At 51.5% G+C, this 124625-nt stretch overlaps 6 protein-coding genes across 15 annotated transcripts in view; 4 read left to right on the forward strand and 2 right to left on the reverse strand.

Moving 5' to 3' along the window:
* LOC133344111 (nuclear receptor-binding protein-like) overlaps positions 1–12975 on the reverse strand; it is an 18065-nt gene extending 5090 nt beyond the window's left edge. Inside the window, exons 1-13 of the mRNA XM_061554089.1 lie at positions 12734–12975; positions 11463–11585; positions 10084–10185; positions 9628–9717; positions 8400–8440; positions 7648–7742; positions 6593–6676; positions 6070–6128; positions 5149–5247; positions 3734–3866; positions 2719–2821; positions 1533–1583; positions 501–630 (exon numbers count right to left, since the gene is read on the reverse strand). Of these exons, the coding sequence (XP_061410073.1) occupies positions 501–630; positions 1533–1583; positions 2719–2821; positions 3734–3866; positions 5149–5247; positions 6070–6128; positions 6593–6676; positions 7648–7742; positions 8400–8440; positions 9628–9717; positions 10084–10185; positions 11463–11585; positions 12734–12856 (1233 nt within the window). The 5' untranslated portion in view covers positions 12857–12975. The remainder of the gene's footprint in view (positions 1–500; positions 631–1532; positions 1584–2718; positions 2822–3733; positions 3867–5148; positions 5248–6069; positions 6129–6592; positions 6677–7647; positions 7743–8399; positions 8441–9627; positions 9718–10083; positions 10186–11462; positions 11586–12733) is intronic.
* A 1876-nt stretch (positions 12976–14851) lies between these two features.
* On the reverse strand, positions 14852–27547 carry ATP6V1C1 (ATPase H+ transporting V1 subunit C1). Of its 6 annotated transcripts, none has more exons than XM_061554101.1 (13): positions 27403–27547; positions 23919–24055; positions 23730–23797; positions 22820–22905; positions 21700–21794; positions 20933–21024; positions 20703–20801; positions 19885–19953; positions 19324–19416; positions 18640–18733; positions 17891–17988; positions 17189–17315; positions 14852–16643 (listed from the first exon to the last, which is right to left on the reverse strand). In XM_061554101.1, the coding sequence occupies exons 2-13, from the start codon at positions 24048–24050 to the stop codon at positions 16548–16550; spliced, it is 1149 nt and encodes a 382-aa protein (XP_061410085.1). In that variant the 5' UTR covers positions 24051–24055; positions 27403–27547; the 3' UTR covers positions 14852–16547. The 6 variants fall into 6 exon arrangements, with proteins under 6 accessions (XP_061410085.1, XP_061410088.1, XP_061410086.1 ...); XM_061554104.1 differs by having other exon boundaries at positions 23919–24051; positions 27403–27522; XM_061554102.1 differs by having other exon boundaries at positions 27390–27511.
* Positions 27548–32212: 4665 nt separating this feature from the next.
* Positions 32213–53982, forward strand: LOC133344115 (uncharacterized). 2 transcript variants are annotated; one of them, XM_061554094.1, is made up of 17 exons: positions 32214–32515; positions 32802–32956; positions 34249–34347; positions 35920–36096; positions 37945–38019; positions 38677–38748; positions 39767–39886; positions 41595–41645; positions 42959–43078; positions 43945–43995; positions 45187–45240; positions 46719–46862; positions 48189–48272; positions 49023–49098; positions 49340–49392; positions 50973–51029; positions 51176–53982. In XM_061554094.1, exons 2-17 carry the CDS (start codon positions 32849–32851, stop codon positions 51221–51223), a joined length of 1389 nt encoding a protein of 462 aa, XP_061410078.1. In that variant the 5' UTR covers positions 32214–32515; positions 32802–32848; the 3' UTR covers positions 51224–53982. The 2 variants fall into 2 exon arrangements, with proteins under 2 accessions (XP_061410079.1, XP_061410078.1); XM_061554095.1 differs by lacking the exons at positions 39767–39886; positions 41595–41645 and having other exon boundaries at positions 32213–32515.
* A 3329-nt stretch (positions 53983–57311) lies between these two features.
* LOC133344091 (protein FAM83H-like) lies at positions 57312–77576 on the forward strand. 2 transcript variants are annotated; one of them, XM_061554045.1, is made up of 6 exons: positions 57312–57382; positions 64749–64965; positions 66194–66466; positions 69260–69427; positions 70554–70678; positions 71275–77576. In XM_061554045.1, exons 2-6 carry the CDS (start codon positions 64786–64788, stop codon positions 73970–73972), a joined length of 3444 nt encoding a protein of 1147 aa, XP_061410029.1. In that variant the 5' UTR covers positions 57312–57382; positions 64749–64785; the 3' UTR covers positions 73973–77576. The 2 variants fall into 2 exon arrangements, with proteins under 2 accessions (XP_061410029.1, XP_061410028.1); XM_061554044.1 differs by lacking the exon at positions 57312–57382 and having other exon boundaries at positions 63654–64965.
* A 2156-nt stretch (positions 77577–79732) lies between these two features.
* GFRAL (GDNF family receptor alpha like) lies at positions 79733–94103 on the forward strand. 2 transcript variants are annotated; one of them, XM_061554085.1, is made up of 10 exons: positions 79733–79993; positions 82326–82436; positions 82867–83091; positions 83210–83524; positions 84740–84814; positions 85802–86204; positions 88332–88528; positions 89618–89716; positions 89880–89961; positions 93229–94099. In XM_061554085.1, the coding sequence occupies exons 1-10, from the start codon at positions 79873–79875 to the stop codon at positions 93308–93310; spliced, it is 1710 nt and encodes a 569-aa protein (XP_061410069.1). In that variant the 5' UTR covers positions 79733–79872; the 3' UTR covers positions 93311–94099. The 2 variants fall into 2 exon arrangements, with proteins under 2 accessions (XP_061410069.1, XP_061410070.1); XM_061554086.1 differs by lacking the exon at positions 89880–89961 and having other exon boundaries at positions 93229–94103.
* Positions 94104–102516: 8413 nt separating this feature from the next.
* On the forward strand, positions 102517–121634 carry LOC133344135 (sterile alpha motif domain-containing protein 12-like). Of its 2 annotated transcripts, XM_061554131.1 has the most exons (7): positions 102517–102627; positions 102822–102984; positions 103204–103272; positions 107035–107191; positions 115198–115439; positions 116744–116900; positions 117715–121634. In XM_061554131.1, the coding sequence occupies exons 4-7, from the start codon at positions 107185–107187 to the stop codon at positions 117897–117899; spliced, it is 591 nt and encodes a 196-aa protein (XP_061410115.1). In that variant the 5' UTR covers positions 102517–102627; positions 102822–102984; positions 103204–103272; positions 107035–107184; the 3' UTR covers positions 117900–121634. The 2 variants fall into 2 exon arrangements, with proteins under 2 accessions (XP_061410115.1, XP_061410114.1); XM_061554130.1 differs by lacking the exons at positions 102517–102627; positions 102822–102984 and having other exon boundaries at positions 103018–103272.
* The last annotated feature ends 2991 nt before the right edge of the window (positions 121635–124625 follow it).

Below are 124625 nucleotides of genomic sequence, written 5' to 3' on the forward strand. Positions count from 1 at the left end.
CGATAGCTACGCCACCGCCCTCAGAATGCTGCTGCTGCAGGCCGTGTGTGTTGAGTGTGTATTGAGTGTGTGTATTGTGTGTGTGTGTTGAGTGTGTGTGTGTTTTGTGTGTGTTTTGTGTGTGTTGAATGCGTGTTACGTGTGTATGTGTTACGTGTGTGTGTGTTGAGTGTGTGTGTTAAGTGTGTGTGTTGAGTGTGTGTGTTAAGTGTGTGTGTTTGAGTGTGTGTGTGTTGAGTGTGTGTATGTTACGTGTGTGTGTGTGTTGAGTGTGTGAGGAGCACGTGTGTTGAGTGTGTGTGTGTTGAGTGTGTGTTACGTGTGTATGTTACGTGTGTGTGTTACGTGTGTGTGTGTTACGTGTGTGTGTGTTACGTGTTGAGTATGTGTTGTGTGTGTGTGTTACGTGTTGAGTATGTGTTGTGTGTTGAATGTGTTGTGTGTTAATTGTGAGTGTGTGTGTTAGTGTGTGTTGTGTGTTGTATGGTGCAGGCCCCTACCCTGCGCGTCTCCTGCTCAATGGGCTCGGGCGTGGGGCTGCGCTCGGACTCGGGGGCTGCGGGCGACTGGGCGCGTGCCGAGTGGTGCGGCTGCGGCAGCCCGAACGCCGTCAGCGGGTAGATCCCATTCCTGCTCGCGCGCGCACAAAGACAAAGATCCCCCGTGTAGCCTTAATAGACTGTTGGGCAAGTGCTGTTAGCAAGCACCTATGGCCAACACCACGCCCGGCAGCCTTTGTCTCTCCCAGTGGCGATGTTTACACATCGCACCAGGTACTCATTTGAGGCCGAGTCAACCTAGGGGAGGCCCAGGATGGTTTCAGATAATCGTCAGTGGTGTTGGCCGTGAGTGGGAATCGAACTCGGGTCGCCAGGTTCGTAGTGCGGCACGCTAATCGCTACACCACCGCTCGCCACGCACACGGTGTAAACGTGTGCGATGAAGAACCATTTCTCGAAACGTTGCCCATTACATATTTTACCATAAAAGGCTACAGTATTGATATTAACGAATGTGTTGAGTTCTATGTTAATTGTGCTTGTGCATCACTGCCAAACCAGCAGCACCAGATATATAATTGGTGCGATTAAATGTGCTCGTGGGTGCTGCAGATGCAGAAAATGCCAGCCTTGTCTTGCTATTCCCACCAATTAGTTTTGGCAGCGGACTGGAACGCCATGGAACGATATCTCCCCCCACGTCAGGAATTGTGACTCTGTCAGCGCTTTTAAATACAATTTAAAAAAGCTATTTTTATTCATGTCTTTTCCTGCAGTTCGATCCCATTGTACCAACACTGTAATTTTATAATTGGCTTTTAACATAGTTCTTAATTTGATCTATATTGCAAGTGTAGTTATTATTGTATTACATCTGGAATATATTCACTTAGGAGAAGATAGATTTTGGCATTTTGTAATTTTATCCAGACCATCCCTTCGCCTCATTGCCACATTTAATCACGAGTTGACTGTACAGGAGACACGCACTCCAAGCGCTCGCGTCTACACACGAATCGGCGAGACACGTACTTGACGTCTTCGAGAAACTTGTCGAGTTCCAGGGACGAAAGCTGAGAAAACCTGGGAAGGAAAACGAAGGAAGTGAAAGAGGTTCTGCTTGATCACACATCGCGAGCCTCCTCTTTAGGCCTGATAAAACCACATGCAGGCACCACACACACACACACACGGAGAGCGCACACCTTCTTGGGGAACCAAAAATAGTTTATATGCAGTGCTCTTCAAATTCTCAGCCACCTCTGCCGTTATTTGCTGATTTTTTGTTTTTATTGGCCACCCTCCAATCTCAATCTACTCCTCTTCACCCACTCTCCTACCTCTCACCTCACTATTCCCCACCAGGCACTTTGCCTACCTCACACCTCTCATCTCACTCCACTCCCCTCCCTCCACACTCTCTCCTACCTCTCAACTCACTCCACTCCCCTCCCTCCACACACTCTCCTACCTCTCAACTCACACTACTCCCCTCCCTCCACACACTCTCCTACCTCTCAACTCACACTACTCCCCTCCCTCCACACACTCTCCTACCTCTCAACTCACTCCACTCCCCTCCCTCCACACACTCTCCTACCTCTCAACTCACTCTACTCCCCTCCCTCCACACACTCTCCTACCTCTCAACTCACTCTACTCCCCTCCCTCCACACACTCTCCTACCTCTCAACTCACTCCACTCCACTCCCTCCACACACTCTCCTACCTCTCAACTCACTCCACTCCACTCCCCTCCCTCTACACACTCTCCTATCTCTCAACTCACTCTACTCCCCTCCCTCCACACTCTCTCCTACCTCTCAACTCACTCCACTGCCCTCCATGCGCTCTCCACTCCGGCAACTAAAGTTTTCCGCCAATGTCTCCAGAGAACCTTCGCTAAGTTGTAAGTCGTTTATTCTCTTCTGCTGTCCCCAGAATCTGGAACTCCCTTCCCCCAGCCACCCGTGCTGTCTATGACTCCAACACCTTCCTTTTGTTTCTTCTACCTACGATTTAGACTGCCTCTCTCCCGCTCCACGAATGAAACGTGCCCACCGTGTCCGTACGGCGTGCTGAACTGCAGTCGCATTCAGACGCGGCTACATCAATCCACGTCGAGCTGCAATTCGCTTGTCGTGTGCGTCCGACCGAGTTTGCCGTGTACGGCTGTGCGTAGCCTGCGCCGAGTGCTCGTGCTGCGTGGTGCGGGTACCTCCACTGCACGCCCTCCCTCCCCAGGTGGGAGATCTCGGCGATGACTCCGTTGACATCAATCCTCTTGGTCATCTCCTCCACGGCGTTCTCCGCCAGGGTGTCTGCACGCAAACACAACTTTCCCCTGCAATGACGGTCGCCGCCAGATAACTTTTTTCACAATTGTGACACGAAAAGCAAGCAACGTCGCGACAATTGGGGCGGTGATGCCGCCCAGCGGTGGCTCGTTGGCCACTTGTCCGCAGACTTTCACGGTTCAAATCCGACAAGCCGTCCTGGTTATTACTGCCTAGCAGACTCATGCCCGCTGGCAGGCCACGTGCCACGTGACCTTGTGCCGCACAGGGACAGCTGCAACTGGCGGTGCCCCTTTCAAAGAAGTACGAGATGTGATGCAGGTCGTTTGTTGCGTGCAAAGTGCTCGGAGACAGCTCGGCGTGAAGGAAGGCAGCTCGATTTAAAACAATCGTTATTATATATTAACTATGGTTGCCATGACATCGTGTTTCACGAAACGATATACATTTTCAATAGCAATAGTAGCTAGTTGAGTATTGAGTAATAGCAGTAAATGTAGCTTTTGAGTAATGATAGCTAGTGGGTTGAACGGCTTGTCTGTTACTCAGTAGCTACTATTAGGCAACTATTCAAATCGCAATAAAAAAACTGGTTATCAGAAAACATTAAAAAGATACTATTCTCCTCAGGCCCCATGGTATCCAGTACAGCATTCAACTCTTATCATCCACTCCGTCTCTCTCACCTCTCGAGGTGTGTGCTATAAAGGAGGGCTGCTGCTTGAATCAGTCGCCGATTACATACTCTTCCTTGTAAGGCCGCACACACACAGTCAGTGGTCACGAGCAAGAACGAAACTCGGGTGGCCAGGTTGGTAGCGCAGTGCGCTATCCGTTGCGCTACTGTTCCCCGTGGACACCACTAGCACACACACGCACAGCACACACACGACCAACACACACACACAGCACACACACACACATGCGGGTGCTTACGCGCGTGTCCCAGGAAGCGGTGCGCGGCGAGCAGCTTGAGGGACGGCACCTCGAAGAGCGCCGGGTGGAAGAGCAGCTCCCGCGCCGTGGGCCGCCCCGCCGCCTCCGGGCACAGGCACCGCTGGATGAACTCCTGGCCAACGCGCAGGGGGCAATCGCCCACATAAAGATAAAGATCGCCCGTATAGCCTTAACGGGATTTTGGGGAGAGTGCTGTAAGCGAGTAGCACCCACGCAGACCGGCCCGAGTGGTGATGTTTACACATCGCAGCAGGTACTTCATTTGAGACTGAGTCGATCTCGGGGAGGCCCAAGACCGGTTCAGATATTCGTCACCGGTGTTGGCCGTGAGCGGGAATTGAACGCGGGTTACCGGGTTCGTAGCGCAGTACGCGCACACCGCTGCGCCTACCGCTCCCCACAGACGCACCCACACGTGTACGCACGCTCATCACCTGGGTGCGGGAATCTGTTCTAGGCCGCCTGATCAAGCGGGACCTGGCTGAAATGAATCTCTGGCGATGGCCGAGGACGAGAGATTGGGAGTTATGGGTAGTGCAAATGTTTTACACTGGTTTGGTGTGGGGAATCATTCACTCATGGCAGGGAGGTGGGAGGGGTCAGGTGCGAGGTGACGCTGCACATTTTTCGATGTTGGGAGTTGGGGGGAAAAAAGTAAAAACATCTTCTGCAGGGAGATGCTGTAGCCGAGGGGGTAGGGAACCAGACGGCTTCGCAACACGCGTGAAGGACATGGGGTTTGATTACCGGGGTCAATTTACAATGAGCTTTTGTTTAAGCTGATTAAAAATAATGTTCATATACATAATTAACGGGTGTGTTGCTATTTGGGACTCATTAACGTATAAAAAAAACGGCCAAACTGATAATTAATGTGCTATGCAGAAGAAACATTGCCCAAAACTTGACCTATTTATTGTTTTCTTTTATGGCCACTGCATTATCCATAAACGTGTTGAGTTTTTTTCGTTGTTAATCAAAGGGAAGGGTGGCCCAAACCCTGAAGACACAAACCAGAGCTAAAAGGCAATATTTGAAAACATGCAAACTCATTTTGCACCGAGAGCCGCCCGTTGGCTTTCGGACTGCCAATTAAATATTACAAAAGGATGGACTGCGTGTTGGGAAGCGTTATATAATCCCACCACGTGCACGCGTTATTTTCTTGAACCTGTTAATGCTCAAACGAAGTCAAACGGCTCCTCCGCCCCTGTCCGCCAACCCTATTTGCCACCCCCCATTGAGTTTTGGTAGAGAGATAAACGCTCTGTGCTTCCAACCCTCCCCGCAGGTCTGTCAGACTGAAGGGCAACGGGCCCTCTCGCACTGCCCTATCCTTGTGGCGGCCACGCACGGCTGACGAGCGTGGCCGTGAGCGAGGTGCGCGATGGTACCCTCTGCAGGGGGTCCTCCAGGGAGCCGATGGCGGCCTGCACGGCCTCCTGCGAGACCACCGTGGAATCACCGTTGGGCTGGATCTCCAGCACGGCCATCTGGAGCGCACGCACGCGAGCGTTAGACGCACGCACGCGAGCGTTAGACGCACGCACTCGGAGGGAAACGCATGCACACGCAGACACGCGCGCACAGTTCTATCAAACTCACGGGGTGTCGTGAAAATGACGCAGGAAGAACCCTTGAAACATATATATTTTTAAAAATTCAACCGTGTGCAAAGCAATGTCGCCCTATCGTTAGCTGCGTATTCACGCCGCGCTGAAAAGTCACACGCAAGTGCTGCCCCAGTTGAGGCCCGCACTGTACAGTAACCTCTCATCGGTACACTACTGCTCCCACCACATCTCGCGACCAAGCTGAACATTTTTACTTTTTGAAGGTATTTTTAAACAAATCATAATATTCTGTGCTGTGATAAAAGACACGTTAATAAGAAACTCAAAAATAGAATTATCCCGGGATTGAGGAAATGCTGTAAAATACGAGCGTAGACGCACAGGTCCATTACATGTGTGTGTGTGTGAGCGGAAGTGGAGTGGTTGACTCACTGCTCTAAAAACCCAGCGGCCCGCATTCAATTCCCTCTCACGACCAAAGACAGTGGCGAATATTGAACCGACCCCGGGCCTCGCCTAGGTCGACTCAGCCTTAAATATGAATACCTGGTGCGGGTGTGTAAACATCACCACTGGGGAGACTAAGGCGGCCGGCAATGGTGTTAGCCACCAAACCCTTCGTGTGCCGTTGCTGGCCTTCATAGGTGCTCGCTAACAGCACTTGCGCCATCAGTCTGTTAAAGGCTACAAGGGGGGGGGGGGATCTTGCGTTTGTCATTGTCTGAAGCGAGTAGAACTCACCTCCAAAGCGCACATGCCAAATGAGTAGATATCCACTGCTATAGTCATGCCGGCCAGGTCTGCAACAACAACAATGGCAAGCAACAGCGAGAAGTGAGATATCAGAATACAGTAAAACCTTGGATTGCGAGCATAATTCGTTCCGGAAACGTGTTTGTAATCCAAAGCACTCGTGTATCAGTTGTGATCACGTGACGCTCGGCAGACAAAGGGTATACACGTACTACTCGTATTGCAAGACTTCGCTCGTTTATCAAATTAAGATTTATTTTAAAAATGTGCTCGTCTTGCAAAACACTCGCAGACCAAGTTACTCACAATCCAAGGTTTTACTGTATTTATTGATACTCGAGGAATCCGATGAGCTACTAAGCTTTTCACAGATGTCCAGTGGATAGCGAGGGTGCACAGGGCGATTAGTGGATGCGGGGCACTGAAGAAATGCACATGGGGGGTGAGGGGGGGGCCTGGGGAGATGCGGAGCGAAGGGTCTGAAGTGTTGAGGCCAGCAGCGAGTAGATACCTGCGTACTCTGGCGCCAGGAAGTGCAGATCCTTCTGCTCGGCGCGGAATGTCTTCACGTGGTCGTTTATGGCGCCGGGGGCGACTGCGGGGCACAAAAACCGCACAGCGCCCGCGTTGAGACGTCTAAGCCTAACCGCCGCACTCCACGCTTGCGTGTGTCCTCCACGTGCACACACAAGCACCTCCGATTAGCACGGATGGCTACGTTTGGCGCGAAAGAAATTCAACATATATACATATACGCTGCCGCTTCGTCATGCCACTGCTGGGTGAGAGCCTCTCCAACAACCATGTGGGTCGGTGAAGGCGGCGAACCCACACGTGGGAGCGTATGAGTACAGCACAACAATGAATTTTGTGCACTGCCCTCTTCTGGTGGCAGGATGTTATCGCCCACACCTGGTACGCAGGAAGCTGTAGGTTCGATCCTGACCCTGACACCTGTATATTTGGAGTTCGGATGATCTCCTTGTGGTCACAAAGCCTTTCTCCGGGTCCTCCGGTTTTGCCGCCACATTTAGAAACATGCGTTAAGATTATTTGGCTTCTATAAATTCTCACATATGATGATATAAGCCACTTCAATGAGCTATCGTGTGTGACCAGGTCGCCTCTGAAAAAGTGCAAATAGCTCGGCAAGCTTCACCTGGTGAATACAGTAGATCCACAAAACTAGAGTTTAACAGTTTCTACTGAGCACCACGCAGCTCACAGCCTTGCAGTTACACCAACATTCGGGTGCCATACTGTATGTATATAAAACTTCTTTTGCACCGTACGTATCCAACCGTGCTAATCGGAGGTGCGGAAAGGAAAGGAACGATACGCGCTTGTTAAGTTAAAAGTCGATTCTTATAGTCGTGGTACTTTCAATTTTTTGCTGACACAACCAAATACCAAAGTGTGTTTCTAATTGCCAGTTCGGCTTCTGTCTTCTCTTCATTTGGTAGCATTCTCAGACGAGGCTCGGATTATAAAAACACGGAACAGGAATCACTTAGAGAGAGAGCAGCAACCCACACACACCACCACCACCACTCCAGCCCGCCTCACCGGAGCCAATCTTGATCAGCCCGTTGTGCTGCATGAAGATGGTTTCGCACGTGAGGTTCGCGTGGATGATGGGCGGCACAAACGAGTGCAAGTACCTGGATGGGCCAGTGCGTACAGTCACACACCACTCGGACACCCAAGCTTAAATCAACCTCTGGAGCAAATACATATTTTTTTGTCCTTAATTTTTTATTCGTCCTTTCCGCGTGGTTTCTTCCCGATTGCGCATGCTATCGGGTGTCCACGTCATCGAAAGCAGAATCACTTGGGATTTCTCAAGAGCCCACGAGATCCTTCGTCTTAGAGAATGGCCCATGGAAGTGGCTATCACAGAGTTACCTCCGATATCCCTTCAAGTGAGCTCTACGCCATACAGTAGGGGGGCTGCACATTCCCAACCGCCTGGTAACCGAGAGTAGTTTGTTGCAAACAATTAAGTTGATATATTTTTTTCTATTCTCGAAACTGGAATTTGGCCAAAGTGTTGAACCTGATTTAACGTGATCTTTTTTTGTTCTCTGCCGTCATTGGTGACTGCGCTGAGCCCAGCAACTCACGAGACTCGAGTACCCGGTTTAATCGTGGGCAGTTGCTCGAATTAAAACAACCCGTGACCTCGGCAGCGTCGCCTGAACACTTTTGACCTCTGGGCCACTCTCGACCACCACTCTGTGGCGGGTTTAGGAGCGCAAGTGAAACATTTTGTGGTAAACGTGAATGAAAGCGGCAAAAATTTGTAAACGTGTCGCTACCCGAGAGCGGAGAGGATCTGCGTGCACCAGCGCTTCCAGGCCTGAACACACACGGGGGGGAGGGAGGTGGGGGAGGTGGCGTGCACACAAAGGGGGCAAGGGCACGCAAGCAAGTGGCCCGGTTAGAGCGACACAGCCCGGCAGCCTCGCTGCAAAAGCACTCGCCGTGCTCTCCCACTCCGCTTGCGTCTGACAGCGTTCAACTCTCACATAAACGAAAGACAAACACCCTCCGTGTCGCCTTTAACAGATTGTTCGGGCAAGTGCTGTTTGCGAGCACCTACGAAGGCCGGCACGACGCACGAGGAGGAGGTCTGGCTAGCACCACGCCCGGCCGCCTCTATCACCTGTGTAGCAATATTTAGACACCGCATCAGGTACTAATTTAAGGCTGAGTCGACCTAAGCGAGGCCCAGGACCGGTTCAGATAAAACCACCCATCTCACACACACATATATACCGCTTACTTCTCCAACTGTATGCACACACTTCACTCCCAAACACCGATCACCACTACACACTCCACTCACCTCTTAAAGATGCTACCCACCCTTCACCATTTATCTCACACACTTTTCACACTGCGTATCTCTCACACTGCTCACTTATAACACACACACACAATACTCACCCAGACATCGTTCACGCAACTGCACAACGCTCACCCCGCACTGCTAACTTCTCTCACCACCCGCTTCCCACACACTACTAACCTCACAACAGCCACCCCTCTCACACACACACACCCCTCTCACACCCCTCTCACACACACACCTCTCACACACACACACACCCCTCTCACACCCCTCTCACACACACACCTCTCACACACACACACCCCTCTCACACCCCTCTCACACACACTCCTCTCACACACACACACCCCTCTCACACCCCTCTCACACACACCCCTCTCACACACACACACACCCCTCTCACACCCCTCTCACACACACACCCTCTCACACACACCTCTCTCACACACACACCCCTCTCTCACACACACACCCCTCTCACACACACACACACCCCTCTCACACCCCTCTCACACACACCCCTCTCTCTCACACACCTCTCACACACACCCCTCTCTCACACACACCCCTCTCGCACACATACACCCCTCTCACACACACACCCCTCTCTCACACACACCTCACACACCCCTCACACACACCCCTCACACACCCACACACAAACCTCTCTCTCACACACACACACAGCCCACCTTCTCGTTCATGGTCTTGTGGTTCTTCTTGGTCTTCTTGAGGAACTGCTTGAGGCTGCCCGAGGACATATACTCAGTGATGAAGATCACCTGTCAGGGAGAACACCGTCACGTCAGGGAGTGTGCTGCGAGGAGCCTCGTGACCGCTCACCTCCGTGTGCCGTGCATCCTGCCAAGCGTCGACAACCACCAGACCTGGGGCCAATTACACGTGGAAATGTGTCGTCCATAAACACTCTCAATCATCCACGCGGCTAAATCGGCTCAAGCCTCCCGTAAGTCGAGCGACTTCCATCTTCACGAAGTGATCCAGGAAGTCAGAATGAAGACGTGTTGCTTGCATTAGAACTGTGCTCATGTGAGGGCTGCTTAACATCCAGCTTCCGCTGTACAGTTGATCCCGGGTCTGTGCACAACACTTGCTCACAATGGTGCAGAGTCGTGGGCTATACGCACCCGGGCTTTGCTCTCCCTGATGTCGGCCCAGTAGTTGTGGAACTTGACGATGTTGGCGTGCTCCAGATGGATGAGGTTATTAAACACCGTCTTGATCTTCTCCTGTGGAGGAGATGGAGTAAGGGTTAGGGGTGTGTTTGTGTGCGTTTGGGTCGGAGGGGTAATCAGTACTTTCATGGTTTAGCGCATTCCGCTACGAACCCAGCGACCCGAGTGCTTGCTCGCAACCAATATCGATGACGAACATCTTAACAGGTCCCTGGCCTCCTTCCCCAGGTCGACTCAGCCATGCCGGCCTTCATAAGTGCTATTCACTAATAGCCTCTTGCCCCCAACAGTCTGTCAAAGCTACGTGGGGCTCCTTTGCCATTGCTGTGCAAACTCGCATCACGTCCGTGTTCGTGGACTTCCTCAACACCCACCAGCAGAGCCGTCCCTAGGGTACGGCGAATCGGGGGCGACCGCCCCGGGCCCCGCACTTTGGGGGGCGCCCGCGTTTCGACGTCACGGAAATCAGATGGAATACTCCCGGTTGAGTTTGAAGGCACGGGGGGTGGGGGAGGGCCCATACGGCGCAAGTTGCCCCGGGCTCCGCACCCACCCCCACCTATGGACGGCCCTTCCAACCTGGGCCCGTGGCTTCACAGCTTTGCCACAGAAATCAGCTGCCAGAGGGCAGGCAGGGGTAGCAGGGACCGACAGCGTGGGCGACACAAACAGTCCAGGCTTACTTTATCACCGATTTATTTGTTTCAGGTCGCTGGTTTCAGTTTTTTTTCATTTCATTTCAGTTTAATTTATTAGGTATAGCCCTGTGAGCCATTCGGCTCTTGAATCAGATGCAACTGCAACAAACAAAAGACAAAAAACATGAAAAAAAACATCTTAAAGTGACTATGTGCAAACAGAAAATCCAGGAAAAAAACAGCAAAATATTCCAGCTGGTAAACTGGAGTAGAAGGCACGTGCTGCCTATGAGCCCCACAGCCTGAGCGCGAAATGTACTGAATGTGGTGTGCCGGGTGAAATAAATATATTCCGTGTCGCCGGCCCAGGCAGACAGATAAACGCTGACTATTTGAGTCCGGCTGACAGCCACGATTCTTATCCAGGGCCGCGACAGAAAAAGAGTGGCAAGAGTGGCGATTTAAACTCCCGAAGAATCCCGCCGCAGTAGGGAATGGAGACCTGCATGTCTGCCCTGTGTCTAAGTGAGTGATGTTTGAGTGAGTGGCTTGTGACTAGAGTGAGTTGTGACTGGGTGGGTGACTTGTGACTGGGTAAGTGGGCGTGTGTGGGTGAGTGAGATTCCAGTGCCCTGTGTCTGCTGGGTGAGTCATCACCCCCCTCACCACCCCCCTCACCACCCCCTCACTCACCTCCTGCGCCTTGTAGTTGCGTCTCTCGGAGAACTGCACCTCGTTCCAGACGACCTCAACTCCCTCCTCCGTGTCCATGCCCAGGTAGGCGCTGTCGATACCGGGCACATTGCGCTGGCTCACCTGGTGAGAGAGATGAGTGAGAGAGGTGAGAAAGAGAGGTGAGTGAGGTGAGTGAGTGAGGTGAGTGAGTGAGGTGAGTGAGAGAGGTGAATGAGAGAGGTGAATGAGAGAGATGAGTGAGAGGTGAGGTGAGTGAGGAAGGGAGGTGAGTGAGGAAGGGAGGTGAGTGAGGAAGGGAGGTGAGTGAGGTGAGTGAGAGAGGTGAGTGAGAGAGGTGAGTGAGGTGAGGAAGGGAGGTGAGTGAGGGAGGTGAGTGATTGAGGTGAGGAAGGGAGGTGAGTGAGGTGAGTGAGGTGAGTGAGGGAAGTGAGTGAGAGAGGGGAGTGAGAGTGGTGAGTGAGGTGAGTGAGAGAGGTGAGTGAGAGGGGTGAGAGAGGTGAGTGAGGTGAGTGTGGGAGGTGAGTGAGTGGGGTGAGTGAGTGAGGTGAGTGGAGTGAGTGAGGTGAGGGAGGGAGGTGAGTGAGGTGAATGAGGTGAGTGAGAGAGGTGAGTGAGAGAGGTGAGTGAGAGAGGTGAGAGGGGTGAGAGGGGTGAGGTGAGTGAGGTGAGTGAGTGAGGTGAGTGAGGTGAGGGAGGGAGGTGAGTGAGGTGAATGAGGTGAGTGAGTGAGGTGAGTGAGGTGAGAGAGGTGAGTGAGAGGGGTGAGTGAGTGAGGTGAGTAGAGAGGTGAGTGAGAGAGGTGAGTGAGTGAGTGAGGTGAGTGAGAGAGGTGAGAGGGGTGAGAGGGTGAGTGAGGTGAGTGAGAGGGGTGAGAGGGGTGAGAGGGGTGAGAGAGGTGAGTGAGGTGAGTGATAGAGGTGAGTGGGGGGGGAGTAAGAGAGGTGAGTGAGAGAGGTGAGTGAGGTGAGAGAGAGAGGTGAGTGTGGGAGGTGAGTGAGAGGGGTGAGTGAGAGAGGTGAGAGAGGTGAGTGAGAGAGGTGAGTGAGAGAGGTGAGAGGGGTGAGTAAGAGAGGTGAGTGAGAGAGGTGAGTGAGTGAGGTGAGAGGGGTGAGTGAGAGGGGTGAGTGAGTGAGGTGAGTGAGTGGGGTGAGTGAGTGGGGGGGTGGTGAGAGACAGCGGCGAGCGGCGTCACTGATCAAGCGACCCCCGTCTCTCGAGCGGCCCCCCCCCGCCTGTCCCGGGTCCCGAGCCCACCCCAAACCGCCCACCTCCTCGCGCCGCTTCTGCCAACGGCCGCACGGACTCTCCTCGAGGATCTCGCTGTCGTCCTCGCTCTCCTCGTCCTCCTCCTCCGCCGCCGCCTTCTCCTGCTTCTCCGTGTCCGCCGACATCGTCGCCTTCCTGCGCCTGGACCGACCGCCCGTGCGTCGTGGGGGCGGGCTGGTGCCGGCGTGACGTCAGCGCGCACGGGCGCGTGCCGGCGTGACGTCAGCGCGCACGGGCGCGTGCCGGCGTGACGTCAGCGCGCACGGGCGGGCTGCCGCACGTCAAGGCGCTTGGGGTGGGGACGTCATCGCCAAGGCGGGTGCGGCGACGCGATGACGTCGGCGCGCAGCCGGGAGTATTGGACGCCGTCCACGCAACGGCGTGACGTCACCGCGCACGGGCGTTGCGGCGACGCGATGACGTCAGCGCGCAGGGCGGATTCGGGCACGGAAGTTGACGTCATCACGTAGGGCGGGTGTGACTACGCGATGACGTCGGCGCGCACGGCCGAGCGTAGCCGGAATTATTGGACGCTGCTCGCGACACCACGCAACGGCGTGACGTCACCGCGCAGGACGTTTGTGGAGACGCGATGACGTCGGCGCGCAGGGCGGATTCTTACGTCGAGGGGCACGGATGTAGACGTCATCGCGTAGGGCGGTGCGGCAACGTCAGGCGCACAATGCCACGACGTCACCGCCCAGAGGGTGTTAGCGACGCAGTGACGTCACGACGCAGGGCGTGACAGCAGCGCGCTCACGTCATGCGCGTGTTGTGACGTACCGCGGCAGCCGCAGAGAATCGTGCTTTATAAAAAATTAACCCGTAAAAACAAAGTTTTTCACTATAAATCCTTTATATGCGTGGCATCGGTTTTATTTTATTATTCATTTCTGTTTTTCTTGAGTAAGAGTTTCATTTTTATCACATTGGTATTTTAAATTAAATATATATAAAAAAATCCTAAAAAGTGGAAAATTTAGGAAAACATTTTTCACGAAAATAAATTGTCACGCACAACGAGTCTGTGTGCAAAATGTCAGCTCGATTGGATCACGGGAAGAGGGTTAAAAAACGACCGAAAGATTTGCATGGTCGTAAGCGCGCAAGAAAGCAAGCAAGTGAACTTAATAGAAAGGATTTAAAAACTAATTTTACGTAATGCACGGACGCGAAGAGACGATGCATTTATGCCGGACGAAAATGGAACGTACAGTGTTATGATCATGTTTAATGACGTCCTGTGCAACGCGCGTGACGTCACGACGTGCGAGATGTACGTAGTGACGTAGGCGCGCTGCACTGACGTGGACACGTTACCATGTAGTCACTTTGCACGTGGTGTTAACGTGGGGGTGAGAGAGCTCAAGTTCATTTATTAGGTATAGCCCTGTGAGCCATTCGGCTCTTGAATCGGGTGCAACCGCAACAAACAAAAAACATGAACACATCACAGTTATACGAACATGATTTAAGTGCAGAATCGAATAACACGAGTGACTGCGATGGCAGTGGAGCAGGATAAAATCTTGCCAGTTTGCCTAACGCTGATCCTTACAAGTGTAGTGACATAGAATCGGTAGCAGCATAGCGCTGGCTGCTGACAGGGAAGGGGATCTGCAGCTACAGCAGCCCCGACTGACAGCAAGTCACGTGATAGACCAGAGAGGGATGTAGTGGAAAGGTTACGGAAGGGGCACATCGAGAACCTGCTAGTAGATTCCAGAAGGGGGGCGTGGCCGGGGTGGAGCCAGACCACGCTGACGGTAATAGAGGGGCCCCGGGAGGGGAGCTCGGGGCTGTCGTGTGGAGTGGGATCCCGTCGTGCTGCTGCTGGAGTCTTCACTGTCGTCTCCATCTTCACCGTCTCGGCGTCGTCAGTCAGGCAGTCTACCAGCTGTCCTGACTGGGACACGTAGTTACCAAGTGTGAACTGTTAAGGCCGTTAATAAACAGAGTGCCTCCTACTCAGTCAGTCACTACACAAGTAAATCGGCTTGATGTTTCAGGTGATGCTATATTGACTGAATTACAGTTGGAGCTCACACTGTTCCACCGAGTTGCCTGAAAAACGCTTAAGTCGACGTGCGGACGCTGTTGAAATAACATGAGCAGTCGCGTTTATTTGTTTATTATTTATTTTGACCACAATACAATCGTTTCATTCAAGGTTAAAATTACACAATTGTTTCCACATAAATTCTTGTGAAATAATCCCGGCACAAGACACTTGGGAGTCACTTAAATTCGCAGAGTCACTTATTGAAATGCAATCATTGGGACATGAAAAGTGAGATTATCGAATTTCCCAACAGCACCGCTGATGAAGAAACCAACACGGACAAACTTTTCTAACGCTACCGATTTAAGCGATAGGCTGCCCATTAAAAAAAAAAAAACTTTTACTGCACGCAGATTTTCAAGATATACCATTTCATTTAAATATTCCATTTATATATATACCTAATGTTTGTTTTCAAACTTGGTACGTGGGTCAAATTTGCTGCCTGCCGCTTACGTCATCGGTAGGGTAGGGCAAGCGAGTGACATGGTCGGTCGGGGAAATGAGCTGTAGGGGGGAAAAAACGCACAGATGAATTCTCCGATATTAAACATCAACACTAGTCACGAAGACGACCCTGACATGGAACGCACGAGACAATAACTAAGCCAATTTATTACAACACACCTACAGCAGCAGCAGCAGCACAGCAATACAGTGTTAATCATTACAGACAGTGAGCCCACTGTGACGGAATGTTGGGCTTTGGGTACAGGGGTTGTGCTGCTGATTCGGGGATGGGGGGCAGGAGTAGGAGTGTTCTAAAGGAGGCATGCTACTTGGTAGGGTTTGCCGCGATATCATTTTTCACAACAAGGCTTTTTCACATTACGGTTCATGATATGACGATTATCGTAATGTCAGTTTTCCCGAAACTTTGTAATTGTATGTCCGCAATGCAATTGTACTGTTGTCGTGCTTTGCTGTACTTGGCAGTACAAAGAAGAGATTACGTAAAAGTTTGTCAACTGCAGTTTGCTCAACTGTAAGCCTACCCGAAGTCAGTCATATAATCATTGCAACTTTACAATCTGTAATGCTGTAAACGCACATGCTGTCAGTCACACAAGAATTAAGTGATTAGAAACAATGCGTCATGTAATTGCCTGGCCGTCAATTTACTCCGAGAAAAAAACTTTACAAAGCACCAATTTAATAGACAACAGTTATTCGTTTTGAACTTGAATCATCACGTCAATTACTTAATAAATAAATGTTTACAAAATTAAACTATGAAGAATCAGCAATAGTCACGATACGACAATATGCAAAGCAGACTATACAATTATTACGGACCTTGTAGCGTCTTACGGAACACCGTAGTGTCACATAACGGCAACCCTACCGTCAAGCGATGGCGACATGCTTTCTGAATCCGCCTGAAATGGACATGGAGGGAGGGGGGGGACGTCTCTGCTCCTATAGGGAGGGAATGTGCAGTGAGGAGCAGTCTCAGCAATACACGTGTGGCTGCAGGAGCCACGGGGGAGGGAGGACAGAGGTCACAATCGGGTACCCGATACCCGTACCCTACCCGATACCCGGCTACCCGTATCCGGCCGGGTACGGGTACCCGTTTGCGACCCTGGTGCGGCCGGGTACGGGTACGGGTAGCCGTTTGCGACACTGGTGCGGCCGGGTACGGGTACGGAATCAAAATCTGTTTGCGAACCCTGGCGGAGGAGTGGGAGGGGGAAGAGGCTTGAGACGCGGGGCGGGGCTCACTGCAGTGACGAGGGAGTAGGCGGAGGGATTCACTTGTAGTCGAGCAGGTTGAGGTCCAGCTTGTAGTACACGTATGGGTAGTACTCCTGCTGACTCAGGTTCAGCCCAGGGATGTCCATACTCGCCTGTGGAGTGAACAATAGGGTTGAGGGCATTACATTCAGTCGTGAACAATTCTCAAGCCACCACTGAGGAGCTTTAATGGTCAGACTACGGTCAATACATTTGCATGTATAAATAATGCATTTGCAAACAAGACAATTTTGCTAGGTGGTTAGATGGTTAAACATAAGAATGTTTCGCGCTGCGCTACGAACCCGGCGACCCGAGTTCGATTCCCGCTCACGGCCACCAAACAGCAGTGACGATTATCCAAACTGGTGCTGGGCCTCTCCTAGGGCGATTCAACCTCAAATGGGTACCTGGTGCGGTGTGTCAACATCGCCAAAAGGGAGACAAAGGTGGCCGGGTGTGGAACTAGCCACATCACCCCGTCGTGTGCCATGCCAGCCTTCATAGGTGCTCACTAATAGCACTTGCCCCAACAGTCTGTTAAGGCTACGGGGGGGGGGGGCATCTTTGTCTTTGTCCACCAAAGGTATTCGAAAGTCCTATTCTGCCCTCGGTAAGGAAAGGGTTCCCCCCAACCCTGATGTGACCCCGTGGTTACATCGATGATGGCGGCGGCGCTGCTGTCGAGGTGCTTGTAAAGTCCGTTGAGCACTTCCCGCAGCTTGCGAACCATCTTCTTGTTGGGATGCAGCAGCATGGCCTGGAAGTTCACTGGGAGTCCATACCTGCACACGGCAACAAGGCATTCATGGGCACCTGATGAGAATGCTTTACATATTGACCGCTGGCTAAGTCGCATACAATAACAAGTACGTCCTGCTTGAACCTGTGCTCCAAATAAGGGTTAGGATCTAGTAATTTAACCAATGATTTTGACGAGTAAAACATTAATTTTAGAAGGTAATATGAATCATTACCCAGAAGTGATGTGCATTTTTTACATGGTTTACATTGACTACATCCTTATGTTTTCACTGCAATGTTACTTTGAACTACTGCACAAAAATCGCGTATTAATAACATTGCATGATTTTTCATCTGCCAGAAACATCATCATTGGACCGCTCACCGCAGATCCTGCATGGTGTATCACGGCACCGACCAACAACAACGTGTGCTCCAGAAGCCATCCATGTTCCATCGGATTAATCTGTCGCCAAACTGCGACACGGTCAATGACTCGGCAGGGACTGCAGCCGCTGCTGCGATGGCTCGTGTACGCGCGTAACGCGACGCGCGTCTTGCTGAGTGCATTGGCTAGGAGATGGGGGGTGGGCCGCCGGGGGGAGGGGGGGCGTACCGGAGCACAGACTCCACGAACACCCGCAGCGCCTTCACGTGCGTCCACGCGATGAACGCCTCCGAGAAGTTCACCTTGAGCCACCTCACCAAGGGACCCTGCATTGCACGTGAACACACGCGTGAACGCACATGCGTGAACACACCCATTCAACAATAACTGAATTAATTACGTGAACGACTCCCATCGTTTTTTAATTTAATGGGTGTGGGAAGGGAGTGTGGGGCTGTCATGCATAGGAGTGGTCCTGGTATTGTGCCACCAAACCCTTTGTGTGCCGTGTCTGCTTTAAAAAGGTGCTCGTTAACAGCACTTGCCTCAACAGTCTGTTAAAGGCTATATGGGGGATCTTTGCGATTCTATGTACATATATACAACTCCTTTCGCTAATCGGAGGTGCGATTATCACGGTTGGTGGTATCGTAGTTAGTGCACTGTGCTATAAACCCAGCGAGCCAAGTTTGCTTCCCAGCCACGGCCAGCACAAGTGGCACACCTCGAAACTGGTACTGATTCTGGGCCTCCTCTAGGTCGACTCAACCTTCAATGAGTAGTTGGTGTCGTGTGTACACATCTGCACTGGGGAGACTAAACATACCAGATGTGTTGTTGGCCACACCAACCCCCCCCCCCCCTATGCACTTCGCCAGCCTGCACAGGTGCTCACTAATAGCACTTGCCCCAACAGTCTGTTAAGGCTACAGGGGGAGGATCTTTGTTTTATTATCTGTGGGTGCACACGAGCATACAAACTGCTTTTTCTTGTCGGAGGCGAGGCGCGTGATCTCCTCCTTGTCGGCTGCCAGCTCCACCTCGTTGTACTGGAACTCCCGCACGGTGAACCTGGGTCCCCGTGTCCCAGCGCGAGCCGACAGGGAAAGACGGGGCGGGCGTCAAAAGAGTCTCAAAAAACCACGACACGTACTGACATATGCAAGACCCAACATTAATATTACTCCCATCAGAACTACGGGTAGTCTCATGACACAAGACTGACTTAAGAAAAGTGTTAAGAATAAATAGAAATGTGCAAATGTTTCAATCCGGTAACACTCTCCAGGATGTAAATGTCCTTGGAAATGTTAATCAGCGATAACGTTACCTTGTGAGCCAAACAAATGAAATGACATCACATGGTGCATGGCGTAATGACCTTGGCTGAAAAGGCTTATCCATGGTATTGTTATTTTGGCCAGCCTTTTCATCAATTCGGTCAGTTTTTTAATCGGGTAATTCCCCAACAGCAACAAAGCTATGTACACGAATTAATTTATACTGCATCCTCCTTACAATAGTTTACCATGAACCCATATTACAGATAGTACAGAAGGACAGACTGACGGACAGGGCTATTCTTTTAATGCTTTCAATCGTAGTTCAGAGACTTTAGAAAGATTGTTTAAAGAGGCAGAAAAAATCCACAATGTTCTCACTTGCTTTCACGCGCCTTGTGCTTGAAGTCATCGACAGCTTTCTGGAATAGGGTAACCGTGAACATACCACCCTCCTGGTCTTCCACGATCAACCTAGGCAGCAGTAGCAACACACGGTACTCACATTACACTCACTACACTCACCAGACAGCAGCCCACTACACTCACTGGAGGACCTTCATTAAAAGCAAACTTGGGATTGAACACTGCTCTAAAGGACGAAGATTCGTGCCTAAATGCTTCTGCAACTTAGACCACCGTTCATTTCAACCACTTCAGGGCCCTGCTATTGTAGAGCCAAGGTCACCCACAGTGGCAGCTGTCCCTATGCGGCACAAGCTGTATGCAGCACTGGCCTGTAAATGTGCATTAGTCTACTAGTGGGTTTTTTTCACAAGCAAGTAATTTCGTCATTTTGTAAAATTTGGACCAAAACTCTGGCACACATGGCCTAATCTTTTTCCACCAATTCACAGGAACTGTCATATTCACTGTCTTTTCGAACTTCTTTAGCTGACCTCGGAGGTGAGCGCACTGCTGCAACGACGAAGGGAGACTCACTTGGTGGAGCGTGGCACCACCATGTCCGTCAGCGTCTCGTACACTTTGTTCCACTCGGTGTACGCCGCCCTGCGGGTAAAGGGTTCGGAATAAAATAGACTTTACGCAAAGGAGGTCCGGTGTTAAAGGGCACAATTGTATTAAGTGATTTGAGATCATTAATAGGCTCAACCAAAACAGAATACCCCCCAAAAAATCCTCTATTATGGAGGCTCAACCCTGGCAAACGGACACAATGACGAGATGGAAAATGGGTTGTCCGCTCATATAGACTGTTGATTCTTTTCATCATCATCAGCCATGATCAAATAACTGCTGGATAAAGGCCGCCCCGAGCCGTCGCCATCTCTCACAGCCCTGCGATGTACTCATCCACCAAACAGCTGCACATGTGCCGATGTCTTCGCTCGTTATCTTCGCGGTGGATGTCCCCTTTGTGCACGTTTCCTCTCTCGGCTGCCACTCCCGTCGTTAGCCTCGACCAGCAGCCACCGTCCATTCTAGCAACGTGTCCTGTCCAAGCCTGCGTACGTTTATTACCAGTTATAACGACGTCTCTAACTGATGTTTTATGATGAATGTGTTCCTCTTTCTGTCCTCTCAATGTAACTCCAAGCACAGCTGTAAGGTGTGCAAAGAAGCATCCGCAATGCATGCCCGCTTGAAAAAGACTCATTATACTCGGCAGATAAAGGTGCACAGAGGCCCAACTCCGCCTTTAAGAGAAAGCCTTGCCCTACAGAAGACCTCGTAAACATTGGCCTTGTTGCAAGCCCACAACGAAATATATTTTGTTCATGTACGGTGCCGTGACGCACTTGGGCACGATGACGAGCAGGGTGACGAGGTACTCCGAGTCCAGGACAAAGTCCTCCTTACGGACGATGTCAGCCAGGCTACGCGTCATCAGGCTGCCACTGCACCCAGAAGACAAAGACACACAGAGAGCGAGGCTGAAAACACACGGACCACCCGCTTCCCACGAGAATCACGGGAACAGATGGAGATGGGGAGCGGCGAGGAGGCGACACGGTGTGTGGGGCCTCACGTGTTCTTCCTCTCAAGACTCTGCAGGCTGCCCTTGAGGTTGTTGTACACGGACGCGCGAGACTTGAGGTCATTGTCAATCTGAGAGACGCCCTGAGAGACGCACGCAACGCAAACGCGCATATGGGCAGCGCGTAGCACCACAAAGCACAGCGCACAAAGAATCACACACATTTGTGGCGTACATACAGCGCTTAATTTTACAGCTGGGCCTGTCCGGGTTTGGCAACCTATAAAACATATCAACACCCAACACACCACATCCAACTAGCACAGCTGGCTACTTATGGTATGGTGCAAAAGAAGTTCAACATACATACACCATACATATAGTTCACTACGCTACGCTTCCCACCGTACCTCTCTAGGCCTACTGCAGTTTGCCAGTGAGCCTAAACATATCTGATGAAAAATTAAGCCCCGTGTGTATATAGTTATCAAATGCCCTGTTATTCAGGATACAGAAAATGTACATGGTGATGTAGAATAAAAACAGTGTATCAGCAATGCAGCTGGGCTTTTGGAGTACACTGCTTAGAGCGGAGGTATTAAAAAACCTTTTCCTGAATGAGAGCAGAATACAACTCAAATACACTTTAGTGGGGCCGCACATTTAACACACACAAGCTCCGTAACATTATTAACTAATAACGTGAAACACACAAATGCAATCCCTGTGCCTGCTTTCCTCATGCATATGCGCGATGCCGATTTCCTGTGAAATATTTCTGCAGCAGCGAGGCATTATGCGGGCACTGCATGCGTTACCTTGGCTATTATGTCGGATATGTTCTTGAGAGATTGCTTGATGGGGTACTTGGCCATGTCCCACTGGAAGCGTGTCACGTAGGTGAAGAGGTCAACTGTGGGGGAATCACGCATTTCACACACACATGTGAAGCGGGCACCGAGTGAAGTTCAGTAGATAATGCACCTCTTAAATAATGATAACAGACTATTTATAACACGGACAATTTTTCGAACGGAAGAAAAAGTTCAAGCGCGACTCGGAGGCACGGTGCTCAGTTCAGACGATAGCTCTTGACAGTACCCAATCGTTTCACCGCCACGCAGGAGTTTCTGATCCATCTATATACCCTCGCCTTCAAACCAGTAAGAAATATTACTAATCACAAAAAAGAACACATGCAGGTTGAAGACATCATCTTGACCGTTTCTAAAAGTGGGCTGGGACACATCGCCAGAAAGGATGACGGCCGATCGTCGACAATACCGACGGAGTAGCGCCACAAGTGCACACAAGAAGACGTCAACAGTGGAGTGGAGCAATGACATCAACTTGTGTGCTAATTCTATGTGGATTGTTACATTGCAGGAAAGTAAGAGGTGGGGATGGCTTGGGGAAGGTTTCATACAGCAGTGGATTCACTGGCGGAGCCAGTGGGGGGGGTGGGGTGGCACGTGGCCCCCCAATGATCCGATCGAAATCCCTAATTTCGATCGGATCATTAGTCTGAGTCCATAATTGGCAATAAGTAACGGCAAAGCAGTTATAAGTGACTCACAGAATTGTGCGCAGTTGCGTATACAGTACACAACTTCCCTGAAGGCAAACACCTTCAGCGAGCACGATGTCGATCACACACGGTTCGAATTCGACCCTCGATCGATGGCTGTGCCATCGCCGTACACGCGTCGAATAAAAAGCAAGGGACAAGTCCTTACTTACTAATAACTATCATTTTTCATTGCTGGAGGGGTTGCCCCCCCTACCTGAAAATCCTGGCTCCGCTATTGAGTGGATTGATCTTGGCTGATGCCGATTCTTAACCCCTAGCTCACATCTATCCCCTATCCCACACTGTTGCTGTTATCTCAACAGCAGCAGTGCTCAGGTGCTATCCGCCAGTAAACTTCCAATCCTCACCTCCGTTGGCGAGGAGGTTTTCCTGCACTTTGTCACGGGAGTCTTCCAGCACCTCGGCCATGTACTGAGCAACCTTCTTCACCACGCTGCACAGGGCCACACACACACACAACACCATCCCTGTCAGACTATCAACCTTGGGCTGCATATGCCTTGAAAGGGCCCAATCACGTCAATCTCAGAAGGAGAGATGGCCTGATTAGTATTAAATTTGAGACTGCCTGGAAATAGCAGGTGTTGTAGGCTTGGGTTGCAAAGTGAAAAGCATATGCAAGTACAGTGAATGGATTCATAATCTATCTGTGTAGAACTTAGCGTGTCATCATTTCTGATGCATGCGTTTTTTCTCTAGGCACTCTGGTATCCTTTCACGTGAAGTCACTCATTAATGGAATTAGCCAAACATCACAATGTATGCGTACTGTATTATGAAACAATATATAGTAGCGACTTATTGATGCTTTTCTGGGTAAAGGGCATTTATTATCGAGATTATTACGTGCAATACATTGGTGGGAGGTGGCAGTTGGTGCTGAGGCGACTAATGTGAATGTTCATACAGCACAGCACAGGCACTGGATGTCACTGTATTATGTAATGAGTGATGAGTGGAGAGTGTGTGTATGCATGGGCGGGCATCTGTCCACTTTGGACACGTGCAGCGGTGGTATAGTGACTAGCACACCGCAATGATTGGCGGCCATGGCTAACATCACTCGGTCGACTGAGCATTATCGGAGTACCTGGTGCAATATAAACATCAGAAAGAGGGAGATAAAGGTGGTTGACTACCAGGCTACACTACCTCGTTCGTGCACTGTTCCGGCGAGCAGCACTTGCCCCAAAAGTATGTCAAACGCTTTATGGGGGGGGGGGACCTTAGTCTTTGCCTGTTCACCGACAAACTCACGTTTCCACAAAGGTGTCCAGCTTGGCGAGTTCATCGGAGAGGCCCACCAGAACGTCCAGGGTGCCCACCTGCATCACAATGCACGCACTACCGGTCACCGATTCACCAACACCACCTTTGTGGACCGACCACACCATTCACAACTGTCCCACCGCAGCCGTCACCGCTACCCCGGTGGACACCACCCACCTTGAGGTCTGGGATCTGGAACTTAAAGTTGGCCGAGAGGCTGTTGTTGCGCGTGGTCTCGGAATTCAGCTTCTCCCATGTCTGCTGGCACGTCTTGTCGCCCGGGGCCGAAATCAGCCAGAACTCCGACATTCTGCCTGCGAGAGACACGCAGTGGGGGCGGGGGGGGGGGCATCAGGTCATTAGTCGATTAAGTGGACTATATTGAGAAATGTGTGAGTGGTTCCTTTGAAAATTACGGGCTGCCTCACACGTCCTGCTGCCTTCTGAAGGTGGGAAACCCCCTACAGGCTACTACCCAGCGTGCATTGATGTCACCAAGTCATGCCCATCACCACCCGTCCAGAGGCACATGTCAGAACAGAGATAATATATATTATCTTAACCCCTTTTTGTATTTTTGTATTGGTCAGTAATCGATTGCGAAAGTAACACAAATACAGTACGACTCACACAAAGCTTCCCTGAGACTCTCCCATAGAGACTGTCTCTCCCATCACTTTCAGTGCATCTCTTTTCTAGCGATCAGACTGTCACCCAGATCTCAAGAGACTCTCTCTCCCAGCAATCAAGACTGTCACCCAGATCTCTCAGATACTCTCTCTCCCGGTAATCAAAACTGTCACCCAGATCTCAAGAGACTCTCTCTCCCAGCAATCAAGACTGTCACCCAGATCTCTCAGATACTCTCTCTCCCGGCAATCAAAACTCTGTCACCCAGATCTCAAGAGACTCCCAGCAATCAAGAGTGTCACCCAGCTCTCTCAGATACTCTCTCTCCCAGCAATCAAGACTCTGTCACCCAGATCTCAAGATACTCTCTCTCCCAGCAATCAAGACTGTCACCCAGATCTCAAGATACTCTCTCCCAGCAATCAAGACTGTCACCCAGATCTCAAGAGAATTCCTCTCCCAGCAATCAAAACTCTGTCACCCAGATCTCAAGAGAATCTCTCTCCCAGCAATCAAGACTCTATCACCTAGCTCTCTCAGATACTCTCTCTCCCAGCAATCAAGACTCTGTTACCCAGATCTCAAGATACTCTCTCTCCCAGCAATCAAGACTGTCACCCAGATCTCAAGAGACTCTCTCTCCCAGCAATCAAAACTCTGTTACCCAGATCTCAAGATACTCTCTCTCCCAGCAATCAAGACTCTGTCACCCAGATCTCAAGAGACTCTCTCTCCCAGCAATCAAAACTCTGTTACCCAGATCTCAAGATACTCTCTCTCCCAGCACTCAAGACTGTCACCCAGATCTCTCAGATACTCTCTCTCTCCCAGCAATCAAGACTGTCACCCAGATCTCAAGAGACTCTCTCTCCCAGCAATCAAAACTCTGTCACCCAGATCTCAAGATACTCTCTCTCCCAGCACTCAAGACTGTCACCCAGATCTCTCAGAGACTCACTTTCCCAGCAATCAAGACTGTCACCCAGATCTCAAGAGAATCTCTCTCCCAGCAATCAAGACTCTGTCACCCAGCTCTCTCAGAGACTCTCTTTCCCAGCAATCAAGACTCTGTCACCCAGATCTCTCAGATACTCTCTCTCCCAGCAATCAGACTGTCACCCAGATCTCAAGAGACTCTCTCTCCCAGCAATCAAAACTCTGTCACCCAGATCTCAAGATACTCTCTCTCCCAGCACTCAAGACTGTCACCCAGATCTCTCAGAGACTCACTTTCCCAGCAATCAAGACTGTCACCCAGATCTCAAGAGAATCTCTCTCCCAGCAATCAAGACTCTGTCACCCAGCTCTCTCAGAGACTCTCTTTCCCAGCAATCAAGACTCTGTCACCCAGATCTCTCAGATACTCTCTCTCCCAGCAATCAGACTGTCACCCAGATCTCAAGATACTCTCTCTCCCAGCACTCAAGACTGTCACCCAGATCTCTCAGATACTCTCCCAGTAATCAAGACTGTCACCCAACTCTCTCAGATATTCTTTCTCTCTCCCAGCACTCGTGAGAGCCTCCCTTATCGCTGCTCGCTCTCAGGGTGCCGAATCTCTCATTTGTCACAGAGGACTGGGCTCTCAGAGAGACCCTCACCGCAGCTCTCACGCTCGTTTGAGTCTCTCTCCGCGACAGCGACTTTCACAGAGCGCGGAGAGCTGTCGCTGCTGCTGCTGCTGCTGCCGGGTGGGGGCGACCGAGACGGGCAGAGGATGCAGGCAACACCGACGCTGCGGCCTGCAACCGTTCCAACTCGGCTCACGACCATTCCCTCACCTCAAAACCCCGTCAATTTCCTCACCCTCACACATTCCTCACCATCACCTCCCTCACCACCATATTCCTCCCCTCCACCTCCCTCACCTGCAATTTCCCCCACCTCCCTACTCATCACCTCCCTCACCCTCATCTCTCTCGTACCCTGACCACTCACACCCTCACCTCCTCCGCCCTCACCCCTGGCTACCCTCACCTCACTCACCCTCATTTTCCTCATTCCAAAACTCCCTCTCAGTCGTCACTCTCACCTTTAGTTCCCTCAGCTTCCTTGAGCCTCACCACCATCGCCTTCTTCACCAACACCCTCACCTCTCGCACCCCTCACCTTCCCGTCTCCCTCACCTGCACCCATCACCGTTACCTCTCTCACTCACCTCGCTCAACCTCACCTCCTCACCCCCCTCTCGCCTTCGCTTCCCCTCACCTCCACCCTCCTCACCTGCCTTCTGCACACCTGACTCACCTCACCAACCCTCTCTCTCTCCTCTCATCTCCCTCACCACCTCCACCAACCTCACCCACCCCTTTCACCTCATTTATCATCTCCCTCACCCTCCTCTCATCTCCCTCACCACCTCCACCAACCTCACCCACCCCTCTCACCTCACCTCATTTATCATCTCCCTCACCCTTCTATCATCTCCCTCACCACCTCCACCAACCTCACCCACCCCTCTCACCTCATTTATCATCCCCCTCACTCTCCTCTCATCTCCCTCACCACCTCCACCAACCTCACCCACCCCTCTCACCTCACCTCATTTATCATCTCCCTCACCCTTCTATCATCTCCCTCACCACCTCCACCAACCTCACCCACCCCTCTCACCTCATTTATCATCTCCCTCACCCTCCTCTCATCTCCCTCACCACCTCCACCAACCTCACCCACCCCTCTCACCTCATTTATCATCTCCCTCACTCTCCTCTCATCTCCCTCACCACCTCCACCAACCTCACCCACCCCTCTCACCTCACCTCATTTATCATCTCCCTCACCCTTCTATCATCTCCCTCACCACCTCCACCAACCTCACCCACCCCTCTCACCTCATTTATCATCTCCCTCACCATCCTCACTCTCCTCTCATCTCCCTCACCACCTCCACCAACCTCACCCACCCCTCTCACCTCACCTCATTTATCACCTCCCTCACGCCCCTCCACCCGACCCTTCTCGCCCTCACACCATCTCACCCTCACCTCACTAACCTCACCCTCACCTCACCCTCACCAGTGGCGCTCACCTGGCGGTGAGGTGGGGGGGGCGCTAACAGGAGCCCGGCTCTGGCTGTGGGGGGGCCTCTTGTGTTGACGACGTCTCGTGACTGCCAGGGCCTCTGCGTGATTGCGTCACCACCGCCACCACGTAACCTCCTCACCCGCGTACGTGGCTGCGTCACGACGGGGTGACGTCATCACGCACGACGGGGCGACGTCATCACGCTCGATGGATCGTCATCGCGTCCAGTGGCGTTGCGTTTTCAGCTGCACTCCCGCGCGCTCTCGTGGACAGCGGTGGGGTGGTCCGGATGTCTCGCGACACCGCCCCCCTCCCCCCCATGAATTAAATGGGGATCACAAGACATCTGGACCACCCTGTACACAATCTGGCAGACAAGCATTGGCGGCTTAAGTTTTCAAGTTTCATTTATTAGGTATAGCCCTGTGAGACATTCGGCTCTTGAATCGGGTGCAACCGCAACAAACAAAAAAACTAAAACAGCATGATACTGCTGATGAGACATTGAATATCGAAACCGGTCCTTGTCCATAACATCTGGCAGTTCAGCATTGGCTCGAGGAAGCCTGGCACTGCTGATGAGACATTGAATATCGAAACCGGTCCTTGCCCATAACATCTGGCAGTTCAGCATTGGCTCAGGCAAGTCTAACACTGCTGATGAGACATTGAATGTAAACCGGTTCTTGCCTATAAATATCTTGCAGTTCAGAATTGGTCCAAGTGCATACATCCTGACTGCCGATCAGACATCGCGTTTCGAAACCAGTCGAGAGGTTCCTTGTTTTGAACCAATGCTGCTGTAATTGTGTGCTCCCAGGAGGCCGCGTGGCGGATGGGCTGCTAATTATTGTTTGTGTTACGTGCAGGAACAGGTATGGTGGGTATCATTGTCTGCGTATTGGTTTCGTGACTTGTCTTCGCCCACAGCGCTAAAAGCTCAGTCCGTGTTGTGGCCACTAGAGGGAGCCACTCGGCTCACAGTTCGCGAATAACTTGGCATCGTCCACGCGCCAGGGTTCACGACATTCCTCAACATAAGCCCTGCTCCCTCCCACGCGCGAATCCTCGGCATTCCGACTGAATTAGACTCCTTCATGTGCTTGATTTATCATCTCTGAAGCATATTCCGCCCGTGCGGGGCTTCGTCTGTCACGGAACACGTGCGGACCAGGCAAGGACGTGCGGTCAGGGGAGGCAGGGGAGACAAAGCCTCATCTGTCATACTCTAATGAAAATAGCTGTTACGAAAAGTAAACAAAAAGAATAATCAAATCAAATAAATATTAAGCTTTTTCCACTGATCTGTGTTATAAATGTCCTTTCTGTGCGATTCCAATCATTGTTATAGTTAACATCGCCAAATTTGCGGAGCTCCGCTGCAAATACAGGAAGAGACGAGAGGTGAAGCAGCGACGAGCTCAGCCTCCCCTCTGATTGCGCAACCCCTCAGTAACTGGATGGAGCGCGGGCAATAAGCGCGTGCCTGTTACTATCTCAGTATGTCACCAATGTAATGTTTGTAGACCCCTTCATTTCATGTCCTCGCCTTCCATACGCCAGGTAACTTATTTCACGTATGTGTATAAAGATATATAGGCTCGCTGGTCTCGTCATGAAACTGCAATGAAAAAGCACCAGGGGAGGCAGCTATCACATCTGCCTCACTGAGGGGGACGTGTCTAACACGCCCCCCTCAGTGAGGCCACGCCTCCTCAGTGTGTGAATCTGGCTCTGACACTAGCTAGTGCCTCCCCAGCCATTGACCTCACCGCACGCCACTGGTACCAGGTACAGACGGGAGTAGCCAACAAGACCTTGCACACAGTTGATGTAAAGTTCCAAGTTACTTTTGTTTAACCGGCTGAGACCTCAAGTGGACCACAGGATGAGTCTCGTTTGGAAGAGTGAGTTACACGCGTCACCGAAACTGACGTAGGAAATACGAAAAAAAAGTATAGCCGCTTAAGCAAACACAAATCTGTACAAAAACAACGGCGTCACGTGAGACATAATCGAAAACGTTGTACAAACACAAATAAATGCCAAATATTAAGTTAATTTATACTGGATATGGTGTGCCGGGTGCAAAACTATTTTCAGTGGCAGACCAGGACTGACCCGGCAGATATTAAGCCTTTCGCAGTGCAGCATTAGCGATCATAAATATAATTAACGATTTGGAAGCTGGCGCCTGACGACAGATATAGTATTGCAGTTGCGATCATGGGTCGCGAGCAGCGCGCGCAGTGGTTAACACATTGCACTGTGAGCACAAGCACATGGGTAAGATTCCTTGGCCATATCTAACCAGCACTACTGACCAGTCTGATGAAGCATTGGTCAAACAAATGTCGTGACCGAAATATGTTTGAAGCCTTCATCCAGCAGGGTGCCGCGGTGGCTGGGAGATGCTAACCACCTCGCCTGGCATACAGGAGGCCGTGGGATCGATCCCGACCCTGCTGCATATTTGGAGTTTGCGTGTTCTTCCCGTGGTGGTGTGGATATTTATCCGGGTTCTTTGGGATTTCTATCCACATTTAGAATCATGCGTTTGAGAGTATCTGGTTGATTTAAATGTCGTTTGGCTATCGTTTGTGGGCAGGTCGCTTCTGAAAAAGCGCTCTATAGCTCAGTGAGCCTTACCTGGTAAAATAAAAAAAAGTTTAGTTTAGCACTAGATTTATAACGAGATATGCATTATTACACTGCAGTACATACGTATTGCTACTTGTACACAGGCCCTTCTTGTTAGTCCACTGCTGGATGAGGACCTCTGCCACCCCAATCGGATCGTCAGGGTTATTTAACCATAGTTCACCACGCTGGTCAGTGTACGTGCTATGAAGCATGGACATTGCCCGAAACGTCGCCTATGATTACTCCTTGGTTCTTTCGGTAAAGTCACGTAGAAATAACCAAAGAGTAATTCCTGCAGTCACGAAAGCTTCAAATCAAGTTTGTCGCCTATGACGAATGTGCTGGTTGTAGTTTTGTAAATTGTGTCTGTGCACCACTGACAACGCAGCAGCAGCATCAGTAAATACGGTCAGTGTATAGGTTGATGAAGACCGGGGAGCAATGGTACAACAGTGGATTGTTGCTGCACTGACCACTGCTGAGCACCACTTAGCACACAGTCCATTCATCGTCTACAGCCATCTGGCGTGTAAGATGGTTTCTCATTCAGATACTATGCAGACTCAAAGCCTGCGTAGCTTCTGAGATTGGGAGCATTCCGTGTGATTTTGGCACAGGCAGTTACTACAGTCTATCTGTGTTTTTATTGCAATTTGCCACCAATATTCCACCTTACGTGAGTCAGCAGTACTGCACTGTAATGCTTCAAAAGGTTTTTACCAGATGCCACCACCATCATCATCAGCCAAGAACAATCCACTGCTGGATCAAGGCCTCCCCAAAAAAAAACATCTGCACATCTCACGCGATCCTGCGATACCGCAATCGACCCAGCCAGCAGCAACCTGCACAGAAGTCGATTCCCGTCGCTCCACGTGCAAAGTGAAAAGGCGCTTCTCGGACGCGTTCCCCCTTCCCATTGGCTTCCACTTGGCGTCGTTAGTCTCGACCTGGGTCAAAAATAAAGCGCTTAAGTGCGACCACTAATCACCTGTTCACGAAGGGCTGTGAGACGACGGCGTGATGAGATGCTGCATTGAAACACGTGACGGATGCCCCCCAAATCTCCAACCCACCGCCCCATGCCAAGCTGCCACGTGCTCTGTCTGACATGACCTCGAGAGTCGAGAGTTCCGTCGGCAGCCTTGCTCCGTTGCTATTAAACCTCAGCCACACGCGTCGGCGACGTCAACAGTTGGTTTTGTTATTTCAGCACTGCATTTTGTCACGCTTTTTTCCCCTTCCAATTCTGCTTGAAAGCGGTAATGCATTTGCCCTTTCCCCCACCTGCCAGTACCGAGAAGCGAAGCGGAATGCGCAACAACTCTCTTAAAGATGACCCAGTGCGAGCGAAACGTGAGTAGCACGTTGTTTGGCTACGAGGCACTTCGCCTACAGAGTATCGGCCACATGGACGAAAGCGTTACCGGCGCCCTCCCCTGCAGAGCATCCCTCCCAGAGAGCCCCCTGGTCTCAGCTTCTCGGCGCAGGCGGGACGCGATGTACGCACCTCCTTTCGATGGCACGTTAAAGATTACAACCCAAGTGCGTATGCGCGTGGATTTTTTTTGTTCCCTCCCTTCGGTTTATTTTTTATTTTTAAAACCTCCAGCGGATGCTTTCCGAGACGCCACTCGTCCACTAGACTAGAGGACGCCAAAACATTAAAAAAAATCTGGCGCCGCTGGCTCAACCTCGCCAACAACATTGGGGCTGAGACCGGACCTCAGATGCCTCCCGTTTCCACCTTTTCCTGGCCAGACTCGGTCCGATCACGGGGAAGCCGTTCGCTCCCAAGGGTCTCGTCGACGTCCAACGGAGATGGTGGTGGGGAAGAGGGGGGCAAACGCGGCGGCGAATCTGGAGCCGGGGAGAGGACGGAGAGGCACCGCGTGGAACTTGGCGCGGGCTGCCAGTTGAGAGATGCCAGTGGCACGCGGTGCTGGAGGAGGAGGAGGGCGTGCGAGGCTCTCCTCCTCCTCCTCCCCTCTCGTATTTATAGCTGCTATAGATAGCCGGGAATGTGGGCCCACGGGCAAGCGAGCGGACGCACCCCGCCACCGGACCGTCTCTCCACCTCCCCCACCGCGCACCGCGGCGGCAGGGGCCAGAGCGGCCAAAGCGGCCAAAGGGCCCCCCCCACCACCCCACGGCCCCTCCACCCACCACCCCAGGTCCCCCCCCCCCCACCACGACCAGGCGTGTCCATCCCACGGCGAAAGTTCCACGCGCGGCCACCGCCGTCACCGCCCGTGCCCTTGTGGAGCCGTGGGAGATTTTGAAGAGACACGCGAGGTGATGTTGGTGACGACGGTGGTGGTGATGATGATGGTGGTGATGGTTGTGGAGTCGTGATGTGCTGCTGCTGCTGGTGCTACAGCTGCTACGGCATTCCTGCCATGCCCGGGCTAGTGGCGTGAGAGACGGAGAGGGGAGGAGACCTTTCGGGAACGCAGTCGTCGCCATCGTCTCAGGTTTGCTCCGTGTTTCACGCTTGCCTGTGTATCACAACCTTTATCGATCCACTGCTGGATGAAGGTCTCGCCCCCCATACTTCACCATGCTGGTCAATACGGGTTCGTGACAGGAGGGGTGGATTTTGAGTGGAGGGAGGGGGGTGGGGTCCGGTTCAGGTGGCTGGGTTCGCAGGGCGCAGTGTGCCGCTAACCGCTGGCTTAATCCGCTAATCGCTTCACAGAAATTGCGCGCGAGTGGCTCTTCTCGGTGTCTTGTTGGAACTCGCCCCCCCCCTCTCCCCAGGACAAGACCGGTGTGGCGTAGGTGGGCCGGGAGGGGGGGCAGCAACCATGGAGGGGTCAGGCACGGAGGGGGTCTCACGAGACCCCCGAGGCGCTGATGGCGAGGTGGGATCGGCCACCCGGGTAATGCCCGGGAGCCGGCAGGCGCGCTTTACGGTGAGAGCCCCACGCCACCACCCGCCGATCCTCCCACCCGCGGCGTGCGATATAAAATGTTCACGATATGAAACGATAGCAATTCATGAGCACCACGTGACGATTATCGCGATATCGGTTCGCGATAACATTGTTTTGTTCGTATTTCTATCGTTGTTTTTTTTTACGCTTTTATTGTACATCGCGGACGAATGGGGATGTACTTAAAACGTTCGTCAGCTGCAGTTCACTCATCATTGGAACTTTACAATCTCTGACGCTCGTAACGGGCGTGTAATCTGGTGATGCTGCTGCTGCGTTGGCAGCGGTGCACAAGCAGCGTTAACGAAAATAAACGTGACACATTCGTCGATAATAACACCTGTGGCCTTAAAAGGTAAAAAAAAAACTAAAATAATTATAATGCGCATATCAACGACAGTACCTCATTTAAAGCAACAACTACTACAATGGTTGTGTCATTATAAATGCCGTGCCATCAATGATCTTTCAAACACATTCCACGAAGCATTAATGCACTAAATAAATGGGTATTTATTGAGAACATATTATGTGTTTATCATTTCAAAAACATGTTTTAATAGGGGATTAAATATTTTCTAAATAAGCCACGATAATCGTGATAAGATGGTACGTCGCAGACCAGACGATGTGCTTATCTAAATTATTAAAAAATAAAACGTTGTCATTTTACCAGGTAAGGGCCACTGAGCTATGTAGCTCTGTTTCAGAAACGACGTGGCCACAAATGACTCAACGAAGTGGCTTATCATGTGGAAATGTAAAGCAATCAAATACTCTAACGCGTTTTATTGATTCTAAATGTGGAGAGAAAACCCGGAGGTCCCGGAGAAAAATCCACGCAACCACGGGGAGAGAGAGACACGCAAACTCCAAATATACAGCAGCAGGCGTCAGGGTCTGGATCGAACTCACGGACCTCCTGTATACCAGGCGAGGTAGTTAACATCTCCTAGCCACCGTGATGATGATGAGAGAGAGACAAGCAAACTCCCAATATTCAGCAGCAGGCGTCAGGGTTTGGATCGAACCCACGAACTCCTGCATACCAGGCGAGGTAGTTAACATCTCCTAGCCACCGTGATGATGATGATGAGAAAGAGACAAGCAAACTCCCAATATACAGGCAGCAGGCGTCAGGCTCTGGATCGAACCCACGACCTACTGTACACCGGGCGAGGTGGTTAACATCTTGCCACCACGGCGTCCCCCCCCCCGCCCCATCGCGGGATGATGTTGACGAGGTGGGGGCCGCGTTGTTGTGTCCACAGGTGAGGTCGGCCAGAACTGCGCCTGTCATCGGCTCCATCCAGGAACGTGGGGAGGAGGACTACCATCCTCACTCGGACGGCTGGGCCCCAGGCGAGCAGGTGATGTGGCAAACCGGCCAGACACGAACATCGCCCAACCGAGCGGATTGGGAAAGAGGCAACGAACTGGGTGCCAAGTAATAATCGTGATGCTGGTAAACCAGAGGACCAGGCAATCGGGTAACGGATAAACTAGCAATTAGTGGATCGGACAACCAGGTGATCGGCAAACGGGCATTAAGTAAACTAGCGACCAGGGAACGGATAACTATGTGATTGGTAAACAGGCAATCAGACAACATATAAATTATAGGGTAACTGAACCAAGGTAATGGGTAACTAGCTCACAAATTAACTTAAAACTAGGGAGCATACTGCCGGGTAATGGGAAACTCTCAATGACCAGCGTGGTGAAGTATGGTTGTGTACATTTCCCCTCACGGTAGTGCAGATGTCATAGCGAGAAGTGGGAGGACTGGGAGCATGAAAGCAGCAAAGGTGAAGTTGATGATTCACAAACGGTGGCCCTTATGGGGGAAAAAAATATCCACATAACATGGTCGAGACAGAATCGTAATAAATAGTGCTGGGTTTTTTTAAATGCGATTCCATATTGCAAATACTTCTCATAGCACAGGAAGAGAAGTTTCAGATGTCAAGAATGAAAGATGAATAGCTAACGCTGCCCTTCACAATACGATTATTTCATAATCTCCGCAGCTGCACCAGCAAAAATCTAGAGCTTTCTCCCACTGCACACGCAGCAGCAGCAGCAGTAGCAGCAGCATTAAAACACCATCATCCACCTTCAAGCAGCAAGCTCAAGGCTCTCACCCTCGCCTGTTCAGGTTCCCAGCTGTCCAGGCTCTCACCTATTACGGCACTTACCTGTCCAGGCTCTCACGCGTTGAGGCCCTCACCTGTTCAGGCTCTCACCTGTTCAGACTGGTGTACGAGAGACTTTGAGCTCTAGTCTCACGCCTCTAAGTTCTCGATCGAACATTGCCTCCGATTTCCGACACGTATTTAATGCGCGTTATAAATTGTGATTTTTTTTAATTATCATGAAAAAAGACAAGCTTACTGGACCAGGCGAAATAATGGTGCACGTAACTAAGAAGTATGATCACATTGTTCCGTGTTGCTTTACCCAGGAATGTCTCACTTCGTCCCATGACGTTGTTTTTTAAGGACTATCCTTGCCAAGTATTTTTGTAGTAGGGGGGAGGCGAACGTTGCTTTATGTAATCCCAGTTGGGTAATTTGCTGGTGGGTGCCAAAACAGCCAACGACCGTATGTTGGAGAGTGAGACCTTCCCATTGGACAAAAAAACAACAAACAACTTGCCACCTGATAATAGTTTTTTTACCCTTTTATCTGGCAACAAAACTGACGGCTTTTTTTTGTTTCCAGATAAAAGGGTAAAACACCAATGATCATAATTTGCTACTGGCAAAGGAGGTTCCAATGCTGTAAACTTGCCATCTATTTTGCCAAAAATGTGTACACACAGAAAACAAAGCCCAGCACCGGGCCGCTCGTAGAACGATCGTGCGCTCCGATGAGTGCCGTGCGAGCGCGTTGACTTGATGCTGCAGATAACCGCAGCGCCGTGTCCTTTGTGAGTGAAGTCCGACAGCAGGGTCCGCCAGGCTGCACTCAGCGGCACGGGGGAGCCCTCCGCCGAGACCACGGACGAGAGAGACTGGGGGCACAGGGGGACGGCGGGGGGTCCGGGGGCAGCCGCGGAGAACTCCGAGGTTCACTCGCCGCTCCGTCGCCGCGGAGAGGACGACGTGGATCCAGAGGTGCGTCGGTCTCCACACCCAACCCAGCAGTGGCTACACGCAGTGCAATGGTCGCGCATAGCGTGGTTGGCATGGCCTCTGGCGAAAGGAATGAAATGGGGCCTCCTGTAAAATTTCCACGTCGTCTTCATAGCCCAGCCCCTGTGCCCCGCTGGTCCGTCGGGTCCACGTGCAGTTGCACCACCCGCACACTTTGACAGCTGCATCCACGGCATGATTTCAGCTGGATCTTGAGCAAAATATTTCAAAAGGCAGCGCACCACATCAAGTGTACAATCTGTGGCCGTGGCCATTGATCACCACCCCGGCCGACCTGGAAAATATTCGGTGAGAATTCAAGCCCCGGGGTTTTCCACCGCTACGCGACACCCAGGCGCGCGTCGCCATGCACGGCACCAACACTGCTCGTGAATTTGCAACTGGCTTTCGCCACTGACCACCGACGGGTTAATAGTAGGGGGACGCAGCATATGATAAGTCTGCGTGCACGCGCATGCAGGCGTACCGGGGCAGTCGACTGTCACGTGATTTAAGCAAGGCAAGCTGCCAGCGGCGGCGCGCCCCCCTGCCCACGTGCCGCCATAAACTGCAGCGAGCAAGCGTCCCGGATTTGGATTGTGTCCTTGTTCAAAATGTGCTGGCCGCGCGCTTGACTCATGTGATACGGGCAAAGGGCAGGGCTACCTGAGTAGTGGGTGGGGCTACCCCAATAGTGGGCGGAGGCTATAGAGTAGTGGGCGGGGCATCACGCACAGTGGGTGGAGTTACATGAATAGTGGGCGGTAGCTACCTGGGTAGTGGGCGGGGCTACCTGAGGCTACTCACTGTGTGTGTGTGGGGCTAGTTACTGTATGTATGTTGAAATTCTTTCACACCGTACGTAGTCAACCGTGCTAATCAGAGGTGTTGGGAAGGACTACGAACTAAACACAAAAGCAGTTCTAAAGAAATTAGTTTTCAATCTAGATTTAAAGTGCATAGTTCCAGTGGCTTCCTCATATCGGAAGGCAGAGCATTCCAGACGGCCACAGAAGAACATGTGAAAGCGCGCGATGCGGTGACCGTCTGGTAGACTAACTATTGAGTGGGTGTGCCGATGTAGAAGTGGGTGAGCTTCCCAGAAATGCCATTGCTTTCAATGTGTAGTTCATTCACGGGACTAACAAAAATCATTTGAAGCGGTTTTACATTTGTGCAGTTAACATTCTGATGCGTGGCTTGCGCCTCCAAACATACACGCCAGCAACCAGGGCAGACAGCTGTCGCGTGATACAAGCAACGGCATGCACGGCAGCTGCCCCACGTGCCGTGCTGTAAACACGCGGAGTATTCAGGCCGCCGAGTCTCTGGGCGGCTCAACCGGCCATATGCTGCACATTGAGCTGGAAACCCTGCAGCCCACTTTCACATAGCCACACCCACTCAATGACTAGCCCCCTGCACACACAGTGAGGGCCTCCTGGTCACTTTAACAAGTAGGCCCTCCTTACTAGATTGAGTACACTGGACTTAATCTAGTTGGAAGCGGCGCGGATTATTTCACGCCGGGATAATCGATGATCGCCTCTATTTGGTGATGCTGCTGCTGCGCTGGCAGTGGTGCACTAACAAGGACAACAAACCTCAACACACTTGGGCAAATGCACCGCGGCCTTAACAGCTACCACTGGGCAACGATTCACGCGGCAATTTCAGAACCGGTCATCTCGTTTTCTTACGCGTGTTGTGCGTGCGTTCAACTTCTTCCACGCCGTACGTAGCCAACCCGTGCGTGCCGGGGAATGTCGCCTGACTTTTAACCTTGAAGTGATGATGATGATGATGTTGTTAATCGTTGTCTTGTTGCAGCACCCCGCAATCGACAAGCCATCGTATAGAAGATTTGCCGCCATCCCTGTGAACTCCCTGCTGCTCGACCAGAAGGCACCAACCACACTCACCATCAACATCATCATCATTAACATCAACATCATCATCAACATCATCATCAACAGCAGCATCATCATCATCAACATCATCATCAACAGCAGCAACAGCACTCATAGCAACATCATCAACATCATCAACAGCAGCAGCAGTAACAGCACTCATAGCAGAAACATCATCATCAATAGCAGTAGCAGTCATAGCAGAAACATCATCATCAACAGCAGCAATCGCAGTAATAGCATTATCATTATCAACAGCAAAGACAAAGATCTCCCGTATAGCCTTTAACAGACTGTTGGGGCAAGTGCTGTTAGTGCGCACCTATGAAGGCCGGCACGACACACGAGGGGGTGGGCGGCCAGCACCATTCCCGGCTGCCTTTGTCCCCCTATTTGCAACGTTTACACACCGCATCAGGCATTCATTTGAGGCTGAGTCGACCTAGGGGAGGCCCAGGACCGGTTCAGATAATCGTCACCGGGCACACTTGCGCACGCACCACACATGTGAATTTAAACTCAACTTTAAATTCACCTGTCGCTTACTGCACCTCCAGCGACGTGTTTAGCAATCATCCAGCGCTGTGGTGAGTGCATTGTGTGTCAGCATCTCTCTCTCTCTCGCTGTTTGTCCCACGGGGTGGGAGTCCAGGTGGTCGAGCGAGGAGCGTCTATGCGAGACTGGAACAGCCTGCCAGACGTGGCGTGTGAAGCCAGTGACCAGGTGACTACAGCAACGGCAGTGGCGGTGACGTCACCACAGCGCTTGTGCCAGGCTAGGTGCACTTTGAGGCCACGTGAAGGGTCACGGACTCGCTGGAAGGAGGTCACGGGGTGGCTGAGCGGTAGGGCGAGCGGCTCGCAATCGGAAAGGTTGCAATTTAAAGAAATCCTGGTTGGGTGTTGATGCAGCCCATCATTCCTCCGCTGTGGCTTATGGATGGACTCAACCCCACCCTAGGAATGTGGAATTTCCAACAAATGTATCAGGGCAGCAAACGGGAGACGAGCATGCCTTCGGTGATTACCTGAGCAGTAATTGGATACTCGAGGGGAAAATGTATGTATGCATGTACGTTGAACTTCTTTCGCACCGTACGTAGCCAACCGTGCAAATCGGTAAAAGCACAAAAATGCTCAAATGCTCAGTCTATTCTGTCAATGCAAGGGCGTCTTACCCTGAATGAGTGCACACTTGCGCACCAGGCGTGCTTGTGAAGACTCCAGAACAGTTACCGCACTACCAGCGTTAGACCTGAATACCGCGTCGATCACAGTTCTGTGAGGACTGCGGACTGTGCAGAGGCAACACGGGGGGGGGGGGGGGGGTGGCGGTGCCGTGTCATGTGACGGGCTTCGCGGACGGCCCCGTGGGCTTTTTAAAAAATCCTTTATATTAAGTTCGCTTGCTTGCTTAGGACCATGCAAATCTTTCGGTCGTTTTTTAACCCACTTCCCGTGATCCAATCGAACTGACATTTTCCACACAGACTCGTTGTGCGTGACAATGCATTTTCGTGAAAAAAATTTTCCAAAATTTTACACTGTTTAGGGAATTTTTAAAAAATATTTAATTACCAATTGTTTAATGCTGCCAGACAATCATCTGACCCATAGGTGGCAGCCATCTCAAGCCAGAGGACGAGAGGACTCTAGCCGCCCCGATGCCACGCATATAAAGGATTTATAGTGAAAAACTTTGTTTTTACGGGTTTACTTGTTTTTCCTCGTTTCCCGTCCAGGCTTCGTCGTGGGACGCGTGGCCCGGCCCGTCCGAAAGCTGGCCGAGTCGGAGTGCAGCCCAAAGACGAGCGCAGAGCGTCTCGCCTCAAGCGTGGAGCGGTGGCAGGGAGACCAAATACGTAGGTGGCCACGCATCGTCCCCGAGGGGCCTTGCCGTAGCCCCGAACCGCTGGCTTCCATTAGGACCCAGGTCTCGTCTCTTGGCACAGCTGTGAAAATTTTAATCGGGGCCACAACCACCTGTGGCCGTCCATATCAACGACACTGTCTCCATCACCGGTATCGCCTGTTTTACCTTCAACCGCTCGCTTTGCGATTGCTTGTGGGAAGCGTGTGTTTTAGAATGACGCGTGGATTAATGTCGCCACTGGTTGCCGCAATATGGCGATACCCGTTGCTGGAGATGTGCTTGAAACGTGGAAATGCGTCGGTTGTCCATAGCGGCACTTTTTCTGAACAACAAACACGCGCGTGCACTGCCGGGACTATTCAGAACGGTTCCCGTTCCGACACGGTACGGCGATGTTTCCACAGCGGGACGTGGGCTGTAGCAGGACCAATACGGGACACACTGGGACTTGGACATTTCAACGACTGTTGCGACCATAATAGAGGCTCTTTTGGGTTAGATCGCGTAAATCTATAAATGTGTCGTTAAACCCGCCACCACCCGACACAGCCAACTAGTAAGGGTTGTCACGTAAACAGAACGTGCCAATTCGTCACTGGTACAGCAACACCGGTGTGTTGGAGAGCCAAGCCACAACATTTACAATCTGAGTACGACGTTTCGCCAGTAATTACAACTGGCATTATCAGGCGGCAGCCAGATTCAGCGACACATTTATATATTTACGCGATCTAACCCAAACAAACCTCTATTATGGATGATATTGGTCGCTTTGCGACATTGCGATACGTTGAACGGTGTCAGGTTCATGACACTCGCGTCATCCGTTTTGCAAATTGTAGTTATTCATTATTGTTGCTCTGTTGACAAAAAAATATAGATAATTTCCAGATGAATGATTGTGGATTAAGAGCTATGATTATTAAGGTTTTAAAAAAAACATACCAATGATGCATGTCTGTTTGCACGCTTCACAGCTGAACGTGAGCCTATCTAAGTCTAGAGACATTTATTTATGTATTGCGTAACTGAAATCATGTTTCATTATAAGCATGATTTATTGGAAACGTCCAACGATGAGACGAATTGTGGCAGGCTTAAGTTGATGGAAATGCTGTTGATTAACGTTTAAGTGATCTTTGTTCGTACTGGACTTACGGCAGAACACAAGACACACCGTGCAAGTTACGGGGAACTCATCTTTCGCACGCAAGGGAGATGGGAAACTGATATCGCTCTAAACCTAACATCATGAAACTTTTTAATGCACCGCATCATGAAAAATGACATCACGGTAACCCTCGTGTCACCCTAAGGCGCCACACCGTAGCCGCTAATCCCTGGCTTCCATTTGGGCTGAGCTGGTCACTTGCGTGGCTCTGTGTGAGCCAGCGGCTTAGCTTGGTTAGCATGGGTCCTGATGCTAGCAATGAAAGGGGGCTCCTCTCTCAATAATCTTCCCCTCCTCTTTGTAGCACGATGCCTGTACTCTGTGCCCCGTGGACCCCGATGCAGCCGCACCGCATCGTACGCCCGAAAGCTATGCCGCCGGCACGAGCTAATCTCACGGACCGGCTGGCAAATGTAACTTGCGCTCAGCTACGCGCGGGCTGACGCTGGGTTGGGTGATGAAGGTCTTCTCTGTGAGTTGTGCAAGGCAGACGTTGATGTGTGCTGACCTGTCCGTCACGATCCAGGCGACCATCAGCCTTTCCCGGCCGCCAAGCTGGGACCAAGACAAGAACCCCGTAAGGACAATGCCGCTTTGCTCCTGCCACAAACCAGAATCAGAATGTGTATTTACTTCTGGAGGAATCCGATGAGAATATTTAAAGCTTTTTTTCACAGATGTCCGGTAGAGTTGAGTAAGAACGTTAGAACAACAAACAGTACAACAACAACAAACAGTACAACAACAACAAACAGTACAACAACAACAAACAGTGCAACAACAACAAACAGTACAACAACAACAAACAGTGCAACAACAACAAACAGTGCAACAACAACAAACAGTACAACAACAAACAGTGCAACAACAACAAACAGTGCAACAACAACAAACAGTACAACAACAGCAAACACAACAACAACACGATAGCTGTGCAAAATACAAGAAAGGTAAACAAATCACCCAAAACGTACAAAATAAAACTAAACCATCCCCATCCTACCAGGTAAAACCTCCTGAGGTATGAACTTATTTTTCAGAAGTGACCTGGCCACAAATGATACCTCAACAAAGTGGCCTATCATTTTGACATTTATAGCAGCTATATAATCTAAAAAACCTAAACCCTTGTCCCTCCAATGCTCACCATGCTTCCTGCCATCACCAGGTGTGCTGGGTTATGCCAATGCACATCCACCGGCCACGTGACTCGCCTGTAGAGCAAGCGGCCGGCAATCGGAAGGTTGCGAGTTCTGGCCTTGGTTGTGGGGGTTGACTCGGCCCACAATCCCTCCGGGGTCAATAAAATGAGTACCCATTTGTGGGGAATAAGTCGAGAGTAGTTGTCCTATGGAAAGACTCTTCCCCTGTCATAGTTATGTGAAATTTCCACCGCTTACTCAGGGTCGTAAATGGGAGATGAGATTGCACTGTAGTGGCGCCAGGCGTGCTTGTGAAGACTCCAGAACAGTTATCGCACTAGATTTGAAGCTTTCGTGACTGTAAGGATTCATATTCTTAGGTTTTTTCGGTAAAGTCACGTAGGTAAAAAATTTAAATTATCAAAAGTAAAATTAAAATCACGACTTGATGCAGCAATCGTGCTGTGACGGTTCCACCTGAAGACGGAAGCTTGTGTTGCCTCCGAAACGTCGTGATTTTTATTTTATTTTACTTTTATTAATTTTAATTTAAAAATTTTACCTACGTGACTTTACCGAAAAAACCTAAGAAGATAGTTGTCGCACTACCAGCGTTAGACCTGAATACCGCGTCGCTCACAGTCCCGTGAGGACTGCGGACTGTGCAGAGGCAACACGGGGGGGGGGGGTGCCGTGTCGTGTGACGGCCTCGCGGACGGCCCCGTGGGCTTCCTTGTTTCCCGTCCAGGCTTCGTCGTGGGACGCGTGGCCCGGCCCGTCCGAGAGCTGCCTGAGTCGGAGTGTAGCCCAGAGACGAGCGCAGAACGTCTCGCCTCAAGCGTGGAGCGGCGGCAGGGAGACCAAATACGTAGGTGGCCACGCGTCGTCCCCGAAGGGCCTTGACGTAGCCCCGAACCGCTGGCTCCCATTAGGACCCAGGTCTCGTCTCTTGCCACAGCTGTGAAAATTTAAATCGTGGCCACAACACCTGTGGCCGTCCATATCAACGACACTGTCTCCATCACCGGTATCACCTGTTTTACCTCCAACCGCTCGCTTTGCGATTGCTTGTGGGAAGCGTGTTTTGGAATGACGCGTGGATTAATGTCAAATCGACGTTTTTTTACCCGTTTGTATATGCGGTGTAGTGTGGTTGGCACGGGCCCTGGTATGAGAAAGAGCATGGGGTTCCCTGTATACTTCATTCCACACACTAAAGTGCTTGCAAAAAATAAACCACAATGCATTGCTGATCTCGTCAAGGAAAATAAACCATCACGCCAACTCCGGTCATCCTCGCAGCGGCTTGGCTAACCATCGAACAAAGACGGTCACCGCATCACACGCTTTCAGATGCGCTTCTACGGCCGTCTGGAACGTTCTTCCTTCCGATATTAGGAAGCCACTGGAGCTACGCACTTTTAAATCATCTAAATTGAAAACGCATTTCCTTAGAACTACGAAATACATTGAGTTTGTTGTCCTTTCCCTGCACCTCCGATTAGCAAGGTTGGCTACGTACGGTGCGAAAGAAGTTCAACACACATACATATTCCCCCTTCTTTGCAGTTGCACTGCGTGCACACTCGCGATGATCTCACGGACGGGCTGGCAAATGTAACTTGTGCTCTTGGTTTCCGTACCGGCTACAGTCGGGCGACAGGAGGTGGTTTCTGTGAGTTATGAAAGGCAGGCAGACGTCACCGTGTTACCGACTTGTCTGTCGCAATGCAGGCAACCATCAGCTTCAATCGCTCGCCAAGCTGGGACCAGGAGAAGTCGCCCGTAAGGACCGCTCCGCTCCGCTCCGGTCACGTACCCTTGCACCTCGGCTCGCTACCTTTAACAATAAATACATATTGTCTGTTCTCCTATAATGCGGTAGTTGCGTTCCTGCAGAACACCGCGTTAGGGAAAAACCGCGTGATAATAAATAATGTATAATAGAGGGTAAAGCACAGTCCGCGATAACACGTGAGATGCGTACGCAGGCTGAACAAAGACTGAGGCACGCGGGTAGCATCTAGAAGCATCCAGCAGCATCCCACCTTGTGTGATGATGCTACGCCGATGCAGCCGTACGACCGCTTATTCCTGCTCACGCGACGTAGTTCCATTCACTCGATCGTGTTATATCCAATTCGCATCCGCGTTATAAAAATGCGTTCCCTAATACATTAATAGCGTTATATCCAATTAGCGTTATGAAAAAGCACGTGTTATAGGAGAACACACGGTCAACGGAAATGAATGGAAAATGAAAGACGAGTCACAGTCGTGCGATTGTGGCCATGCACACCCAAATGATGGAACCGTAGAGGAAACCGCTCTAAGTCTGCGCTCTGTCAATGGAGGAGGCGGAGGAACAGCAAAATTACACAAAACTCTCTCTCTGTCTCTCTCTCTGCTGAAGACCTCTCGTCGTCGTCACCGGCAGCCTCGACATTGGCATCGAGCTCCTGAACCACATTGCTGCCGTACGTGCATAAGAAAAGCATAGAATCATAATGATAATACTACTACTACACCTACGACCAAATCACCTGCAATGAGCCTGGCTAGGTCTTGGATAGGTGGCAACCGTGATCAAAAAGGTTGCCGTAGGAATTGGGTAGCAGAGAGCAGTGCAGTACAATTAATTGTTGTACTCTACCTTCTATGACCCCATGTCTACGCTCATCGCGCTCACCAAACCACGCTGACCGGCGTGGTGAAGTATGGTCAACTAACCCCGTGACCCGCAATGCCTTTGGGAGGCCGACATGCAGCAATGTATCGATAAAAAATCTAAAAACGACCGTCTCATCGGTCACTCTTGCAAATGAGACTCTTGTCCCGGTCTCCTGAGTTCTCACCGGGCTCCACAAAATCGACGTGAACCGCACACTCGCTGAGCGTGGGCGACGCGGACGTTTCTCCGCTCGCGTTGTGGGGAGAGCGACGTCGCCGCGCTAACCCTGCCTCTCGCGATTCCAGGCAACCATCGTCTACACCCGCCCGTCAATCTGGGAGCAGCAGCACACGGAGCCTGTAAGCACCGCCGCCGCCACTGCCGCCATTGCCACAAACCCGTTGAGGATGAACACTGAACAATCATGTCGTGACGCTGCGTCGCCGCCGCCTGCGCTGCCGCCGCATGGCATTCGTTCGCTCTTGAAGAGGGAGGGAGAGACGGATTTAAGAGTCGCGAGGAACCGCAGAGATGTGGGAAGGCAGCAGCTAGGCGGTCAGCCGGCGCTACCGACGATTGCCAAAGTTCTGCTGTTTTTTATACGTAAAGGTGTTTTTAGTCAGTTGTATGTACGTTGAACTTCTTTCGCGCCGTACTTAGCCAACTGCGCTAATCGGATGTGCGGGGGAAGGACAAGCTAAACATAAATAGCGGTTCTAGAGAAATGAGTTTTCAACATAGATTTTAAAGTGCTTCCTATTATCGGAAGGAAGAGCGTTCCAGACGGCCGCAGATGCGCATCTGAAAATGCGCGCTAAAGCGAGTGTCAACATGCGGCAGAAAACCGGAGCGCCCGGTGAAAACGCACACGTGAGAGGGGGAAACGCTCTATCCCATACAGGTGGAGCAGATGAAAATCCACATTTGCTGTACCGCCCTGTCCTAGCAAGGCAGAGTATGGCAACTCCCCGACGTCCACGGGGGGAGGGAGTTTCACGGCATTTGTGCGATCCACCAACGCTCGCATAGAGATGATGAAGAAGGACCATTGCACGAAATGTCGCTCGTTATATTTTGTTTTCTTCTAAGGCCACAGTGGCATTGGTGAATGCGTTTAGTTGTTTCACGATAGCGAGGTAGTCAATCAATAGGCAGATAAATAAGAAATAATAAGAAATAAGGAAGATCTTGAGGCTTGATTTTAACAGGAGCAGGGAGTTGACAGCACAGATGGCTGAGGGATGGGAGTTTCAGACTCTGGGAGCAATAGAGGAGAATGAGCGACCTTAACCACGTTGGTGAGATGTTAACTCCCTCACCTGGTATACAGGAGGTCGTGGGTTCAATCCTGACCATAATTCCTGTATATCTTGAGTTTGTGTGTCTCTTTCTCCGTGGTGGTGTGGATTTTCCCCTGGGTTCTCCGGGTTTTCCCTCCACGTGGAGAAGCAACAATGCATTTCGACTATTTGGCTTCTGTGGCTGCTCGAAATGTCTACACGATAAGCCACTTTATTGAGCTATTATTGTGACCAGCTCGTATCTGAAATAGAGCTACATAGCTCAGTGGGCCATACCTGGGTGGTGGGGGGCAGAGCTTTGTGACGTCATATTTGAGGGGGGGGTCTGACTTTTGTGACGCCGTGTGACGAGGGGCAAAACTCGTCCAAAATCGCATGACGTAATTTATGGACGGCCCCTAAAAGAAAAAAAATATAAAGTTTAGTTTAGTAACCAACTGGGCTTGCGTCCTGTCGACACGGTGCCACGGGGGTTACACCGTTGGCGATTCTTTCTCAAGTTTGCTTTGTTGACTTGGGTCGTATCTGTGGTCCAGATAACGAAACCAGGCCGGATCGTGTCCCTGGCACGAGAGAAGAAGGAGGGGGGAGGGGTAGCGGGCCCCCCCTCGCAGCCCCGGGCTCACCGCCCTCCTCACCAATCACCCTCGGACCTCCCGGCCGCCGCGCACAGCGCCAAGGTGAGTGTTGCACACACACACACGCACACACGCACGCACACACATGCGCACGCACACATGCACGCACGCACACACGAACACACACATGCACGCACACACACACGAACACACGTACGCACACATGCACACATGCACACACACACACGCGCGCACATCCGCGCACACACATAAGAACACACGCACGCACACACACACGCACGTACACACATACGCACGCACGCACACACATGTGCACATGCGCACGTACACACACACGCAAACACATGCGCACATGCGCACATGCACACACGCACGCTCGCATCCACACTAGGGCTGAACGATTTGGGGAAAATATCTAATTGCGATTTTTCTGACATATATTGCGATTTGATTTGCGATTACATATTTTTTAGGTCAAGCTTCAGTTGAATGTTCACGATACCATCAATATATGAACGGCTCTATAAAGATTCTAATGCAAAGGATGAGAACTTCAAATATATGAATTGCTTCCAACGTATTTATTAAAATGTTTTAATTGAAATAGAACAATCAAACATAGAACAATTAAATTTCGATTTAAAGCTTTCGTGACTGCAGGGATTCATCTTCTTGGTTCTTTCGGTAAAGTCACGTAGAAGGGAAATAATAAAATAATAAAAATAAAATATTATAAAATAATTCTCACGACGTTTCGGCCACAATGCAAGCAGCCGTCCTCAGGTGAAGAACAGGTCTGTCGGGAAGACAGCTTCTGAATGAGCTCATTCAGACGCTGTCTTTTCGACAGACCTGTTAGCAAGCACCTATGAAGACTGGAATGCCACACGAGGGGGTGGGTCGCCAGCACCACGTTTGTCTCCCCAGTGGCGAGGTTTTTACACATCGCGCCAGGTACTCAACTGAGGCTGAGTCGACCCAGGGCAGGCCCAGGACCGGTTCAGATCATCGTCACCAGTTTTGGCCGTGAGCCGTAATCTAACTTAGGTCGTCGGGTTCGTAGTGGACCCTGTCAACCGCTACGCCACCGCTCCACACACACGCGTGGAGCACATGCGCACACACAACAACAACAACAACCGCCACTCGTCACTAAGTAGCTGTGACGTCATCACGGCACTTGTGCCAGGCTATGTGCACGTTGAGGCCACGTGAAGTGTCGAACGCCGGCTGGGAAGAGGTCACAGGGCAGACCCTGCAGGTGCCACATACGCACACACACGGCACGCAGCACACAAACCCACGATCTAAACCAATTTCAGGTGTGCAGCCCTTTATCAATCGACTACAGGAGGGTGGAGGGTGGAGGCGACACCGTCACCAATCCCCCGTCCCTCTCTCGTCCAGGTGATGGCGGCGGGCGTCTCCATGACGACGATCCACGAGAACGAGGAGCTGCCCTCGACCCTGCCGCGCGTCTCGTCCCGCCGCGTGAGCCACGCAGCAACGATGATTCATGTAAACTTGTAACGCGCCGCCGCACGCCAATTGCTCGCTCTCGATGACAGAGAGAAAGAGAGAGAGAGGATGGCTCGGAGGTGCGACGATTAGCGCAGCTGGCTGGGCACGGTGCGAGAGAAGCTCGGCGTGCCTGGACACGGACAGATGGGAAGGCAGCGGCAGCCAGAGCACGAGCCGGCGCCAACAATTGCCCAAGCTCTGCGGTCCTCTATTAAGGTGTCATCGCGCCGATTAATGAGCGTTTGATACACGTGGGAAGGAAAGCGAAGCACCCAGAGGAAACCCGCGCGTGCAAGGAGGCAACACCCGATGCCGTACAGAGAGGACACGATATTAGTCGCGTTTTGCCGTACCGCGTGTGAGCCAGCGTATGGCTCCTGGGTTGCCGCGATTAGGCGGTACTACGGCTACACGATCATCGTATTACCCGCTACACACACTCTGACAGCTGACGGCACTGTGCTTATGGTGAATATAGTGGCTTCCCACCTACAATATTAAACAATCTATCCCTGAATCAGTCGGTGACAAATTGTATCGACTCACTGGGGGAACGGTGGGTGAATCGCTGCACGATCTGCGCGTGAACGCGCTACGCGGCGGAGCGATCCCTGAGCCATCGGCACTCAGTGGATGTCTGAGCTGCTGTGTCTGTCTCTGCGTGTGTGCACGTGCGTGCGTGCACGTGCGTCCGTGTGCGTGTGTGTGCGTGCGGTGCAGACGCAGGGAGGCTGGGCGGCCACACCGTCTTGGAACACCGTCCCGAGGCATCACTACAGCCACATGCAAGGAGCCGGTATGTGCACTACAGTGCAGCCGGTACGTGCATTGCAGCAGGGCAGTGCAAGCATGCAATGTTGACCATGTGGTGGGATCCGTTGGGCTAACGACAGCCCAACGTTCTGCATTTACCGAGCGCTCTACACAGAAAGTTTGAGCGCGCCGTGGTGTGGGATACAGGAGAGAACTCTCATTTGAACGGTGCCCAGACGCCTCTCTCTGTTTCTCTTTCTTTTTTTTTTATGTTTGACTGGCAGCTGGAAATCAAAGCGACCCCGAGAAGCCTTTTCCTCCCTTTCCAAGAATATCCGTGAGTGTCGTCGCACAGTGCCCCCACAACAACATTCCACACCATCCACGGATTCTTGGGGTATAAACTCCCGTGGCAAACTTGCCAACCCTACCGATTAAAGTGGGCAACGCTTGTGCCTTGAAGCAAGACGTTCCTGGCTTCGATTCCTGACTCGGGGGCCTTTCTGTTTGGAGTTTGTATCTTCTCCCCCTGTTCTGCAGAGTGTGTGAGTGTGTTTGAGTGCGTGGGTGAGCGAGTGTGAGTGGGTGTGAGTGTGTGAAGTTTGTATGTTCTGCGTGGGTTTCCTCTGGGTTCCACCAATACAATTTTTGCACACAGCGTTGGTGTGCGGTGCTTTTTCTGCAATATTTTGCTGTCTTTTCTTGGATTTTCTGTTTGCACATAGTCACATGTTCACTTTAAGATGTTTTTTGTTCATGTTTTTGTTTTTTGTTTGTTGCGGTTGCACCCGATTCAAGAGCCGAATGGCTCACAGGGCTATACCTAATACTTGAACTTGAATGTAACTCATATTGGTTGAGCATCCCAATGCTGTAAAATGACGCGGAATATTACTCAATTTACACAGCAGCACCGCCTCCTACTGCAAGCACCCGGCAGGCTGCCGATGGTCAAACCGTCAACCGGAGCGCCTCTCAGAATTCCTCATTCCACTGCGAGCGCGGGTGGGAGTTGAGAGGGCCGGAGGTGGGGGCTGACGGCTGTCTGAGGCCGATGGAGAGGGGGAAGCGAGGGGGGAGGGGCTGGATTGGCTGCTGAACGGCACGGTGGAGAGTTCCTCTGTCCTAGCTTGCGAACAGTGAGCTTCTTTCGTTTTCCATCGTTCCAAAAATTCCTCGACCCACCTGTGTGTACCTCGGCACCTCCAATTAGCACGGTGGTGCTACGTACGGCGCGAAAGAAGTTCAACCCGCGTACATACGGCACACCAGTTACGAAGCACTGCTCTGCCGCATACAGACTTTCGAAGCGTCAACTTTATTTTTGTTGCTTTTGCTTCCTTCCAAAAATATTGTGGAGCGGTGCGATTGGTAGGGGTTGGCGAGTGAACCGTGGCAAGGCCTGAGAGAGAGGGGAGGGAGAGAGAAGGGAGGTCGGCCAATTGTTCTCCAACAGTATGGCCAGACACCGGGCTGCCGAGACAGGCGTCGGAGTGGATGGACTGGTGGAACGCCGTTAGGAGGGATCTTGAGAGGTCCCGTGTTCAACGCGCAGCATCTGCTTGGTCCGGCGGAAGGTAGCGAGCGTCGGTGAGATTTGTGGTGGCGTCAAAGGATTTGGCAAAAGGTGGCAACCTTGTTGACTGGTGTGGTGAGGCCAGCACAGGAAGCGTCCCTGCCCTGGTTCTGCCAGGCCGGCGGGGTACTCGCACGCACCGGGAGGTGGGAGAATGAGACTTGGAGTCCGGCTGGGACCTGCTGCCTGCGTTGTCTGCTGCTGCTGTTCCTGCTGCTGCTGCCTGCGTTGTTTGCTGCTGCTGTTCCTGTTGCTGCTGCCTGTGTTGTCTGCTGCTGTTGTTCCTGCTGCTGCCTGCGTTGTTTCCTGCTGCTGCTAACACAAAGCTCGTTCCGCCGCAGGCCGACAGGAAGCCGCTCTACCGCGAGTTCGCAGCCATCCCATCCCGACATTCCCAGGTGCACAGGCCTGCTTGCAGCACACCTGCCTGCACCACACCTGCCTGCACCATACCTGCCTGCACCACACTTGCCTGAACCACACCTGCCTGCAGCACACGTGGATGTGGTGGCGGCTCACTGGGGGTGGTGGTTGTTGCTTGCAGGAGGGTGACCACGACGAGAGGCCCTCGAGCGGGGTGAGCTTCGTGTGAGAAGAGAGAAGGGAGCGTCGGGAGCGCTGGTAGCGCCGGGAGCGCTGCGTGCGTCTCGCGTAGCTGCAGACGGCGGTGCACGGCGGCAGCGTCGTCGAGACGGCGCGGACGGGGAAACTGCGACTGCTCCAACGAATGAATGGGAAAAATGCAGCGGAACATGGAACTCGGGGAAGATCGGCGATTGACGAGCGGTGATTTGGCGTCAGCTGCGTCTCCAGGCAGTCCCAATTTAGTCATCTACAGGAACTGCCCCGTCGACGTGCAACGTCGGGCCAACGTTGGTTGACATTGGCCCGACGTTCCGTGTTTATGGGGTACCGTGCCATTAGATTGCGCGTTTCAGAATTGGTTTGCGATTGCACGTGTTTTTTTTTACCATTTATTTATTTTATAATTGTTATCTTACATAAAGCAATCTAAATATACATTACGCGCTGTGGATGGACTAAACGGGCAAAACCGGGGTACCCCACCGCTGAATTATCCCGGTGTTTGGAGGACACTGCAGTGTCCACCCTTCAGTGTGCACGGCTTGCTTGCACAACTGCCGTGAGCATTACGCGGTGGTGGCATCACTTCATTATGACGGTCGAGTGGGTCATCGACTGCCAATTTTGCAAAAAGTGAAATGTGTAAGCTTCCACTTACAAAGACCGGATGAGGCTTACGTGTGAAATACTCGCTCCGTGATCGAGACCAGAGGCCCTCTGCTGAAGTATGAAATATTAGAAATCATCTTTCAGGGGGGACAGGTCTCAGATATTTTGTCCATTCACAGCCCTTTGAGTTTCAGTTGATGAAATATTAATGGAGACTGCTCGCTTTAGTGTTTGTGTTGTGGCGTAGGGTTAGGGGTCACGGTTTTGTGATGAGAAACTGCCTTGGGTTCAAGGCCCAGACCCATGAGGCCTAGGCAAAGGCCGAGGTCAAAGCCGCAGGCCAAGCCGAGGCCGCGGCCGGGAGGTCTTCAGGTAAAGGCCGCCGTCAAGGCCAGATCCTCTCGGCGGAGTTCAGTGGGGCGGTGACACGGCTGAGTGGTAGAGCGTTTGCTGCTGAGGTTAGAACCCCCCAGCCGCCCTGGTTATTACTGCGGATGTATTGTTAACCAAGGCTGGTTAGAGGCGGGGTATACAGTTAGAGCTTAGAGTTTAACGTTATGGGTTAGGCTTAGGCGGTCGGGCTTATGGTTATGGTTAAGGGTTTAGGAGCTAGGGTTTTGGGTTAGGGGTTTGGATGAGGTGAGAGTTGGGGACAGTAGTACCTACGACTACATTTCTTGCCCCGCATCTGCGGAGATAGTATCGGCTGCACGGTATACAATACGCTACGCACATACACGGTGTGCCATGAATGATTGTGGAGTCAGGGTATCAAACAGCCGGGACACAGGCCCCATGTGAGCCCTGGTTTACCAGTAACAATTTTTTTTATGGTTTAAGTGGCAAAACATCTAAATGCAGCCGCCCTTCTGAAAATGATTCTTCAAACAGCGAGGCATTCTTGGATAAATAAATGTAATTATTGCAATGATTGAGAAGACAACACGGCCTAGGAGTTGCGGTTGATGTTATGGTATGAAAAGCACTCCCCAAATTCTCAAAAAAATATTCTCGAAGGACCCAAGAATGCGAGCTGCGACGAGATAACATCTCGCTGAGATGACGAGAGGTTATCTGCCTCGCATGGTATGCAGGAGGTCTTGTTTTGGATCCCAACCCTGAAGATGCCTGTTGTATATTGGAGTTTGTGTGTTCTATTTCAGCGAGTGGATTTTTTTTTCTCCGAGTCCTCTGGTTTTCCCCATCCACATGAAGAAACGTATTTATATTATTTGGCTGCTACTATAAATTACCACGTGCGATGATGATGACGACGATGACGATAAGACACTTAGATGAGCTATCGTGTGTTACCAGGTCAGCTCTGATTAAATAGCTAATATCTCAGTGGGCTTTAAATGGTGAAACCAACATAGTAGCAGTAGGGTCGGCGAAGCTCCGAGGTTGAGGCTTGAGTGCTGCAGCGCGATCGGCATGGATCCTTGTGCAAGGAATGTAAGTGGGGTCCCCCCCTGTTCAAATTCCTCTCTGATTCACAGCCTTGGCGCTTGGATCCGCCAAGCCCATGTGAGGTCAGATGCAGTTGCACCGCCCGTATACACTCAGTAAAAAAAATATTATTATCATCATATCCAATTGTTATACTCCATAGTGATGCCACTGATCAGCCGCGAAGTCTGCGCAGAGCGCAAAAAGCCGAGTTGAGTGCAAGCGTGGACGCGAATGTCCACTGCACGTCCACGTCGTGACGGCGTGGCTAAAGCGCGACGATCGCCCCGGACGATCGCCTGGTCGTTGGGTCGACGATGGAATCAAGGGCGCAACGCTTTCGCCATAGTAGCCGCGCTACTTTGCGCCGTGGCATCTCAGCGCGCGATGAGCAACTCGCGTCGCATCTCATCTCGCACGTGTGGAAGTGGCAGGTCTTGCTGTGCAGCACGAGGCCTGCAAGCGGGCATTAGTCTGCCAGCAGGGGGCGATTATTGCTGCTTGTGTGTAATCTCATTTGAGTAATTTGGACTCGCAGTGCACACGTGACGCTATTTCGTGGCATTTTTGTTGTTGTTATAGGAGTCCTGCATGGCGTGAAAACACCGGGTGTTACTGGGAAACGTATAACAGGTCGGCCTTTTGAGTTTCTGTATAGAAGCGGAATGTTTATTTGTAATACTTTGCAGTGTGTATCATTCAATAAAATGTTGATTGAAACGTGAGCTGCTGCTTCTGTTGGGTAATTTAGATTCGTGGGTAGCAGTAGCAGCTCTTTACACACCACCACGGGAAGGGGAGTAGGAGTCAAGGTTGCCGGCATGCGTGGAAAAAAATTAATGGAAAATGGAAGACAAAGAATGGGAAATAAGTGGAAGAGGATACAATAGGAATGGAGAAACGGGGAGCAAAGAGTCAAGCGAGACGAAGAGACGGGGGAAGGGGCTGCACGGGGGAACGGCGTCTGTTTTCAGAGGGGGCGGTGACTTACGTGTGGCCACGCCTGCTCCGAATTGCTCCCCTCAACCCAACCGCCCCCTGTGAAAACAGACGCTTGAGCTGTATTTAGATACAGAGGTGTACACACACAGGAATAGACTCGTTTTATGAACCACCTATCAGAAAAAAAATTCACAAAGCGCTGAACAATTTACGCAGCAGTCACACGGAGGGGTGGTCTGGGCCGTATAGGGGCAGTTGACAATTCGATCGGCTAAATAGAAGGCAGCATCTGAATATTTATACTGGAGGAAGCTGATGAGCTATGAAGTTATTTTTAAACAGATGTCAAGTAGGGGCGGGTAAGAACGTCCCAATAACATAACACAAATACACGATAGTAGTGCAAAGTGCAAGAAAGGTAAACAAGTCACCCAAACACAGATAAAGAAAGACGTAACCACCCCCATCCTACCGGGCAATGCCCACTGAGGTATTAACATTCTTTTTCAGACGGTGGTAGAGGCCATGTGGCCGATGGGATGTGTCAACAAACAAACAAAAATCTAAATTTTTTGCTTATGTCGAGAAGCATAGGGGGTGAATTGTCTGTTTTTTTATGTTATGCACACATTGATATGTTTGGCAAGGACAGATCGGCACGTTAGATTAGCACTGTACAGGAGTGGAATGTGGAATTTCTGGCATTGATTGAGGGGATGGGACGCCATCCAGCGAGGGCGAAATTGTCACTGTTTTACGTCGACGCTGATATCTTTGTCCTTTTGAGGCCCACTGTGTTATTGACAAACGTGAGTTTGATTTTGAACAATAAGAATAGGTTTTATTCTTTATAGCAATAAAAAAGTGTTAAGCACCAAATGGATACCTATTGCAAGGCATCAAATGTGCATTGACCATATATATATATATACATGTGGAAAAACATGCCAACATACGATAATACATGCAACGTCTTTGAAACTGATTGGCCTACGCCAGAGACAGCCTTCCTTATCGTCTTGTCTCACCAGTGTCAGAGCAGATAACGCCAAAAGGCGAACAGTAGAACAGAGACAATGCAATTGTCAGGGCATTTATAGCTCGGATTGAGCAGTGATATCTCTGGGACGTTTTTTAGCCGGTGTGTAACAGGGTGAGTTTTCTCGTTCATGTGTATTGTGCACCACTGCCAACGCAGCAGTGGTGCCCCTTTGCCGACTTGAATGGGACTTTCAAATCTCTTTTGGTGGGAACGGTTGCCACCTCCAAGGTACAATAAAAACCCCGGGGGGCATGTCATGAGATGATGAAGACCTCACAATATAGCAGCGGGGATGAATACACATCAATGCGTTGTCGTGAGGACGGTCTGTATTGGAATTATTACGCTGCTGGCAACAAAGCCGGGACATTTCATTTTATCAGGAAAAACGTGCGGAATTTACATGGACTGTTGCCACCTTAACAAGCAGATTATCCTGATGAAAAATAAACCAAACAGGACAGGGTGGCACCCACTATTTGGTTGGTTCCAAACGTTAACACGTGGCCCGTGTGGATTGTTGTTAGGGTCCTCCACATTTAAGAAAACATGCCGTTTGATTATTTGGTCTGATATCAATGTCCATGCGATCGGTCACTACGTTGGGTTTATCATGTGTGGCCAGGTCGCTCCTGGAAAGAAATAAAAGCTCTAGAGCTCAGTGGGACTTACCTGGTAAAACAACAAAAAAAGTTTGTTTCTTTTTTAAACACACACCTTCATGTACTGTACAAAACACTCCCCCTCTCTAGTAACCCAATTAGCGCGGCTGGGTGAAGATGCCCCAGTGAGGGATAAATAGGCCCCGCGGGCTTTATAGCATCCACGCCACCCCCCACACCTGGTTTAGGTTGCAGCAGACCAGGCATGTCACAGGGTTGTTGGTATGTACCTGATTATAAGACGCACGGTGTGTGTGTGGGCTTGGTACGTCTTATGGGGAGCGGTAGTGAACGCGCTGCGCTACGAACCCGGCGACTCCAGTTTGATTGCCCATTCACGGCCAACACCGGTTCTGGGCCTCCTCTAGGTCAACTCAGCCTCAAACGAGTACTTGGCGCGTTGTGTAAACATCGCCACGATGGAGTCAAATGCGACCAGGCGTGGTGCTGGCCACCCACCCCCTCGTGTGCCGTGCCGGCCTTTATAGGCGCTGAACAGCAACTTGCCCCAACAGTCTGTCGAGGCTATACGGGGGACCTTTGTATTTGAGGTGCGTCTTACATTCCGGTGCGTGTTGACAACGTTTAATCTGTAGAATACGATGACACACGCACACACAAGTCGCCGACGCTGTCATAAGTGTTAGCAGGCTGGCTTAGTAACCGCAGCAAGAGATTTTGTGAGCCAGACGTGTCACGGTTTGTAAAGTCTACCCAGTCTCTCTGTGTGTGTGTCGCAAGCAGGATATCAGAGGCCAAGCAAGTGTGGGCTGGTTCACAGGTGAATGAATGGTGGTGGGCAGGTGGTTGACGTGGTGTTGAAGCGGCGTTGGTCAAGTGCGTCTTGAGTTTCCACCCCAGGTGAGTGTTGCACAGGTCGGTTTAACTGTGCAGACCGGAATATCTCAACCAAACCGGTGTATCTATGCAGTCTGTGTCTCTGCAGTCTGTGTGTCTCTGCAGTCTGTGTGTGTCTACAGGCTGCGTGTCTCTACATGCTGTGTGTCTCTACATGCTGTGTGTCTCTACAGGCTGTGTGTATCTGCAGGCTGTGTGTGTCTGCAAGCCGGTGTGTCTCTACAGTGGGCCAGTTTGAGTCACGGGCTGGTACGGTATGTGAATGTTTGTTGTCGGATGTGGGGAATGCGAGGGAGGAGTCCGCACAGAGAGAGAGAGGGGGGGATAGAGTGGGAGGTAGTGAGAGATAGAGTGGCAGGGAGAGGGGGGGAGGTAGAGGGGGGAGAGAGAGGGGGAGGAGGTAGAGGGGGGAGGGAGAGAGAGATAGAGGGGGAGGGGGGCGAGAGAGAGAGGGGGAGGAGGTAGAGGGTAGAGGGAGGTAGAGAGAGGGGGAGGGGGGAGTGGAGGGGGAGGTAGAGAGGGAGGGGAGTCGGGAGTCGAGGAGGGGAGACGCACAGGGGGCTGCCATCTTATCGCCAGCAGCGCAGAGCTCACGGGCGGACAGGTGAGCGATCCACACCTCACTCGTTCACGGGTGCCCCCCACTACCAGCGATACGCTTCCCCCCCCTCTTCAACAACAAGGGTACCCCCACCACCTCTAAGCAACACAGGGACCCCCCCCCCCCCCGACTCGCTTCTCCCCTCTCTCCCGGAATGAGGGGGCGACCCTGGCCCAGGTGCCGGGAGTCTCAGGTGTGGCTCTCGCCTCCCTCCACGCGCCACCCCTCGTATCTGCTCCTCTTACTCTCATTCAGCACCCCCCCCCCCGTGCCCCCCCCTGCCCCCCCCCCGCGTGCCCCCCCGTGCCCCCCCCCGCGTGCCCCCCCCCGCGTGCCCCCCCCGTGTCCCCCCGCGTGCCCCCCCCCATGCCCCCCCCGTGCCCCCCCCGTGCCCCCCCCGCATGCCCCCCGTGCCCCCCCGCATGCCCCCCCGTGCCCCCCCCCCGTGCCCCCCCCGTGCCCCCCCCGTGCCCCCCCGTGCCCCCCCCGTACCCCTCCACCACCACCTGGATTTACCAAAAACTCGCGACTATTGAGTGGATCCCCACCCTCCACCTCCAACCACCACTCCGAGATAAGCGAGCGCCGCTTCATCATCAGCCATGGTCAATCCACTGCTGGATGAAGGCCTCCCCCCCCCCTCTCTCTCTCCAGAGCCGTCTTCCATCTGTCTCGCCAAACAGACCCCAACACACAGCACACACAGCACACACACAGCACACACACACAGCACACGCACACACACAGCACACACACAGCACACGCACACAGCACACGCACACGCACGCACACGCACACGCACGCACACACACACACAGCACACACACGCACAGCACACACACGCACAGCACACACACAGCGCACACACACACACAGCACACACACACACAGCACACACACACACACAGCACACACACACAGCACACACACACAGCACACACACAACACACACAGCACACACACACAGCACACACACACAGCACACACACAGCACACACACAGCACACACACAGCACACACACACACAGCACACACACAGCACGCACACACACAGCACACACAGCACATACACACAGCAGCCACATACACAGCACACACACGCACAGCACACACAGCACGCACACACACAGCACACACACACACAGCGCACACACACAGCGCACACACGCAGCACACACAGCACACACACACAGCACACACACAGCACACACACAACACACACAGCACACACACACAGCACACACACACAGCACACACACAGCACACACACACCGCACAGCACACACAGCACACACAGCACACACACAACACACACAGCACACACACACAGCACACACACACAGCACACACACAGCACACACACACAGCACACACACAGCACACACACACAGCACAGCACACACACAGCACACACAGCACACACACAGCACACACAGCACAGCACACAGCACAGCACACACACACAGCACACACACACAGCACAGCACACACAGCACACACACACAGCACACACACAGCACAGCACACACACAGCACACACACAGCACAGCACACACAGCACACACAGCACACACACACAGCACAGCACACACACAGCACACACACAGCACAGCACACACAGCACACACACACAGCACACACACGCACAGCACAGCACACACACGCACAGCACACACAGCACACACACACAGCACACACACACAGCACACACACACAGAACACACACACAGCACACACACGCGAGTGCTGTGTGTGTTGGGGGTCGTTACTGTCGCTCGCTGCCTCGGATCACGTTCCATCTCCGCCGCTGCTTTTTCAGTCCTTCGTCTCGACCACTCGCGGTGTAGATGTTGATGATGTCGATGGTGATGTGTAGATGTTGACGATGATGATGTGTAGATGTTGATGATGTAGATGTGGATGATGATGATGAAGATGTGTGTGTAGCTGTGGATGATGTCGTTAAACCAAGTGGAGTATAGCGAAACGTCGTACTCGAATTGTAAATGTCGTAGTGGGTTTACTCTCCAACCCACCCTGTGTGTGCTGTACCAGTACACTATACACTACACTATACACTACACATTACACTACACACTACACTACACACTACACTATATACTACACTATACACTACACTGTACACTACACTATACACTACACTACACTATACACTACGCTACACTATACACTATGCACTACACTATACACTACACACTACACTGTACACTACACACTACACTGTACTATACACTACACACTACACTGTACACTATACTATACACTACAACATACACTACACTATACACTCAACTATACACTCAACTATACACTCCGCTCCACACTACACTACACATTAAACTACACACTACACTATACAAACTATACACTACACTATACACTACACTGTAATTGTAAATGTCGTAGTGAGTTTACTCTCCAACACACACCCTGTGTGCGCTGTACTCGTCACGAATCGGCACGTTTTTATTCACGTGACAACCCTCACTCGTTGTCTGTGCCGGGTGGTGGCGGGTTTAGCGACACATTTATATTTACGCGATCCAACCCAAACCAACCCTTATGGATGTGTCTTCACAACCTAAGCGCGTCCTCTTCTTGTTCGCGATTGCTGCACTGGACTATTGATGTCGTCTCGCTCTCACCACACGCCACTCTTGTTTCTATGGCGCTGTATGCTTGCCAGTGTAACCAGCACGGGTGCTGTGCAACATCTGTGTGTCACGAAGAAGGGTCTTTTCCCGTCGTCTGCGTGGTGGTTTTTTTGGGGGTTAATAATTTCGCTCATGCACCACTGTCAACTTGGCAACAGAAGCAGACGGTTGCCGACTGGGTCTGTGCCCTGGTTTGCAGCAAACTGACGGCCCTCCTATGGTGTGGGTAACATCGCACACCGATTACTACAACGACAACGACTACTACTGTGTGTGGCCCTTTAAAGAGGAAGTATAATCGGCGACGTTTCGGCCAAATTCTCCCCCAACCTTCACAGCACATAAGTAGAGAGAGAGGGCCAGGGGAGAGGAAGTGGATAGATAATGAGAGGTGGAGACTGCACTTGTTCTACGAAGACGGGACATGATGAGAATGCCTTGAATCAACACAGCGTCTCGATTGTACTCCTTTTATTTTTTGTGTTAAATTGGCATACTTTTAGGTTTTTTCTGAATCCTTGCAGTCACGAAAGCTTCAAATCTAGAATTAAATTGGCATCTTCCAACATTGCTCGGCGTGTCGAAGAATCGCAATCACGAAATTGATTGATACCGGAGGAATCCGATGAGCTGTAAAGCTCTTTGTCCACAGATGTCCAGTAGGAGTAGCCCAATAAAACCCTCCCGTATAGAGTTCGCTGACAGTGGGAGGCCCTGCAAATTGCCAAAGCAGGCAATTTGCAGGGCTGCTGGACCTTCAACTGTTTTGTTGTTTGTTAAATAGCGCTTCTGCCAATAAATACCCCAGGAACCACACCAATGCTGCTGCTGCTACTACTACACCTTAGGTGAATTCTTCGCAAGTCCTGGCAGGTGTTGCTAACTTACTTCTCAGACTCCCTGGGGGCACATTCACCCCAGCCGCACACACACACAGCTCTCACAATGTTCCCTGCGTGCGTGCGTTCTGATTTGAATTTTGGCAGGACATTCATGCGGTTGTTTCCGTCGCTTTATCGACCCCCCCCCCGTGAGTGTGATGAGCCCAGGGGTCGTGAGACATTCCCGCCTTGGGCGTGAGAACGAGAGAAAGAGGGAGCAGTGTTTTTACTCTGCAACAATCTGGGGGACCTTTGAACACCATCAGCCTGTCATAGCGATAGCGTCAGTCCCCCCCACCACCTCCACCGTCTGTGTGTGTGTGGGCGAGGGTTTGGTGAATGACACAAACCGATAACTGCTTTTTAATGGTCCACTACCGGGTAGCCAAGAGGTAATTGTCTGCAGTGTTCATTTGTTGATGATGTTGATGTTGTTGGATGGAGGTGGGGAGTTCTCGCACGCCTCCGTGCTGGACGTCTGTGAAAAATAACTTTGGGGCCGTCCATAAATGACGTCACGCACATGGGGGGGGGGGGGGTGTCAGACATTTGTGACGATGTGTGACAAGGGGGGGGGTTGAGAAATGTGAAGTCATATCAAAATGCGCAACTATAAATAAATATAGACAACACGTTCTACTTAATTAAAGCAGTCACGAAAGCTTTCAATCAAAATTTAGATAGACTTTTTAATAAATGTTTTCTCAGAGTGCAGCGGCTCATTAAATACGCACTACAATGACAATAGTTTAAAGCGATTTTGGGGGGGGCAGAGCTTTGTGACGTCATATTTGTGACGCCGTGTGACGATGGGGGGGAGTGGGGTCAAAAATCGTCCAAAATCGCGTGACGTCATTTATGGACGGCCCCTTTACGGATAATCGGATTCCTCCAGGGGTAAATAAACGTTCTGAAACTGAACCCCGTTTTTATTTGACCCAAGTAAGGCCCCACTGAGCTATGTAGAGGCTCTTTTTTCACACCATGCCACAAATGACAGCTCAACGAAGTGGCTCATCGTGTGGAAATGTCTCGCAGCCAAATGGATCTGAGCGTGTGATGTTGATTCTACACGTGGAGGGAAAAAACACGGGAGGAAACCTGAGACAAATCCATGCAACCACAAGGAGAACGAGAGAGAGAGACACCGCAAACTCCAAATGTGCAGCAGTCGTCAGGGTCGGGATCGAACCCACGATCTCCTGTAGACCAGGCGAGGTAGTTAACAGAGACACGGTGGTGGTGGTGGTGGTGGGGGATTTAACAAACGACGTTCCTCCTTTGATTCAGCTGCCACGCCGGGAGATTGAGTCGAACCTGCGGCCACCCCGCTTCGGATGACGAGTCCAGCGTGTGCGCTGGCTAACCTTTACGCCGCTGCAGCTAAAAACGCTAGGAATGTGATCTTTGTGTGTGTTTTTTATTTTAATCTGCGTGCTCAAAACCCGGTAACTGCTCATTTACCGGTTTTTTTTGTTGCAATGCGGTCACAAGCGATGACACAGCAACAACAAAAACACCAAGAGCCGGTTTTAACAACCCGAGTGTGCAGTCGACAAAGGGCCGTCTTGTTAGCCCTGCTGCATGATGAAGGCATCTCGATTTAAAGCTTTCGTGACTGCAGGGATTCATCTTCTTGGTTCTTTCGGTAAAGTCACGTAGAAGGGAAGTAATAAAATAGACAGACCTGGTCTTCACCTGAGGACGGCTGCTTGCGTTGTGGCCGAAACGTCGTGAGAATTATTTTATTATGTTTTATTTTTATTATTTTATTACTTCCCTTCTACGTGACTTTACCGAAAGAACCAAGAAGATGAAGGCATCCTCAAGACTTTTACGTCATGGGGTTGTGGCGGGGGGAGGAGGGGGGCGGGGCAGGGGGGCCATACTTCACCACTCTGGTCAGTGCTGCTAGGGGTGGGTTGACGCGTCGCAGGCTCCTGCTGTTAGCCCGTCACGGGGTTGGAACACTTTGGCGTTGCCACGCTAAATAGAACCCCACCCATCACCTCGAGTAGGGGCGGGGGGGGGGGGTCCCTTGTCATTCACAGAGACGATAAGAACCCGCTCTGTCGGTCGTGCTCGTGGTGGTGGTTGCTGCTGGTGCTTGTGGTGGTGGTTGGTGCTGGTGGTGGTTTCGGGTGGTTGCTGGTGGTGGTGGTTGCTAGTGGTGGTGGTTGGTGCTGGTGGTGCTGGTGGTCGTTGCTGCTGGTGCTTGTGGTGGTGGTTGCTGCTGGTGCTTGTGGTGGTGGTTGGTGCTGGTGGTGGTTGCTGCTGGTGGTGGTTGCTGCTGGTGCTTGTGGTGGTGGTTGCTGCTGGTGCTTGTGGTGGTGGTTGGTGGTGGTGCTGGTGCTAGTGCTGGTGGTGCTGGTGGTGGTTGGTGGTGGTGGTTGGTGGTGGTGGTTGTTGGATGTTGGTGGTTGGTGTCGTCTCCCACCCTCGCATTGGTTGCCTTCTCCCCCCTACCGGGCCTGTCAACCTCTCTGGCCGCTCCCCCTGTCCCTATAGCAGCCTCTACTGTACTGCAATATAATGCTGAACAAATAACACTGTGGTGCAAAAAACATTATTTGTTTGTCCCTGGGTAGTAAGTGTTATTTCCTAATTGCTTGTGCCTCAAAAGTACAGAAAATGGCTATTATTCCCCACAAACTTTGCTTTTGTAACCAGGACTTTATGTGAACGAAAGACACAAATGCACACGCTTTCTCATTGAAAATAGGTACATTTCAAAATATCACTGTCCTGGTCACAAAAGCAAAGTTTGTGGGGAATAATAGCCATTTTCTGTACTTTTGAGGCATAAGCAATTGGAAAATAACACTTACTACCCAGGAACAAAAATCGTGTTACATAGCATAATAATCGCGAATTTCCCATCTCTTTTACACGGAATTAATGACCAAGACTCAATGATATAGATTTTAATGCTTACACTGCAATAGCATTACAACGGTTATTAATGTGCAGTTTAATCTGAGTTATTAATGTGCAGTTCAATCTGAGTTATTAATGTGCAGTTTAATCTGAGTCACCATCACCAGGGAGCACAGGTCTCCTTGGCTCCTCCACATGGACCCCCCTTGGCTACTCCACATGGACCCCCCTTGGCTACTCCACATGGACCCCCCTTGGCTACCTGCACCCTTGAACTTTGCGGGGAGTTGGTGGCGATGCAGACAGCCCGAAATGCATCATTTGTGCAGGAGTGGTGTTGGTGGATCACACAAAGGTCGTGAAAACTCCCCTTCCCGTGCGCGTCCAGGAGGTGCCGTACCCTGGCTCGCTAGGACAAGGCAGTACAAGGCAGTGGACTAATCTCCATCCGTTTCCATCTGTACGGGGACAGAGTGTTGTCATTGGGGTGCCACGATGGCAAGATGTTAACCACCTCGCCCGGTATATGGGAGGTCGTGTGTTCGATCCCGACCCTTATGTCTGCTGTATATTTGGAGTTTGGGTGTGTCTCTCTCCCTGTGGTCGTGTGTATCTTTCCCCGGGGCCTCCGGTTTTCCCCTCCACATTCAGAATCAACATCACGCGTTTAGAGTCTTTTGCTGCTATCAATTTTCACGTTGATAACGTTGAGCTATCGTTTGTGATAGCCCGGTCGCTTTTGAAAAAGAGATGTAGCAGCTCAATTGGCCTTTATTATGTTTTATTGTTATTATTTTATTATTTCCCTTCTACGTGACTTTACCGAAAGAACCAAGAAGATGGCCTTACCTGGTAAAATAAAAATGTGTTTGTTATAATTACAACTAATGTTACTTCCACCCCGTCTCGTCGGATGTCCGCACGCGTCACCCACAGCAGCGCCACGCTTGACGGTGTGGGGGGGGGGGGTGCCATGGCACGACCGTCCCAGCAGTCGTCGGTGTTCGACGATCGAAGGGACCGCGACCGCCTGCCGCCGCACTACAAGGAGTCGTACCGCCTGGCCATCGACGTGCTGGTGGAGCGGGGACGCGACGCCTTCCGCGACTTCCTGCAGCGCGAAGGCACCGTGCCCTTCCTGTCCGAGCAAGAGGTGGGTCGAGAGCTCCCGGATGGACATCGGTGTTTGCGAAGGTCGGGTCGGGTCAGTTAGGGTGCCGCAGAGGTCGCAAACGGGTTTTGATTCCTTACCCGTTCCCGTACCCGGCCGCACCAGGGTCGCAAACGGGTATCCGTACCCTACCCGATACCCGGCTACCCGTACCCGGCCGGGTATCGGGTAGGGTATGGGTACCCGATTGCGACCTCTGGGATGAAGCCATGTTGCAGGCGCGGGTGGGTTGATTCTAGGAACTTGAATTGTGAGATGAGACAAGACGTTGGGAAATGAGTGACAAACGGTGACTCACCAGTGACTCACGGCCTACCCGTACCCGGCCCTGGTAAAAAAAAAACATAAATAGTTTAGTAATCGTTTAGTTGAAGTTATCTGACCAAAAATATCAATAAATCATCATATTAGCCGCAAAATCCTGCGAGTTAAATTTACATTTGAGTCGGCATCGGGGCCACAACCGAAAAACACCGCGGAGAATGTGTCTATTCCCAGAAAGTGTCTGAGAGCGGATCGCGGTCATAATAACAGTGATGATGATGGTGATGACTTAGAGGCAAAGTGAGAACAGCCTGTGTGGGGGGAGAGCTTTTGACAGTTTAATTTCAAAATGAAAAGCAACAACATTGCGCCTGGAGTGGTCCGCCGCGGTCAATCGGGAGTGTATCGCCCTGCTAAGACGCGGCTTGAAACGTGGACACCAGCAAAGGAAATGAAGAGGGTGGGGGGGGGGGTGAAAGTTCACGGACAAACGTAAAGCGATGCGAGTCCTGGGAATTGCACTGCAGCCGGAGTGGAGGAATGCACGGATTAGAGAGCGTGCGAAGTTAGAGACGTCATAGTGGCCGTGAACAGGGGACGGTAACTACACTATGGGGACCTCATTTGCCAGTAAAAATATGATAATTGGTTCTTTACCCTTCTATCTGGCAACAAAACTGACACCTTTTTGCAAGGAGTCATGTTTGCATAGACCGCAATACCTGCAGTCATAATACAAACAAAAGAACATAACTCTGATAATGTGCACTGTCCTTGAAGTTGATTGGTCCACACCCGAGACAGCTTTCCTTCGAGCCTAGTCTCATATGGGTTGGACCAGATGACGCCAAAAGGCGCCTTTTGGCGTCATCTGGTCCAACCCATATGAGACTAGGCTCAATAAAACGGAACGTAAAATTCCGATTTACCGCCGCTCGCCCTGCAGGTGGATCACATTGAGAGCACGTTCCAGTCGCCCGCTGTCACGACCCGGGGAGACGATGGCGACGAGGTGGGCCAGGACTTTGGGAGCTCGTCGTCGGGCACGTACTGGCCCGTGTACTCGGACACGTCGGCACCGGACCTCGAGCTGGGCTGGCCGGCTCCCGGACGCTTCCTCGGGCAGACGAACGTCACGCTGCACTTCCACCCGCCGCTGGGGAACGGGGTGCCGACCATCAAGGAGGTCATACGCAGGCACATCAGAGGGGCCTCTAAGGTATGATGACGCCACGCGACCACCAGCGACGTCACTACATTCATGCTGTAGCCATAACGTGACAAATGAGTCGTGTAGTTTTCTAGCCTTAGGGACCCTCCCCATGACGGCTGTCCCAGTGCAGCACGAGGTGAATGTTGCAGCGAGCGGCAGGGGGGCGACGTTGCTCTTGGCTTTCCAGTTTCCGAGTAATCTTAAAAATGTGGGCCGTGATGTCGCTACCCACTCGCGCCCTCCCCTTGCCAATGACGTCACGGGATTTCTGGAAGGGCGGCCGTGAAGCGGGCGGCAGGTGGTCGGTGGGTCGACGCTCGCGCGGTAAAACCACGACGCGGTTGCACCGTGCGCAAATAATAACGCGCACCCAGTGTGGGGCGGTTATTTGGTCAGGGTGGATATGTGACCTCCACCCCCTTTAACGAGCCACATTCACCGCGACCTGTAGGGGGGTTTTCGCCTTCGGTAGGGCAGGATGTAGATAGAGGGTGGGGGCCCGGGTAGGGAGTTGCCGACAATTTCAAAGGGGTCCAAACAATTGAGTCGGTTAATCAACATAAAGAGGGATCGTCGGTCTTTAAACATCTGGCACTTTTTTTGGCAGGGCATTCTTCCCAGTCGACAGCCCCCCCGCCCCCCACTTCCCCCCCACTTTTCCTCCCCCCCCCCTCCCCACTGCAGGGCCTTACTAAACCGAGTCTTGCGCCGTGACTTCCCCTCTCTTGTAGTGATGCGTGTGTAGTGTTTACAAGGCCACCATGTAATGATCTGGCCAAAAATAAATGTGTGCCGTTAATTCCCTCCGCCACCCGACGCGGCATGTACAAGTCGGGCGGTGGAGGGTCTTGCCCGCGCACATTTGGCCAGATCGTTACGTCGCCTAAACCCAACAAACGAAAAATAGAAATCGTGAATCGTAATATTGGCCGCTCGTAAATGAGAGCTACGTGTCGTGCAGTGCATTGACCTTTGCGCATTCCTCCGCACGAGAGTGCGAGATCGCCCGGCGCGTGACTTTTGGACGTGCCGCACCTTGGTCGTTCATGTCCGTTCGGCGTGGAGCTGGGTGGAGTTTCAGTTCCGTGCGTCCGAGGTCTCGCGTGGGCTGCAGCAGTCGGCACCCACGATTGGAATATTGAACAATAGCGAGGCGTGGAGTGATAAACACGACCGCAGTTTTAAGAGTGCACCATGATCGCGTCACCTGCGATCACGGCGCCACTCATCTGTTGAGCGGAGACGCAGGCGTGGCTGTGGAGTTGCATCCGTCACCATCGTCATCGTGAGCCTTGGTGCAATCCGCCGCTGGATGAATGAAATGTCTCCCCAAGTCGCCGCCATTCCTTCACGGTCCCGCCGTGCAGCAATCCGCACGGTTTTGTTGCGCACGAGCCGATCTTGTCGCTCCATCTCCCGCGGTGGGCGTGCTCGCTCTGGCGCTCTGCCTCCTACGAGTGGCCATCCCATCGTTTCGATTTAAAGCTTTCGTGACTGCAGGGATTCATCTTCTTGGTTGTTTCGGTAAAGTCATGTAGAAGGGAAATAATAAAATAGAAATAATAAAAATAATAAAGTACAATTCTCACGACGTTTCGGCCACAACCTTGGTAGCCCTGTTCTTCACCTGAGGACGGCTGCTTGCGTTGTGGCCGAAACGTATTTTACTATGTTTTATTTTTATTATTATTTTATTATTTCCCTTCTACGTGACTTTACCGAAAGAACCAAGAAGATGCATCCCATCGTTGTTCTCACCCGGAGGCTGCCGCCGACCCATCGTCCCTTCGAGCGGCGTGTCCACTTTTATTAACAGTCCAAACTTGCGTCCCTGAACCTGGATATACGCTCTCCGTAGTCCGTGCGTGTTCCCCCTTCTCTCTCTGGGTGCGCTCGTAAGCGTGCGTCTCTCGACCTTTGCTCCGTCGTCTTCTTCGGTGACCCCCCCGTTTCTCGTCCACGTGACGGTGGGAAACGCGCGCAGATAAAAAAAAAATAAACAATAAAAATTAACAATAAAAATAAACTATAAAAATAAAGCCGGTCGGCGTCGTAGTCACGGCAGATGATTTTCGTACCATCGTGGTCATCATTCCCGTGCCTTCGATTAACACGGTTGGCTACGTACGGTGCGAAAGAAGTTCATGATACGTACATCGCTGACTTGTAACAGTACGTTGACGAATTTCCTTCACAATTCTGTAAAACGCCTGATGAAGCCGGTTGATGTAATCACCAGCGAAACGTCACCGTACTCAAGTTCTAAATGTCGTGGGTTTACTCCAACAGACACCGGGTGTGCCGAAGTCTAATTGACACGTTTTGTTTACGTGACAAACCTCGCTAATTGGCCGTGTCGGGTGGGTGAATGAAACTGAATGTTTTCTAAAAAATAATTATTTAATTGTCATCGATTCATGAACGAGGGTGTGCTGGTATATAAACAATTCATAATGAGTGCACTTACTCCTCAACTCTATTTATGTTACGGATTATTGACGAATTTCACTCGCGCCCCACCCCCCCACACCCCCACCCCAACACCCCCACCCCCTCACCCACCCACACCCTCACCCCCCCACCCCCCCCACACCCCCACCCCCCACACCCCCAGCCCCACACCCCCACCCCCACACCCCCACACCCCCACCCCCTCACCCCCACACTCCCACCCCCTCACCCCCCCACCCACCCCCCCACCCACACCCCCCCACCACACACCCCCACCCACACCCCCCCACCCACACCCCCACCCACACCCCCCCACCCCACACCCCCACCCCACCGCACCGGCTGCAGGTGGTCGCCGTGGTGATGGACGTCTTCACGGACGTGGACATCTTCCAGGAGCTGCTGGAGGCGGCCAACGTGCGCCGGGTGCCGGTCTACGTGCTGCACGACCGCCTCAACTTCCCCCTGTTCCACGACATGTGCCTCCACCACGGCCTGCGCGCCGGCGAGCTCGAGGTAACCACGGCCGGGCGCCGCCTTCCCACCCCCCTCCCTCCCTTCTCACCCCCCTCCCCCCCCCTCCAGATTCAGAATATTTATTGAAACTGGAGGAGGAATCCGATGAGTGCAGGAAAGACAAATAAATTTGCACCAATGACATTCAAATAAAACTAAACCCTCTCACCGTCCTTCTCGCAGACGAATGCCCGTTTGCGGGCCACGTGATGCCGATCCGCCTTGTGCTGTGCAGGGACGGCTGCCGCTCGTTTCCTTCCACAGCCAAACAAACAAACACAAGAAAGAAGCCACGCGGGGAAATGGGTACTGGGCCAACAATATCCCCACGCTTTAAAATGCCCAACGTGCCAAGTTGCTCGATTTGGGATTGCGCACAGCGGCGGCAACATCGCCCCCCCCCCTCCCCCATTCTGCGAAATCTTTGGCAGGACCCCCCCTGAAAGGGAGCCCCCCTGAGGCTCGGCGAGACTGTCCTCAGGTGAATGCGGCGTGACGATAACTCTACAAAAACAAACCACCGCACGTGGAAAGGACCGTGTCCGACACCCCCCCGTTCTTTCACCGTGCGTTTCCCCTGCTAAGGAGTCGCAATCCTGACCATCGTTAAATCTCTCTAAAGAGTCGGCTGTGTATCGAAGCAGCAGCTGAGCTAAACTAAACTTTGTATTTTACTAGGTAAGGCCCACTGACCTACATAGCTCTTTTTCAGAAGCGACCTGGCTATAGCAAATGATAGCTCAACAAAAAGTAGCTTGTCATGTGGACATTTCTAGCAGGATTCTAAATGTGGAGGGGAAACCCGGAGGACCGGGAGAAAAATCCAGACGACCACGGGTAGAGAGAGACACGCGAACTCCAAATATACAGTAGCAGGCGTCAGGGGTCAGGATCGAAACCACGACCTCCTGTATACCAGGCGAGGGAGTTAACATCTCCTAGCCACCGTGATGATGATGAGAGAGAGACACGCGAACTCCAAATATACAGCAGCAGGCGTCAGGGGTCGGGATCGAACCCACGACCTCCTGTATACCAGGCGATGGAGTTAACATCTCCTAGCCACCGCGGCGCTCCTCTTGACGATATTGACGGGGTGTGTGCGCTGCTGCGTGTCGTCGCCCAGAACGTACGAGTGCGGACCCTGCCGGGATCGCTCTACTTCTGCAAGTCTGGCGCCAAGTTTCACGGCCAGGTGTTCGAGAAGTTCATGCTCTTCGACTGCGTCACGGCCCTGTGCGGTTCCTACAGGTGACGCGACGAGCGGTTGCGGGCGACGTCCGTGGCACCGCCGCAGACGCTACCATCGCACTCCCACAGGGAGCGCCGTAACGCTGCTTTATTGTATAATTTTTTTGCTCAAATTCGTAGCAATAATATTTTTAGGTAGCCAAGGCACATCGCAACAATGCAATAATATAAATAATATCAACATTGTTACGAATTCTATAATTAATGAATATTGCTAATATTAATCGTGTTTCACATGCCGTTTGATACGATTAATATTAGCAATATTAATTAATTATAGAATTCGTAATAATATTGATATTATTTATATTATTGCATTGTTGCGATGTGCCTTGGGTACCTAGAAAAAATGTGTTTCGCATGCCATTTGATACATTTTTTCTAGGTACCCAAGGCACATCGCAACAATGCTTTATCTTGTGACGTGACTCTTGGCGATATTTATTTTTGCTTACATCACAAACGCTTTTGCGACATGACCCTTGATGCACAGTCGGAATAACATTTGGGGGGAAATTACAATTTATGAAAGGCTGAACGTTAAACTAAAGTGCGCTGTGTGCATGTCCCCTGTCCGCTGTGGTGCGTGCGAGCAGCTTGACGTGGTCGCACGAGAAGATCCACCGCAGCCTTGTGCACGAGTTCACCGGCGAAATGGTCGAGACGTTCGACGAGGAGTTCCGGGTTCTGTACGCGCAGTCGTCCTGCCCCTACGGCGACTCCTCCGCGCTCGCCATCCCCAGCCAGGTGCCCCCGCCGACCAGGGGCCTCCAGGGCCTCCAGGGCCTCCGCGGGGCGCCTCACCTGGGCCTCGCGCTGCAAATCGAAAAGCACGACTCGTCCGTCGACTCGTGGGTGTCGTCCACGTCGTCCCGGCGCGCCCTGGACCAGCAGACCCTGAACTTCACCCACCACGACTTCATGCGACGCCCGATCGACAGCACGTACGCCAGGATGGAGGCCCAGCATCTCCGGCGGGAGGATCGCTACACGTTCACGGCGAAGCAGGAGGTGCTGAGCGAGAAGGAGTACCGGGGCGTGGCCAACGTGTCGCAGCGGTTCGTCGCCAACGCCCAGGTGTTCGCGGGCGAGAAGGAGGTGTGGAAGCGGTACAGCTACGCGGGCGAGGCCACGGAGTCGCACTCGTTCCTGCAGCGGATTCAGGACCCGTACTCGTTCGCCTCGGGCCGCGGCGCCCTGGAGCCGCGTCCGAGGAACATCGGCGGCGTCCTCCCCGGGCAGGAGTTCCGCCGTCTCCAGGGCGGCGCCGGGGCCTACGGAGACCGCTTCGGCGAGGGGCGAGGGGACGACGTGTTCGGGGATGACGGGGCTGCGTTCCCAGACTCCGCCGGGAACGCGAAGCGGATAACGGCGGCGGCGGAGGAGGAGGCGCGCGACATTTCCCAGCAGCAGCAGCTGGCGCCGTACAATCAGCGAAAGAAGAGCGAGTTCCCGGCGCAGCACCTCATGAACTCGCGGCGGGAGGCGTGGCAGGGACAGCCGGGCAAGGCGGACGGCGGCCGCAGCGGCGCGCAGCAGACGTTCGCCTGCCAGACGTCGCCGACGCAAACCCAAAGCTTCCAGGAGGAGGGGCCGTTCGCTAAGGCGGGCGCGGCGAGCAGGGCGAGGGAGGGCGACGCGGGCGGCGCTGAGAAGTCCGCCAAGCAGGGCCTCCGACGTTGGCGGATCAATTCGTTCCTGAGCTCCTGCGAGAATCCCGCGGAGGCCGAGGCGGGCAGGGCGGAGGACGACCCCAGGCTCGACGGCGAGGCGCGGGTCGGGGAGGGCGAGGCGCGGAGCGGGGAGGGCCGCGGGTCGCCAGCCGCGGACGCGGCGGTCGCCGGCTTTGCGGACGGCCTGACGAGGCACGAATCGCTGCGCTCCAAGATCAGTCCCATGTTGCAGAGGAACTCCAGGTTGCGCTCGTCGCTCATCTTCAACTCCGCTCGGCAGGACGCGGGAGCGTCGGAGCAAATCGCGAAGCGGGGCCCGGGCAATTCCGGCGGGGCGGCGACGGCGGCAGCCGACGAGGTGGCGGCCGAGGCGCCGGCTGGCGGTTCTTCCAACGCGGCCGAGTTGAAGGAGAAGGACGAGCAGACGGCGGTCGCTCTGCCCGCTTCGGACCTCCAATCGAAGTACGCGCCCAGGGAGCCGTTCGTGAGGTCGAGGTTCCTTTTCAGCAGCCTCACGAACCGCAAGGCGGCGACCGCCACCGCGGAGGAGGAGGTCCGGGCGGCCTCGGACAAGGTGGGCCCCGTCGCCAGGCCGGACTCGCACATCAAGGAGCTCTTTCCAAAGCCGCAGCCCTTGGCCGAGAGTCGCACGGCACCCGCGGGGAGCGCCGTTTCCAAGATAAACCCCTCTCCGGGAAGCGAACAGACGAAGTTAACCCAGATCCAGCAACGTAATGAAACGATTCCGGCTCGGTCAAAGTCGTCGTCGTCGTCGGCCGACACGGGGGCCCAGGTGACGAGGAGGGTGACGGACAGCGCTGCGCAAGACGTGAAGCCGGACCCGGCGAGCGACGGGGCGAGCCGAGCGTCCGCGGAGAGAGCGTCACGGCTCCAGGAGCTTCTCGACAAAACCAACAACAAGAAGGAGAATTCCCCCGAGAAGGCGTCTCCTGTAAACGCGACCGTGGAGAGAGCTTCCCCTCGAGAGCCGTGCAGGCCGAGCGCTCCGCCCGCTGCCAGCCCCACCTCGGCAAAGGTGCCTCCGGCGCAGGACGCGGCGTCCGGCGTCTCCCGAGCGCCGGCAACGATCGGCACGTCGGAGCTGAGCCCTTCCCCGGCCTGGCGCAGCAGCAGCACCTCCACACCCGTCCTGTACGGCAGCAATCTGAAAGACGACACCAAGGTCATGTTGGAGCAAATCTCGCTGAGCAGCCACAAGTACAAGGACGACAATCACAAGGCCGCGCGGGGGGACGATTCGGCGAGGTTACCGCGGGATGCCGCGGGTGGCGGAGGATCGAGCGTTGCCAGCCCGAAGGAAGCCGCTCCGAGCCAGGCCTCGCCCACGACCACCGCTCCCGCAGCCGACGAGGACAGGTCGGACGAGCTCATCCGGAACCTGGAGAGCAAGCGCAAAGAGAATCGTGCCTACAGCCGCTTCGAGGTGTTCTACAAGACGGAAGGAACGGAGGCCAAGCCAAAGGGCGTCTCCCCCGTCGTCTCCCCCGTCCATGTCCCCGATCAGTCGCGATACGTGCCCGATAGGAACCGGGCGATGGAGCAGCCCTTGAGCAACAGCCTCTTGCAGAAAATCAAGGTTACGTTTAAAGGAAAAAATTAATAACCCTCCCCGGCCTTGCCATACAGAATTGTCGTCGTTGCTTGAAACTACAGTTGTGAAATTATAGTTGTCGCTCTCCGTCGGCATGAGCCGACATGAAGAAGAATGGGGAGGGGGGGGGTGGGGGAGCGGCTTCGTCGCAAAAGAGAGAGGCGCTTCACAAACGGCAGGTGGCGATGAAGCACAGCTCGCACGATGGCTTCGCCACGTGGCGATTTTTATTGCGCCCAAAAGCACAGCCGCTGACTGCGCCGCCAAGGAGTCGAACGCCTCCCACGTACAGCGAGCAAGGGTCGCAGTTTGGCCGGGGGGCAGTCCTGGTAGTGAGCGGGGGCCACCTGAATCGTGGGTGGGGGTCGCCTGAATCGTGGGTGGGGGTTGCGAAGGAAGTCGGTGGGGCCAATCGCCGTGGCCAGAGCTCGCGCAGTTGTGGGTTGTGGCTTTGTAGAAGTCGGCAGGGCTCACCACCATGTATCCCGGTTAAGCCTCCCAGAAAAGTGTGTTCCTTCCCAGATTTAAAGCCGATAGATGGGTTACTTGAGTAATAATAATAAATAAAAACATTTCGGTGCTGTTGTACAGTACAATATATACATATCCGTGTGTTGGGGTTACATGTATACTCACAAGTATTGTTTATTCTATGCGTGTGTGTGTGTATATATTGAGCTTGCACTTGGGATTTTATCATACTGAGAAGTCCGTGAAAACCATGGGCAGAAGGGTGGGGCAGTGGGTAACACCTGAACCTCGCAGCAAGATGTACCTGAGTTCGAGTCTCCACTCCGGGGGGGAATCTTTCAGCGTGGAGTTTGTGGTTCACCTCGTGTTCTGCACGGATTCCCTCTCGGTTGTCCACTTTCTATCCAAAAACATACAATGTAACCGGCAGAGGTGGGACAAAGTCATTGTTATGCAAGTCCAAGTCGAGTCTGAAGTCATCAAATTCATGACTCGAGTCCAAGTCACATGACTCGAGTCCACACCTCTGATAACCGGTATTGGCTAAAACACGTCGCGGTGCAGAAAAGTTACCCGCGGGCTACTCGGTTGGGATTACACGCAGCAGCAACGTTGCCTCCTCCTGCGAAAAAACCTGGCAGGACTCTCCTGAAAGAGACTTGGGACTCATTGAAGCATTCCTGGCTGAGAATACACGTAATAATCATGAAAATATTACATGTCCAAATGAGCCATAGGGCGCCACGGTGGCGAGATGTTGACTACCTCGCCTGGTATTGAGGAGGTGCGTGGGTTCGATCCCAAACCTGACGCCTGTATATTTGGAGTTTTCATGTTTCTCCCCGTGGTTGCGTGGATTTTTCTCCGGGTCCTCCGTTTGTTTCCTCCACATGTATGAACGCACTTGCAGAGCAGTGGTTCTTCACCTTGACTGCAGCCTTGCACCCCAGGTTAAGAACCACTGCTTTAGAGTCTTTGGCTGCAGTAAATTGAAAAAGAGCTCTATAGCTCAATGGCCTTCCATGGTAAAATAAAAAAATATAAAAAACTTCAAACATGGCCATGTGCCACGGCTGCTGCTGCCACTGCCTGAGCACGAGTTTCGAGTTTTTAACCAGGTGAGGATTCATCGAGGGGCAAGGATGAGTTTTTTTGCGACGGTGACCTGGGTACAGGTACGTGCACTGTTGGCCTTGCGTGCTTGACGTGGCAGCAGGGCCTGGAGTTAGTGGTGACTGGGCTGTGTGTGCGCATGTGCACACGGATCTTGTCATTCTAGTTTAGAGGTTGGGTTTTTTCTATATTGTGTTGTGTGTGTGTATATATTAGCGTTTTATATAACCCATTGTTAAGAGCCTGTGTGGCATTGCCATTGTGCCTCTTGTCAACAAGTGGAACCTCAATTCCTCGTGGTCACGGGCAGCCAGCGGCGTAGCTATCGAGTGGGGGGCGCCTCAGTGGCAAGATGTTAACTGCCTCGCCTGGTCTACAGGAGGTCGTGGGTTCGATCACGACCCTTACGCCTGCTGTTGATTTCGAGTTGGCATGTGCTCCCTGTGGTCGTGTGGCTTTTAGAATCAACATCACGCGTTGATTATTTGGCTGTTGTCAATTTCCACGAGATAAGCCATTTTAGTTGACCTGTCATTTAGTGGCCAGATCGCTTCTGAAAAATAGCTACCATAGCTCCGAGCCTTAGCTGGTAAAGTAAAAAAGAGTTTCGTTTGTCTAGTGCACAGGGGGGCCCACGTGGGCCGAAGGGGCCCAGGTGCCAGGCTTCTGAAGTTGGGGGGGTGGATTGGACGGAGGTGGCCCATTCCGTTCGTCGCTCCGAGTGGCCGTGCCTACCAACGCTACGAGACTGTTCGCCGCCGAGTTTGCCTTTGTGTCGTCGTGGCAATAAACACTGCGTTTTGTTTTGAATGACCACAAGTGCTGTTTTGCGCGCACATAATGGGGGATGCGCTCCGTGTGGCGCTCGCGGCAAAGCTTGCGACGTTGACGCAACGTTGGCGTTGGAGCAGTCGGGCCAGCGTTGGGTCCCAGCAGCGTTCCACGTCGTCCGTGTGAATTCACTCTGCACTTCCCCCAATGCAGAATCTGTCCGGTCGCATAAAGCACCGCCGCCGCCAAGGGCTTTCCCTCTTGCTTTGTCACGTAAAGCGTCGCAGGCCAAGGTCGAGAAGTCGTCTCGGCCAATGCTGGTGATGTCCACCACACCTTGCTGCCACTGCTTTCTTTTTTTGCTTTTCCAGTCCAATTTTTTGGATCTGCCCCCTGGTTGCCAACGCCCGCCTCTGTCGCCTGCCTCGACCCAGCAGCCCTCGCGCGTCCCACCCGTCGCCATCTCCACATCACGATTGCGTCTGCGACACTTGGCCCCACCGCGTTCAGTGTCAGAACTTTCAACCTCATTACCCTCAGTTTAGCCGTGACATTCCGAGGCGTCGTCTCGGCCACGCGCCGTGTATTCGAAGGATCGAGGGTGCTGTTTCCCAGCTGCTCTGCGTGAAAGCCAACTTCGGCCCCAAAGTAGTCACCCGTGTCCGTCTCAACACCGAAGCTTGGATTGATTTTTTTAATATTAAAAACGACAAACATCGCGGTAATGTTACCGTGTAACAAGGATCCTTGACAAGCAAAAGCCTCTGCAAAGGTACCACAACAGCGACGAATTCAAACGGCATCATGAGCGACGGTTATGGTAAAATATAAAGCAGATAGCTAGACCGGTTCGTTCAGATTGTTCGAGAGGCTGGTGCACGCGAGACAAATAACGAAATGGTGGGGAAAGTCGGAACGGTGGTGCAGGAGAGGGGACTGAGGATTAAATATCACGATTTGACCTATGAACATCTTAGTTTATTGACCTTTCCTCCGATTAGCACGGTTGGTTACGTACGGTGCGAAAGAAGTGCATGCATTACTTTGTCACGGCACGTGGGCCACATGCTGCCCCCTACAGTTTGAACCAGACGTAGCTCTGTGGTATCCGCTTCCGCGTGTTGCCGAGAGATCCGCATGGAGTCTCCGTCTCGCGGCGCACCGCACTGAGAGCACGGTCGGTGTGGAGATGAGAAGAAGATTGACACTAAATAAATATCCCCTTGCTCGTGGCCAAACCGCTTCCAGTTCCACGACCCCTTCTTGAAGACGAATCCGGTCTGCGTTTCCTGTGTTAGGGACGGAGCATCGTGATGATAAGTCATGGGACCCCTTTTTGCCACTATCAAAGTATGAAAAATTAAAATAGGCGTTACCCTTTCTGGCAATAAAACAGAGTGTTAATGTCGAACTGATTCCTTGCAAAAGGCATCTAGTGTTCGAACATCTTAACACTTGTTTTATTTCCAGTAAGGGTACACTCTATTCTTGTTGTTCATATTATTATGATTATGATGATGATTTCGGCACGCTGTGTACAAAGCAGCGCCGCTGTGATGAGTGGACCGGTACCATCTCACTGGGCAGCCACCGTCACCGCCACCACCACCACCATCACCACCACCATCACCATCATCACCATCATCACCATCACCACCATCACCACCATCACCAATACCATCACCACCATTACCACCACCATCACCACCGCCGCCCGGCTTAACGACGTTGCCCTCCCACGACTGCACCCCTCGGGCCCACAGCCGAGGCGTTTCCCAAACCCAGCATGGCCCTCACCCCCTAAACTTAGTTGGGGGGCGCCACGGTGGCTGAGATGTTAACTACCTCGCCTGGTATACAGGAGGTCGTGGGTTCGATCCCGACCCTCACGCCTGTATATTTGAAGTTTGCGTGCCTCTTTCCCCGTGGTCGGGTGGATTTTTCTCCGGGTCCTCTGGTTTTCCCCTCCACATTAAGAACCATCGCGCGTTTAGAGTGTTTTGGTTACTGCTTTGAGTCTCCACGTGATGATAATCCCCATTTTGTTGAGCCATCGTTTGTGATAGCCCAGGGTCGCTTCTGAAAAAATTAACCCGTAAAAACAAAGTTTTTCACTATAAATCCTTTATATGCGTGGCATCGGTTTTATTTTATTATTCATTTCTGTTTTTCTTGAGTAAGAGTTTCATTTTTATCACATTGGTATTTTAAATTAAATATGATTTTTTTTTCCTAAAAAGTGGAAAATAAATTGTCACGCACAACGAGTCTGTGTGCAAAATGTCAGCTCGATTGGATCACGGGAAGTGGGTTAAAAAACGACCGAAAGATTTGCACGGTCGTAAGCGCGCAAGCAAGTGAACTTAATATAAAGGATTTTAAAAGAGCCACGCAGCTCAGCGGGCCTTACCTGGTAAAATACCAAACATTTCATGGGACCTCCTTTGCCATTACCAATATATGGGAATAGGTTTTCACTTTTTTTTCTGACAACAAACAGGTTGTTAAGATGTTAAAACACCAAACTGAGACCTATTACAAGGAATCGTGTGTGCATTAACCACAATACTTGTGGTCAGAATGCAAACAAAAAACGTACTCTGATAGTTTATGCATTGTCTTTTAAACTGATTGGTCCACACCAGAGACAGCTTTCTTGCATTCTGACCACAAGCATTGTGGTTAATGCACACACGATTCCTTGTAAAAAGCTTTCAGTTTTGTTTCCAGAAAAAAGGGGAAACCCCCTATTATTATATTTTGGTACAGGCAAAGGAGGTCTAATGATGTAGAGTGGTACTTATCAATCCCCTCGGAGGGGGTGAAGGGCCGAGTTGACCCCCCCCCCTCCTCGCCCTCCTTCCTGGACCTGCCGATTGCGCTCGGAGCGATCGAGGTGGACAAGACGGCGCAGCGCGCGCGGGTGACTCTGTTGCTGTCGAGTGTGCAGGCGGTGCAACTGCACGGAGGGCCCGGGGGCTGGAGGGAGGCACGAAGTTTTCCAGGCTACGAAGGGAAGTCATTGGGAAGGGGGGGGGGAGATTGTACGGTGGAGGTACTGAGGTGGCGGGGGGGGGGGTATTTAATGAATTGGAGCAGGACCCCGTGCCAGCCACGGCACTAAGAGTCTGTCGGCTCGAATTCAGCTCTCGCTAACAGCGGGGGCCAGGAGCCTCGCAAAGAACGAAAATAAAGACACCACCCCCGCCAATCCTCCCTTGTTCCCCCCCAACGACTCGGCCCAGATGTTGACTCGGTGTGTTTGCCGTGCGGGGAAGATCGCTCTGCCGCGCGGCAATTAATGAGCCTCGCTCGAGTCGTGTCGCCCCCGCCTCTCCACCACCTCCACCACCGCCACCACCACCTCCACCACCACCGCCGCCGCCGCCGCCACCACCACCACCTCCACCGCCGCTGCCGCCGCCACCGCGATAAGGCGGTGCGCAAAAACGGGAGCCGGGAGAGGCTTCCGCGCCGGGCGGGGATAAAACCGCGACCCCCTGGGGAGCCCCGCGCGCGCAACGGGTCCCGTGCAGCGCCACCCACAGAGGACAATGTCCCTCCCGGCTGCCCTGACCCTGCCGGCTGCCCTGGCCCTGCCGGCTGCCCTGACCTTGCCGGCTGCCCTGGCGCTACCGGGTCGCCTGGCGCTCCTGTTCGCTGCCCTGCTCGTTGGTGAGCAGCACCCCCGCACCACCACCAACACCGCCGCCACAGCCACCCAAGCCGATCAGCGCGCAGAGAGGTATCAGCCGGTCGCCCGCAGTAAACGTGGGCAACGCAGGTAAAAATAAATAATGAAAATAAATAATAAACTAATAGAAATAATAATAGAAATAAAATAAAAAATCACGACGTTTCGGGCGCAACACAAGCGTCCATCATCAGGTGGGACAACCACAGCAAGAAACAATTGCTGAAGTGGGCAAAAGAGCTGCTGTAGCAAGGGGCTATATCGGTGGGTATTACCTTGTTATCGACTTTACCGAAAAAACCTAAGAGTATGAATCTTTGCAGTCACGAAAGCTTCAAATCTAGAATTAATACCCTCTACGGGGAGGAATTCCACCTATCTGTTAGAGTTTTTAACAGACAACGAGACAAGAAGTCACAGCTTCTCGGGACGCTGGCCTTCCTCAAGAGATGCCGCGATAACAAGGTAATACCCATCGCTTTCACACTCGCATCTGCTGACCTATATAGCCCCTTGTTACAGCAGCTCTTTTGCCCACTTCAGCATTTGTTTCTTGCTGTGGTTGTCCCACCTGTTGCGCCCGAAACGTCGTGATTTTTTCCCTATTATTATTTCAATTATTTTATTATTTATTATTTATTTTTACCTACGTGACTTTACCGAAAAAACCTAAGAGTATGTGGCCAACGCTGGCGCATGTGGTGAGCCGAGGTGGTCGGCAACCTGCAGCTCCTGGAGCTACAGCGCGGATCTTCGAGGGCTGCTTGCAGAGGCCGCAACGGCCGTCTCGTCTTCATACTTACCGCGGTTCTTGAAATGTTGAGTTTTGTTGTTGTTTGTTTACCGAATTCAAATAAAAATGGCTCTTCTCGTTATCGGTAAATGCCACCGCTGAGCAGATAAGCCTCTTTTCGACCGAGGCTATGGCGTCAAATGCCACGTGCGCGGTGCCTCGACTCGCTGTGGCATCTTCGTATGTGTGTGTATGTGTGTGTGTTGAACCAGGGTTCATCGCAGGTGTGATTATAATTTGGGTACGTGCCACTGAATATAAGAATAGGTGTTGCCCTTTCTGGCAATACGACCGTTTGTGTTAAGATGTTAAAAAACCAAACAGAATAATGTTTCGAGGGACCCTGTCTACATGAACCACGCACGGAACTTGTGGTGAACACGCGACCGCAAGTCCCGTGCGTGGTTGATGCAGACAGGGTTCGTTGAAAAAGGTTTCTGTTTGGTGTTTTAACATCTTAACACAACTGTTTTATTGGCAGAAAGGGTAAAATCTATCGTCGTATTTTGATACTGGCGAGAAAGTTCCCATAGTGTAACTGAATGTTTTCTCAAAAGTATTTTTTAAAAATCGTAATCGATTCATTTGTGAACTGCAACGAGGGCGTGGTTGTATAAAACCCAATTAATGAGACGTGCACCTCCTCCTAAAACTCTGCCAGCACTGGCGACGCATGCGTGCTTACGTGCATGTGTACCTTGAACTTCTTTTGCACCGTACGTAGCCAACACCACACTCCTCCTCACCTGCACCGCTCGTCGAGACCACATCGCCCGGGATGCTTGCACACTGCTGGTACCACTGGCTCCACGTCCCAGATCGTTTTCAAGATCTCACTCTCCTCCATCATCTGGATCTGCCATGGACTCACCCCTGCCTACTGATTTAATCTCCAACTACAAAGACCCCCCCTGATAGCCTTAAACATACTTTTAGGACAAGTGCTGTTATCGAGCACCTATGAAGGCCGGCACGGTACATGTGTACGTTGAACTTCTTTCGCACCGTACATAGCCAACCGCGCTAATCGGAGGTACACAATGGAGTGGGTGGCCAGCACCACGCCCGACCGCCTTTGTCTCCCCAGTGCCGATGTTTACACTACTGCACCAGGCACTACTCATTTGAGGCTGAGTTGACCTAGGGAGGTGAGGTGGTCCGGGACCGCTCACAATTATAATCGTCACGTGTGCTCGGCACGAGCGGGATTTGAACTCGGGCCGCCGGGTGCGCGGCTCGCTAACCGCTGCCCCACCACTCCCCACACTCACTCTCCCACTTGTCCTGGGTTAACTGTGATCGCAAAACTGAAAAACTGAAATGTCACGATGTTAGTTTGCTGTCCTTCCCCCGCACCTCCGATAAAGCACGGCTGGCTACGTACGGTGCGAAAGAAGTTCTCCATACGAAGCGAGAGTGTTCTGGACGGGTTTCACCGTTCACTGGCTCGTCAGCAGCCGTGATTGGCCGATTGTAACTGGCCGTCGGAGTCACCGCGTGGCGTCTCGCTGCTCTGACAGGAGAGACTTTATCCGGCAACTCGGACTGCCTCTCCCAGCGGCTCGAGTGCGACTCCGACCCCAGCTGTGGTAGCGTGATCGCCATGCTGGAGTACAACTGTGACCCCACAGGTAAGTGGTGGGTCAGAGGGGTGAGTGGGTGGTGGAGGCTGTGTGCCGTGCTAACAGCACTTGCCCCAACAGTCTGTTTAGGCTATACGGGGGGATATTTGTAAATCATAATTAATAGCCTTATAGACACATAGGGTACCATTTAACACGTAGGCTTTCGCGACCAATATCCATAATAGAGGTTTTTTGGATTATATCGCGTAAATATTTAACTGTCTGAAGGATGATTGAATATTATCGACGATTCAGCATGAGGTTGTGCAGCTATTATTATGGGACGTGTCCCATAACTCGATAAACACCACCGCTGAGTCGATAACCCTTTTTCGGTTGAGGCTATGGCCTCAAATCCCACGTGCGCGTTCCACGTTATAAAGGTGCACATTCCGCAATACCTCCCCACCCCTTCCACTGTGACCTCCGCCCGTAGCGAGCGACCGCGACCCCGCGGCCGACCCGGTCGCGTCGGCCCACCGCTGCCGGGAACCCCACGACTGCCGCGCCACTCGCGCCTTCGCTCAGCTGCGCTGGCCCCGCCTGACCTCCTGCTCCTGCGGCGGAGGGGAGGAGGGGGACGGAGACCGGCACGGGGACCCCCGCGCGTGTCTCAGGCTCCGGGGCCTCTTCACGGAGGCGTGCGGGCCCGGACAGAGCGGTACGCTTTGGGCCCGGAGCGCCAACAGGCGTCGCCGGAATCGCGTTTGCAAGTTTGCTCGAGGCAGGGTGCGAGCCTCGGGTTGATGACCCCTCCCTGTGGTTTCACCTGTGTCCAGGGCCGGGCGGGGACCCGGGCCGCCCCCCTCGCCGCTGCGCGCCACCCTGGTGGCGCTGCCGGGACGAGGGCCCCTCCTGCCGCGCGGAGCTGGCGAAGGTGACGCGCGCCTGCGGCTCCCGCGCCGAGCGGCCGTGCCCGCGGTGCCAGGAGGCCGCGGCGGCACGGAGGGACGAGCGGTGCCGGCGGGCGTGGGAGGCGGCACGCAACGCCTCCTGCCTCCACCCGGCGCCCGGCGGCGGTGGCGGCGGCGGTGGTGGCGGTGCAGCCGAGGTGGCGTCCGCTCTCGCCGCCGCGCCCCTCGGCAAAGCCAAAGGTGCGAGATTCAGGGCAGGGGCGGTGGGATCTTGGGACTTACCTATTTAGGAGGAGCGGTTCCCGACATTATATCAGTTGAACGCGTAGTTGGCGTTCGCGACCAATAATATCCGTATTACAGGTTTTTTGGGTTAGATCGCGTAAATATATAAATGTGTCGTTAAACCCGCAAACACCCGACACACACGAATATGATTGTCGCCTGATGCGGCTAGTTGTGAATACTGGCGAAACGTCGTACTCATATTGTAAATGTTGTGGCTTGGCTCTCCAACACACTGGTGTGCTGTACTAGTGACGAATTGGCCACGTTCTGTTTACGTGACAACCCTTACTAGTTGGCTGTGTCGGGTGGTGGCGGGTTTAACGACACATTTATATATTTACGCGATCTAACCCCCTAAAAAAACCCCTCTATTATGTTAAATATCAATTAAACACCAATTGTCAGGGTCTCGTGGTCCCCCCCACCACCCACTCCCCACCCCCCGGCCTTGGATCTGCAGCTGATGCAGGGCGGGTTCGGGATGCACGGGGATTGGACCCGGCCATGGGGCAGGGGTTGTCGCCACCCTTTGGAATTTGGTTTGCGTCCAATTTAAATGGGCAACTCGTGCGAATGACGTCACGGCGTGCGCAATGTCCACTTGCGCGTGAAGCAGACGTCGCGTAGTTTAGTGGAGCGGAGTGTTTTCACGGTTTAACGAAGCACCGCAGCATTAACCAGGGCGGCCCGATAGTTTCCAGACGCGACGAGCGGCAAACGCGCGGCCGCTGGGCCAACTTCACCGGCCATTTCTCATCATACACCAGTGGCGGGTGGGGGGGGGAGAGGGGGGAGGCTTTAACTACCTCACCTGGTATGCAGGAGGTCATTGGTTTGATCCCGACCCTGACGCCTGCTGTATATTTGGAGTTTGCATTTCTCTCTCCCCGTGATCGCGTGGATTTTTCATCTGTTTTATTCCTCCACATTTCGAATCATACGTTTAGAATAATTTGGCTGCTGTACATTTCCACACGATAAGCCACTTCGTTGAGTTATCATTTGTGGCCCGGCTGCTTCTGTAAAATAGCCATATAGCCCAGTGTGCATTACCTGGTTCAATCAAAAAAGATATACACACTTTAGCTTAGTAGTTTAGTTTATAGTTGCGGCCACGTCTGACCGTTGCGTTGCGTGCTCCGCGCTCTGCTGCTGCTGCGCTCGCAGACACGGCGGGGAAGGCTTCCGCTGCGGACGCCTCGAGCGGCGCGGCCTGGAAGTCGAGCCGCCTCTACCAGCTCCGTCAGTACCAGCGCCTCGCGCATGCCACACACCGCCCCGAGCTCCCAGCGCGCTCTTCCAGAGATGGACGGCGATACCTCGAGGACAACTTTCACCGAACGAAAACACAAAGGGGAATCGGCGAGGCGAATGCCAAAAGCTTAATTTTAGCTTGGCAAATGCATTCCTCTCGTGCTTAAGGGTCACCGAAATGTTTTCGGAGGCCCGGAGCGATATGACGGACGAGGTGCTCTCAGTTTGCCCTCCACCCTCCTTTCCAAAGGCCACCCCCCCCCCCCCCCACTTCTGATCTGAGGCCTGGGGGAAAACTTGCGTTACAGCGCACTAATTGGAGGTGATCCCGCACCTCCGTTGAGCACGGTTGGCTATGTACGGTGCAAAAGAAGTTCAACGTGCATACACGCAGTGAAAGTATTCACGAACAGGTGCGTGCGAAGTTTTTGGGATTTTGCTTTCGACTGGGACACCTGTAACAAATGCAAATGTACACTGAAGCGGCGATGTGTTTTTCAAATTGTCATCACGATGGCGAACACCCTGATATATCGTCGTGAACATCTCTCCCTGGTTCATAATAATATGCTGCACAGTGGCAGTGGAGGTCGCAAAATGCACGTGCCACCCCCCCCCCCCCCCCCACTGGTCGTGAACTTTATACAACTTCTGCAAGTCGTTCTCATCACGAGGTACCATCGTATTTTGATATTAAAAGACATTCAACATCCCGTAAGTGTCATTAAACCCGCCACCACCCGATTAATAAGGTTTGTCACGTAAACAAAACGTGCCAAATTAATTACTCGTTCAGCACACCAGTGTATCGGAGAGTAAACCCACGACTCAATCTACAATTCGAGTATCGTGGCGTTTCGCCCGTAATCACAACAACAACAACCAGCATCAGCATCATCAGGCGAGTTGCAGAGAAATCCTCTTCCTGTTTCGGTCTTCACGCCCACGGGTTGACTCCTGCGCTGCCTCCCGCAGAGCGCGGCCTGTCGGCCTCGTGCTCCCAGACGGTGCCGCTCTGCCTGGGGGACGCGCCCTGCAACCGGCGCGTGGTGGCGTTGGCGCGCTCCTGCGCCGCCCCCTGCGAGCCCGAGCGCTGCTTGGCCGCCACGCGGGACTTCTACCACGACATGCCGTACCGCGTCGCCGAGCGCCTGCTGCTGTGCACCTGCGCCGCCTCCTCCTCCTCCTCCTCCTCTCCATCCTCTTCATCTTCCGCCGCGGCGGCTACGGAGGAGGACGAGGGGGAGGATGCCGAGTGCCGGGACGTGCGTGCCGCTTTCCACCAGCAAGCCTGCAGCTCGGCGTCGCCCGGGCTGCCCGCCACCCCGCCGGGCTGCCTGGACGTGCTGGCCGCTTGCCAGGCCGACCCTCTGTGCAGGTAGGAGGTCACCGTGGTGGGAGGTCACCGTGGTAGGAGGTCCTTGTGGTAGGCGGTTGTCCGCGGTAGGAGGTCACCGTAGTGGGAGGTCGCCGTGGTAGTTGAGAGTTTATTTTGTATATGTGTGTATGTTGAGCTTCTTTCGCACCGTATGTAGCCGACCGTGCTAATCGTAGGTGCGGGTTACTCACGGGACCAGGATAGTCACATTTGAAAGTGACCCCGTGTCCTTTCCCACTGGCTACAGCTCCTCCAGGCAGACGAAGCTGATTTGAGAAAGTTAATGAGCGAGTGGGTGAATGAGTGGGTGGGTGAATGAGTGGGTGAGTGAGACGGTGGGTGAGAAGGTGGGCGAGTGGTGGGTAAATGATTGAGTGAGATGATGAGTGAGCGAGCTTTTGGACGAGCTAAATATAGCGTTTATTTTGTTTAACCGGATGGGAACTCAAGAGACCGTAATGACCTGGGTTCACAAACACCGACGTCACGTGACACATCGAAAAACCATTGCACGAAATGAAAGTCGACGCGAAACAATTCCTCGTGGCGGTAAGCCCGCTCGCGCAGATCAATCCTTAGTCTTGATCATCGTGCAATGACAATAGAGCGCTACGTAACGCTCAGCCGCCCTCATTCGTCGCGCGAAACGTGCGACCTCTTGCGACGGCAAGAGGTCGCACCTCCGATTAGCACGGTTGGCTACGCACGGTGAGAAAGCAGTTCAAAATACATGTGTATGTCCTGCTACACCATTACCCACTGCTGCGCACTCACACTCCGACCCTCCATCTTTACAACCACCACCACTACCCACAAAATCACCGTCACGTGTCTGGGGATGGGGGTATGGGCGAGGCCTAAGCGTAAAGAGGCGGAGCCTGAGGAAGAAGGGGAGGGCTCTAAAAGGGAAAGGCGCAGAGCCAACAGAGGTGGGGGGGGTCTACAAGAAGGAGCGAGTCCTGTAGACGTTGAACTTCGCTGTTGATTTAAGGTAATCGACGCACAGAATCAAACACATTCTGCAGGCAACAGCAGAGCTTTAGTGCCGCAGATGCGTTCAGAGGCCGACTAATAAACTCAACTATTAAACAGGTTTATTTTATTTTACCAGGTAAGGGCCACTGAGCTATATAGCTCTTTTTCAGAAGCGACCTGGCTAGAACTGATAGCTCAATGAAGTGGCTTATCGCGTGCAAATGTATATCAGCCAAATACTCTAAACGCGTGATGTTGATTCTAAATGTGGAGGGGAAAACCGGAGGACCAGGAGAAAAATCCACGCGACCACGGGGAGAGAGAGAGACACCGCAATTACAAATATGCAGCAGCAGGCGTCACGGCCGGGATCGAACCCGCGACCTCCTGCATACCAGGCGAGGCAGTCAACATCTCGCCACCGCGACAAGCTGTGATATATAACGCCGGGGCGCACGCGTGCGCGTGTGTGTGTGCGTGTGTGCGTGTGTGTGTGTGTGTGCGTGCGCGTGTGCGTGCGCGTGTGCGTGTGTGTGTGCGTGTGTGTGTGTGTGTGTGCGTGCGTGTGTGTGTGTGTGTGCGTGTGTGTGCGTGTGTGTGTGTGTGTGGTGGTGTGTGTGTGCGTGTGTGTGTGCGTGTGTGTGTGCGTGTGTGTGTGCGTGTGTGTGTGTGTGTGTGCGTGTGTGTGTGTGCGTGTGTGGTGTGCGTGTGTGTGTGCGTGTGTGTGTGCGTGTGGTGTGTGTGTGCGTGTGTGTGTGCGTGTGTGTGTGTGTGTGTGCGTGTGTGCGTGCGTGTGTGTGTGTGCGTGTGTGTGTGTGTGCGTGTGTGTGTGCGTGTGTGTGTGTGTGTGTGCGTGTGTGCGTGCGTGTGTGTGTGTGTGTGTGCGTGTGTGCGTGTGTGTGTGTGTGTGTGTGCGTGTGTGTGTGTGTGCGTGTGTGTGTGTGCGTGTGTGTGTGTGTGCGTGTGTGTGTGCGTGTGTGTGTGTGTGTGTGCGTGTGTGCGTGCGTGTGTGTGTGTGTGTGTGTGCGTGTGTGTGTGCGTGTGTGTGTGTGCGTGTGTGTGTGTGTGCGTGTGTGTGTGCGTGTGTGTGTGTGTGTGTGCGTGTGTGCGTGCGTGTGTGTGTGTGCGTGTGTGTGTGTGTGTGTCTTGCAGCCAGCGCTACGCGAACTACGTGGGCAAGTGCGCTGGCGCGAGCCCCTACTGCACGCGTGACGAGGCGTGCCGGCGGGCGTACGTGGCCACGCGAGGCACCGTGCTGCAGAGGGCCTGCGCGTGCGGAGGGGGGGCGGCCGGCGACCGGGAGGCCTGCCTGCTCTTCTACAACGCGCTGCACAACGCGTCGCACCTCGGCAAGGCCCGCGCGTGTTGTGTTTTCTCTGCGCCTGGGTTTGGGGGCCGCTCCGCTCCGCTCCCCCCCTCACTCCCTCCGCGATTTTGGGCCGTCTCCAGGTCGGGTGTTGAGTTGGCAGAAAATAGCTGGAGGCAAAAAACACTTCGACCCCAGGTCTGATAAAAATCTAAAATAGCACCGACATACCTAGGCCCAGGTCTTGTTCTTGTGTGTTGCCTTCTTCTGATATTATAAAGCCACTGGAGCTGTGCACTTTTAAATCGAGATTGGAAACTAATTTCTTAAAAACTGCTTGTATAATGCTAGTTTGTTATCTTTCCCCCGCACTTCCGATTCGCACAGTTGGCTATGTACGGTCGTGAAAGAAGTTCAACCTACGTGCACACATTGAAAGAAGTTGATCAGCAATGTGGATATGCACATGGCGAGGCTGTCGAGTGAGCAGCTTCAGGAGTGGCCTCAAATCTGAAACACTGGCGGCGAGCGATCGATGAGAGCAGTAACGTTGCTACGAGGTCCACGGTTCGAGGTCTAGACTCGCGTGGAGATTCACAGAATCACACAGAGCCCCAACAGACTCGCGCAGAGACCCATCGATCAATGATGGGAGTGGGCAGCGGCATTACTTTGCGGTCCGTGATCTGTGATTGGTGAGCGGCAGTCGCACCTCCTACATCGGTGTAGTATGAGCAGGTGGCCGCATAAGCCGTGCGATGTTCTGATGCGGTGCACCACAGACCGTTGATTGACACCGGGAGGTTCTTCGGCGGGATCAGACCATGCAGCGTCCGCTAGGAACATCGGCGTTGTCTCTGGTTGCGCTCAGCTGAGCCTCAGGGTCGAGTGAATGGTGCCTTGGGAGTTTTACGCTGGGTTGCTCGTGCGTTCGAAAAAGCACGGGGGAGGGACTGGCGCAATATGCCATGTGGGTGCACGTGGGCCAAATGCGACGGGGCAATGTTGTCGCCTTGCCACTGTGAACGAGTATGGGGGGGGGGGGGGGTTGCAGAACCAGCGGCCGACGCCCCCCCGCTCGTGTGAATCTTGCAGCAGTGGGCTAATTGCGCGTTCGTGTTGGCCTCCGCAGTTGCTTGCGACAAGTTTCGCCTCGACGGCCTGGAACCGGTGGGGAACGCGGTCTCGGCAGGCTCCCTGGACAAGCTGATTACAGCATCGTCCAGTCTGGGTGAGTTGCTGCTCGCCCCGTCGGCGCTTTCACCACGTTTGCATTTCTACAATTCCTGCGGGGGGGTGGGGGGGGTGTGGGGCGGTGGGGGGGGGGGGGGCCCTTGGGTCACGTGGTCCCAATGTGAAAGAGCCGCGCACGTGCCACCCCTTGCACCCTGCAGGGCCCCTGCTGTGGGCGCTGGCCTACTCTGGGGGGCTTCTGCTGGGTTCGGCGGTCGCCTGCCTCCTGCTGCTCAGGTGGCGGTAAGCGCTCGCATCACCCCCTCGCCCCCCCCTACCCTCCCCCCCCCAGTCCGCCACCACTTCCAGTCGGAGCGCGGTGCCATGCCCCTTGCAGAACGCGTCGCGGGTCAACGAGAAACTTTGACCCCCCCCCCCCTTGCCCCCGGTCGCACCTCCGACTAATTAGCGCCGAAAGGAGTTCAAGGTACGTAAGTACGCAAAACTTTTTTTTTTTAAAGATGACGGTCGTACGTTGAACCTCTTTCGGCGCCAACCGTGCTAGTCGGGGGTGCGGGGAGAAGGACAACAAACGAAACGCAAAAATGCGGTTCTAAAGAAATTAGTTTTCAATTAAAAGAGAAAAGAGTTGTCAATGATGCGGCCCTGCAGCCTCGTGGTGGCTACGCACGGCACGCCTCGACTGACTCGCCTTCGGTCCAGCCCTGTGGAGGCAGCAGCAGCAAGCAGCAGCAAGCAGTAGCAGCAAGCAGCAGCAGCAAGCAGTAGCAAGCAACAAGCAGCAGCAGCAAGCAGCAGCAAGCAACAAGCAGCAGCAGCAAGCAGCAGCAGCAGCAAGCAGCAGCAAGCAACAAGCAGCAGCAGCAAGCAGCAGCAGCAAGCAGCAGCAGCAAGCAACAAGCAGTAGCAGCAAGCAGCAGCAAGCAACAAGCAGCAGCAGCAACAGCAAGCAGCAAGCAGCAGCAAGCAACAAGCAGCAAGCAGTAGCAGCAAGCAGCAGCAGCAAGCAGCAACAAGCAGCAGCAAGCAGCAGCAGCAAGCAGCAGCAAGAAGCAGCAAGCAGCAGCAGCAAGCAGCAAGCAGCAGCAGCAAGCAGCAGCAAGCAGCAAGCAGCAGCAGCAGCAAGCAGCAGCAAGTAGCAAGCAGCAACAAGCAGCAACAAGCAGCAGCAAGCAGTAGCAAGCAGCAAGCAGCAGCAAGCAGCAAGCAGCATCAGCAAGCAGTAGCAAGCAGCAGCAAGCAGCAGCAGCAAGCAGCAGCAAGCAGCGAGGGTTGGTGGATCATGGTACAGATGCCTGCGAAACTCCCTTCCCGTGAGGGGGGGGGGGGCATCGAGGAGGTGCGGCACAGCCAGGGGACTCATCCCCATCTGGAGGGGATAGAGCGTTGCCCCCTCGCTCAAGGTGTGGGGTTTCTCCAGGGTGCTCCGGTTTTATCCTCCCCACGTGATGAATATACGCGACTCGTCGCTGCAGACATCTTACAGGTAAATAACTCAGTGGAGCAGCAGCGGCGGTGGTAGGACCCCTCCTCAAAAAGAGTTCTACGACTCCTGAATATAAAGTAAAGAATTATCTCATCGTCTTGCAAGGTTAAAGCTGTTTCGTGGCTCTATCGAGAGACCCGCTCCTGAAGGCCACGCCAAGATTGTCGTCTGAGCACAACCGCGTACCACGACACACAAGTGGTGCGGCGCACAGAACCCGTGAGGGCATCACCACGCGTGGTCCCTGAGCAGCGCGCACGTTGCGTCCCACAGAGCGGCCGCCGCTGTTGCTGCTGCATTAGGGGGAAGTGGTGGCTCGAAGATGTTAACTACCTCGCCTGGTATACAGGAGGTCGTGGGTTCGATCCCGGAACCTGACGCCTGCTGCTGCTGTATATTTGGAGTTTGCGGTGTCTCTCTCTCTCTCTCCCCGTGGTCGCGTGGATTTTCCTTCGGCTCCACCTTTTTTTTTCCCTCCACGTTGAGAATCAACTTTATGCCTTCAAAGAGTATTTGGCTGCAATGAATTCCCACGCGATGATGATGGTGAGTCCCTTCGTCGTGGAGCTACCATTTGTGATGACCAGGTCGCTGCTGAGAAAGAGCGACTTAGACAGCTCAGTGGGCCTTCTCAACCGGGTGAAATAGAACATCGTCTAGAGGGGTTTTGTCGTTGTCGTCGTCGTTGTAAGTGGTGGCAGCAGGAGGATGAAGAGGAGGAGTAGCCGAACAACGAAGATAGAGGTCGGGGATGGCCGACCCTGGCCATCCAGGCCGACCCGGGCCATCTCCGACCCTGGCGTTGACGAGCGGGCCAAAGTCGCGCCCTGTGGCCAAGGGGCCCGCGTGTTTGCCCCGCGGTGCGCCACCCACCTCCACTTTGTTACCATGGTCGATCCCCCAACCTTAACCCCCCCACCTCCACCACCACCACCTCGCCAGCCACCACCTGCCCATTAAGTCCCCGAATTGTTTCCGTTTTAAGCGGTCGTTAATTTCGCCCCGGATCGCTGCTTCTTCAACGCAGCTGAGCGCGCCGTGATCGCGAGTGATTGAGAGAAAGCGCAGTTGCTCAGCCGTGGGACCTCGTTCTGTTTCTATGTACAGTACAACAACCAGCCCCCCCCCCCTCCCTCTGGAGTGGTCGGAGACCCTCAGTGCTCGCCACAGGGGCAACGTGTGTTCTCGTGCGGGTTTAAGGTCCGTAACCCACCCCCCGAGTTTACGGACGCCAGCTGCCAAAGAACAAACCCCGTCGCTGCACGATATCCCCAGCCCCTGATGCGTCAGTCGCAATTTGCCCCTTCTCTGTGCCTTGCTGCGAGCATCTCAATAAAGGCTGTGGCCTTAAAGAGGTGCAGGATGTATGTACGCGTGTTGAACTTCTTTCGCGCCGTACGCAGCCAACCGCGCTAATTGCAGTTGGGGGCGGGGGGGGGGGGCAACAAACTAAACCCAAAAAGCAGTTCTAAAGAGGAGAGTTTTCAATCTAGATTTAAAGTGCACCGCTCCAGTGGCTTCCTAATCATAGCCAGAGGGCCCATCCTCACTCTTACCACGCTGCCGCTCTGCCATGTGCTATGAAGAAGGTGCATCACCCTAAACGTCGCCTGTTGCAGTTAAAATGTTCAGGCCACATGCACACACACGGTGGTGTTATCGATTATATTTGAGTCTATGTTTTGATTGATAAAAATCGCCTTTCGCCAAGGCGTCTGCCAATGCTTGCCGACTAGGGTACAAAATGGGTAAATAAGAGAATTATGGGCTGGGTGAAGTTGGGCCGTTGGTAATCGGGTTTGGGAAAAGGAATGAGATGTGGGCAGCAGAGGAAGGAGGCGATGGTGGCAAGGGGTTGAAGGAGGAATGAGTGGAGCGCGAGAGTGGATGAGGCTGATAGAAGGGGGTTGCGTAAGAGGTGGACGGTACGGTATGAAGTGAGCGCACGGAATGATCGGGTCAATGGGTTGCTCGGCTGAGCTGAGATGAGGGTAGATTGAGGGTAGATTGAGATGAACGCGTTGAGTTGTTTTGCTTGTGCCGATCTTTGTTTTGCTTTACAGGAACAGCGTGAAGCTGAAAAGACGCTCACCGCACTCAGAGAAGAGACCCAAGACCACGTCTGTCGACGCTTTAGGCAAATGACAGTCACGGTTTATGCGTCGTAATTATTGTCCGTGCAATCACTGTAATGCCGTGCGTGTGGTCGTGAAATTATTCCTAAATAATAAAATACTCCGTCTTATCTTCGTCGGGTATGTGACGTTATTTTTTTTGTCGCATAGCGCGGTCGCGACTACACTTAATGACAGTTTCATTTTATACAGCGTCGTTCATGCCAACAGCATCCCACAACGCTGTACATGAATTCTACATAAGGACCGAATCCCATATATGCGAAAAAGCCCAACACACACACCGAGAAAATGAAAAGCCTACGACTACCAAGCAGAATCAACACATTGATAAACGAATTAAGAAATGACACCAAAACACAAAGTGCAAATAACAAGAGAGTTATTACAACCAACAACTTACACGGCTTCACTTCGCTCTGCTCGGTCGTAGTAGATGCTTGCCAAAATAAGAGCGCACAAATTGAAACTGCCTGCCGAGTAGCGCACACAGCAAGGCCGGAGCCATGGAGTCAACATTATTGGGGGGGACCAAATCTTCCAGGGTGTCTGGGGGTCCCAACCCAGAAAAATATCTATATTTGAAAACTCATTTCCTGTCTAAAATAAAATAAAATTCACTAACACATTGGATGGATTTTTTTTTACAATAATGTCTAATAGTGTATTGTATTACATTGTTCTGTTTTAACTTTTTTTTTTTACCATTTCTTGTGTCATTGTATGTAATGGCAGAGATTAGGGATTAATAAAGTACAACTATAATCATATAAACAGAAATCTATGCATTGATTTATATGAAGACAAGTCCAGATATTGTGGCCAAGGTTTAGCAAATTGTTCTTTATATTTACATAGCAAGGCAAACATTTTTAATAGCAATATATTGGGGGAGGGGGGACATTTTGAGCATATTTAAATATTGATGGGGGTTGTGTCCCCCTCAATATTCGTTATAATTACGGCCTTGGCACACAGCATTGCCCACGTCCGAGCGCATAGCCGCCAACGAGTGAATTCAAACCGCATTCAATATTAGGAAGCCAATGGAGATTGATTGAAAACTCATTTTTTAAAACTACTTTTTACGTGTTAGTTTGTTGTCCCCCCCCCGTACCTCCAGATGAGCACAGCTGTCTACGTACGGTGCGAAAGAAGTCCAACGTACATACATAAGTATGGGCCTCTCTGCGTTTCTGTGGGTCTCTATGGTTCGATACGAGTATCTGGTTCTCTGTGGGTCTCTTCCGATACCACCGCCACCTCCCCACTTTTCAATTTGTAACATTAAAGAATGTAAAATGTCCAGGGTTTACATTTTAAAGAGATAAACACACGGGGAGGGGCTAATCGACGGCGAGAGAACAGAAAAGGCAGTGTTGCGTTAAACGTGTTAAATATTGTCTCGCAGAGGGTTGTAATTGACGCAGTAAACGGTGCTGGGGTTATGATTTGTATGCACAGTTGTGAACGTGACGTTCATAATGGAATATATAAATGCACAGAGTTTATCACTCTGCCTTGGTTAGAGTCAATTACCGACAGCGCATTATTGCTTCCACATGGTACATGTTCATGATCCATGTTCTCACTCAAGCATATTTTTTTAAAGTCTAATCTTTGAAATCGCTGATGATAGCAAATAAAATAGAATCACGAATATTGTTCGAAATTTGGTGAATTACAAAAAAAATGTTCCAAGACCAAAACACTGAAATGTAAGAGTCCAACAGTTATGCGTAATAAATAACAAAACACCATACCGTGGCAATTTATAAACTTATTCTGCTATTACATGTATGTGTGGTGGTCTTTTTTAAAAGAAGGATGTAAAACATTTCACGGACAGACAAGATGAGTAACAAACGTGTTACGGATACCAGCAGGGTACACAACAAGACAATTAATAAGAATAATTAGAGACAAGGTAGGGTTAGATTTATTGGAAAAAAATATTCAACAAGATACTAAATATAAAAGTTGCTTTAGCTGGGAACGTGAGGTGGTACCACAAGGAGCTGGGAAAGACAGCACAACAAGTTCCACGAGCAATTTCAACAATTGGATGCAACTTGGAGAATACGAAGCACAGTTAGTTTGTAAGTATGTTGAACTTCTTTCACACCGCGTGTAGCCAACCGTGATAAGTTTTTTTTTTAAGTTTAATGAACCATCTTGCCAGGATTGGGCAAAACTGAGTGCATGTTTCACCGAGGCAACCAGAGGGCACAGACTACGTGTTTCTAACATAACGTAGCATGCACCAGCTGCATGCGGCTCTTTAAGGACTGCTTCGTGACGTTAAATGTTAAGGACCCGCTGTCTCGTTTTCACCACAATGCATTGCGGCTCTAGAAATATTGAGTGTTTTTTTTTTAAATACTGAATTCTAACAAAAAAATCTCTCTTCTTGTTATTTTGGCTGCCAACCTCTGGGCCTCGCCCCCACCCAGCATTGTGCGATCACGCCAGCAGGTCGCCTGAGCTGGCACGGGTAGCCTGAGATGACACGGGTAGCATGAGCTGGCACGGGTAGCGTGAGCTGGCACGGGTAGCGTGAGCTGGCTCGGGTAGCATGAGCTGGCTGGGTAGCCTGAGCTGGCACGGGTAGCGTGAGCTGGCTCGGGTAGCATGAGCTGGCACGGGTAGCTTGAGCTGGCACGGGTAACGTGAACTGGCTCGGGTAGCATGAGCTGGCACGGGTAGCGTGAGCTGGCACGGGTAGCCTGGGCTGGCACGGGTAGCGTGAGCTGGAACGGGTAGCATGAGCTGGCACGGGTAGCATGAGCTGGCACGGGTAGCATGAGCTGGCATGGGTAGCCTGAGCCTGCACGGGTAGCATGAGCCTGCACGGGTAGCATGAGCTGGCACGGGTAGGATGAGCTGGCACAGGTAGCTGGCTCAACAGTGCGCCCTGGCGGTCACGTTTGGTGTCTACACCCAGCGGTGTCAGAATCAGAATCTTTCTACTGGTAGGAACCTCCTGGTTACACCAGCCCACACGGGATTATTGTGTCCGTCCGTCCGTCGTGAATCCAAAAATGGGAGGGGTGGGGCTGGGTGGAGAGGGGAGGGTGGGGAGGGGCTGGGTGGGGAGGGTGGGGAGGGGCTGGGTGGGGAGGGTGGGGAGGGGCTGGGTGGGGAGGGTGGGGCTGAGTGGGGGGTGGAAGGGGTAGGGGGTGGGAGGGGTGGTGCTGGGTGGGGAGGGGCTGGTCACCCCGTGGTGCCCTTATAAAACTCAACGTTTAACCTACTCACGCCGGCTTGTGCCCGCCCTCACAGTCAGGCATATTTGCGGAATACACCACGCCGCCGTTGACCCTGGCCATTGACCGAGCAACCCAACGTTCCTACCATCTCCCTCTGCAGGGATGTGTTTTGTACTGGAGGAATCCGATTGGCTATAAAGCTCTTTGACGCAGATATCCAGTCGAGGCGGGTCAGAACGTTACAACAACAAACCACACAACACCACTGTGGGAGTGTAAAGTAGAGGGAAGGTAAACATCACTTTAAAAAAAGACACCAATACGTGTAAAACTAAGCTATGTTTTGTACATTACCGGGTAAATCCCACTGAGCTATTAACTTATTCTTCAGAAGCGACCTGCCCATAAATGATAGCTCAACAAAGTGGCTTATTATGTGCGTATTTATAGCAGCAAAATAATCTAAATAATAATAATGTCACGTTGGGTGGGTAACGTGCAGTTTTTTATCCACAAATCTCTGCCCCCCCCCAAAAAAATGAAACATGCTTCAAATCGCTTTAAATTATTGTCCTTGTAGTGCGTATTTAATGTGGCGCTGCACTCTGATGTTGTAGGAGTGTTGTTATAACAATTAGTGTTGTTATAACAATTCGATATTTATTTAAAGTTGCGCATTTTGATGTGACGTCACATTTCTGAACGCCCCCCCCCTCGTCACACATCGTCACAAATGTCTGACCCCCCCTCCCGAGGTGCGTGACGTCATTTATGGGCGGCCCCATACTGTCGGCGAATGTGCCGAGTTGCGTTCGACTATGCTTGTGCACCACTGCCAATGCAGTAGCAGCAGCAGCAGAGCAAAATGAATGTGTCTCGCTGTCATCATGTCTTCTCACCCTTGTCGAGGACCAGAAGCTGTGAATTGTGTTTAGGGTGGTTACATTCGGAGTTTTGGCATGGGAACCCTCCCCGGTAAAAAAAAAACCGGTAAGAGGCGGTTCGCCGCACGGACAGAAATGCCGAGAGGCAATACACATTTATTATGGTTTATCATTTTCAACTGAGAATCGAAGGGAGTTGTCGCAGTGGTGTTAAGGATAACCGCCACACTGGGCCTGCAATCCAGAGGCGCACCGGCTCGATTCCATCTCCCGGCGCGGAAGTTTAAATAATTGAGCAAGTTTATGAAGTCCCCCACCGCGGTATGAGAAGCAGAATCTTTCTTTTAGGCTGCAGGGTGGTGAAGTAAAGTGTGGGTATCGCCACCTGTTCCGACTAAAGTTCCACTGGAAGCGATTATCGGTTCTTGGCTTTGCAAAATCGGTAACTGATTCTGAGAACGTTTACTGGTTTGCCATTTAACCGGTTGCCTTAAAAATAATAATGAAATAACCCTATGTGCCCTGTATTTTGGATCACCAAATATATACACATACATTACATACAGTGTATATATATGCCAATTCAAACCAACAACCGCTTTAGTGAAACTTTCTCTAAAGCGGAGTTATCATTATTGGAAGTCGGCGTGGGGTTTAAGTCACCGCCTGAATGTGTTGAGTCGGCAGGTGACCGTGCGCTCTGGTCTATCAGTGCGAGCATCCCAACAACGCAAGGCACTCGTGGAAGAAGAAAAAAAAAGCCTCGACACTCAGCGAAGCATTCGCGGGTGACCAAATCGTTGACTTAACACTTTTCCTTCGGCGTGCAGCGAGCCGCTAGCAACTGGAAGGTCACAAGCGAACAAACACTGGTTGACTATTTTTTAAAAATATTTCACCACGTAAGGCCCACTGAGCTGTACAGGTATGTTTCAGAAGTGACCTGGCCTTTACAAATGAAAGCTCAACGAAGTTGGCTTGCCATTGTGTGGACATTTATATCAGCCAAATATTCTTAATGTGGTTACCCCCCCCCCCGACTCATTGGCTCCTCCCTGCCCAGCACCCGATATAAAACACACGTGTCTTGAATATCTTTCTTCACACGCTACAGTAATTTTACTGGAGCAGTTACATCTGATGACGGAGGCTTGTGTTGCTTCCGAAACGTCGTGATTTCATTGATTTATTTTCATTTATTATTATTTTGTTTTATTATAATTTTTTTACCTACGTGACTTTAACGAAAAAACCTAAGAGTATGAATCCTTGCAGTCACGAAAGCTTCAAATCTAGAACTGTAAATGTGGAATGAAGAAACCGGAGGACACGGAGAGAAATGCAGGCAACTACGGGGAGAGAGACACGCAGACTCCAAATATACAGCAGCAGGCGTCAGGGTTGGGATCGAACTCACGTCCTCCTGCATACACCAGGCGAGGGAGTTAACATCTCGCCCAGAGCCGGCCCTAGACCTTTGGGGGCCCTAAGCAAAATTTAGTTGGAGGCCCCTTTGATGTATGATTTTTTTCACCCACTCGCTAGCAGTGACTCTAGGGGGCCCTCTGCTGGCCACGGGGCCCTTTGCAATTGCAAGGGTCGCTTAGTGGCTGGGCCGGCGCTGATCTCGCCTTTCAGACCCAAGAACCCTCCGTAGGTCGATCGAACTATTGTAACTTTGTAGGGAGATCGACATAGCGGGTTTCCTCTATCGACATACTCGACCCTGTCATAGGAATGTGGAGTTTTCCACACCCGGCTGTGTCGGCTTAAAACCTGACATGGGCTTATTTGAGCGTGAATTATTTTTGACTCGAATTGTTTTGACTTAAAGCTTTCAGCAGATGTCAGTGTAAAGATTGCTTGTGTTGCGATCGAAACGTCGTGATAATTGTATTATTTTTCTATTTACGTGGCTTTACCGAAAGACCCAAAAAATATCGATTTTTTTCCCACGTGAACACGCAAGTGATTCTCGCTCACGGTCAACACCAGTGACAATTATCTGAACCGGTACTGGGCCTCCACTAGGATGACTCAGCCTCAAATGAATACTTGGTGTGATGTGTATACATCGCCACAAGAGATACAAAGGTGGTCGGGCGTGGTGCTGACCACCCACTCGCTCGTGTACCGTGCCGGCCTTCATAGGTGCTCGTTTACAGTACTTGCCCCAACAGTCTGTTAAGGCTATACGGGGGATCTTTGTATTTGTGTATATATATTGCACGTACACGTGGCTGTGACGAGTCTACGCAAGCATTCCTGGATGAGTGTCACGATCGGAATGGTAACAATGCGAGACTTGCTTGCAATCTCACCGCACGCGTTCGTCAACTTATCCGTCTATCTCGTGGCCCCTGTGGTTCGTTGGGGGCGTCACTCGGATGATGGCACTTGACATGATCTCTCCCACCGTCTCTCTCTCTCTCTCTCCACATCTTCAGGAAACTGGGGGTGCCCTTCTACAACAGCAGCTTCGTATATGGGGTGGTGCCTTACCAGGCTAACAAGCGCCATGACCTCGCCAACTTCGCCTGCGCTCAGGCGAAGTTGGCGGTGTACAGAACGAGGAAAAAATTAACCCGTAACCCGCACTATAAATCCTTTATATGCGTGTTCAATGGGCCACAACCCAGCCCACATTGGTCTTTGAAACGGGCGGCTAGAGTCCTCTCGTCCTCTGGCTTGAGATGGCTGCCACCTATGGGTCAGATGATTGCCTGCCACCATTAAGCAATTTGTAATTAAATATTTAAAAAATGTACCTAAAAAGTGTAAAATTTTAGAAAAAAAATTTCACGAAAAGAAATTGTCACGCACAACGAGTCTGTGTACAAAATGTCAGCTCGATTGGATCACGGGAAGTGGGTTAAAAAACGACCGAAAGATTTGCACGGTCATAAGCGCCCAAGCAAGCAATTGAACTTAATATAAAGGATTTAAAAAGATGCTGCAAGGTGACACTGACGGCTGTTCTGTGGTGCTTCCAGTGTTCATGGGCCTGCTTAAGGCGCGGCTCCGGCTTTAGCACGCATACCACACACATGTCGGTGATGTGCACGTCTTCTTCGAACGCTGGGGAGCCGGAAAAGCCCTCTGTACCAGCGTGGACGGCAACCTCGTGTTCACCTTTTGAAGCGCTCGCTCGTCACCGTGCGTGATGAGTGGTTGAGAGACAGGGTGATTGGGTGAGTGTGTTGTTGTGACCTGCAGTGTGGTGTTTGAACACAGAGTGGTGGGATCAATGCGCAAACGTTCTGGGGTGCAGTAACCACGGCGGTGGCAACAGAAGAGTGATACAGAGACGACTGACGCCAGGTGCAGCGAGTTGCTGGAGTGAATTAGCGAATGAATGGAGTGAATTAGGGAGTGAATGGAGTGAATTAGCGAGTGACTGGACATTCGTCACCCTGACCGCTGCTTCGTTGTGATTTCACAAAGCTGTCTGTGTTGTTTCTGTCATTGCCAGGGGCCCCGTGACTCACACGCCCTGTGCAGTACACACATGCTCGTATCAAACATGTACACCAATATCATTGGCAGGGGAACCCCCCCTGTATCGGGAGTAATAATAATCCAGTCGGCATTTTTGATACGAGTGTTTTGGGTAATTTTTTTTTTGCTTTATATTTTTTTTTTAGCGAAGTTCATAATTTCGCGTGGGTTTAGATTCGTTATTTTAATTCTTTTCTGGTGTCAACTTGAATTCAAAACACCCTCAGGTATTGAAGTGCACATGTGAGGGACGCCGGGTGTCCGCCCCAATCGCCTAATGTTAAAAATAAATAAATAAACATCGTCTCGTTCGCAAATCTGTCTGTCCACGTCAACATGTGTACATGCGTGTCTTACACATACAATCAGCCACACGGTCTTCTGTGAGTGCATCATTCACTCAGCATTGATTGGAGACAATCAACCACTCGGGACTGGTTTCCACATTCAATGTCTTTATCAAGTTCAAGTTCATTTACTAGGTATAGCCCTGTGAGCCATTCGGCTCTTGAATCGGGTGCAACCGCAACAAACAAAAAACAAAAACATGAACAAAAAACATCTTATAGTGACTATGTGCAAACAAAAAATCCAAGAAAAGACAGCAAAATATTGCAGAAAAAAATCACCGTACACCAACACTGTGTGCAAAAATCCCAGTGGGATGCAAGTAAAACAACAACCACAAGACAACTTAGATTAAGGCCATCAGTCTAATCTTTGTACTACAACAAACAAACATGGCCAAACCAAAAAACTTTTCGAAAATCACCAAAATAAAACCATAAAAGCAATGAAACAGTGATCATAGGAACTGTGACCGAATTTTCACAATAAACGACGTGAACAACATGTACTACCAAACTCTGCAGCCATAGCTGGCTGCATGAGTCACTCCACAACAGCAGGAGCATCAGTCGGAGTATCAACATTTTTCAATGCACCTTTAAGATCAGCACACTAAATCAAAACACAGATCATACTTTGCAGCGATCATCCGGATCGAAACATTCTATTTTAGGCCACTAAATTGCAGCAGAGTCCGTCTCGCTTGAGTCAATGCTGCTGTTTGTGTTTCTCCCTCGGGATGGTGACTTTTGGAGGATGAACGTTGAGATATACAAGGGTCCCGGGTAACCAATAGGGTCTGAATCGGTCTGTAATAAAGGGCCGTCCATAAATGACGTCACGCACCTGGGGGGGGGGGGGGTTCAGACATTTGTGACGATGTGTGACGAGGGGGGGGGGGGGGGTTTGAGAAATGTCATCAACATGCGCAACTTTAAATACATATAGACAACACGTTCTACTTAATTAAATAGACTTTTTAATAAATGTTTTTTCCTACAACATCAGAGTGTAGCGCCACATTAAATACGCACTACAATGACAATATTTTAAATCGATTTGAAGCATGTTTTCTTTATTTTGGGGGGGGGGGGGCAGCCTTGTGACGTCATATTTGAGTGGGGGTCTGACTTTTTGTGACGCCGTGTGACGATGGGGGTGTCAAAAATCGTCCAAAATCGCGTGACGTCATTTATGGACGGCCCCTATGGGAGGGCACTGATAAGGGGTTGATAGGTATGTTAGTGGTGAATGTAGTGGTGAGTGTACTAGTGGTGAGTGTAGTGGTGGTGAGTGTATTGGTGGTGAGTGTATTTATGGGTGTACTAGTGGTGAGTGTAGTAGTGAGTGTACTGGTGGTCAGTGTACTGGTGGTGAGTTTACTAGTGGTGAGTGTACTCGTGGTGATTCTCTATGTGTCTGTGTTTCTCCCTTCTGATGGGACTTTTGTAGGGTGAACGTTGAGATGTATAAGGGTCACGGGTTAACCAACAATGTCTGAGCTGGCCTACAATAAGGTATAGGACACTGATAAGGTGTTAACAGGTGTGACACCTTTAACACTTGTTTTGTTGCCACAAAGGTTAACAACACCTCGTCTCATTGCGTCATACCAATCTTCCTCTTTCGCACGGCTGCCATCGATGCTCAGCAAACCCGGGCCCGCTTGACACGACGAACAGCGGGGAGGGCGCGACCATGCGCGCCTCTTCACTCACAGGTGTGCCGGAAGAAGCTTGCGCCAGGTGAGGTCTGTGGGCGCGTTCGTGGAAAGTAGTTCCAGTACGCAGGGACACAGTAGCGTACACGGACGAGTACTGTACACACACACACACACACAAGTAACAACCTTTCATTGCTGGATGAGGGCGCGTGGATTTTATTAGATGTTTGTCGATGTTTTAATACAGATTTAGTGGAATTGGTCAAATGTTCGGATACTATCTCGCGGGCTTCCTGCGCAGAATCAGCGACGCAGACTCCATTCAAAGCGACGTCTCAGTGGCTAATGAGGCTCCGGCTGAGCTGATCAGGTAAGACAGAAGCTGCCTTGTCCATCTTATATCACCTCCCCATCACCCTAAACCCCATCATAAATCTCTCACGGGTGACGGCGGCGTTGTGCTCAGGGTACACTGACTGTCCCGAGCCAGTGGAGCTTACCCAGTCACTCGTTTTGTTTACTGAAGGGCTTGCTAGTCGAGAGATGCTGCTATTCGGTTACCTGCTCATTTTCGAGTTAAAAAAACAACTGATCATTGGGAGGTATTTTTTTTATTTTAAAATGTTATTCTCATCGGGACTCCAACAGTGTAAACAAATTGCTCGTATCATCACCCACTCTCGTCTCTCTTGTTTTGTGTCCGTTGCTCGAAACGTCGCGCTATCACAGTATATATTATTATTTTAAGGCCACACACACACACGCGCGCGCGGTGTTACCGACGACCGCGTACCAATTCTGCGGGTTTATCGGTGGATAATAGCCACGGCGAATGTGACACACTCGGTGGAGGTGCGTGGTCGGGGCAGCGAATGGCGGGTTTCGGTTTTTGTTTCAGATGGTTGTTGCTGCCGCTGTCCTGCTGAAGGGTGAAAGAGTTTAACACGGCGGGCTAGAGGAGACAAAAGGTTCAAAACAACATCAGCCTAACGGTTGGGGGCAGCCAGGACACTAATGAGAAGTGAATAGATGAAGAAGTTAATAAGTGAATAAACGAGGTGAATAAATGAAAAATGAATGAATAAGAAGTGAATAAATGGAGAAGTGAATAAATGAAAAGTCAATAAATAAAAAGTGAACGATTAAGAAGTGAATAAATGAAGAAATCTATTAATAAGAAGTGAATAAATGAACAAGTGAATAAATGGAGAAGTGAATAAATGAATAAGTGAATAAATGGGTCGATCGGTGAAGACGAAATGAGGCAATGTGAGCCAAGGGATGGGACACAGGCCAGCGGCCTGACGGATCCTTCTCGTCCCAGTGGACCGTGAGAGATGGTGACGGACGGCTCGGGGGAGGAAGCAGGCATTCATCCAGCAGTGGATTGACCACGGTGATGCGGTGAAGCAAATGTAGGGATCGAGAGGGCCGCGTCACGCCGTGTGATGGTGCACGCTTATCATGTACACACACACAGACAAAGGTCCCACACCAATAGCCTCGACAGACTGTTGGGGCAAGTGCTGTGAGCGAGCAGCACCTATGAAGGCCGGCACGGCACACGAGGGGGTTCGGTAGCCAGCACCACGCCCGGCCGCCTTTGTCTCTCTAGTGACGATGTTTACTACACATTTGAGGCTGAGTCGACCTAGGGGAGGCCCAGGACCGGTTCAAATGATCGTCACTTGGTGTTGGCCGTGTACACACACACACGCGCGCGCGTGTCACATCACGTTGACGCGTAGCGCCTCGAGACAAGAGACTCTGGCGTGGAGCCGAGGGGGTGTTGGGGGTGCCGGGTGAGTTGTTATGGTTTTAGATGCCAGTGAAGTGAGTGTGTTGTTCTAGTGAGCCGTGTGTGGTACAGAAGGTTTCTCGCCAACAGCACTTACCCCAAACAATTTGATGGATTTATTACGTTGGATCTTTGTGTCTTTGTGTGCGTGTTAGCGGCAGTGTCGTGGTTAGTGACGATTATCTGAACCGGTCCTGAGACTCTCCTAGGTCGACTCAGCCTCAAATGAGTACCTGGTGCGGTGTGTAGTAAACATCGCCACTGGGGAGACAAAGGCGGCCGGGCGTGGTGCCGGCCACCCACGCCCTCGTGCGCCGTGTCGGCCTTCATAGGTGCTGCTCGCTAACAGCACTTGCCCCAACAGTCTGCGCAAGCTACACGGGGGATCTTTGTGTTATAGTGTGTGTTTAGTGTTTATTGTGGTCTTGTTAAAGTGTTGTTACAATGTGGGTGTGTGTTAGCCGAGTCAGTCCCGTGAGCCGTCAGAGAACCTTCGACACGTCACGCGATAGCCTCGAGGTGCACCTAGTCTGGCACGGGCGCCGTGGCTGCTGTTGTTGATAGTGTGTTTCACTGACGGTGCTTTGGTGTGTGTTGTAGTGAGTGTGTTCGTTTTAGTGTTACAGGTGAGTTTGTTGCAGTGTATTTCAGTGTGTGTGTGTAATTACTCATTAAAGTGTGCTTTGGTGTTATACGGTGTCCCAGTGTCATGGTGTGTTTTGCCATGTGTGTGTGTGTATCATAGCGGTCAACCCACACGGTTTACCCCGTATTCTTGTGCAGGGAAATTGAGTTTTCAGGTCCATACGGCGTTACAGCCGTTTCAATACCGGCAAAAAATTTTTTCCATTTGTTTGTGTTTCTCCCTTGTGATGGGACTTTGTAGGATGAACGTTGAGATTTCTAAGGGTCACGGGGTGACCAATAAGGTCTGAGTTGGTCTGTAACAAGGTAGGGGCACTGATAAGCGGGTTGACAGGTTTGGTGTATTCAGTGACCTGTGTGTGTTCCGTGTGTACGTGTTGAGCGTGTGTGTTACTGTGTACCGTGTGTGTGTTACTGTGTACCGTGTGAGTTTGTGTTTATTGTGTCTGCTTTTTGTTACGCATTCACGATGTCACTGTGTGTTGTGAAGTCTGCTTCAGAGCGCTCTCTGTGTGTTTATGTTCTCGCCTGCTCCGCGCGTTAGTCTCTCCGTGTGTTATGGTGCATTTCCCATGTGTTCTTCACTGTATGAGCGTTTTGTTGTGTTGCGTGCGTTTAATGTGCCATATTTGTGTGTGGGTCTCAGGCCCATATTCTTATAGCCATGCTCGGCTATGGCTCAAGTAAGCCACTTCTGAGCCAGGCTTAACTCGAACCGACTATGAGCCGCATTTAACTCGAACCGGCTCTGAGCCAGGCTTAGCTCGAGTCGGCTCTGAGCGAGCCATGGTCCCGGCCATGGCTCGGGATAATTTCCATATGCCCGAGCCAGAGCCGAGCCGTGACTTAGATGATACGACCCCTTGCTGTGTGTGTTGAAAAGGCGTGTGATTCATACACGCGTCTTGTTATGGTTGTTGCTACGCGCGTAACTGATTCATTCATTCATTCGGAAAGAGCGCCCGAGATCGGATTATGTCCGCAGCCGAACAGGGGTGGTATGAAGCCTGGGTAACAGTGCTTGGATTGGTGATCACTACCATGCCTAACAGTTGTTATAGGCTGCTCGGGGGCTGCGTTGTCAGCAGAATCCATTGCGCTGGACTTTGCCCCGCAAACCTCCTGGAATGTGCTCCGACCCGCCTTCACAAAGCTGTGTTGACCAGCGTGGTGAAGTATGGTCAAGCCACCCCCCCCCTCCACCCGGCCGGCACGGTGTGGGGAGGACCTCATCCAGCAGTGGACTGACAAAAAAAGTGTCCACGTTTTGTGTTGCAGTGCGTGTGCGTTTGTGCGTTATTCAAATAGTGGGGAGCGGTAGTGTAGCGGTTAGCACGCTGCGGTACGAACCGGCGAACCGAGTTCGATTCCCGCTCACGGCCACGAACCACAGTGACGACCCTGGCCCTCCCCTACGTCGACTCAGCCTCAAATATTTGAGTAGCTGGTGCGGCGTGTAACCATCGCCGCTAGGGAGACAAAGGCGACCGTGTGTGGCGCTGGCTACCCAGCCCCTCGTGTGCTGTGCCGGCCTTGATAGGTGCCTGCTGGCTAAGAGCACTTGCCCCAAAAGTATTTAAGGCTACACGGGGGATGTTTGTCTTTGTATGTCAATTACCGTGAGTGATTGGAGGGTGTTGTGAGTCGCTGTTTGTTCTGTTCATTGACCCGTCTCTCCCTCCCCTCCAGCCAAACTCTCTGCTGCCTTGCGCTCCTGGGCAACTTCAAGAGGAGACCCTCCCTCGCTCCCTCCTCGCTCCGTCACCTCCTCCTCTCCTCCTCGTCCTCCATGGGCTCCGGGTAACGCGGGGATGAGCAAAGTACGGAGCCGGGAGCGCCATGCAAGGTGAGGAGCGCAAAGTCGCGGAGTGTGTGTGTGGGGGGGGGGGCGGTGGAGTTCTTGGTGAGCGCGCACGACGCTGACAGCCCCGCGGGCAGAGTTGGGAGTCCCCCCCCCACTCACGACCAACGCCGGTGGCAATGAGCCGAACCGGTCCCGGCGACTCCAAATGAGTGACCCGCTATGTCAACACTGCAATTGGGGAGGCAAAGGGGAGGCCTGGCGTGCCTGCTTACTCACAGCGCTTGCCCCAACAATCTGTAAAGGCGATGTGGATTATCGTTGTTACACAGTTGCTCAGCCCAGTTCTAAAGGGCCCAAATCATGAAGGGGTCAGTTACAAGCGGCGTTATGAACTTTGTAATAGATACGAGTGTATCACGCTCGTTGAATTGAGCGAGGTTATCACTAAAGAGTTTGGGGGTGGTTAGAAAGAGAAGCGAGGTAGCGAGTGAGTGGGCGAGTGTGTGAATGGATGAGTGAACGAGTGTATATGTACGTAGAATTTCTTTCGCACCGTACTTAGCCAACCGTGCGAATCGGAGGTGTGTTGTTGTGACTTGAGGTGTGGTGAACGAGTGGGGCGAGTGTGTGACACAATGGATGGGTGCGGGAGTGTATGAAAGGGTGGATGATGAGTGGGTGTGGTGCGTGTGTATGCGTGAGTGAGCAAGCGAGTGTATTGTTGTGATCTGCAGTGTGGTGGTGCTTGAACAGTGTGCATGGGATGAAGCAGTCAACAACATGGGCGGAAGAATCAATCAATGAAGTAAACAGCATCACGCCCGGCTGCATGTCTCCCCAGTGTCGATGTTTACAGTTACGCACCGCACGAGGGTACTCATTTAAGGCCGAGTCGATCTATAGGGGCGACCCAGCACCGATTCTGCAAGCGCACCCACTTACGCACTTACGCATGTGTGCACGTGCGCACGAGGAAATGCTCGCGCACAGCGGGAAGTCGTGGTCGGTGAACGTTCACGCCCCAGAAAGCAGATTTAGAGCAAGTGGAGCGTGGCGGAGCACGGGGAACCTATCCTGGCACAGGAGCAGCTCAGCAGTGGCGTGTGTGTCGCGCAGAAGCTCCGGGGTTGTGTGAAGGTACGTGTGCTTACGTGTGTGCTTGTGGGTTTTTTTTCGCTTGTCGGGAGACAAAGGCGGCCGGGGGTCGTGCTGGCCACCCACCCCCCGCGTGTGCCGTGGCGGCCTTCATAGACACTCGCTAACAGACCTTGCCCCAACAGTCTGCTCAGGCTATACGGGTGATCTTTGTATTAGGTATGCACGTACATCCTTAGTGTAAGTCTTTACGTGTTGGTGAGTGTGTGTGTGCGCACAAGAGTGGGGAGCGATAGGGTAGCGGTTAGCACGCTGCGCTACTAACCTGGCGACCCGAGTTTGATTCCGGCACACGGTCACCAAGAATACCAGTGATGATTATCTGAAGCGGTCCTGGGGTGCCTCCCAAAGGGTCGACTCATCCTACAATGAGTACCTGGTTGCGGTGTGTAAACATCGCCACGAGGGAGACAAAGGCGGCAGGCGGTGGTGCTGGCCACCCAACCCCTCGTGTGCCGTGCCGGCCTTCATAGGTGCTGCTCGCTAACAACGCTTGCCCCAACAGTCTGTGTCTTTGTGAGTGTGTACACGTCTGTTTGTTCACACACAGAGTACATGTGCATACGGTAGTTGTGTATATGGTGGCTGTGTGGCCTTCATAGGTACTCGCTAACAGCACTTGCCCCAACAGTCTGTTAAGGCTATACGGTGGATCTTTGTCTTTGTGTGTGTGTTAGTGCGTGGGTTGGTATGTGCATACAACCCTTAGTGTACGTGTCTGTATGTGAGTGTGTACACGTGTGTGTGTGTGAGTTCAGAGAGCCATCCTGCACTGCAAGGATTGAGTGGTTGTTGCGGGTCTCTGAGGAGAAGGGAAACGCCTCGGCATCCTGTGATGATCACAAGTTGGACTTGAGGGTTTTCCATCAATAAAGCCACTTGCAGCGTCACAGCAGTTGCCACCGTGAAAGGAAACGAAATGGCGAACCGAACTTTTTTGCACCGTTGCAGAGCATCTAAAGGTTTTTGGAAAAGGGTAGAAACATCCAACACAGATAAGGGGCCGTCCATAAATGACGTCACTCACCTGGGGGGGGGGGGGTCAGACATTTGTGACGATGTGTGACGAGGGGGGGGGGGTTGAGAAATATGACGTCACATCAAAATGTGCAACTTTAAATAAATATAGAATTGTTATAACAACACTAATTGTTATAATAACACTCCTTCAACATTAGAGTGCACGCCACTTTAAATGCACACTACCATGACAACAGTTTAAAGCGATTTGAAGCATGTTTTCTTTTCAAAACAAAAAATGGTTTGGGGGGGGGGGGCAGAGCTTTGTGATGTCATATTTGAGGGGGGGTCTGACTTTTTGTGACGCCGTGTGACAAGGGGGGGTTCAAAAATCGTACAAAATCGCGTGACGTCATTTATGGACGGCCCCTAACATCACGGGGCAAAGTAGGCTTCACCTCCCTGCTTGGTCTGCGGGGTGTCAAAACATGGAGGAAGTTCCCCAATTCCCTGTAAGTGGCTGCATTGGTAGAATGCGTGGTGGGGTTGGGGATCCCCCTTTTCAAGAAGTGGAACCACTGCAACAACTCATCTAAAAACTAAACTATTTTTTATTTCAGCAAGTAAGGCCCACTGAGCTATGTAACTCTTTTTCAGAAGCTACCCGGTCACAAATGATAGCTCAACGAAGTGGCTTATCACGTGGACATTTATAGGAGCCAAATACTGCAACTACCGAGGACATATCTCTCTGTGTGCTGGGAAAGATCCTGGCAATAATTATTCAACATCGCCCTGATAAGTATGCTGAGAAGCTTACAGAGCCCCAATGTGGTATCAGGGTAGGGAAGTCCTGTACAGATTTTATTTTCTCTGTCCGTCTACTATAGCAGAGCTGTGTCGAATTTCAGTCGGACTAACATCTCTGCTGTATGCACGTGGTCAAGGCCTATGGATACCATGGCTTTGGGTTATTCTTTGTGTTTTCAGGGTCCCTGGCCCTCTGATCATTACCATTAAGTTAAGGACATTCATGGTGGTTTGATAGGCCAGGATAAAGCTGCGTGGTTGGGAGTCAGAGCCACTTACGTTTTACCTTTGGATGGGTGACAGAGATGTCCTCTGGCTCCTACACTATTTAACATAGTTTCTTTTACATTTTCAGTTCAAGACATGTTCACGGCTGTAACGGAGGAATTTACATCTCGTACATAAACAATGGGAGGCTGATCTGTGCCTGGGTGTGGTCAAGGGATGACTCTCTTCAATGTTGAAAAATGTTACAGAATGCATTGACCTGGTAATTACTGAGGAGGTGGAGACTCATCCTGAACCAACCTGCAGTGTGCCACAGAGATATCGGTAGGGACTTACCAGCACCCCGCACTAAAATAACCTGCCTACTATTTGTAGGCGATCGTATCTCAACTCGGATGTTTCGTTGTAATTCACCGTGCTGATAAAGGGTGGGGGGGGGCAGTAGCGTAATGAGCGTGGGGGCAGGGGGTGCCTCGCCCCCCCCTCGTGGCCAAAGCTACGAGTTGGGTTAATTTTGGGTAAAATCAATGAAAATGGGGTATTCCGATAGCATAAAATGAGATGTGATAGAGCAAATCTGAGATCAGATTTGGAATCAGCACCCTGAAATTAGTCTAAAACAGCTGCAAAAGTCCAGGCCAGAATTTTTTTTTTGTGTTGACCAGTGTAATGTGTGCATTGCCCTCGAAACCGATTGCCATATCGTCTCGATACTGGCAAAAAGGGTGCCGTAGAGAGACTGAAGCATTTATCGATTTATGTAAACTCTGACTTTAACATAGCCACTTCCGTGACCAGTTCCATGCTAATGCCTCACATTAACATCATGCTAATCTTCCAGTTACATGATAATTTCTGACTTTAACATCCTGCTAATTCTCTCACATTAACACAGCTTATTCAATGCTAAATTCTTCTGTTGATATGTAAACTCCTTTGTCAAGGCGCTCTTCTCCCACCCAGCTTAAAATACGCTGCCAAGCTTAGCAGTGTTCATTGCAGTGCTGTCTTTCAGACAGCGCTGTCTTGACACTAGGACGGCTCCTTGTGTTATGGCCGAAATGTCGTGAGAAATTTATTATGTTTTACTTTTATTATTTCACTATTTCATTATTTCCCTTCTACGTGACTTTACCGAAAGAACCAAGAAGACTGAATTATTTTTCGACTCAACGTGGAGGAATGGAAGGTGTTGCATTTTATCCGATGACAATGCTCCGGTCTGCGTTGCCTTGAGGGAATCAAAACTGGGGATGAACATCTGCGCGCGGCCCTTCAACCCGCAGCTCAAGGCTCAGAATCGTCTTGAAGACGCTGAAACTAAATTGCTCGGCGCCCACTGCGGCGACATTGGTTCGCACAAGCACAAATAACAACAAAATACTCAGAATCATCGTAATATTTATTTATACTGGAGGAGTCCGATGAGCTATGAAGCTCATTTTCACAGATGTCCAGTAAAATAGAAACTCAACACATCCGTCAAAACCGTGTTTCTGGCAGTGGCCGTGGATGTGACAAACAGCTATTGGCAAAAACATCATCTCCATTATTATTATTATATATATAAAACATACATATAACATGTCTATTTTTTCCTTTTAAGGCTTCCCCAAAGTGTCATTGAGGAATCTGGTGAGCTTTTGAAAATAAAAAAGTTACTGCGTTTCAACGTTGACTTTTGACATTTATGCTCAACGCGAACTTCAGCCAGCTAGGTCTGTGGCACCGCTGCGTGCCGTTAACTCGAGGCCACATCTGCTCCACGGCCCATGTGAATGATTCACAGCAAAGAGTCTGGGTCCGGGCGTCCGTGCCCCAGTATCGCACAGGATGCGCGTGGGCGGTGTGGCCACCGCCACCTGTACGCGGCGCTTCCTTGAGCCACCCGCCGGGCGAGGGTTAGAGTTGGGGTTAAGCGTGCGTAGCCCTTGACAGCGACGAAACCTTTGACGTAACTTACACTAGATAACATTGTTCATGATAATGACTTACTTATCCTGGTAGGAAGACCCAGCAGAGAATGGCTTGACGAGAAAAGAGGTTGGTGCCAGAAAAAGATGTGAGCTCTACTTGAGCGTACTGGCACAAGACAGAGGAAAGTGGAAACGACAAATTACGAAATGTGCAGTTGACACCTGATGATGATGATGGTTTATCCTGGAAAGCCACATCTGCGTGGCCATCTACCAACCCTCGCTGCTGCCTCCACAACGCTGGGCTACGCGCCACGTGCAGCAGCGTAGCCACCGCTGTCACCGGGCTAAGGAAAAACACCACGAGGGTGAGAATAATTAACCGGTTCAGTACTTAAGGGTGCTGCGCGGCCATTGTGTGTGAGACACACTATGCCTGCCTGCCTGCACTGAAGACAAGAACACGGGCAGATCCCGAATGTAAACCAGATGAGGCGCCGTTGACACCGAGAGGGGAATTCGTCAAGGGACGACCGAGTCACTTTGCACGGCACACAACTACGTGTATTTTGTTCAGCGATCAATCGGCCATTCTAAAGGTGTTGAACACAAGGCATGAAACTCGGTAAATAAATAATTGCATGGAATTTTCTCTGCATGTGGGAGGAAACCAAAGCGCACTGCACGTGGAGAAAACCCACGTGGCAGTATACGAGGGCAAATAACTGAAAGGTCTACACAGATGGGTTCACAAACCCACTCGACATGTTATATCCGCCTCGCATCTGAAGCGTGGCTTGGGAACTTTAATACTTTTCTGCGCGATCCACAAACGCTCGCCTCAAAAGCGCTGGATGGCCGGCGCTGAACACGCGTTGCTGAAGGTCGTAGGTTGTGGTGGTGGTCGTGGCCCGTATGGTCACTCAACCGCCTCAAGCCAATCTTCTCTGGCTCGAGGGGAGTTGGAAGAAGCCAGCTCTGTCTGACATTGGCGACGACGTGACCGGGCAATTGGATGAATAGAAACCTCGCCAAAGCGAACTTCTCTTGACACTTGCGACAATGCAGATATCGGCCCCATCGCCCGTTTCAGAAAAAACACAACCAAACCAACACAGGATTCTCATGCTCGCAATCCCACGTGTGAGAATGGATTGTTTTCACATTTTCTAAAATGTTTTTATGTTGGACGTAATTCTAATAACATCACTTTCCCAGGTAGGGTCTTGCAACATTGGCGTTTTATATTAAGACGTTTTCTTTATGCATGTGGGAGGAAATCCGAGCACCTGGAGAATACCCACTCGTGCGAGGGGGCAACACTATATCCCTGTACAGATGGGACAGACAGATTGCGATTTGTACGTATTACTGTACCGCCTTTGAGCCGGCGGGTCAGGCGATGGATGCCTCCTCCTCGACGCCCACGGGATGGGAGTTTCAGAGCATTGGTGGGGTCATCCACGAACCCCTCGCTGCTGTCTCCACAGTGTTGGATTACAGGCAGCCACGTGCAACAGAGCCACCGCTCGGCTTGGTTGGTTCACGTGTGCGGGTGATTGGTGGGATTACAGAGAGACAGCAACGGCCTTGGGGAGGCCTTCATCCAGCAGTGGATTGATCATGGCTGCTGCTGCTGCTGCTGCTGCTTACGATGAGTAACCGATTGCCTGGTCATTCAGCGTATCATTCCCATGTTATTGATTGCTTCATTTATTACTCAAGACTCATCAGTAAAACGTGGTGGCAGAATTGAATTGGGGATGCCGACGCGTCTTGTGTGAAATAACGAAGTGACTGACGAACCAAATATCTGACGACGAACGCCGAGCACATCGGGGAAGGTGCGAACGAGACCCGGCGGGCGTAAACACGGAGAAGCGGCGAAGCGGATGGGCGTGGGAATGAGCCGAGGCGATGCCGCGGGTGCACGAGTGGGGAATTGCTTGAAAATTGGAGATTTGGAGCGCGCGGTGGAGGGGGAGGGGGCGTCTGAAATGATCACTTAAGCGCCAAATGTTTGCACAAATAACAACAACAAAAAACTCGACACATTCATCAGTGACACACTGACCTTTAAAGATATCAAGTATTTAAAGGGCGATGTTTGGGGCAATGGCCCATCTTTTTATGGAAGACTTTGCTGTTTTTTCCTGGATTTTTCTGTTATTCGTATTATTATTATGGTTGCCCAACCCAGGAAAGCCTTGCTGAGTCTCATGACTTGTTTTCAGGAGGGTCCTGCCAAGTTTTTGCAGGCGGAGGACGATGATTGCCATTTACTGTACTCCATATTGTTGAGCAATTTGCTGTTGACATTTTTTTTTATCTGGCAAGGTTTGGACCCTGACGCCAGCACACAATGGGCCTACTCTTGCGAACGACGTCGGGGGTTGGGATTATTTTTAACTAGAAAATGCAAGCCCGGCGTACCAAGCCGAAAAGTTTCCGGTGTTACAAAAATAACAATGGAGTCATCCATTACGGCGCGAGGGAACCACACAAATGGGAGAGAAAGAAGGGAAATGGGGCACCCCCCCCCCCGCTGCCCCAACACGTCAGGGGGATTTTTTTGAGCGTCAACAGTGAAATAGTGAGAGAAGCGGACGGCACGTAGGACTACTCCAGTAAATACGCCCGCAGTAATAATCAGGGCGGCCGCTGGTTTCGAACCGTGGACTTGTGCAACAAGCGGCAAATGCGCGACTGCTAGGCCGCATGACCGCCAGGCCCATGGCCAAGTTACTCGGTCCATCCCGTGGCCCTTGTCACCATCTTGTGCCATCACTCCGAGCTCTGCCCACCTCGCATCTGTAGGCGATACATCCTTCTGCGCCGCTTACTTCCAGCTCGTCAGCGGCCATCCCCGTCTTGCCGATTCGTCTGTGGCTTCCCACGCCTCTGAATCTATGTAAATGAGTGTTTTTTTTGCAAGTTATGAAGTTGTAACTTCATCTCACGCTGGGCCTCCCCTGGCAGGAGTCCAGCTGGAGCCGGTGTTTGGGTCCCTGGTGGCTGCTGGTCAGGACGAGGAGGAGGACGAGGAGGTGGCTGCAAAGTGGTGGGACGAGCAGGCGGGAGCCCTGGGCCCTGACGACGTGCGGCTGGAGCTGGGGGGCGATGAGAAGGGAGCGGGGAGCGTGGAGCCCTCGCCCTCTCTTCCTCCTCCTCATCCTCACGGCGCCAAGGAAGGGCAGAGCAGCCTGGAGCAAGCGTGCAACGTGAGCGATGAGTGTACATACGTGTATGGACATAGACGCAGAGAGAAAGTTACAAAGACAGAGATCCCCCTTCGAGCCTTTAACAAACTTTTTGGGCAAATGCTATTACCTATGAAGGCCGGCATGGCACACAAGGGGGTGGGTGGCCAATACCATGCCCGCCTGGCTTTGTCTCCCCAGTTCTAATGTTTAAACACCATATCGGGTACTCATTTAAGGCTGAGTCAACCTCGGAGAGGCCCAGGACCAGTTAAAATATTCACCACTGTTATCGGTCGTGAGCAGGAATCAAACTCAAGTTGCTGGGTTTGTAGTGCAGTGCATTAACCACTCCACTGCCACTCCCCATGAGATAAATACACACATGCATACACACACACACATATGGCCACTAAAAAAATAATTGCAGAATGTAATCGTAAACCCAAATTGTTATAATTCATTGAATCGCTGAGGTGTGATAGTGGCTAGGAATGGTAATGTGCATAAGAACCATGGTTGACTTGCCGTAGTCCGAGGGATTGATCAATGCCAGCAGGTGGCAAAATTGACATTAGCAATCTAATTGACAGTCTCCCACCCTTTAAAGCATTTGAACGCATACTGATCATCAACGCACAAACTGCGTAAAAAAAAACTAGAGAAATTCATCAATATTTACAAGCGGTGCGATTTGCTTCAAAACTCCGTATGTGGTTAAGAGGGATTTGAAATTTAAAATTGGGCAGCCCGAATTAAAACGGCCGGATTGGCAATCGTGCGAGGTGGTCCTGTGGCCAGCGCGTTCACCCGAGGTTTCTTAAAATCGCATTGACGTATAACCGCTAACTGCGTGAAATCTACAGCTAAAGAGAAAAATAATGCTTATCTGCTGCACACAAAACAGAAATGTCTTGCAACAAACCTCACAGTTCCACCTCTTTCAACTGAGAACCGAAGGGAGCTGCCGCAGTGGTGGCGGTGTAACCTGCAATCCTAGAGGTCGCCGGGTCGATTCCATCTCCCGGTGGGGCAGTTTTCACTGAGAATCGAAGGCAGCTGGAATCGATTACTGGTCTCTTGACTCTCAAAAGAGAAAGCGGTTACCGGTTGAACCGGTTACCGATGAAGAGCACGAGTTCACCCACGCATCTGTTCCATGAATCCAGTTCCGCCCAGCTGAGGTAACAATCTTCATAACCCCTGCCGACCTCACGTAGCCCTACAGGCTTGCCGGTCTTCGTGCGGAGGCGGCATCCCGCGTCTCCCACGCCGCCTTCGTCCCGACGCGTTCTCACCCAGCGGCACTCTCCATGCGCCCACAGGAGTCCAATGCCACCCAGGGTGCGGCGACTCAAGCGGGCAGGAGGGCGCGTTCCGTGGCCCAGTGGTCGGTGCAGGACGTGTGCCAGTGGCTCGCCAAGTTGTACCCACGCACGCACAAGATCTACGCCGAGCGCTTCAAGATGCACGACGTGACGGGTACGTCTCGGCTGTCCCTGGAAACTCCCTCCCTCCCTCAGCTCTGAAAGTTGAATCGTGGATATTCTTAGTTTTTTTTTCCGGTAAAGTCACGTAGGTAATTTTTTTTTTCTAAGTAAAATAAAAATAAAATAAAAATCACGACGTTTCGGAGGCAACACAAGCTTCCGTCTTCAGGTGGAACCGTCACAGCATGATAGCTGTATCAAGTAAGATCAATTCCAAGGTGGGAGGAGCCAAGGTAGGCCCCTGGATATTATTATTGTGAGGTTCGTGCAACTTTACCGCAGCGTTGCTCACAACAGTTTTGTTGACCATGCTGCTCTTTGGTTGGTGATGGGGAGGGTTAAGTGCGGTCCTCCCACCTCTTCTTTCAAGGGGTCTGGCCAGTGTGAATGAGTTCGCCAAATAGCCTCTGGAGAGGTTCTCTTGAACTCCCTCCAGCGAAGGTCCTTCCACTAACAGTAGCATGGGCAATAATTCAGTCTTGGGCTGTGGTCATCATTGTACCAGATCTGCTTCCCTCAAGGGGCTGAAATAAAGCCCGAGTTTCAGTCTAATTACCGCGATGTACCTTTAACTTTTTTTTATGAACGTGATTGTAAATTGCTGTGATTGGGTGTCTACGCAGCGCCTGTCTTGTCTACACGGTACTATCCTGCTCGGAGCAGCGCGGGGAGGAGGTTTTCACCAAGCAGGTGCTCGAATCTGACACTGGCGATTATCACGAGTCAATCAAACGGACCTCTCTTGGCCACGGAGGTGTGCCCCCCACTCAGCCATAGCCGGTCCCCTTTGTCTGTGCCGAGGGCAGGTGTGGTGCTGCTGCAGCTGACGGAGCGCAAGCTGGAGAGGATAGGCCTCGTGGAGGAGCAGCGGCAGCAGCTGCTGCACCACGTGCTGCGCCTGCGCCTCAAGGACGACATGCGCTACCTGCAGCAGTCCCTGCGGCGCCCGCTCCCGCAACCTGTGACTCCCACTCCGAACTCCAGCAGCTGACCCTGCGCCCCTCCCTCCCCGACTCTGGAGGCAAAAAATCTTACAGGGACCCTCCACCCCACCCCACCCCCTACCTCTCACTCACTGTGGGGAAGGGGACTTGCCTTACAGGGACCCTACACCCCACCCCACCCCCTACCTCTCACTCACTGTGGGGAAGGGGACTTGCCTTACAGGGACCCTACACCCCACCCCACCCCCTACCTCTCACTCACTGTGGGGAAGGGGACTTGCCAATTGGGCTCTCAAGGGCGTGTGACGTGCAGGACGGAACTGCCGAGACTCATGCCTGCGTTTTGGAGACGAGGGTTGGTGGATTGCATGCAGATTTACAAAACTCTCACTCGCCGGCTAGGTGGAAAGCGCAGTGGGTTCCTAAACCCATCTGTGCAGACCTATGAGCGAGCATTATCACCTCTTGTGCATGATAGGCCTTCTCTGGTTACCCGGGTTTCTTTCCACACAGAGCAAAACCGTCCTTTATGTGGAATTGGCCAAGCATCATCCCAATGACAGAACCCTCCTGGACAAGGAGTCTTGAAACGCAGTGAGGTTTTCTTTGTTAAGACAATATTATGAATATTCATAGGTGGCTCTGTCGGCAAAAGTTTTGCTGGCTGGTGGCCATTGAATTGCCTAAAATTTTGGGCTCGGAGGACCCAGTTTCGTAGCGTGGTTGAGATTGGCCCTCGTGCAAGGAATGTACCCCCTCTTCATAGTTCAGTGCCTGGGCTCGTCTGGCCTATGGGCCGTGGTGCAATTGCACTGCCTGCACACTCGCTATCTACGCTCCTGCCTTGGCCTTGATTCTCCAGCTAACAGCATCGAGGGTGATTTGGGTAGGGGAGGGAGGAGGGGACTTAATTTCTCACCGAATATATTTGGGGGTCACTGGTAGACTGGAGTATGTATGTATGTTGAACTTCTTTCACACTCTACGTAGCCAACCGTGCTAATCGGAGGTTGGAAGTGGGTCACGTGTGACTGTTAGCCACAACCATCACGGGGAGGCATGATGGACGTGGTGTGCGGGGCGTGGAAATATTTTTCTAAATTGCTAACCCAGATAGACCCTGGACACAAGGGAGCGAGTGGACGAGAGGCACAGCCGCCCACGATGCTCTGCAAATGACAAGCTCTGACGGGATAAGTAGGGTCCGGCATGGCGAGCTGAAAGCTAAGGACAAAAATGTATTGGAACAAAATGTGGAAGATGAACAAAAACGTTGGTGGCCGGCGTGGTGCTCCGCGTTTTTGTTTGTTAACGCGCAAAAGTAAATGCTCACGTGTTTTTTCTCCCGTTTTATCTCGAGATGCAAAAAGTGAGAGGCGGTGGTAAAAGGTGGTGTGTGGTACGTGTCTTGTAGGTCCTCCAATGTGTTTTCAGGCTGTGCGAAGTGTCGTTTCACGTGATGTCCTCCGTTTCACTGCACGTGCTGGAAGCTTTTTCAGGAACTGAATTCAGCTCCTCAAGAGTCTTAACCTGTACCCTCAGCACTTCCCATTTCTTCATGTTCTGAAGAAGCTTCCAGCACGTAGTGAAACGTCGGACGTCATGCCGGACATGCGGTGCAATCTGAAATGCACCCGGTGGACCAATATAGTACCAACGTGATAACTGTGCAGCAGGAATCTGTAAGGTTTTCAGCTCATCATTTGCATATATCCAAAGCTGTCAGTATGAATTTGAAATGAACGAACAAATTTTGCCTATGCGCAGCTGCTGTTTGTGAGACGACACTGTGGGTTTTCGGAGGGAAATGCAGAGAATCCCATTGTTGTACAATACTATGCCCCAACGTCTTCACCAACTGGCACGGACCAGCTTCGTGAATTATAATCACTTAAAATAAAGCCTACGTGCCGCACGGCGTGGGAAGGCCTTCTTCCAATGGTGGATGGACAAGAGGTCTGTATATGTGTATGCAGCTGCTGTTGGGCTGTTTCTACCAGCAGATGGGGGCTTGTAACCCCCCCCCATGGTGCTTGACTTTGTTGTTGATACAAGTGAAAAGTGAGAGTAGGTGACTAGATGCTCAGTCTGGTTCATTCATTCTTGCGGTGTATGTACGGCATCGACAAGCGTGATCGACGTTGCCGGCTGCAGTAAAACAATGCAATGCATTTTATTTGGCAGCGTTTTGTACTTTGTAGGCGGCGTGTACCCACTGCAATGATGATTGTTGATCCGTTGTATCGCTGTCCATGTTTAAGGATAACTTTGTATTCGTGAACTTGTAAAGGAACTTATGTAGACGAGGGAAATGTTCACCGAATCGTTGTTGGAAGCGGTTGCTGTAAATACATTTAGATGCACGATGATTCGTAACCGATTTATTTTTGTGGGTTTGATCGCGTCGGTACAATACCAATGTGTGTCGTACACCCCCCTCCACCCAACAAAGTGGCATGAATAAAGTTGTCAAGTGAACACATTTTTATTGCTTTGGCACACTGCTGTGTCGAAGAGGAATCCACGTGTAACGATTACATTTAAAAACAGTCGATTGCTTGTTAATGTGCAAGTGTGCCAATGCAATACGAATTCCCAAGTTTGTTTAAATAACAACTTACGATATATTCGTCTTTGTTGTGTGGAGGGTGTACAACACACATTGGCATCACACTCACGCAATCTGACCCGTGTTACATTTAGCAGAACAAATCTGGATAGAAATGACAGCTGCCGTGGCGAGATGTTAACTGCTTTGCCTGGTATGCTGGAGGTCGTGGGTTCGATCAGGTTTGCATGTTCTCCCCGTGGTTGCGTGGATTTTTCTCCGGGTCCTCTGGTTTTTCCTTCCACATTTAGAATCAACATGTGTTTAAGAGTATTTGGCTGCTATACATTTCTACCTAATAAGCCACTTCGTTGAGCTATCATTTGTGGCCAGGTCACTTCTGAAAAAGAGTATTACCTTGTAAAATAGAAAAAATAGCTGCTTGCCCGCTCGTGGTCAAATCTGATGACAACTTCTATTCAGATCACTGAAACATGTCACGTGACTACCCAGGGTTGTATGTAGACCAATAGTTGTTCATCAGACACACGATGTTTTCAATGGCTAGACAGAAATCTATGCCAGGGGTGAACAAACCGTGGCTCATGAACAAAGTGGGCCTCCCACGGACTTCAAAGAGACATAGCAAATTGTATTTCCATTTAATCATACAGTACATTTATTTGAAACAGGAATGATCTGCACTCACCTCTGCCAATGGAGCCAGACATTAGTACTCCCAGGGGGGGCTCCCACAGATTTCTCAATTCAAAACTCCGCAGCCAACCATCGTGAGTGAACCGGCCCACGTAACCACCCCACGTGACTTTATCACCCTCGGCCATATGAAGATTTTGGTTTGTGGCTCATACTCATAGATAGGTTCAGGAAGTTTGGCAACCATCCCCCACCCAGCTCTATGCAAATACCGTACCAAGACGGCATGGGTGGGAATGTATCGTTGGTGACAATTTCTAGCGAGTAAATACCTGAGCGTGTCATGGCCTTTATAAAAGCCTATTTCTGTACAGGGGAGGGGCGCAAAGATCAGCGTGCGTGCAGTGTGGATGGGGTAGTTGGCTAGTTGCTGTCGTGAGGGCAGCCAGTGATTCTAGGTCTTGCAGGGAACACCAATTTCACTCCGATCTCACAGCGGGCCGCAATTGGGCCGCCAGCGATTGATGCCATGTGATCGACCGACCTCTGATCATGAATAGACGCGGTTTGGAAATGAGATGAATCGTTCTATCTTGCCTGATGGTTGCTGATGAGTAAAAAATGTGCAGATTTTTATTCATTGAGATGACCTCTCACCCGAGCAAATTAAAGGCCAGTTGAAAAATCTTAAAGCTGCAGTGGGCCCATAGTCTCATGGACTAAAATGTCCACATAAAATTTTTATGTCATAATTGGCTTTACTTAAAATTTATCCTCAAATTTTTACACTTTTATGCAGGTGATCCATTGTAACAGTCGTGTGAATAGATGCTTTTTCAGTGTTTCATTGACAATAATAAAAAATAGCTAATTAAACTTTATATTCATTCAAAAGCTAAGATTAACGCTTCAATAGTAAGGCCAGATAATGGACACGGAACTTGACCCATTTCAACGGGAATTTAGTAGCGAGCTGCACGGAGTGGCGAGTCTACGCGGGGCAGGCAGAGTGGAGGGATTCAGAGTGGGGGTAGCCACACAAAGTCACTTGATTTACGGGGAGGTTTGAGCTGATTTAGATATACAGACAGTCTCCGGGCTACAGAAGGGTTAGGTTCCGGAGAACGCTCCGTAACCCGAATTTTCCGTATGTCAGAAGCTGAACAATTTCCCCCAAAATCAACGATAAAATCCCATAGCCCGGAATAGCTGTGCCTCCACTACCTGATTACTAGTTGGTGTTCTCTCCGTTCTCTATCGCTAGCCGTATCGTATCGCTTGTGCATACACTCTGCACTTCCTATGATTCTTTAATTTCGTCGAAAATCTACCCTAACACTACCCAAAATTAAACTATTGGAACATATTCTGTATCCAATTGTTTATGAATACCACGAAACATTTGAATATTAATTGTTAACAGAAAGTAATCCCTTCCGCATGTTCGTTTACCGTGCATGATGCTCGGCCTAGACTTCTCTGATCGCTGTTAGCTCAGACCATAATCAATGGAAGTGTAATTGTGTGAAATAATGTAAATACAGTAAATAAATCATGAAATAAACTTAAAATGAAGAAAACTAGCAATGTAAATATGGTAAAAAAAATATAGTTCTAAGCGTAGAAAACAAACAATTACGTAATGCTACAAAAGGTAAAGGATTACGTAACGCTACAAACATTTAAATTTACCGTAATCCTTGTGAAACTCGGGTTCGGTGAAGGCGATATTATTCCGCAACCTAATCGCGCTGCACTATTTGCGCTTATGTAGCGAACGCAAAATTTCCCGCACAGTGAATTCTGATTTTTACGAGAACGTTTCCGTAAAGTCGAATTTCCGTAAGTCGGGTCTTCCGCAAACCCGTGGACTTAGTGTGCAACGGCTTTTGTATTGCAATTGCAAACATCCGATGCGCTGCAATGCCACGTCTGCCTGCCAGGTGGCGATATCAACACCGAAAATGAAAAGGGAACAACATTCTAAAGTGGTTTTCCCTTTGCCATTTAGGTTAGCCAGGTTTCTCTGTTCTTACAAACATGAGACTCATCCTGGACTCATTGAGTTCTCACCCGGTATAACCTACGAACTTACATTTTATTTATCCAACAATAACTTGGAAAGGAACCGTCCGTGTCGACACAATGTAAAGTGGCCCTTGCAAGTGAGGACTTACTGAATCACGCGCTATACAGGGTGTTTAAAAAACATGGACTCGATTTGAAATGGCTATATCTCTGCAACCACGAACATCCCATGAATGAAACTCTTACCACTTGAAAGAGCGGGGAATTGAGTTTCAAATGATGACCGCGAGATGCCTCTCCCAGCGCACAAACAGCCCCTAGCCTCAGTCATTCGCAAGACGGTGACCCCGCAACACAAGGGGCGTTGTGCGTTGTGCAGTTCAGCAAGACTGAATCCGTAATTGCGGTGCAGCGTGCGTTTCAACGGCGTGTTGGCATTGATCCGCCAATGTCAAAGGGCGTTTGGGACGAATTCAACTATCGTCTCGATGTTGTCCGTACAGCAGGTGGAGGGCACATAGAGCATTTATAAAATGGTTAGTAAAACTTGATAACTCATTAAACCGTTTCTAACTTTTTGTGTAATTGTAACATGTTGCCATTGTGAAATATACTGCTTTGAAATTGGGTTCATCTTTTTTAAACACCCTGTATATTAATTACACTATGTAACATAATTGTTGTTCCTGGTTACTGTTATTTTCTTATTGCTTATGCCTACAAAGTATAGAAAATGGCTATTATTCCCCACAAACTTTGCTTTTGTGACCTGAACTTTATGTGAACGAAAGACACAAATACACACGTTTTCTAATTAAAAATAGGTAAATTTCAAAATATCACTGTCCTGGTCACAAAAGCAAAGTTTGTGGGGACTAATAGCCGTTTTCTGTACTTTGAGGCATAAGCAATTAGGAAATAACACTTACTACCTAGGAACACATGTGTGTGTGTGTGACCCAGTGTTATAATCACCGTGCCGCCAAGTGTAAAATATTCCCACTCCAATACCCGATTAGTTGCGGATAGGGACGCGTTAATATTCGTTGTGGGCCGTATTTATGGCACGACTCGTTGGTCACGAGGTTGTCTATATATGCACATTTTGTAATCTTCACTGTAAGATAAATAACGTTTAAAACACATTGCGGTAACTAGCGTGATATACATGCATAAAACAACGGATCCCACGATTGGTGATTTCTATACGTCTTGTTTTACTGACTCGTTTGTAGAGTGATGGAACATGCTCTAATTCGCATATAATTTGCACAGTGGACAACAAAACATCTCAAGTGAATGGTTTAATTAACGTATCGTGGTGGGTAATTAAGAATAAATGTCGATGTTAGACCACGCAATGCTGATATTAAGATGTATAACTGGAGTATGTCCTGTGCTGTAGTCGGCGCTTAATTAAAAAAGATTCTTAAAATTACTATTTTGTGCCCTTAACGGTTTCGCGTCGTAGTAACCCCGCCGGGCACTAGAGGCCGCTAGTCACCACAATTGAAAACAAAATCAATTATTGAGGCAACAT

Source organism: Lethenteron reissneri, chromosome 19, assembly GCF_015708825.2.
Source record: "Lethenteron reissneri isolate LAM-NWPU_2019-01 chromosome 19, ASM1570882v1, whole genome shotgun sequence".
In the NCBI taxonomy this organism is placed as follows: domain Eukaryota; kingdom Metazoa; phylum Chordata; class Hyperoartia; order Petromyzontiformes; family Petromyzontidae; genus Lethenteron; species Lethenteron reissneri.

Coding starts and splice junctions, on each gene's coding strand:
- ATP6V1C1 (XM_061554099.1), bottom strand. CDS start 26,440: ATGGTGGTGAGGCTCAAGGAAGCTGAGGGAACTAAAG. Junction 24,056..26,403: donor GGAAGCTGAGGGAACTAAAG/GTGAGAGTGACG, acceptor TGTCTCTCGCAG/GCAGAATGTCGGAGTTCTGG. Junction 17,989..18,639: donor CCGACAAGAAAAAGCAGTTT/GTATGCTCGTGT, acceptor CGTGCAATGCAG/GGTCCCTTGGTGAGGTGGCT.
- LOC133344091 (XM_061554044.1), top strand. CDS start 64,726: ATGTCCGCACGCGTCACCCACAGCAGCGCCACGCTTGACGGTGTGGGG. Junction 69,428..70,553: donor TGCGCGCCGGCGAGCTCGAG/GTAACCACGGCC, acceptor GTCGTCGCCCAG/AACGTACGAGTGCGGACCCT. Junction 70,679..71,274: donor GCCCTGTGCGGTTCCTACAG/GTGACGCGACGA, acceptor GCGTGCGAGCAG/CTTGACGTGGTCGCACGAGA.
- LOC133344135 (XM_061554131.1), top strand. Junction 115,440..116,743: donor GCCTGGAGCAAGCGTGCAAC/GTGAGCGATGAG, acceptor ATGCGCCCACAG/GAGTCCAATGCCACCCAGGG. Junction 116,901..117,714: donor CAAGATGCACGACGTGACGG/GTACGTCTCGGC, acceptor TGCCGAGGGCAG/GTGTGGTGCTGCTGCAGCTG.
- LOC133344115 (XM_061554094.1), top strand. CDS start 32,849: ATGGAGGGGTCAGGCACGGAGGGGGTCTCACGAGACCCCCGAGGCGCT. Junction 49,099..49,339: donor CAGCCACATGCAAGGAGCCG/GTATGTGCACTA, acceptor TTTGACTGGCAG/CTGGAAATCAAAGCGACCCC. Junction 51,030..51,175: donor TCCCATCCCGACATTCCCAG/GTGCACAGGCCT, acceptor TGTTGCTTGCAG/GAGGGTGACCACGACGAGAG.
- GFRAL (XM_061554085.1), top strand. CDS start 79,873: ATGTCCCTCCCGGCTGCCCTGACCCTGCCGGCTGCCCTGGCCCTGCCG. Junction 79,994..82,325: donor GTTCGCTGCCCTGCTCGTTG/GTGAGCAGCACC, acceptor CTGCTCTGACAG/GAGAGACTTTATCCGGCAAC. Junction 82,437..82,866: donor GTACAACTGTGACCCCACAG/GTAAGTGGTGGG, acceptor CTCCGCCCGTAG/CGAGCGACCGCGACCCCGCG.